Consider the following 144,179-nt stretch of genomic DNA (forward strand, 5'->3'; position numbering starts at 1 on the left):
CGGTCTGATCTTGTCCGCTAGTCTAGGCATGAATCTGGACAAGGACGTCAGTCTTCCCACCAACCGCTGAACTTCTTTCAGGTTTCCCGGGCTTCTCATAGTTTTCAAGGCCCGGCACTTGTCCGGATTCGCCTCGATTCCTCGGCTTGTCAGCATAAAGCCTAGGAACTTGCCTCCTTCAACTCCAAACACGCATTTCTCTGGGTTAAGGCGCATGTCATACTTCCTTATCCGCTGGAAGACCTCGGCCAAGTCGTTGGCGTGTTGTTCCACGCTATCAGATTTTACGATTATGTCGTCAACATATACTTCCATGGTCCTTCCTATCTGGTCTCGGAACATCTGGTCCATGAGCCTCTGATAGGTGGCTCCAGCATTCTTGAGGCCGAAAGGCATGACCTCATAGCAAAAATTGGCCTTGTCGGTAATGAAGGCTGTCTTCTCTCGGTCTGCCGGGTTCATGCGTATTTGGTTGTACCCGGAGTATGCATCGAGAAAACTTAACACTTTGTGGCCGGCTGTGCCATCTACCAACCGGTCAATGCTCGACAATGAATATGCATCTTTTGGACAAGCCCTGTTAAGATGGGTGTAATCGGTGCACATTCGCCACTTTCCATTGTTCTTCTGCACCAGGATTATGTTTGCCAGCCACGTGGTGTAATGCACTTCTCGGATAAACCTAACATCCAGTAGTTTCCTGGTTTCCTGTTCGACTATCCGTCCTTTTTCTCCCACGAACTTTCTCTTCTTCTGGGCTACCGGCCTGGCCTCCCTACAGACTGACAGTTTGTGCGAGGATCTATTCCCGGCATGTCAGCTGCCGACCATGCGAACAAGTTCGTATTTTTGTATAGGATAGCCATGATAATGTTCTTTCCCTCTTTTCCTAAGGTTGATCCCAAACGTGTGTTCTGACCTGCTCGGCCCACCCGGCATAGCACCACCTCTTCCTTGGGTTCCACCTGAGGTTCGTCATTTGGTCTTGAATCCAGGTCATCACTCAGGGATACATGATGAACCTCGGCCCTCCGGGTGGGTGTTCACGGTTGCAGAATCTTCAAACTTGTCGCGTAACATTCTCTAGCAGTCATTTGGTCGGCATGGAGAGTGACCACCTCTCGGCCCCTACTCGGGTTGTCGGCCGGGAACTTCATGGCCAGGTGGGGTGTCGAGACTATAGCCCCCAATTTGTTGAGAGAGGATCGCCCGATCAAAATATTGTACTTCTCGTCTTGTCGGTCTCTCGGTTGGTCTTCTTTCAGATGGATCTTCGGCCTGGACACGATGGGGGAGTACCTGCGAAGACACTCCGACGATCAAGTCAGACCGAGAGCTAAGTACTAGAAAAGTGGGGAGTGAATAGTTTACCTTGGGTGATGTGCCTCTTCTGCTATTTATACTGCTCTAGGTGGGCTATGGCCGCTGTGGGCCTGCTTTAGGGTCCAAACGAAGGCCCAATTGAGTCTTAACCGTGCTTGTCATTTAAGTTGGGTTGTTTATACCTAATTACGCGTTTAGCTTCGCCTGTTGTCGTCTAGTCGGTTTTGTCGTCTAGTCGGTCTAGTCGGCCTTTCGGCCATCTGGTAGTACAACCATGATAATTGCAATTTTTTTGATATATATACCTATCATTTAGTGTGTCAATGTTACGTTTAAAATTTAATTACCAAACAAAAAGGAAATATAGTCATGTTACCTTTGACAAAGGATAATGTTTGGTGAATAAGCAACTAAAGTTCAACATCGCAAATCCATAACCAAGAAATAATAACAAAAGAGAATAAATTAGAAAAAAAAAGGTAATGGTAGGCTTTGATCATGAAGTTACAACCAGAGTTGTGCTACGAAATTTATTACCAAAAGGGGGAACTTAACTTATACTTCTAAGAGCTGTAGCATAAAAGTTCCCTTTTTTTTTGAAACACTATGCTTTTATTTTAAGCAATGCAATAAATGAAATTGCTTGGTTGACTATTGTGAAAGAAAACTTGTAAGGAAATACAACTGTTAGGTTATATACAAAGAAAACCAATGATCAAACCAACATGGTAAATAATATGACAAATGTAATGAGACATGGTAAATAATAATTTTGTGTATAACTGCCTTTTTTGGAATGTTAACCACATGGAAAGACATCAACACATTCTTAATAAGACAACAAGTCAGAGAAAAAAAATATGAACCTATATGTAGGAATGAAAATTGAAAACATATATTTGAACTCTTGAAATTATTGAATAAACGAATTTTAAAATAAAGAAAGAAAGTATTAATTAGAGCAAAATAATGTAATAGAAATTTATTAACTTATGGAGAACTATATGTAACAAGAACGGTATACAACAAATTTGAGGCTAAAAAATTGCTCGCTGTTGCCAAAATGGTCATCACTGCACAAAGTCAGAATTTGCTTCCCTTCACACTAGGACAAAATGTATAAACAACGACTATTTATTTAATGTGTTTTTAGGGTTAGTCGCTGTCATTCAAAATGTGGTGGCATTTTGAAATTAACTTCATTTAAGAATGCGACTATTACTAATAGTCGCATTCTTAAATCATTTTTTACCCTAGTTCTGAAGTGTGCCACTTACGCTTTCATACTTTCTTTCTTATTGGCGCTTCACGTTTTCTCTCTATTTCTGCTCTAGTATTTCTCTCTTCTTCTGCGAGTTTTATTGTGTTCTCGTGCCATTGTAAGTTCGTTTCGATCCGCTCTCTTTCTTCTTCACCAATGGTTTATAAATTTATTTGTTTGTTTTCTTGCATTGACAAAGGGTTCTCTAGCGCTTCGTTTTTGCTCTCGTGCTTCCTCTCGTTTTCTGCGAGCCTTTATTGTCTTTTTTGTGCCATTGTAAGTTCGTTTCAAGTTCTCTTTCTTCTTCACCATTGGTTTATATATATTTTTTTGTTTCTCTTATCTGTTTGTTTTCTTGTATTGGCGAAGGTCACCATTGCTTCATTGCCTGCTGTTTGAGTTTTTTCTATGCCGTATTTGCTCCGTCATTGTTGTCGGCATTGCTGCCTTAGGGTTTTAATTTTTTTTAAAAAATTTAAATGAGAATGCGGCTATTTACCATAGTCGCATTTATAAATCGCATTTACGAATGCGGCTAAATAGTTGACTTCTTATCTCTTCGATTTAAGACTACATGTACAACAAATGCGGCTATATAGCCGCCGTTGTAAATATAAAATAGCTGCTGTTGTAAACCCTTTCCGCACCGATGCCAGCAAAATTCTGAAGCCTTTAAGAAGCCCCAGATTCATTCCTTTTAAACCAAAAACATTGTGCCTTCTATATCTAAACAATTTTTTGAGTCTGAACCAATATTTAATGTTACTACTGCTGGAAAAGGTAATGAAGATCTCAAGATTGACTCTACTGTCAAAAGGTTTGTAGAAAACATTATTGTCTTTAATTCTAAATATAATCGTGATGGGAAAGACATGGATAAAGATATCTTTGCAAATATGTCTTCTCTTGAAAACATTGACGATTTTTGAAGTTAACCAGGTATTGATGGTGTTGATGACGAGGCTATTGCACGGGTTGAGAGAGGTATGCAAGAGGTGGCAGAGGAGGATGCTAGAGTTCCTTCTTACTGCCAAAAAACTAGTTCTGCAGGTTGCTGCTGTTGTTGCTGGATCTATGATGGTGACTTCTTCTGTTGTAAAAAATCAAGCTAAGTAGGATGTTGTTGTAAGCTCTAAAATTTAGGTCATGTCTTCATTTGCTACTAATGTTATGCCTTTGCACAATCCTTTTTCCTCTTTGGCAGGTTTATAAAATGTAGCGATAACTCTTTTGATGGTCAATTTCACAACTCAAGCTGAAATTGGTTTGCTGAAAATGTTGCACCTCATGGTACTCAGAGTGTTGCTGCTAGTCCCAACACATAGGTATTTTATGATACCCCTGTGCTTGTTGTGTGTGATGCAATTGTCTCTTAGAATCCTTTTTTGATTCTTGCGTCTATGTATATGTTGCTCAGGAGTGTGATGCTGCTCTCCCTTTAGTTTCGTGATAACAACTTCCTAAAAGAATGTGAAATTATTTCTATGTTTTGGAAGAGTGAAGCTGATATGGAATAATCTCTTACCCCTGTTTGCTTCCATGGATGTACTGTTCAAGAGGAAGGATGTAAGTGGATATCCATGGTTTGGATCAAGGGATGTGCAGGGAAGTGAAGGAGAGGATATACCTGTGAACAGTAAATATCCTCTCCCCTCAAAATGAAGAGATGTATAGAGGGAAAGCCATGTCAGCATCCCTTATTTCCAAATTTACCCTCATTTGAATGTATCACAATGCTTCATTTGAATGTATTAGTATTTAAAAAAAATTATTGTACAATGTTTAAAATATATATATATATATATATATATATATATATAATATTTAAAATGAAGAAACAAATCATAATAAATTTTAAGGAAGTTTTAAGTTTGTTTATTATTTTATAAAATATTATAAATCAGTGTAAAAAAATATAGTTAAATAAAATCTTCCATTTATATATTAGTTATTAGAGTAGATCGTGATACCTATTTTTCAAGTTCTAATTAGATATTTTATTAAATGTGGTTGGATTTAGTTTTTTTAAAAGAAAATAATATACTATATCTAATTAAAATTGAAAATATTACCTGGGTTGGATCATGGTCATCACCAAAAGGTTATACTAAACATTTTTCATTTTATTTTATACTAAATATTTAATTTATTTAATACAAAAAAATCCCTAAAAACAATCCCGAAATAATTTTATTATAACTTAAATTATTCATTAGAAACTGAAAATATAATTAATATATTAAAATATGTATTTATGTATTATGTTATGTTTTATTTGGTTTAATGAGCACAATACTTTTTAAATGACTCATGCATGCAAAAGCATATTTTCTGAAAAGACATACCCATGGTGATAAAATATTGATTTTTATGTCTTTTCTTGACCTATTAGTAGTTATTAAATAAATTTAACTAACACAAATATTTAATAATAAATAATAGTAATAATTAATTATTGAACTATATCGGATTATACTACTAATACGTTTTTATCCTTATTTTTTATTATAATTTTTTATGGAATCCTTTTCTATGGTTAATTAAGTTATATTTTTGTTACTGTTGTATTTTTTAGATTGTTTTATTGTGAGGTTTTTTAATATTAAAAATTAGTAATTTTTTATTTATATAAGATGTGATTTATTTTTTAATTTTATAGTATATGTTTAATATTTAAAGAAATTATTTGAAATTCTGTTTTTATTTTTATTTTTGTTATGTTTATATTAAAATATTTCTATATATAGTTATTATGTTTATGAGTTATAATTTATTTTATTATAATTTTTTATGAAATTTTTTTCTATTATTAATTACGTTATATTTTTGTTGTTCTAGTATTTTTTATTTTTCATTTCTAGAGGGTTTTTAATATTAAAAAATAATATCTTTTTATTTATATAATGTTTGATTTATTTTTCAATTTTATTACTTGAAGTTCTGTTTTTATTTAACTTGTTGAATACATATTTTTTTTTCTAATTATAGTTTTTATATTATACATATTTACATTTAACATATATTTTTTAATTATAATTTTTGAATTTACGAAATGTGTGAAAGTTTTTCATTTTTAAACAAAAACAACTCATTTTATTATTAATTTTTTTAATAGACAAGGGTTAATCTGTAAAGTAACATTTCACACCTTTAAAAAAAATTAAAATTCCCTCATAACCATCACATCACTCACAAACTCCCATAAACTTTCCTCACACATCCACCCTAACATACCCCAATCCAAACACCCTCACTTTTTTCACAGTTTCCTCACACATCCTCACACATCCACTCCCTCAAATCCTCACACATCCCCTCCCTAATCCAAACAGAGCCTTAGTGATAATGGAGTGGTTGTTGTTCAAACTACTAAGAGGCCTAGGCATCATAGAAAAGTGTTAAGAAGCTTGATAAAGTAGGTCAAGTTAAGAAGAAATGATATTTATTTTTTCTAGATCCTTGCTTTGTGTTGGTTTTACACTTTTGTTTGTGCCATAATTTCTCTTTAGGGTTCTTTCATAAAAGGTGTTAAATATCTTATGTTCCGATTGATTTAGGTTTGAGGTTCTTTCTTAAGTATGGGTTTTAGCCTAGTCCACACACTTGTATGTAATCTTTTTTCTTGTTTAATAATTTTTTTTTCATGTAACGACAATTAATTTTTGGATCTTGGGATGTTAGCCTACCTGAGATATCAGATTTCACGAAGATGCCTAACATAAAATTTTATAAAACAAAACAAAAATATTCATAATATTAATAATAATATTAGGAATATTAACTTTAATATTAATAAAATACTACTAATAATAAAATAATATAATTAATATTTTTAATATTACCCATTAATATAGATTCGCATTACTAATCTTGATCCAAATGTATTATTCATAAATATTAATAGTAATATTAGTAATAAAACTAATTAAATAATATATTAATAACCATATTTATAATTTTAATTACAATATTAATAATATTAACAAAAACACTAATACTAATATTAATAATATTAACATTTATTAATAAATTAATAATAATAATATTTTTAATTTTACCTAATTTGTATTTGTAGGTGAAACCTTTATATCTGTATTCGTAGATAATATTCACTATGTAGATAATATTAATAATACTAATAAGAATAATGACATTAATAATAATATTAATAACGATATTAATATTTTTTTAATATTAATAATAGTATTAATATTAATATTATTATTTTTTTATTGTTAACATTATTATTTTTATTATTATTAATCATTGGGTAATAATTCGTATGTAGTGTTGATTTTTTTGACGAATTTAGATTAATGGGTAAGCCATATGTAATGTTGAATCTACTGACAAAGATGGGTCTGTGAGTAATAATCCATATGTAATACTGAATTTACTCAAAAATACATATCCATGGGTAATAATTTATATGTAACGTTGAATTTACTTGTGGATATAGATTTGTGAGTAATAATCCGTATATAATGCTGACATGGGATGAAAATTAGATAAGATTTTAGGAAGATTGTTGGGTTAGCTAGAGTCCCATTAGGGATAAGTACCCACAAATATACACAAATTAGTGTGATAAGGATAATAACCTACAAAATATGATCAATGAGTGTAGGGGAGGGTGGCATTGGAAATTAAAGTGGCGTAAAGAGTGGTTTGAGTGGGAGAGAGAACATGTAGAAAGGTTTACAAGCGATCTGGGACAATGTTCTATTCAAGTAGTAAAACAATATATTTGGACTTGAAAATATTTCAAATAGATGTTTATACTCTTCAATCTACTTAGAAGTCTTCTACCAGGGAAAGAAGAACTTCAATTAGAACATCTATGAAGTATAAAGGCTATGCCTTCTTCCTTACACCTTGCTTGGAAAGTTATCATAAATAAAGTGGCTACACAAGTTAAATTAAGTAAAAGAGGGGTGCATATTGTAACTAGCCTTTGTGCTATGGGTGAAAAGGAAGAAGAGTTTGCCTAACATTTTTTTTATTGTAGTTTATCCTGAAAAATTTATAAATTATGTGACAAATGGATTGGGATAAATTCTGTATATCATAATTCTGCCATAAACAATTTATCTATTTTTTTTATACAAATATTGACTAAGGAAGGTAATCGCATTTGGAAAACTATGGGGGTAGCTATTATCTAGTCCATTTAGACGCATATAAACAATAATGTTTTTAAAAGCATTGTGGTGGACTTTGAGGAGATCTTTAAGGCAACTCAAGTAAAAGTCTAGGTTTGGATCACAAATAAATGTCCAAAGGGTACACTTTTTATTGTTCTATTCTGATTGGTGTTTGTTCAGAGTTGTGTTTAAAAAGCTGTGTTGGTTAGATATTAGCTTGTGAATGTTGGAGTAGTTTCAGGGGAGTTACATTCTAGTTCACTTGGTATGAGCACCTTAGAATGTTTTTTTGTGATCTGATTATGGATGTTTGTGCTATTTATGTGGATCTAGAAATGCTATAATTGTATCACATTTTATCTTGCCCAATCTTTTGGGTGAGGAATGTTGCTGTGATTCAGCCGAGTGTGGATGATATATTTTTATTGGTCATTCCAACTTTCAACACATAGAGCTACAAAGGGTACTACTCAATGGTACTCTAACCAGAGTATATGCATATCTCAGGGGTGCCAAAGTAGTTGTGTTGAAGAAGAGCTTTGATGACTCCAAATCTCCATGGATTGCTTGAAGGCTGATTGTAGCTTAGCTGAGTGTGTTCTGGGGTAGTTTGAATTTTTTAATTTACTCTTAGTTTGAATCCAAAAGCTGGTTTAATCCAAATCTTTTTAAAAGAGTGTTTTATGAAGAAGCAGAAAAACAAGCAGTTGTTTTATCGTTTCAATCGGTTGTTTCATACTTAAGATTTTTTGAAACTGGCTTTGGCAGATTTGAACTTGGTTGACTTTGCTGTCAAACGAATTCAATCGGTTGTTTCGACAAAACAACTGACTGTTTTTTTAACTGCCTTAACAAAATTCTGTTAAGTTTGTTAAATCTGCATTAAATGATTTGAAATTGTTTTGGCTTTTTATAATAAAAGTTTTCAACTGCTATTTGGAGTATAAATGTTCTGTTATACGCTCCTAGCAAAATATTCACAAGATCAATTTTGAAATCAAGTTTTTCTCCAAGATTGCTTAAGGCTTTGGATTTTTCTCTAAGAGTGAAGTAGAACTTGCTGTGTACTTTGATTTGATTTGTACCAGGTATGATCAATCCTATTTCCTTCTTTAATTGTATTTCTGAATATTGGTTGTGTAAGTAACATCAAAGGTTGTTCTGAATTTTGTGGTGTGTTTGCCAAAAGAAGTGTGTGTTCTTGAAGTGTTCAAGATCACTTCTTTGGTGTGTGCAGAATCAGAGGTTGTTCTGAATTCTGTGGTGTGTTTGCCAAGATAAGTGTGTGTTATTGAGGTGTTCAAGATCACTTCTTTGGTGTGTGTAGAATCAGAGGTTGTTCTGAATTCTATGGTGTGTTTGCCAAAAGAAGTGTGTGTGCTTGAGGTGTTCAAGGTCACTTCTTTGGTGTGGTTGTTTGTAATATGGATTTTGATTGCATAGTAGATACGCAGTGGTTTCTGGGGACTGAATGTAACTCTTGGGATAAGAGTGAACCAGTATAAATTGCTTGTGTGCTTTTCTCTTGCCCTGAACTCATTTATTCTGCTTTTAAGTTGTTTTAATCACCGCTGATAAAAACAACCGGTTGAATCGCAAAAACAACCGATTGATTTTATGGAAATCAACTTAATCAGTTTTGTTCTTTGTCTTCCTTGATTTCTTTCTCTGTGATTCATCATTGGATTTCATTATACCTTCAAAGTTTGCGAAACTCGTCTATAAACAATTCACCCCCCTCTTGTTTAAGGCCATAAATTCTAACAAGTTGTGTTCTCTATTACCAATTTGTTTACACACATGAAAGAGATGGTGAATGAGTAGTCTTCTTTTTTGTCTCTCGTGTAGTAGTGTGAATGCCTATCATTGTATATTAGCTCTCTTATAGGTTATGTTGTAAACATGTGCTTCAACAACATACGTGAAGCATGGTTTTTGGTTGAACTGTCTGGATATTTTTTTTATTTGGGTTGAGACACTTAAGTGCTTCATTTAATATTAATATATTTATTATTGCTAATAAAACATGCTAAATTTATCTACGATTTCAGATCTTGGATAATAATTCATGGATAATATTGTCAAAGGTTAGACACCCTTAGACTCAGAATGAACATGTTTAATAGATATAAAAACTATCTAATTCATTATAAAACTAAATCAAAATTCCTGAAAGTCAGCCACCTATAGACTCAGAATCAACACATACATAAACACATTTATTATAAATTAAATATTAAATAAAACACTAAACTCAAATGTTAGTTTTTAAGCTTTTGTGACTTGGAAGAAACCTTGAGAGGAGTCACCGAGGCACGTGCAGAGGTGCTCACGATAGTTGCGGGCAATAGAGGAGGTCCGCGACAGAGGTGTTCATTGAAGAGCGCGCGGATGAGATGTTCGATGGTGTGCGGAGATCGCGATTGGGAGTGCAGTAGGGTGTGGAGGTTGCGGCTGGGGCGAGGTTTTACGCAACTGAGGTTGAGTGCAGAGCGGAGGAGGTAAGGTCATGCGACAAGGGGCGGTGGTGAGGGTCAAATGTGGAGAGAGAGAGTTGTAAGTCAAAACATGAATAAACGTAAATTGAACACATACTATTTACGAAAATGATTATTTGACACCCCAAAAGTGCTTGCTCCAAATTACACCTGCTGACATGGATTAATTGATGATGTGGCATGGACAGTTTTGGTAATTTCGAAAAGAACAACGTGGCATGGGCAGTTTCTGTAATTGTGAAAAGGGAAACACTCCAATTTGAAAAGGGTTTCAATTTGAAAATTCCCGCAAGCATAGCATCGTAGAGAGAGAGAGAGAGACGAACGACAAAGGTGCGGAACGGTGGCGGCAGAGACGTACGTTGACGGCGAAGACGTTCTTGGACGGTGACGGTGGAGACGTACTTGGACGGTGACGGTGGAGACGTACTTGGACGGTGAAGACGGAGACATACTTGGACGGTGAAGACGAAGACGTACTTGGACGTGTGCGAGATAAGGGTCTTTATTTTGGTTTTTCTGGCATTTTTATTTTTAGGGTTTGATGTTTGTGATTTAGGGTTTTTCTGTATTACGTTTGTGATTTAGGGTTTTTGTAGATTTTGTTTTAGTTTTTTTGAAGAATAAGTTTACTTCATGTAAGTTGTTGTGTTAAGTAAATTTTTTTTCAGAATTATATGCTTTCTTTCTTAAATGCTTTTTTTTTTTTTTTCAGAATTATATGTGTTAAGTTGATTGCTCTCATTTGTAAGTGTATGTTGCCCTGTTTGATGAGCTGAAGACAAGTGCCAATTGATGCCACTTTTCTGATGATACTGCTTACTAATTGCTTGGATGTCTCAAAACCTTTTGTATTGGGATTTTTTTATTGGCTTGATTGCTCCCATTTGTAACTGTATGTTGCCCTGTTTGATGAGCTGAAGACAAGTGCCAATTGATGCCACTTTTCTGATGATACTGCTTACTAATTGCTTGGATGTCTCAAAACCTTTTGTATTGGGATTTTTTTATTGGCTTGATTGCTCCCATTTGTAAGTGTATGTTGCCCTGTTTGATGAGCTGAAGACAAGTGCCAAGTGACAATCTTTTACAAATAATTTCTTACTAGCGAGATTGATATAGAGATATGATTCCTCTTTGTATGGAGAAAACTTTATTAGAAGAAGTGTATATTGGTTTGGTTCTGAATGGGAAACATTCACACAAATTAATTTTTCTTAATTTGAAATCAACGAAGATTAAATAAAAAGGAAGATTTACCTCAAAGTTAGGATTATGATAGTCATTTTTGTGTGTTGTTTGCAAAGTCCTAAAGGGGGAATTGTTTGAGGTATCATATATATATATATAGGTTTATATTATTGTTTTAATTTTTTTAACACTGGGACTTCAACTGTGTCTATTTTACAATGTTCATATTTACCCTTATAGTGTAAGTGGGTGGGGTTTGGCATGATGTGGTGGTCATTATAACCCCTATAGTGTAAGTGGAGACCCATGTGTTAATAATTGGGGACCCATGAATAACTTTCTGCATGCTCATTCTCTTCAATTATTTTTTTGTATTCCTGAAACTGGAGCTGAATGTTGTGTGTAGTTTAGACATAGTTGGATGGTATGAATGTTAATTGGGTGGATTTTAACATGATGTGGTGGTCATTGGAACCCTTATAGTGTAAGTGGGGACCCATGTGTTAATAATTGGGGACTTATGAGTAACTTTTTGCATGGTGTTTCTCTTCAATTTTGTTTTTGGATTCCTGGAACTGGAGATGAATGTTGTTTGTAGTTTAGACATATTTGGATTATATGAATTTTAATTGGGTGGGTTTTAGCATGATGTGGTGGTCATTGGAACTCTTATAGTGTAAGTGGGGACCCATGTGTTAATAAGTGGGGACCCATGAATTAGTTTCTGCATGGTTATTGTCTTAAATTTTGTTTTTGGATTCTAGGAACTAGAACTGATTGTTGTGTGTAGTAGTTGTTCTATTTACTTGTAATATTTACTTAGTTGTGTTGAATGTGTTTGTAGGTTATGCTATTTCTAACCGACTTCTTAAATATGAATCAAATTGTTCATTTTGGAGTGGTGAATCGCTTTTCATTCAATCCGTTTTTTTGTGGTTAGTGTTGATTTAAATTGATTTTGATTTCTTTTAAGTTTTTGTTATTACTAATAATAGAGTTTAGGGTTGCATACTCGTGTAATTGAGGAGATGATCAACAATGGGGGACAAAATTCATGGTCCAGTTTGGATTACATGTCATTTTATGAGAATGCTTTATTCCCATATCAGGGAATATCTTATTGCGATTGTGTAAGTTAATATTATTGATGTTTTCTGTGAAATTTGTCGGTGTTTGTTAGAATGGTGATGTTGACAGTGACTTTAAACTTTGCAACGTTCTGTAGGTGTTTGTCCCAACCGTGTTCAAGGAGCACTGGTGGTTGTACGCACTCAATTGTCGAACAGGGCAATTGCATGTATTGGACTCCATTGGTCATTGAATTGAATATCGATTCAAGATTGATAAAGCAATGGTAAATACCTGGATGTTCTTGAATACTTATGAATATATTTGGTTTTGGATTTCTTTATCATTGTTGTTAAATTGCATGTTGTAGGTTGATCGTCTACAACACCTTTTTGAAATTCTTGACGAATTTTCTGGAAAGAGTGGTGCTCAAATTTCATTGGTAAAAGAAATGTTCCCCTACAACCGAATAGGTTAGTATTGACAGTAATATTCATATTTATTTTGATTTGATATTTTCTCTAATTTGGTTTGGAGTTAATATTTGGATTTGTTCTTTAGGGTTAAATTTATTTTGGTTGTATGCAGTTATGACTGTGGTATTTTAGTTGTGAAATATATGAAGTTGTGGGATGGTTCACAGCACTTGGAAGGGAATACCTTTCCCAATTACACCACGGTAAGATTTATTTTGATTACTTAACACGTTTTATTTATAGTTTGGTCATTGCAAACTGATTCCATGATATGTTATTTAGAAGGAGCTCCTACGCTTTCGTCAAGAGATGCTATTTTCGTGGGTGTTGCATGAGTCTAACGTTCAACGAAAAGCCGTATTGACAGATTTGGAAGTAGATTGCCCTTGATTTTTATTGGACTTATTTTGAATGTAATTGTACACTTTCAATTGTAACAAAAAAAGTGTTAGTTATTATGAGCTTATGTGAACAATATAGATACTTTTTTTTTCTCATTTACCAGCATTCGAACACGGGTTTGGGAGGAATCAATCTTCCAATTGGTTACCATCCAAACCAATGCATGCTAGTTTATAGATAGATATAGATACTTTTATTTCATGAATGGAAGCATTCTCAATTTCATTTAACTTATTTAGTTTAAGTATTGTTTTATGTCATATTTTGGGCAGAGAGTAGTCATTGGAGCACAAGAATGTGAAGGTCTTTGTTAATAAATTAATTGGAACCCTTATAGTGTAAGTGGGGACTCATGTGTTAATAAGTGGGGACCCAAGAATAACTTTGTGCATGGTCATTGTTTTCAATTTTGTTTTTGTATTCCTGAAAGTGAAACTGAATGTTGTGTGTAAGTGAGACATAGTTGCAGTGTATGAATGTTAATTGGGTGGGTTTTAACATGATGTGGTGGTCATAGAAACCCTTATACTGTAAGTGGGGACCAAAGAACAACTTTTTGCATGGTCATTGTTTTCAAATATTTTTTTGGATTCTTGTAAATGGAAGTGAATGTTGTGTGTAAGTGACACATAGTTGGACTGTATTAATGTTAATTGGGTGGATTTTACCATGATGTGGTGGTCATAGAAACCCTTATACTATAAGTGGGGACCCAAGAACAACTTTCTGCATGGTCATTGTTTTCAAATATTTTTTTTGGATTCTTGTAAATGGAAGTGAATGTTGTGTGTAAGTGACACATAGTTGGATTGTATTAATGTTAATTGGGTGGGTTTTACCATGATGTGGTGGTCATAGAAACCCTTATATTGTAAGTGGGGACCCAAGAACAACTTTCTGCATGGTCATTGTTTTCAAATATTTTTTTGGATTCTTGTAAATGGAAGTGAATGTTGTGTGTAAGTGACACATAGTTGGACTGCATTAATGTTAATTGGGTGGGTTTTACCATGATGTGGTGGTCATAGAAACCCTTATACTGTAAGTGGGGACCCATGTGTTAATAAGTGGGGACCCAAGAACAACTTTCTGCATGGTCATTGTTTTCAAATATTTTTTTTGGATTCTTGTAAATGGAAGTGAATGTTGTGTGTAAGTGACACATAGTTGGACTGTATTAATGTTAATTGGGTGGGTTTTACCATGATGTGGTGGTCATAGATGTTGGGTTTAATAGTGCCAAAGTTCAAGAGGGGGGGTGAATTGACCTTTTAAAACTTTCTCGCAGAAACAGTGTTTAACCCAGTTTTACAGAAAATAAATCGATTTATGTGAAAATGAACAGATTTATTTCAGCACTGTTTTTCTGTTTGAAACGCTTTTAATACAGCAAGGTTAATCACAAGACTATGCAGATAGTTTATCCAGATGTACACACACAGATATCATATTGAAAACCAGTGAAACACCAAAACAGCCAACTTCAGTTTCAAGCAAGTGATTAAGGTTCAATTGATAGCATGCTAGTTAATTGAGTGACCTTTGCAAACAAGCTGTTCCAGTGGCTTTTAACAGACTATGAGTGTTCTTCTTGATGTCATGCAATTTTCCAGAAATTAAGAACAATGAATCACAGAACAGCAAGCTTCAACTTTAAGCAATTGTTTAAGGTTCAATTAATAGCATTGACAGTTTCTTGTGCAACCTATCACAGACAATCTGTTCCAATGGCTTTTAGCAGATTATATATGTTCTTATGAGATTTAAACAACTTTTTCAGAGATCAAGAACAGAATGCACAATGCCCAGAAAGAACAGATTTATTTTCAATTGAACCGATTTATTTCATTGCTGTTTTATCAATTATGCAGAAACGAAATTGTAGAGAGTGAGAGAGAATGAACACAAGCAATTATACTGGTTCACTCAACTGAGCTACATCCAGTCTTCACCAACAACAGGTGGAAATCACTAACACACAGTACAACCAAGTACAATTCCCACTGTTCTTGAAACCTACAAGAACTTAGGTACTCTTGCTGAAAAAACCTATTTCAGCATACACACACACCCACTCTTCAAGAACACCTATCAAGAAGAGTGTTCAACCAAACTATTACAAGAAAGAGATGTGAAACGACTACACCTGATTGAGGATACACAGATCTGCCTTAAACCAGTAGGCAAGATTGCTAGAACAGTAGCTGCACCTCACACCAAGCTTTTGGAACCAAACCAAGAACAAGCACTTTGTGATTTTTGAATCTTTGAAGAACAAATGCTAATCCTTTGTAAACACTTAACTCTCTGCTATCAAAACTTGTTTTTGCAAATGTATGAATTGTTTGAATTGTTATTAAACTCAGAAAACAAGTTTGCATTTTATAGAAAGCCAGCTTATAACAGAATTTTGAAAAACAGTTAAAGCTGTTATAAAATGAACAGATTGAAAATAAAATGAACTGATTTATTTTCAAAAGCAGTTAGAGAATTTGTTAAGAGAGGAGACTTAGTCAACCATTCTGGTGCTGAGATAAAACTGAAAAACGTTTAAGCTTGACATGGCACCAGAGACAAAAAGAATCTATTCATTTACAGATGAACAAATTTATTTTTCAAAACGAAAACAGAGAAAGTTTGCAAATTTAAAACTCAGTCGTTTTGAAAAGAAGAAGACTTAGTCAAAATACCTGATGCACAAAATCTAATTTTTACAAGACTTTAGCCAAGGCATCAGTGAAAAAAATGAATCTGTTTATTTAGAAAAGAACAGATTTATTTTTATGCAGTAAACGTGTTTTTTGTAAAACATGTGAAAAACAGTTTAAGAAAACTTATGCTTGTTCTTATCACATGGCCAGTGGTTATGAGGTGAGTTACTCAGCAAAAAAGCCCACTCTTAGACAACCTCTAAGCACTACCTAAGACATACTTAAAGCAAAGCAAAATACAAATGTAATGTACATAGAAGTCTTCATCAAACACAATCTTGAAGGAGCAGCAACCATCTTCAACAATAGAAACCCTTATATTGTAAGTGGGGACCCATATGTTAATAAGTGGGGACCTAGGAACAACTTTCTGCATGGTCATTGTTTTCAAATATTTTTTTGGATTCTTGTAAATGGAAGTGAATGTTGTGTGTAAGTGACACATAGTTGGACTGCATTAATGTTAATTGGGTGGGTTTTACCATGATGTGGTGGTCATAGAAACCCTTATACTGTAAGTGGGGACCCATGTGTTAATAAGTGGGGACCCAAGAACAACTTTCTGCATGGTCATTGTTTTCAAATATTTTTTTTGGATTCTTGTAAATGGAAGTGAATGTTGTGTGTAAGTAACACATAGTTGGATTGTATTAATGTTAATTGGGTGGGTTTTACCATGATGTGGTGGTCATAGAAACCCTTATACTGTAAGTGGGGACCCATGTGTTAATATGTGGGGACCCAAGAACAACTTTCTGCATGGTCATTGTTTTCAAATATTTGTTTTGGATTCTTGTAAATGGAAGTGAATGTTGTGTGTAAGTGACACATAGTTGGACTGTATTAATGTTAATTGGGTGGGTTTTACCATGATGTGGTGGTCATAGAAACCCTTATACTGTAAGTGGTGACCCATGTGTTAATAAGTGTGGACCCGTCAATAACTTTCTGCATGGTTATGGCTTTCATGTTGCTTTTTCTCACTACAATTGCATGCATGCAGGGGAGGGGATTACAATAATTTTATGACCAACCTAATTCTCATTCAATTCAACGAAATTCAATGCAACAAATTTAAAATGATTGTATTTTGAAGACATCATGGTTATCATTTTGTTCAATACCCAAGACATTTGCTTTTTCACACAAGTCCCTTTTCCTTCCTTCAAACATTAACATGTGCCCCAATGTTCATCTATATATGGCATGCGATAGGATGAATTTTTTGAACTATACATCCATTCCAAATGGAGTCATGGGAAGGACTTGATATCGACGACAACGACATTGGTAGTTATGTACGGCGTTGCAACTCCACTACCAATGTCATTCCGGGACCAGCTGGTAATGTGCAAGCCGTGATTCTTAATCGGAACTATGACCAAGCAGTAAACACTCAAGAATTTATAAACCATATAGATCAACAAACTTATGACTGTGATTTTACATCCAACCAATGGAAATGGGCAGAAAAATTCCTTCAATTCCAAGGTAATATTCAATCACGTTTTTTTAGAATGGAACAACAAAATTTTATGTCTAATGATGTTTTCATTTTATTGCGAAGGAGAAATTGAAGGACGTGGTTCTGAACAAAGATCATTCCTGAGAAGTTTGAAAGAATTAGATGTTTTCCCACTCCTAAGTTGTCTAATCAAATCATGCAAGGACACTGGTCTAGGAGACATGTTAATAACAATTAAGGTAACATCCGTATTATGTAGTCTTTCTTACATTTTGCAAAAGAAGTTGTATATTAAATTTCTTGCTTTACAGGATCCGACGGGGACTGCAAGTGCAAGTGTTCATGGGAAGGTTTTAAAGAATGAAGAATTTGGTTTTCTAATTGAAGTTGACTCTGTCTTAGTTTTAAAGAATGTATTAATGCACGAAAAACAAACTTTTCTTTTACAATTCCATATGTAATGTCATTCATACAAGTACTTTTGTGTGTTTTTTAGGTTGGCCTTTTCAGTCCAAATTGAAGGAACTTCTACCTTAATATCACTCTTAACAACATTGTCAAAGTATGTAGTCAAATAACATAAATGTAATACAACTGTGGAGGTTAAAATAATAACGGTCTTCTTTACATTACATTACATGCTTGAAATTAAATTGTCATTCATGTAGGTTTTCAATTCTGACATATGTCCACCCACTGACGACTTAGTTCGTGCTTGTCATCCAGTAGTAAGACTTCCACCCACGACTCTAGGTACAATACAAGAAATGAAGAACACTTTAAAAACTATAATGAAAGTTGCCCATATATATTGTCTAACATTTGACTTCCTCATCTATGTTCAGATGCAGAAAAGATGGAGTTATTATTCAAGGCCATCAAAAAATAAGGAATTAGACAATCTTGAATATTATGTAGCTCGAACTTGTATGTGACGTCAAATAATGTTAAATGACAATTATTAACATCTGCATTACATATTATTTCGTATATTTATTGGTGAAAGACTACCTCAGTTTTTTGGTGTTTTTATGTAAGTGGGGACCCCTTTGATTTTAACTGGGGACCTATGTTGAAATTTTTGCACAGTCATTTCGTCCTCCAAGTGAGTGATTAGTTTTGGGTGTTTTGGCTGCAAAGAGGGTTTTCAGATGGGAGTCCAGGGACCTCTTTGGAGGTTCAGATTGGCCAAAGACTACCTCAAATTTTTGGTGTTTTTATGTAAGTGGAGACCCCTTTCATTTTAACTGGGGACCTATGTTGTACTTTTTGCACAATCATTTAATCTTGCAAGTGAGTGATTAGTTTTGGGTTTTTGGCTGCAAAGAGGGTTCAGATGGGATTCTAGGGACCTCTTTGGAGGTTCAGGCCATTCATTGGTCAAAGGCAACCTCAAATTTTTGGTGCTTTTATGTAAGTGGGGACCCCTTTCATTTTAATTGGGGACCTATGTTGTACTTTTTGCACACTCATTTGGTCCTCCACTTGAGTCATTAGTTTTGGGTTTTTTGGTTGCACACATGGTTCAGATGGGAGTCCAGGGACCTCATTGGAGGTTCAGGCCATTCATTGGTGAAACACTACCTCAAATTTTGATGTTTTAATGTAAGTGGGGACCTCTTTGATTTTAATTGGGGACCTGTGTTCAACTTTTTGCACACTCATTTCGTCCTCCAAGTGAGTGATTAGTTTTGGGTTTTAGCGATGCAAACATGCTTCACATGGGAGTCCAGGGACCTCATTGGAGGTTCAGACTATTCATTCGTGAAAGACTACCTCAAATTCTGGTGTTTTAATGTAAATGGTGGCCCCTTTGATTTTAACTGGGGACCTATGTTCAACTTCTTGCACTGTCATTTGGTCCTGCAAGTGACAGATTACTATTGGGTTTTTTGGATGCAAAGAGGGTTCACATGGGAGTCCAAGGACCTCATTGGAGGTTCAACCCATTCATTGGTGAAAGACTATATAACTTTTGGGTTTTTTGGATGCAAACAGGGTTGACAATATAATTGCCACCATTCAGTACAAAGTTCAATAATAAAAACAATACTACATAATTAATCAATAACAATATTATTTATGAATAACAAAATTAATCCACTTACAGATTCAGAGTTTCCACAATAATTACTCCTGAACAAAATTATTGGTGCAATACTACAAATTAAAATGGTTTCAACAATGTTAATAAAGCATAAATCCACTAACTTAAAAACAGAAAGCACCTAAAAACATATCCATTAATGAAGCATCAATTTTTGGGTTTTTTTTGGTTTCGTCGTTGAATATGTGGTTCAAGGTGTTTTCAAAACAGCACTCTTGAAACGTTTCCTCGGTTCACCGTTTATTTTAGGAAACATTGTCACTTCTTCATTTGGTTGGACTTCATCTACATGTAATTGTTTATTTTCATCTACATCTTCATGATTGTTGACTTCTTCATTTGATTGGACTTCATCTACATGAAATTGTTTATCTTCATCTACATCTTCACGACTACTTTCTGCCTTTTTTAAGTATGTGCAATCCATTGCAAGAGGTTCAACTTCAACTACTTCTGACGGAGTATCACGACAAAGACAATTTCTCCTTGCAATTAACTCAACTATGTCATTCACCTCTTTCTCCATACTTGTGATTAATACTTCCTGCTCCTCAGATTTCCGCATCAGTTCAAGAACTTTCACCCTCATTGCACGGACTTCATCCTTTGTTGGTTTCTTCTTCGTAATTCGACACCCAATTTGTTCAAAAGCTTCTTCAACAAATTTACTGCAAAGTTCTTCATTGGAAGCACATAACTCAAGAAGAACCTATTTGTTGACATATATAATTCCAAAATTAATTATCTACATTCAAAACAAAATTAATGTAATACAAAGTAAAAAAAAAAACATACCTTATTCTTACGCAAACCACGTCCAAGTTCATGGTCACCAACTGTAACATCCATCCAATGCATGATACGGGGATATTTATTCCCACTCGTAGGTACTTGACGCTTATAAGAGAACAAATGTTCCATCGCCCATATCTGAACAATGAATACAAAAAAACCATTTATTAAAACGTCAACACAGATGCACAATTATTACAAACATTTACCAATAACAAAAATGTTTCATATTACCTGCAAGAGGTAAACGCAACCATCCACATGGATATACGACATATTTCCCCACATAATCCATTTTGAAGCTGAACACAAACTATCAACCAAAATCTCATACACTAAACCCCCCAATTGTACATATCAAGTTTGTCTAAATCATCAACAAGGTTAAACAATCCATCATGAACTAAACCCAATCTAGTAGGGAGAATAAACTCCGATAAACCTAACAAGATATACAACTTACAAAAGTCCTATGAGAAAATATCATTCCCAAGTTTCAAAATAACAAAATATATCATTTCCACAGTTACATGACCTTCTTCAAAAAAACTCCTTATGTGAGATATAATACTACTTTTCCTTAAATCAAATTTTCTACCACCTACTCTAGGACCTACACCTAAACACACATCTACCAAACTAAACGATACAAATTGATACTGAATTGAAAAACTTTGTTTCCTCTCCACCCAACAACTACATAACTTACTTAAAAGTCCACGACTCAATTTGATGTCCTCACGAACAAACAAAAGCCATCCAAATGAGGTGGACTCTATAATACTCTTTTGTTGCAAACTTATAACCATGTTGACAATAGCCAAACGCTTTGACCTGCAATTATGCCTAAACACCTGTATATCAAAATCAAATACAAATATACTATAATAATTAAAAGTAAAGATAAATAAATGTAAATATCATGTCTACTTTAAAACAAAAAACATCATTTCAAAGAAACCTTAGCTTCACCCTCAGGATGACGATCAATCGTAAGAACCTCCTCATTTGAACATCCGCTAATTGACATTATATCCTCAAACAATTTTGTGAATGTTTCCTGTTCAGAACCAAACAAACATACACTCTTATAACATCGGTATGATTATGCTTCAATAAAGAACATTCAGTAAATTTACAGCAACATGAATCGAGTTGGATGCCTAGTTTTAATGGGAAAGTGGACTTACAAATACCTCAATTCTTAAATATATGTGTACTTCTATTAATAAATAAGTTTTTTATTCTACATGCAGATTTGGGTCTATGGAAACAGTTTTTAATCTTTTTTGGTGGCAGTGGTGGTACCTCAAAGAAAGGCCCTTGAGGATTGGGCAGTGAAGCATAATTCTAGAAATGATTTTAAATCTTTATTTCAAAATCCGAAGGCAGCAAAATTCATTGTTGTTTTGCACTAAACAAGGACTAAAAAGTAGAATGTCTAATAATACAAGGCTTTTCAAATCATATGGTTTAAATTTTTGGGTTCACAACACTTGGAAGGGAATACCTTTCCTAATTACTTTTGGATTTTTTGGCTGCTAAGAGGGTTCAAATGGGAGTCCAGGGACTTCTTTGGAGGTTCAGGCCATTCATTGGTCAAAGACTACCTCAATTTTTTTGTGTTTTTATTTAAGTGGGGACCCCTTTCATTTTAACTGGGGACCTATGTTGTACTTTTTGCACAGTCATTTAATCTGGAAACTGAGTGATTAGTTTGGAATTTTTTGGCTGCAAAGAGGGTTCAGATGGGAGTCCAGGGACCTCTTTGGAAGTTCAGGCCATTCATTGGTCAAAGACTACCTCAAATTTTTGGTGTTTTTATGTAACTGGGGACCCCTTTCATTTTAACTGGGGACCTATGTTGTACTTTTTGCACAGTCATTTAATCTTGCAACTCAGTGATTAGTTTTGGGTTTTTTGCCAGCAAAGAGGGTTCAGATGAAACAATTTGTCGTGTGTTTTGTCCACACTCTACCATTTTACAGATGAAACATAAACTTCAAAACCAGTCCTAAATTACCATACCATAAAACAATGAAATCCAAATGCATTCAAACTTCAAAACTCAAAAACCACACACCAAATAAACAAACGAAATTACACTGCACTCAATGCTAAAAAACGGAAAGCAAAGCAATAAACAAATAACCCCGTACCAAAACCCTAAACGGAAAGCAAAATATATACCTCAAAATGGAAAACTCACTCTTAAACGAAAGCTCTAAACACCTCAAGATGGCAACACACCTCTCTTATGCTTCCTTCTCCCTTCAAAAACTGCCGCAATCGAAAATGCCCCAATCGAAAACCCTAATCCTTCCAAATCTCGCTCATGCTTTCGTTCAACGGCACACACAGAATCGCACGTCTTCGTTCGCAACCAGCAACCCTCAAACGCAAATGGTCTCCCTTTAAAATGCACCTTCCGAATCCTACCTTTGAAATGCATCTTTCAAATGTTTTTCATTTCAGAAATGCACTCTTCAAATGCAATTTTCGTTTCAATTTTTCCACCTCAGCTGGGACCCACTCACTCTTTCTTTAATATTAAAAGTGCCATGTCAGCGAGATGTAATTTGGAGCAACCTCTATTGAGGTGTCAAAATATCGGTACTCTACTATTTATGTTCACAAATAGATCTTATCATATCATGATTCTCACACAATCATACAATCAAGAAGGAATAGACACTTACCTTGATCCATGAGTGATCCTAATTGAGCAGTTGTCACACACTTTCGTGATGGTTAACAGTGAGACAACTATTATTTGCAGAGACAGAACCCTATAGCCTTTAGTACCCAATCTCCATCAGATGTAGGTTTTCCATTAGATATATCATCAGATATATATATTTCTCACATTAACCAATGGGCCTTTAATTCTATTATTATTATTATTATTAAATCATATTTGGGCCCAAAGCCCAAACTCTAAGTCATGTGAGTCACTTTATAGAAATTAATATACATAATTTCTTACATTCTCCCACTTGACTCATATGAGTTATAATACTTTCATGATTTAATAATTACATAAATGCGCATTTAAAAGGCCTTACATAAATTGGTTATATCATTATTCATAATCAAAAATACAGAAATAATAAGAGTCATGGCGGTTACATGTCATTTGAATCAACACATTTCCTTCCATGTACTACTATATCATTCTTTCTCCTTAATATGACTTTATAGTGAGAAATTCATAATAGGTTCAAACATAATGTCATTGTCATCAATAACAACATAATTTGTTTTCCACACCATAATAACATAATTTGCATGCATATACATAAAGTAGAAAACAACATAAATTTCAGAAACTTTATTTATCAATGAGCTCAGAGTGTCAAATAAGCATTAACAACATTCATAATTCACTAGTAGACATAATGCCCATATTTACAACATGACCAGTAAATGTTTTGGGCGGTAACCCTTTTGTTAAAGGGTCAGCAATCATAAGATCAATGCTAATATGTTCTATTGACACTTTATGTTTCTGAACTTCTTCTTTAACGACAAAGTATTTCAATTCCATATGTTTCTGAACTTCTTCTTTAACGGCAAAGTTTTAGCACCTTTGGAATACTTGTCATTTTTAGAAAAGAAGACTGCTGCGGAGTTATCACAATAAATTTTCAGTAGCTTGGCAATACTGTCAACAATTCCAAGTCCTGAAATAAAATTTCGCAACCAATTAGCCTGAACTGTGGCCTCAAAGCATGCCACAAATTCAGTCTCCATAGTGGACGCAGCGATGACTGACTGCTTCGCACTTTTCCATGAAATCGCTCCTCCGGCTAAAAGATACACATAACCAAATGTAGACTTTCATTTATCCACACAGCCAACAAAATCTGAATCTGTATATCCAATCACCTCAAGGTGATCAGATCTTTTATAAGTAAGCATGTGATCCTTCGTTCCTTGCAAGTATCTTAAAACTTTCTTTGCAGCTTTCCAATGATCCAATCTTGGATTACTCTGGTATCTACCAAGCATACCAACTACAAAACTAATATCTGGTCGTGTACAAGTTTGAGCATACATTAAACTCCCAACAATAGATGCATAAGGTATATTCTCCATCTGTTTCCGTTCCAAATCATTCTTTGGACATTGCATGAGGCTAAATTTGTCTCCTTTCTGTATTGGAACAGGAGATGTCGAACATTTATCCATTCTGAATCTCTCTAAAACTTTATTAATATATGCTTTCTGAGACAAACCTAACAGTCCTTGTGATCTGTCACTGAATATTTCAATTCCTATCACATAGTATGCCTCACCCATATCTTTCATCTCAAAGTTATTAGAGAGAAACTTCTTAGTCTCACTTAATAGACCAAGATCATTAGTTGCAAGCAAGATATCATCAACATATAGAATCAAGAATATAAACTTGCTCCCACTGATCTTCAGGTATATACACCGATCAACAATGTTTTCCTTAAACCCAAAGGACACAATAGTATCATTGAACTTAAGATACCATTGCCTAGAAGCCTGTTTAAGCCCGTATATTGATTTCTTAAGTTTACACACCATGTGTTCCTTTCCTTCTTCAATGAACCCCACTGGTTGGTCCATATAAACATCCTCTTCTAAATCCCCATTCAGAAAAGCAGTTTTGACATCCATCTGATGCAACTCAAGATCATAATGAGCTACTAATGCCATGATAATTCTAAAGGAATCTTTCTTAGAAACAGGTGAAAATGTCTCCTTATAATCAATGCCATCCTTTTGAGTAAAACCTTTGGCAACAAGTCGGGCCTTGTAACGTTCGATATTGCCATGAGAGTCACGTTTAGTCTTAAAGACCCATTTACACCCGACTCTCTTGCATCTTTCTGGCAATTTTATAAGGTCCCATACATCATTTTGTGCCATTGATTTAAGCTCATCTTTCATGGCATCTAACCACTTATCAGAATTATCATCATTGATGGCGTCTGAAAATGAAACTGGATCATTATCAATACTTAAGTCATTTTCTGACTCTTGTAGATAAACCACATAATCATTCGAAACAACAAACTTTCTTTCTCTTTGAGATCTTCTTAATACTATTTCTTGTGGTTGTTCTACTACAGGTTCATTGTTTTCTTCATGATCATTAATTTGTTGTTCTTCTTCATCGTTGAGTGACTCAACTACATTAGGAACAACAATACTTGAAGTAAAGGTACTAGTTAAAGGAACTTGTACTCTAACTTCCTTAATCTCCACATTTTGTGAAGTATCACTCCCACTGGTTTCACCATTTTCAATGAACCGTGCATTTCCAGATTCAACAATTCTTTTGTTATGCCTTACTAGGAACCCTGTTCAACAGATACATGGCAGTTTTTTAAAGCATACATCCACAATGAAACAGGTACAGTGATATAAACTGAAACATTCCCAAATATAAAAGAGTATCCGACATCATCAAGTTTAGACAATAAAACTAAATTCCTAGATATCCTAGGTACATAAAATAAAAATAAAACTATCCATTAAATCTAAATAAAATCCAGTGTCGAGCCAACTGTTTTCACTGGAACCTTCTCTCTATTCCCCATGAAGACAAACTTATCATTTGGCTTTATGGTTCGGGTTGAAAGTAATCCCCTTCTTTTCGAACCAAGCCTTACGTTTAAGACAATCCTTTTGGAAATGTCCAGCTTTCTTGCAGAAATGACATTTGTCATTCTTCTTCTGGAGCGTAGTAGAGGACTCATTTATCTTCAGTGGTCCTTTACCCTTTCCTTGTTTCTTGAAACCTTTCTTTCTAGCTCCCTGATTGTTCACATAATGATGGCATTTTCATGTGTTCTTCTTGAATCAAAGTAGAAAATAAGGTGCGGAAGCAATGGGTGAGATGATCAAGACCCTCCTAGGAGTTGTGTTGGCCTTGTAGGTGCATGATGAGTATGGTGTTTGAGTGGTTCGGCCAGCTCAAGGGAGAAGGTGAAAGGATTGAAGTTTAGAGCCTAGATTTCTAGGAGATGTAAAGCTTGTGCACAAAAATGGCAGCATAACCTTAATTAAACTTTAAAAATACAATGAGATAGCCTTCCTATTTATAGGCTATCTTGGACGTAAATGTTAAGCTGAATTCTAAGGAAAAGAAAACCAAAATTAAATCTAAATTCTAAGCCATGTGCCATGTGCAATGACCGGCCACACAACCCTAGATTCTAGAATGTTTCCATCCAAAAGTGCTTTCTACACTATCCTATCTACTAAGTACCCCTAATGGGCCTTCATGTACCAATTACAAGGCTTTCCCAAACCGTAGCTTGATCCATGTGTGGTGAGCTAGACGGTCCTTCTAGATGCTCCTTATGTAGCCACTCCTTATCATGGTCTAGACGCTCCATATCTTAGGCTAGACGCTCCTCTTTGAGTCTAGACGCTCCATATCTTAGGCTAGACGCTCCTCTTTGAGTCTAGACGCTCCTCTTCATAAGCTAGACGGTCTTAGCCTTGGAAGCGTGGCTTTCATAGTGTGGTGAGCTTGGGCCCTCCTCCATCATCCCCTCCCTCTTGAAAAGGATTTGTCCTCAAATCCAAGGCTTTTGCTTGGGGGATGGTTGTGGCTGGATGGTGTCCATCATCTCCTCCTTCATGAGAAGATCTATCCTCAGATGTGCATTCTTGATCTCGGATAGCAGCCTCTTGCTTCGTCAAGATGTATCCTCCCGGATCAAATGTCAATCTATGTGAATCCTGAAACAAAGCAAAGGAGTTAGGGTGAGCCTTTGGAAAACAGATAATTGTGTGAAGTTGCCATTCTTGTTTTTCTCTTATGTTGGCCAACTTATCGCAATATCTCCCTTTTGAGGGTTGTAGGTGCCTTCTAATCCTCTTATGTTTTCTAAAATTTCCAAAAGTAGTTACTTTTTCCTTAGGCATAATCCCTTTAGGAAATGGTGACAACTTTAAAAAGGTAAGAGGACTATGTTCACATACAACTTCAAATGGAGAGGTATGAGTAATCTTGTGGACTACTCCATTGTATGCATGTATAAAAGGAAAAGGGTTCTTATCCCAAGAATTGTGAATGTCCCTCATGATTTCGTGAAGCATAGAAGGAAGAGCTATGTTTTCAAATTTTGGAGCTCTATCCCTTATTTTTGAAAATAAATCATGGAGGCTTGTCACTTTTCTTAAGAAGAGTTTATCCACTTCCATGGAGAAAGAATCAAGACCTTTTGTTGTCCTAGGAAGCTCTAATATGAAATGTGTGTCTTCCCAAGTATTTTTGACAAAAGGTGAAGGAGGATAGAGTTCTTGAGACTTTGCTTTAGGTGTAGTTTGAAAACAAAAGTTGTACCTAAAGTAATGTCTTTGAACCTCTTTTCTCATGGGTGACAAAAGTTTTCCTCTTAAAAGCTCGAGAGTTTCATCAATTCTCATTTGCCCCATGAGTTCTCCTTCTTGTAGACTTTTTCTCTTATGTGCAAAGAGAGTCTCGTTGGTACAACCATTGTTTATGAAAATTTGTACATTTTGCAATGGTTGTCTCAATAAGACATGGCAAGTTGTTCTAGGCACTACTTCATACAAAAATTGGTAGTTGCTTATAGATAACTTGTCATTCTTTTGGGGATATCTTAACACATTTGAGAAATAGTCTTGATCTATGCAAGCTTCTTTTAAAGACTTTTCTTTTGTGCTCATGCTTGCAAGTGTTCCTTTACAATAGGAAAGGCTAGGTTGTTCAACAAGAAGCATATTTGTAAAGGTAGTTTCATTGTGCTTGACTTGTTGAATGACCTTGTGGGAAGTAACACTATTCTCCCACGCCTTTTGTTTCCCAAAATTTTTCTCTTTTTCTATTTTTTCTTCATCCCTTTTGTGTTTCATTTGTATTTGGTCTTTTACCACTTGGGAATGTGGTAAAGGGCTAAGTACAAATCTTTTGTGCTTGTGGATGAAAGAAATCTCGTTAGTTAGACCATTATGCGAGGTTTTCTTATCAAATTGCCATGGTCTACCTAATAAGATGTGGCAAGCTTCCATAGGTACTACATCACATAAAACATTGTCTTTGTAGTTACCTATAGAAAACTCGATTTCCACTTGTTTGTCTACACGTAGTTCTCCATCCTCATTGATCCATTGTAAATTGTACGGTTTTGGATGAGGAACTACTTGTAGTTTTAATTTTTCAATCAATCTAGTGCTACAGCAATTGCAGCATGACCCACCATCCACAATAAGAGAGCATATATTTTCTAAAACATTGCATCTAGTATGAAAAATGTTCTCTCGTTGTGTCTCGTTGGATGCACTAGGTTGATTGTGGAGGATTCTTTGAATCATCAATAAGTCCCCCTCCAAAGGATTTATCCTTTCTCCTTCCCCTTTTTCTTGAGTACTAGGTTCATCCTCACCACTTGTGTACTCATCTTTTCCTTTTAAAAACAAAACCCTTTGGTTTGGACATTGCGCTTGCACATGCCCTCTTCCAAAACATTTAAAGCACTTGGTGTCCCTAGCACGGATGTATGGGGTGGAGGCATCTTTCACTAAGGGTTTGGTAGTTTCTTTGGATTCGTCTCTAGGTGTACTACCCTCCCTTTTAAAGTCTTTCTTGGGATAAGAGTTGGAGTAAGAACCCACCCTTAGACTTGAAGTTTTGCGCAAATTTTGTTGTTCAACTTTAATGCAAAGTTGAACCAAATCATTCAAGTCTTGGTAGGGTAATAGTTCTACTCTATCCCTTATCTCAAGGTTGAGCCCACTTAGAAACCTAGATATGGTGGTGGTTTCTTCCTCTCTAATGGATGCTCTCATCATGTAGAGCTCCATTTTCTGCCTATACTCTTCCACACTTAAGTTCTTTTGTTGGAGTCTTTGGAGCTTGTCCATCAACTCCCTATGGTAGTAGGAAGGTATGTGGCGACGTCTTAGGGCTCCCCTAAGGTCATTCCAATATTCTATGGAAGGCTCCCTATGAAGACGTCGGTCTCTCTCTAAAGAGGTCCACCAATACATGGCATTGCTTTGGAAACTAAGGGTTGCTAAGGGTACCTTCCTCTCTTCACTCACCCTATGGCAAGCAAAGAGTTGCTCTACTTTCATCTCCCAATCTAGGTAGGCCTCTACATCTTCCTTACCATAGAAATGGGGTAGGTCTACCCTTACTTCCTTTGGGCTCTCTTGCTCCCTTTGTCTAGTTCTTCTAGGGGGTGGTTGGTAATAGTCATTAATTCTAAGGCTTCCCTCCCCTAGAGTCTCATTACTTTTAGAATGGGATGCATGAGTTTTTTTTGATTTTTGTGATTTCTCTTCTTGAGCTTTAGCCAACTCATTGATTTTGTTCTCATTCTCCAATTGTCTAAAAGAAATTAATTGGACCGCTTGTGATACTTCTTTCAAAAGAGTTTTCAAAGATTTTACTTCACTTTCTATAAACTTCGGAGAGTGAGGAGAGGAAGACATGGCTAAAACTTTGTGTATATAGGTGTTTTACTTTGAGAAAATTTAGGAAAGTTAAAGAAGGTAGTTTTCCAGGTAAGGGAGGTGAGTCACAAAGGACTACTTAAGTACCAAGCCTTTTCCTTGCCAAAAACTATCCCCCAATATCTTCACACAAGACTTTCTCTTAGTGAAACACTTAGAACACAAATAAGTTGAGAAATAAATGCAAGAAAACAATGCAAGCTAACTATGCAACAAAGCTAGTCGGTTTAGCACAAAATTTAAACAAAATTAAACATGCAAAGCGTAGCTATGAAAGCAAGAAAGGCAATTACAAACAAGTAACAATTACTAATCAAGAATTGCTATACTATTCGACCCTAGGTGAGGCTTCTTGGACACTTTGAGCCCTTGAAGACACACTCACCGTCTAAACGTAATTAAAAGAGGTAATTAACAATAAACCAAGTTGCAAAGGAAAATAAGAAAACTCCCTTTGTTGTTCCTCCTTTTGGTTAGTGCACTTCTTTGTTGTCTTGATTGTTGATCTCCTAAGTGTTTGTAGTGTTTGTTTCAAGAAAGCTTGTTTCGGCTTTGGCTTTGTCTCCTCCTTAGAATGTTGGCTTTAATTCTCCAATTTCCAGCACCTATTCACAAGGGCTAAACCTTAAACCAAGTCAAATTCCATGCACATAAGCACCAAGGGAGAAATTAAATTCCAGTACCCAAAAAGAGAGGTCAAGGAACAAAAGCAAGAAACAAATTTAATTGAAAGAAAACAGTACCACCAAAAGGATTTATAATATGACAACTTAGAAAGAGATTCAAGAAATTAAAGCAAACAATTAAAGGTACTCAAATAAAGGTTGGCACACAAAAAGAATTCCTAAAGAAAAGCACTAGATTAGATGACCAAATAAAAAAAAACAGCACCACTGGAAAATGTTGTGGGCCAGAAAACGTGTTTGTTCCCCGATTTATGCTGATCTGTATTTTTGGAATTTGGTTTTGAAATTTGTTATGCAAGATATTCAGGATCTTATCTAAAATCTGGCTTTGGATTCACTCAAAACGGATGCACCATTTTTTTTTAATAAATTTTGCAAAATTGGTGTTCGGTTAGGCCAGCTGGAGCGCTTCAGATTTGCACTCTGATCTTAAAAGATTTATCATTTTTTTTCTGTTGCTTCTTTTGACCTAATTCTTTTTTTGTCTTTTCTATAACACTTTAAACTTGCATTTTCCAGAAAATCAGAATTTTGCTATGGGTGGAAATATTTTTCTGGGTTAAAACAGCCAAAACAGAGAAGGTGTAAACAGGGGAATCTGAAAACTGGAAACAAAAACAGTAAGATACCAAAGTTTAGACACAATGGAAATTTGTGAAATAGAATTGTGTATGATCTAAACACAATATGAACTCAAACTAAAAAATTAAAAATGCACCAAAGGAGCAAAGAACAGCAGATTCAAGCAAAATAAAGAGACCCAAAATCAAGAAACAAATAAGCCAAATAAAAGGACTACTATGAATTGTTGACAATATGGATGAACATGACTTGACAAAACATGTATAGATTCAGAAAATTAAAGACTCAAAGCATAATATGAAGCAAAATAATGAAAGCAATAAAGACTCAAAGCCTAAAAACAAAATAGCAACACAAAGGTGTATGGAATCCTATCACAAATTGCACAAGAACTTGTTCAAGATCAAATGAACAAGAGTGCTTCGGTTGGATCTTCCACAAAGCACACCAAGAACAAATTAAAAAGTAAAAAAACAGCAAGACAAGTAAGGAAAGTAAATGACAATATGAAATAAAGAAGAACTAAAATTAAAAAGACAAGGAGCTACTCATCTTGAAGAACCAAAGCTCATGATACCAAATGATGGCATTTTCATGTGTTCTTCTTGAATCAAAGTAGAAAATAAGGTGCGGAAGCAATGGGTGAGATGATCAAGACCCTCCTAGGAGTTGTGTTGGCCTTGTAGGTGCATGATGAGTATGGTGTTTGAGTGGTTCGGCCAGCTCAAGGGAGAAGGTGAAAGGATTGAAGTTTAGAGCCTAGATTTCTAGGAGATGTAAAGCTTGTGCACAAAAATGGCAGCATAACCTTAATTAAACTTTAAAAATACAATGAGATAGCCTTCCTATTTATAGGCTATCTTGGACGTAAATGTTAAGCTGAATTCTAAGGAAAAGAAAACCAAAATTAAATCTAAATTCTAAGCCATGTGCCATGTGCAATGACCGGCCACACAACCCTAGATTCTAGAATGTTTCCATCCAAAAGTGCTTTCTACACTATCCTATCTACTAAGTACCCCTAATGGGCCTTCATGTACCAATTACAAGGCTTTCCCAAACCGTAGCTTGATCCATGTGTGGTGAGCTAGACGGTCCTTCTAGATGCTCCTTATGTAGCCACTCCTTATCATGGTCTAGACGCTCCATATCTTAGGCTAGACGCTCCTCTTTGAGTCTAGACGCTCCTCTTCATAAGCTAGACGGTCTTAGCCTTGGAAGCGTGGCTTTCATAGTGTGGTGAGCTTGGGCCCTCCTCCATCACATAATGTATGGAGTGGTTTCCTCGATTCTTCAATCTAGTCTCTTCCTGAACTAACATGCTATGCAATTCATGCATATTCCACTTATCTTTCATAGTGTTATAGTTCATCTGGAAAAGATCATACTCAGACGGTAAAGAGTTCAAAATGAACTGTACGAGAAAATTATCATCCACTGCCATTCCCAGAGACTTAAGTCTTGTCGCAATATTAGTCATTTCAATGACATGTTCGTGCATAGTACGAGAACCATCAAATTTCATGGTGATTAAGGTAGTCATTAATGTCCCAGCAAGAGACTTATCAGTTGTTTGGGAGCACTCTTTCACAGACTTCATGAATTCTTTTGCATTTTCGGTTTCGGGAAGAGTAGACTTAATATTGTTTGCTATGCTCATTCGCATAAACATCAGGCTGAGTCTATTTGACTTTTCCCAAGCCCTATAATGAGCTTTCTCCTTATTGCTACTATATCGGTAGTAGCAGCAGGTTTCTCGATTCGAATGACCAAATCAAGATCCAATATACCTAAGTGAAATTGGACTTTTTCACTCTAGTCAGAAAAATTTAGACCATTAAAGACTGGAACAGACGTAACTTGCGAATGTAAGGCTACAGGAACAGATACTGCAATCACACATGCTTAACATTAATACTTCGAGTCATAAACTAAACATACTATACTGATTCAGAAAACATTATATGTATACTAACGTTCTCCTTTGGGAGATCCATTAATACACAAAACATAATGATGCTAATAGTATTAACTTTATTTGGTAAGATATATGCATTAACTAGAAACACTTGTTATCTTTGGATATACAAGCAAAACTAATAACACATACTCACTACCAACAATCATATCCATTAATTATAAGGACAACTAATCAACCTTTGGGTGATCCATAATTCCATATAATAATGAATTTCCATTTACCCATATATATAAATAATTTAGCATCCATTCTATAGGTAATTGGAATAAAATTTATCAGTAATCTGGAATTAAATAAAACTTAAAGATTTGATCACTTTGGTGATTACAAATCTATCATACAAATAATTCCATAAATAATATCATTAATTGAAATAAAATTTCATCATCCATAATTTGGAATTAAATAAAACTTAAAGATTTGATCACTTTGGTGATTACAAATCTATCATACAAATAATTCCATAAATAATATCATTAATTGAAATAAAATTTCATCATCCATAATTTGGAATTAAATAAAACTTAAAGATTTGATCACTTTGGTGATTACAAATCTATCATACAAATAATTCCATAAATAATATCATTAATTGAAATAAAATTTCATCATCCTTAATTTGGAATTAAATAAAACTTAAAGATTTGATCACTTTGGTGATTACAAATCTATCATACAAATAATTCCATAAATAATATCATTATATGAAATAAAATTTCATCCATAATTTGAAATTAAATAAAACTTAAAGATTTGATCACTTTGGTGATTACAAATCCATCATACAAGTAATTCCAAAATTTCAATTTAAAATTAAATACATAAAGCGGAAATATAATTTTCCATTCCTCACTTTCAATCAATTAATTAAGCTTTAATTTAATGAACATAATCATTAAAAATTTAATTTAATGCAAATTAAATTACATTTAAAAAAAATAATACATAAACAGAAAAATTAATTTTCCGTTACTCACTTTTAATTAATTAATTAATTAAATTTTATTTTAAATGTAAATTGCATTACATTATGACATAATAAAATTTCATTAAAACTTTAATTAAACTTTAATTTAATTCAAATAAAATTACATTATAAGATAACAAAATTTCTTTAAAATTACATTACAAATATAATAATAATAAAAAAAATTGACGTAAAGTTGAACTAAAAAAAATTGGGACCAAAATGCTACCCCACATAATTCACAATAAAATGCAGCCAATGACGTAAGGTGCACATGAATTAACATAAATTATTAATTAAATTCAATAGGTGTAGGAATGAATTTAAGCTTTAATATAAGGTGCAGGAAACGCATCATGCAATTGAAGGCAAGGTTTCTGCATTAGCGTAAAGGGTTTACTTCCCCTTTCACATTTATCGTAAAACCTTTTGAATCCAAAAGCGTTTTACAGACGTTGATCCATAAACCCTAATTTTAAAATTAGAGTTCTTTAATTGGGATTAATTAAAATTAGGGTTCTTTAATTTTGATGGTTTAGGACAATTAGGGAACTATTATAGAGGAATGAAAACCTTAATTTATAAACCCTAATTTTAAATTAGGATTCTTAAATTGGGAATATTTTAAAATTAGGGTTCTTTGAATCTTGGAAAAACATTAATGAAGAATCACAAAATGAGCAACAAGGATCTGATACCACATGTAAGTCAAAACATGAATAAACGTAAATTGAACACATACTATTTATGTTCACAAATAGATCTTATCATATCATGATTCTCACACAATCATACAATCAAGAAGGAATAGACACTTACCTTGATCCATGAGTGATCCTAATTGAGCAGTTACTTTATCTCCTTTATCCCAATCTATCTCTTGCAATTCCGTTCTTGTCACACACTTTCGTGATGGTTAACAGTGAGACAACTATTATTTGCAGAGACAGAACCCTATAGCCTTTAGTACCCAATCTCCATCAGATGTAGGTTTTCCATTAGGTATATCATCAGATATATATATTTCTCACATTAACCAATGGGCCTTTAATTCTATTATTATTATTATTAAATCATATTTGGGCCCAAAGCCCAAACTCTAAGTCATGTGAGTCACTTTATAGAAATTAATATACATAATTTCTTACAAGAATGAGAGAGGAGTGGGAGGAATGAGTATGCAATTATGCAGAGAGAGTGAGAGACGCAAGTTATTTTAAAAGTCCACTTTCGTTTGTTTATAACCGTCATTATATGTGTTCCTGTATCACATACAAATCGACTTAAAACTTTCGTTATATATGCCTCAATATTACTTTTAACGACGATTAATGTAGAAATCATCGTTAAAAGATTAATTATTTACAAAATTATTATTATCTGCGACGTCGTTATTTTAGTATTTTGTATTAGTGGATTTTATAATCTTCATTCCTTCCATAAAATTCTTTCTACAGAATGATATATTAATATACAACTTAGTATGTTTTATTGTGATTTTTTTTTTCAAGCTTCCCAACATTCTTAACATAAAGAATCACAGGAACTCCTATCTTCTACTCCACTTGTTTAATTTTCTTATTATACTTCTTTCACTCTTTTTCATTCTTAAAAAATCTTGCACATGTCATACTCACCATAATTATTTAGAAAATCTTGCACATGTCATACTCACCGTAATTATTTAATTATTTAGAAAGTGTTGTTGGAGATCCCACATCGACTAGAGATGAGAGCCTTTCATAGTATATAAGTGGGTGCAAACCTCACCTCTTGAGCCAGTTTTATGGGGTTGAGTTAGGCTTAAAGTCCACTTCGTAATATGGTATCAGAGCCATTTCGAGCCTATCCTATCGAGTGTTTGTTGGGCTTATCAGGCCACCCGCTATCGGGCCGCTATCGGACCACCCAAAATATATAGTTCCACGCACGAGTTGGCAGTCTCGGCGTGGGGTTGAGTTAGGCTTAAAGTCCACTTTCGTAATAAGTGTCAAAAAAACTAAGTTGTAACCTTCCATCATTCCTCCTCCTCTTTGATCTGAGAACGTTGGTTTTGAGATCACATTACATCCACACCTTTTTTTTTAATAATATATTATTTTGTAATTTTATTTAAGTTTGTTGACTCAAAGAAAGAAAAACATCTGATACGAATGTGATGATTTCATATGAAATTTGAAATAAACGTGCGCAACAACTTTCGAATTTATTCACACACACACACATATATATATATATATATATATATAATATTATTGAAAAATATTCAATAAATTTATATACATGTTTTTGGAAAAGACTAAAACATATAAAATAAAACGACTGGTTAAAAATAATTTGTAAAAATATTATAAAAAAGAGATTATATGATTATATAACTCTTTAAAATATACTGTATGATTTCATTGGAATGTAAACACTTTACAATTTTCAAATAAAACTTTATATGTTTTATTAATTCACAAATTTAAAAGCTTGTTATTTTGCTTAAGTTTTCAAAGTTTTACCCTTCTATAAGTTTTTGAATAAACTTGGTCATGAATTGAAAATGTGAGTTTAAAATTACAAATATATAAATTTATAATCTAATGTTTTTAACGAAATAACCCATAGTCAATTCCTTTTTCCAAATAAAAATTAGAGTTATGTATTAGTAATCTTGTTACGTATCGGATGATATAATTGTTCTAGAAGAAAATTTTATATTAATTATTGGTCCAAGTTGATAGAGATACATAGCTAACGCGTGTGTGTCCCATGTTTGTCGAGGGCATGCAATGCATGGTTATAAATACTACTGCGTAAGACTCAGAAACGCACTCGTGCTTTCCTGGTTTATTTTACAGACCAATTAGCTTTGTTTGCAAAAGAAACAAAAGAGAAAAAGATGAACTGCTTCGAGGAAGATGTTCCTATGCCTCTGAGTCCTATGGCAGATTACTTTAGCAGCTCTCTGATAAACGTGTTTGTTCTTTGTGTTGTTGAATCTGAGATTCCAATTGATGAGTCAAAATTTCAACCTCTGCTTAAGAACAAGTTACTTCCCATATGCTCCAGATTCTCTTCTATCATGGTACCTATAATTTATTACTATATTCCATCACCTGATTTAGAGGAGATCAAAATTATACTTTTTATGTTTTTTCAAGTTTTACTTATCTTCCAATTTTGATGGTTTTGTTGGTAAGTGATTCACTTAGTATATACATAAACAGATAACATGACTTACTGTTGAAAACCATGTTATTTTTTAACTTTAAATGTGCATTGGACTTGAATTTAAAAAGGAAAGATTCTTTTGTGTCGTTGGTTCCAAGAAAAGTATCATTTGATATTATTACTACATAACTTGAACAGGTTACTGACAAGAATGGAAAAAAAGTTTGGAAACAAGTTGATGTTAACCCAGAGGACCACATCAAGATTCCTAAGTTTGCATCCACGAATGGAACACTCAAATTATATGACGAGTGTCTTGATGAATACATGTCAAAAATAGCTATGGAACAGTTACGAGAAGATAAACCACTTTGGGAAGTGCATATATTTAACTATCCAACTACCAAAGCTGCAGGAACTATTGTAGTTAAGCTCCATCATGCACTTGGAGATGGCTACTCTTTCATGGCGACTTTCCTTTCGATAACACAAAGTGCTGATAATCCTTCTCTTCCAATCAAACTTCCTTCAAGCAAATCGGTGGAATCAACAAGTACCAAAGGCATCGGAAAACGATTATCTCAAACTGCTTCTGTGGTGTTCAAGAGTGCATTTGATTTTGGCTGGAGTTTCATGAAAAGTAGCGTGATGCCAGATGAACAAACACCATTAAGGTCAGGGCATGAAGATGTAGGGTTCCGACCTATGAGTATCACAAATGTTTCCCTCTCTTTGGACACCATCAAAGAAGTCAAAAACAAACTCAAAGTGGTAAGTTCAGACGTGCTTTCTATACTATAAATGTTGCTTTCAAAAATTTAATTGAAAGTACCTAAATTTTAACCTGTGATCTTGAGATTGCTTTAATGACTAACTAGGTCAATAATCTATTCAATGACCATAAATTTGAAGAATAATAATACTTAATTTTAAAACGATTTTTAAATCAGTATATATAAAGACTGATTTTTTTTCCAAATCAATTTATATTTAAGAATTATTTTACTGTAATGACATGAACAGATATTTTTTTAAATTTATAATTTTATAACTAAAGAATCATTAAATAGAATTAGTTTTTATAAAATTTATTAATTTTCAAACAACTTTCAGAGAAAAAATAATTAGTTAATTTATTGGCTTTATATACTATTTTAAATATTAAAAAAAATATTAATATCTAAAATAATTTTTATTATTAATAAATAATTTTTAAATCTGTATTTAGTTAGATACTAACTTTTAAATATAAAATAGCTAAAATCTAATTAAAATTTTAATAGTTAATTAAATACCAATTCAAAATTAGTTAATAAATTTTATTTATAATAAAAATTATTTTACATACTAATGTGTTTTTTTCTATTCTCATTTAATGACTAATTTTTTATTTTTAAAATTATTTTTTTCTTGTTTCATGATCCAGATTATGTTAGTTGACGTAGATCTTAAACATTAAACATTAATTCTATGATGACAATTTATTTGCTGAACTTTATAGTTTTTTTTTCCATTGTTTTCTGTACATGCAGAGCGTAAATGATGTGTTGGTTGGTGCAATTTTCTTTGGCATTCAACTGTACATGAAGGCAAAGAATCAGAAATCAGGCACATCAGAAAGTACTGCACTGGTGCTGCTTAATACCAGGAAAATAAGAGCTTACAAATCAGCGAAGGAGATGCATAATGATTCTGAGGCACCTTGGGGGAACAGATTCCACTTCATGCACGTTCCAATTCCCATGTTAACTGATAAGAATGAATTGAACCCACTTGAGTTTGTGTTTGAAGCCAAGAAAAAAATCAGCAGGCAGAGAACTTCTTTGGCAGTACCAATGACCGGCGTGCTATTACACTTGTTGAATCAAATCAAAGGACCACAGGTTTGAAATAATCATGTTTGTGTGATTATATGAATGCATGAACCCTAGTTGCTTTTCAAACTGATTCTTTTAACTATATATCATTAGTGTGAGTAATAACAGTTGTTTGTTTGTATGTTGCAGGCTGCTACAAACTACTTGTATAAGACAATGAATAATGCAAGTCTGAGCATCTCGCACATGGTTGGCCCAGCAGAAAAAGTGACTTTGGCTAATCATCCCATTAAAGGCTTCTACTTCATGACTGTCGGTTTATCTCAGGTCTCTCTCTTCCCACGGACTCAAACAATAAATATCTTCCTAGAGAATTAGCTATGAAAAGATTTAAATGATATTTTGCAACACAAAAACTTACAAATTATATTCAATATTATAGCTATTAAATATTTTAATTATTTTAATTTATAGTATATAAGTTTTTTTTTTATAGATGAACCACTCTAATTTTAAAAATAAAAAATAACTAATTATTATATTAATTAAATTAAATATTATTTTAAAAATAATTATTAAGATTTTAGGTATCAGTTACTTTCTTTTTCTTTATCAACAATAAATAAATAAATTAAAATCCAAAGATGTCTACAAAACTATCTTCGCATATAGAATCCACAAAAATTTAAGAATCACAAAGGCCTAGACTACTTTTACTAATTAATAACTACTTTTACTAAACTATAACATGCTCGGGAGGTATAACTACTTTATATTTTAAAATTAATAACTAAAATCTTAATAATTAACTTAATATTAATTTAAATTTTTATTAATAATAAAATTTGTTAATATATTAATAATTTTGTAATCTCTAAAATAATATTTAATTTGATGAATAGAATAATTAATTATTATTTTTAAATAGTATTTAATTTAATAATTGTTTTCGTAAGAATCTTTCGTTAAAAACATTAATATATACAGGTTTAGTTTCGCGACCCAAATTATGATGCACTAAACTAACTTTAAATATTTTTTACTTGTTATATATGAAATATGAGTGTCTAAGCATATGTATATGATTTTATTCTTCATTGTCAAGTATAATAATAAAGTTCAGTGCATGATTTTTTACTTAATATATGCTTTAAATTTGTGTATTGTTCTATAAATTTTACTGTATTTGTTCATTCAAATGTTGCAAAACATATTTTTTGATGGATTGACAGAGCATCACAGTGACTATAACAAGCTACATGGGACATTTAAGGGTTGGATTTGGAGTAGAGGAAGGCTTCATAGATGAATACCAACTCAAGTCATGTTTTGAGACATCTCTGCAGCAGATATTGGAAGCAGCAAAATAAAATAACCTCTGATAGATCATAGCATCACAGTTATTTCGTACTACAATGTTTCAAATGTTTTATAGCTTATATTAAATTTTGAAAAAGTGGGGTGACGTGCATCAATTTAAAGCAAAATAAACATTAAAATGAGTAAAGAATATCCAATAAAGGTGAAGCATGTCTGGTAGTAGTTAATGTATTGTGTGACTTGTATGGTATTGTAGTGCTCTGCAGCAACAATAAATATTTGTCTCAGTTATGGTTTGCTCTTCAGATATATTTATATTTTGATTTTCATATAAATTTGTTTCATTTTATTTTTTAATTTATTCTTATTATTCTATTTTAAAATAAAAACATAAATAAAATAAAAAATGTACTCATTAAAATGACTCAAATAAAATAAAAATATTGAAATAATAATTTTATACGAATAAAAGTTGAACAATATTTTTAAAAAATAAAAAATTATAATTATATTTCAAGTAATATATTTAAGCTTAAATATATTTGAATAATTACATTTTATAAAAGTTACTATATATTATTGTAAAACTACCGGTAAAAAAATATGGACATAATAGAGTACTTGAAATATTCTAACTTTTTTTTTCAATAATAAATAATATATAGAAATGAAGTACTTAAGGAATAATTTAACTCATATACAATAAAAATAAAAACAACCTAACAACATAAAATCTTCCAGACATCTACTATAAAAAAAAAAAAACCTGACAAAAACTCCTATTAACAACAAACTAAAGCGAAATACTATATAATGGTAAAAACATTTGTATAAGTTATCATTAGTTCTTCAATTAAAATGTCTTCAATAAAATATACATTTAAAAAAATTGTAATTAGATTAAAATAGATGTTCTTTGTCATTTGATAGTAAAATAAAATTAAGCCATTTGTATTGAGAATGAAAAAATCCTCCGACTTAGTAGAACTTAGTGTTTGTCCTTTTCCTATTTACAACTAATTGGCCACCCTGATAATATTATATCCCACGTTCTACGTTCTGGTACAACCTTTTATTCTTGTTTGGTCCAAAATGTTTTCCAAAATCTAGCGCACTTTATGTTACCTGTTTTTGACATGTACTATCATCCACTATTTGTTGATGCCTTTCTGGAAAATATATTTAAAACAACCATGCAGGCAGTGTAAGGCAGAGATAATTGAGCCTTTGTGTTTACTATTAGTGATATAAAATTTATGAAATCATCATATTTTGTTGTCTCATAACACAATTTCCACTACCTCCCCATAGTTGTGATACAGTTACTATCTTCAAATTAGACATGTATTAAATTTAAACTAGACTAGTTATAAACTACAAACAAGATAATCATTAAATAGTAATCAAATTTAGAGATAAAAAATTATTTTCACTATATTAATTAATTTAGATATAAATTTAGAGATTAAAAAATTATTGATATCTAATGTAATTTCTATTATTAATAAAATATTATAAAATGGTTTTAAATTGGTATCTAAATTAGCTACTAAAGTTATAGCTACTAATATTTTATATTCTAAATTAGTCTCTAAAAGACTAATAGAGACTAATTTAGAACTTAGTTAGTAGCTAAAACCTTGATAGCTAGTAGTTAGATACCAATTTGGAAACTACTTTATAAATTTTTATTAATAATAGAAACTATTTTAGATACCAATAATTTTTTAATTTATAAAATGGTCTCTAATTTAGTTAATATAGTGACTAATTATTTTGGTCTAAAAAATTAGTTTCTATATAATGATTTTCTTATAGTGATTCCACTGCCAAGTAAAGAATTACCAATGTGCAAAACTTCATACCAGATATAGTTGAAGACTCAAAATAGATGTGTGATGTGAGTTGATTTTAGAATTGTGCATTTTAGATGTTTTTACTTGTTATGCTTTTGATTAGCAATGATAGGTGAAACTAAGTGAAGATTGCCACTGGACACGAACTTAACCAAGTGGTTAAATAAGTGTGAAGGTTCTCTTTAAAAAAGTAAAATAAAAACACAATTACTAAGATGATGATGATGATGATGATGATGATTGCGGAAATTAAAGCAAGACAAAGGAATGAAGAAACCAAATTGAAAAGGAAGATAAAATGTCAGAACAATTAATGAGATAATGAACAAAAGAAACGAAGAGTAATGGCGAAATTGAAGGGAAAAGAATAAGGAGTAGAGGAACCTTAAGGAGTGGAGAGAAATGAAGAGGAATCACGCCACTTGGAGGAAGAAGCTCCAAGATGAGTGAGGATGGATTCGCCACTTGCAACTATCTCTTCCAAGATAAGACTTAGAGAAAATATAGGAACATTATAGACTCACTTGAGCAGAGTTTTTTTTACTTCAAAATTCAATGTGATTTACAAAAGGAGAGACACCTATTTATATATATAAGTGCCTTGGAGAGGAAGAGAGGAAGGGTAGGGGCGTAAATGACTACAAGCTTTTAGAAACTAGGTCAAATGTGATCACATGGGGGAGTCTTCTAGAATCTAGGTGAAAGGGGAGCACATGAATGACACATGGGTGATCTTCTAGAAACTAGGGTTTTTAGAAGCATAAACTACCTTATTCTTCTTCTAAGTGGGCCAATGCGAGCTCAATTGATTACAAATTAATCTTGTCTTAAAAGACTAGAAGGAAACAATAATTTTGATTATCTGACCCATGCCTGGTTGTTCTTCTCCTGAGGATCGTCTGATGGATGGTGGAGCCCTGTGTCTCTGCCTGGGATGTTTGACCTAGACTTGAATAGTTCTTTGGGTTCGTGGTCATCTTCTTGTAACGTTGGGTCATATCAGGCCCTTCAGATTGGAAATAATTTGTCCTTGAATTTAGAACTCCTGTAGAATGTTCCTACCGGTTGACCTGAAACGCCTTCGTGCGCCTATGTCACTTTCACGTCCTAAATCCCTGCGTTTGCACGTGCCTTTCCTGTGATGAATGCCTGAAAACACAAAGACAAAGGGCGCCCTAGAGGTCATTTGCACTCGACGCTCAAGTCAGTATTAGGGCTAGGAAACACCAAACTGTATAACTGTCACTGTGTTAAGCGTCGCAAATGAATAACGTACCTTACTAAGTTTGTTACCTTCATTTTTATAGACTGAAACTAGGGTTTCCTTTTTACCCAAAATGGGCTTTTCTGATGGGGCGGGCCTAACACTGTTGTTACCCTACTTTTAGGATAACCTAGTGCGTGGGTTCCCTAACTGGAGTGCAACCTTTGACGGGGTGACCACCCGGGTGCCTCCTCGTGCACCTGATATCTGGGGTCACCCGCCTCTGGGAGTGCCCACGCTGTTCACGTGCCATGCATGCAGATCATCCCTGGAACGCAACCTTTACAGGTCATATCTTTCCAGTGGCTTTATACTTGTGTTACACCTAAACGCGTCATCCACTCTACACGCATGGACCCTCGTGACCTAGGCTTCTCCCTTACTGATAACTGGTGTGTGGTCTGGGATCCACCTCTCGTGGTCCAGCTCTACTGTTTGGGTCTGATGTCTGACCTCTCCACACTGTCTAGTGGCACGTCGGTACATCCTGGCGACCCATGTCTGACCACTCTTTGGCTCCTTGGCGCACGTGCTTCGCGAGATACTGGCCCACGCCGCTCGTGGGACCCCGCTTACGTGGCACCAATATTACCAGTGGTCAACGACGCCCAAGGACTGGTCGGTACACATATTATGTTTGTTCACATAAAAGATAGGAAGGTTTCGAAAGGTGTGAAGTGAATCAAACTTATGTTTGTTGAGATTTTGAAGTTCTTGTGTATTAGTTCTATATACAAGCCATGATCTAAGTTGAGCCATCTGGAAAACTTCCTCCGCATCAGGTACACCTTGCTTAAATATGACCATGTTCCTTTGATCCCAAATACCCTTCACTATTGCCACCCACATACCCTTCCTCACTAGGTTTTGCTTAGAATTCAAATGAACCCTCAAATCCTTATGTTGGACACCCAGGGTACCTATTCACTTAAAGCAAAGGGACCAAACCCGCTGAGCAACAACACAATCAAAGAATAAGTGTTGAGTTGTCTCCTCTGTAGCCTTACACATCTCACACCCAGTATGCGTCACTAACACTCCTCTCTTACTAAGGCAACTACGTGTTGGCATCTTATCTAGCAGAATCCTCCAAGCAGTAGTTAAAACATTAGGAAAAGCTTTAACATGCCATAGCTGATAAAAAATACCATTAACTTGCCATGTGTCATAGTTTCCTAGGCAATCACAGGCTGATTTCACCGAAACCCCCTATAGTATCACCTTTCCATATCTTCATATCCTTTTCCTCCCTTTTGATATAACCCATAGATATAAGCCTATACAAGTCTTCCTCTTGTAAAGATTCCCACACAAACCTCTCCCTTCTTCCCCTTAACCGCCACCTCCATACCGACCCTTCCCAACCACCAATCTTTCCCACTTTACTCCCCTGGTCCATAGACAGAGAAAACAACTTAGGGTAAAGATTGTGAAGTTTATTACTCCCCATCCAGGCATCCTCCCAGAATATGACCTTATCTCCCGAACCAACTTTTCATTGTAGAGTTGATTAGAACCACCCTCCTTCTTCATCCTTACCGCATACCTTGGCCAAGTCTCTCCACCATCACAATTGAAGCTTTGCCTACAATGGTCTTCGATATGTTTCTGTAATATATTTTGACACAAGATGTCTTTCCACTTCCCTTGTTCATCACTCACTAACCTCCATTTCCGCTTAGCCAGAAGAACACCATTAAACTTACTGATATCTTTGATCCCCAAACCCCTTTTCTCCATCGGTTTGCACACTTTCTCCCAACTTACCTAGGCGATCAATCTTTTCTCTCTTCCCCACTTCCAAACAAAGCTTCTTTGGATACTAATGATTTTGTTATACACCGACACCAAAGCTTTAAAAAAAGATAAGTAGAATAGGGGTATAACCGTTAAAACCGATTTTACAAGGCAAATCCTTCCTGTCAGAGACAAGAATCTCCCTTTCCAAGCACTCAGCCTATCACTTAACTTATTGAGGATAAGCTCCCATAAGGACGTCTTTCTTGGATTACCTCCAAAAACAATTCCCAAATATTTAAATGGTACCCCCATAAAAGCACAAATTAAGGTACTTGCCAAGAACCCTAGAGCATTCCTTTCAACATTTATGCCAACCAGTTTGGATTTGTGAAAGTTGATCTTTAACCCAGAGGCAATCTCATAACACCTTAGGATTGCTTTTATAGTGAAAACACTATTATAAGAATCTTCATACATGAACATTGTGTTGTTAGTAAATTGCAACACACAAACTTCAACCTCATTCCTCTCCACCTTCACACCTTTAATGAGTCTTGCTTTGAGAGCTTGTCTTACGAGCACGACTAACCCTTCTCCAACAATGAGAAAAAGAAACGGGCCTAAAGGGTCTCCCTGTCTCAAATCTCTTGTTGGTCTAAATTCCTTCGTAGGGCTTCCATTGACCAACACAAACATCGATGCAGACTCCAGACACCCTTTTACCCATTTTATTCATTTACTGTGGAAGCCCAACCTCTAAAACATGTAAAGAAGAAAGTCCCACTTGACCGAGTCATATGCCTTTTCATAGTCCACCTTGAAAAAACAATCCTTTCCTCCCATTCCTCAACTACCTCATTGGCCGCAAGGATGCTGTCTAACATGCCTCTTCCCTTAAAAAAAGCCGATTGACTAGCATCAATTACCAACGGTAAAACTCCTTGATCCGGCATGTCAACACCTTAGTTATAATTTTATAGAGAGCTCTCACAAGGGAATAAGCCTGTACTGGTCTAAAGAAGTGGGATCTCTCACTTTAGGTACTAATGCTATAAATGAAGCATTACAACCCTTCGGGATGCATCCCGATTCCTGAACCGACTTCACAACTTCCACAATATCTTGTTTAAGAACAACCCAATTATCTCTAAAGAAATTAAAGTTGAACCCGTCCAGACCAGAGCTTTTTGAACCATCACATTGCCAAACTGCTTCCTTTATTTCCTCCTTTGTGAAGTCAGCAATCAAACTTGCGCTAGTCTCCCGATACAAATTCTTAAACTCCACACCTTCAAGGCTAACCCCATAATCTTGTGTCGCCTGAAATCTAGCTTGAAACATCTTTTTGGCTTCCCTGCGAACAACTTTAGATTCCTCACACTACAAATTATTTACCTCCACACCTTTCACTTCATTCCTAAGACATCTTCACCTAAGCACAGAGTGGTAGTACCTTGAATTAGTATCTCCATACTTAGCCACTTTGCTCTCGCTTTTTGCCTACAAAGGGATTCCATCTTAGAATCAAGTAACCTCAACTGGCTTATAAGCTCTGTTCTTCTCAAATTAGCCTCTTCACCAATAGAAGTGCTATCATCTTGATTGTCAATATCCTCAGTTTCTTCGACAATCCTCTTCTTACTAGTATCCATGCATCCAAACACATCTTGATTCCATATCTTTAGGCCAGTCTTTAGAAACTTAAGCTTATCTTTGAACCTGGTTATACTATTACCTTGAACACAATATGGCCTCCATTTAACCCCACCATCTCTCTAAACCCAGGCTTCAACAACCAAGCATTAATGGATCTAAATGGTTTTGGGCCCCAGTCTCTAACTAAAGATTTCACCACTATGGCACAGTGATCGGATACCACTCTCGGTTGTACATGTTGCTTACAACCGGGCCATTTTTGGATCCACTCTTCCGACACCATCACCCCATCGAGTCTGCTCTTCATTGAACCGTTAACTTTGAACCATGTGTATTTCTTACCTATAACTGGTAATTCTACCATATAATTCCTCTCAATAAAGCAATTAAAACCCCTATTTCATTTTTTTGGTTACCCCTAATGCTAGACCCCCCTCTTTCACTCTCATTCCTAACAACATTAAAGTCTCCACAGAAACACCAGGCCAAGTTCTGATGTGCACTCCTGATATTCGACAACTCTGCCCATAGACACTCATTTTCAACCAAGTTGCATGAGGGATAAATACTTATCACTGCACAATCACACTTACATGTCCCTCTACCTTGAGCTTCAAGCTAGTGAATTTTGTAAGATCTTCAGTCATATGTTTGGAACAACCACTGTCCAAGTACCATTGATTTCTCTTGTTGCCTTTCTGCAAAACAGAGCAAAGATGATACCAATGGTACCCTTTTCAGTATAGGGTCTAACACAGATTAAAACCTTCCCTTTTGTAGCCATTTTGCTAAGTTCTTAGGAACAAGATGCTTTCTTGCAATGCATGACCTAGAGGTATGACCAGATTTCATGCAGTAAAAACAAGTTACATGAGATGCCTTTTTGCCACTGTTAAAAGCTGAAAAACCTGATTTTGCTGGAACAAAAAAACTTGAAAGCTTTTTGACATTGGTTACATTTCCAGGGTTATAACCAATACCATTCTTGTTGAAAACAGAATTCTGTGAACCAAGGAGAGACTCAAGATTCTCTCTTCCCTTGGTGAAATTGGAAAGGGTTTTTAGCAAATACTCCACTTGTTTTTCCATTTTTTTGCAGTTTTCACAGGTTTTAATAGAGGCATGAGATCATGTTAGTTCAAGGCTTACCAGATCTGTTTTAGCCTTATGTAGTTCTTCCTCAAGTGTTTTTACTTTAGGTGCAAACACATTATTTACCTTTTGCAACTTACTGCATATTACAGCTAGCTTATTTGCTTCATCATGTGTTTCTTTGAAAGCAACAAGCAATTGATCATAGTTATCAGATTCCATAGAGAATTCACTTATTGAATCAGAGATTGACCCTTCATCTTTCACCATGAAGCACATATTGTTTTCCTCACTCTCAGTTGAAGAGCTGCTAGTTGAAGATACTTCATTCTCTTCCCATGAAAAGTAAGCTCTTCTCCCCTTGCTCCTTTCAACCTTCTTGCTGACAGATTTGTCCTTTGATTGATTGTTTGGACAATCCATTTTGATGTGCCTTGTTTTGCCACAGCCAAAGCAAGTGTAGTTAGAGGAATTTGAGTAATTAGGTTTAGGATACTGATGAACATATATTTATTCACACACAATAGCTTTAATCATAGATTATTGGACTATAATAATAAATAAATCCATTGATTTAATTAATATTCATATAATTGGGTTTATTCAGGCTTTAACTATTATCTTTGGTAATTTTGTGTTTTTAGGGTAAATTATCTGAAGCATCTACCTTTGTGAATGGGTCAAATATGTAAAAGTCCAAGTTGCTTCTTTGAATAAAAAACAGAAAACAAATTCCGAGGAGAAGAAAGAGAAAATAAAATCTACAATATCTCAGAAACATAATTGGAAGCAAATCTTCTGCAAAATACAAGGATTCTGGAAAGATGGAAACTTCGAAACGGTTAACAAAATATAAACTACAATATTTTCCCAAGATCCTTGGAGCAGAAAAGCCTATAAAAGGACACAAGCATCAAGGAGTAAAGGGAGAGTTTCATAGGGTTTTCTTAGTTTATTTTCTTCTTAGTAATTCTTTTGTTTTGCCTCCGCATGGAAGGCTAAACCTTTTTGGTTGATTCCTTTGTAATTTCCCATTGAGTTCTGAGGTTTTGTTCAATAAAAGTTTCGATTTTTAATTCTCTATAGCGGTTGTTTTTATTGTCTAATATCTTGGAAAACTAGTTTTTGTGAGAGGTTGTACTTGAACGCATGATTGAGAGTCTTCCTTATCTTAAACTTTGGTTTCGTAGTTAGTTCGTATTGTTTTAATTAATTTCTTGGGCGCATGATTCAAGATAGAGGAGGTAAGCATTCCCATGGAGTATACGCATGGAACAAAGTGGGTATTGATTAAACCAGTAGACGCATGTTTTACTGGTGAGTTTCAGTTGAATTAGATTGGCGCATGTTCAATCTGGTTTAACTCTTTTGGAGGATTGAGAAAAGATTAATCTTTAGAGAACCTGTGAAGAATTCAATGGTGGAAGAACTTGGGATCAACCGCTTTTTATTTTCTATTTCAATCTCTTTTATATTCTCCGCACAACTATCTTAACCCCTTTTTATTATTATTGTTTTTGCTAACTTTTATTGCTTACAGATAGATTCTAAACCCTAATCAACTGATTTTACTATTGGATTCGTTGGGAGACGAATTGGGGACATTTGTCTACAATTATACTATCATCTCTCTAGTGTTAGACAAGTCTACACTAGAATCATATTAATTTGACAGTAAAACGACAGTTATCAAATTTGGCGCCGTTGCCGGGAAATTCAATTTGATTTTGGTTATCAAGTTTTTCTTTTTATCTGCATAATATTTTTTATTTTCCTAATTTTATTTTCTGCATATTTTTTTTTTCTTTTTAGTTTTTATTTATTTAGTATACCCTAAAACACGAACAAAATAAAAATAAAAACTTAAAAAAATCTAATATTCAACATTTTTTTTCTTATTTTTTTTAAACGAAAAAAATTAAAAAAAAAACGAAAAATTAAAAATTAAAAAAATATAATATTCAGGATATTTTTATTTTATTTTATCATTTATATCTCCTATCTTTATTTTGTTTAGATTTGTTTTATATTTTATTTCTTTATATCTTTTATCTTTATTTTGTTTTGATTTTATTTTATCTCCTATATCCTTTATCTTTATTTATTTTTATCTCATATATCTTTTATCTTTATTTTCTTGTTTGGTTTTTGTTTTTATTTTATTCCTTTATATATTTTATCTTTATCTTATTTTACCTTTATTTTATATCTTTTCTGTTTTTCGTTATTTCTTTTATTTTGTTTTGTCATCTTTATTTATTTTTATTTTTGTTTTTGTTTACTGTTTTTATTTTCTATATTTTATTTATTTATTTTTACATAATTTTTTTTATCTAACTATTTTTTTAAGCATTAAGTGTAACATTTGCATTAGTTTTTTTTATAGGATCTTGCATTTAGGGTAGACACTTCAGTTGCAACTCTAGGATTTTTTTAATATTGAAAGCAATTCAGGAAATACTCTGGCTAAGAAAGACTTGGTTTCTAAGTTTGTCCACTTGTGACTCACCTTTCTTTCCTGGGAGTTTACTTGGTTTGCTTTTCAATTTTAAAAAAAAAGTTTGCTTTGAGGCGTCTAATAGGTGTTAGTGTCCATTACATATCTCCCCTGTTTTGAATTCTAAAATGGAACGGAAATTAGCTGAACAAATTTACAATTATGATATTCATTGTGAGCCATATTTGCAACAATCTTCATAGTTTTATAAACAACTTTTACAGCAATGTGAACCTTACTTTCAACCGCCTCAACATTATAATTCATATTATCAGCAATATGAACAACCTTTGCAGCAATGTGAACCTCACTTTCAGTAGCCTCAACGTTATAATCCATATTGTCAACAGTCTTATGAGCAACCTCAACAAAAACCATATTATCAACAAAACTATTTTGATGAAAGGCAACCATCTTTTCAACCATTTGTGCAAACTGATAATACTCCTCGTAATCTTGAAGAACCAACTTTAGAGGAGTTGATGAGGAAAATGACGGAGACTAACATAAAATTTCAAGAATGGGTGGATGATAAAATTGCAATTCCAAAGGATGAACCAACTTTAGAGGAGGTGATGAGGCAAATGTCGAAGATTAACATAAAATTTTAAGAATGGGCAGATGAAAAAAATCAAGAAGAGGCTGATGTTGTAGCAAGAAGAAAGAAAACTGATCAAATGATTGGAGAGATTGCAGATTATGTTCAAGAGATGAAATCACCTCATGATCCAGATATAACTCTTGATCCAGGCACTGAAGCACCTACCTTTGCCATAGACACTCTAAAAAAGAAGTGGGGCATATCAACTGTTTTTAAAGTTAATCCGAATGATTTGCATGAAGCTGAGATGACTGAACTTAAGATTGCTACACCATTGAATGCTACTGTCCAACCTCTACTAATGGAGGGGAAATCATTGCTAAATCATGAGGGATTAAAAGTTGTGACATGTGAAGATCATTTAGTGCATCACATAAACACTGAGGATGAAAATGTGTTTGAGTTTTTAGGAGATTTTAACTTCTCCTATCCAATTAAATGTACAGATGTTGAGATAGAATGCACTAACTCTAGTGATGCAGGTCTTGATAGAGAAGTTGTTGATGCTGCTATACTTGCCGAATCTACCGAAGAAGATTGCGCACTAGCAGATGGCTCTGACATAGTTTAAGAGGTAATACAAGAAGAGGAAGAGCAGATGTTACCCATCCTTCAAGTAGACACTACTAGTGGAGAAGAAGATGATATTATTCTTCCATCCCTAAAGCTTCAAAGAGTACAACCTCCATTATTTAAGGTGAAGCCCATATCACTCATTCCATCATCTCCACTGGCTACACCTTCTATCATAATTGGAACGTTTGAAAGCAGCCTTTACCAGCCACCACCACCTCCTAACTTACATTTCATTCCATCTCCCACCCCAACTAGACCGTCTACCCTAGCTAGACTGTCTAGCCTTAGACCATCACCCTTAGACGATCTCCAAACAGCTAATCATATCAGATTGTCTATATTGAATAAATTTACATCTTCCATCTATACTTTGGACAATGCCATCATCCATTCATGGAAGAAACTGTACCATTTCACACGCCCTCCAGACCTACTCCAGTTCCATCCACTATTTCAAGGCTTCTTCAACATAATATTTTTGTTACATAGTTTACCAAGGTACTGCATGCTTTGGTTAGACGCTCCAACTGATAATGTTTCTACACCACTGTGGATGAAGAGTCTTGGCTTATAATGTAGAGAGGATGGTTGAAACAGCTGCAACTGCCACTTCCCTCAAGCTGAATGAGGGAGTACTTCTTCTCTCACTTTCATTATACACATTTATTTGTTGATTTTGCATTGAGGACAATGTATGATTTAAGTCTAGGGGAGGAGAATCATAGTTTAGGATTTATCTTTTGTTGATTTGTTTTTGTGTTTTTCTTTTATTTATTTGAATTTCTTTTTGCTTTTGTTAAAATAAATAAGCTCTTTAGGATTGTCTAATGGCTGACATGTTTTATAATTCTTGAAAATCTTGGTTTCTTTATCTTTATTGTTTAGATTTTCTTAAAAATTGATAAATAAGTTGGTTATGAGAAATTTAGGGTTGAATCTTTTGATAAACTGTCCCTAGTGAGTTTTTGAGCCTTAATTAATATATCATAATTTTTTTTAGTGTGTTTTCACTCATGTTTGCTTATACTCTAGAACTTAGCTTGATTCTTTGTTTTACAACTGTGATTTACGTGCATGAACTGATATGATAGAGGCATTCTTTGTTTAAATTAACCCACTAGCCATATTAGCCTACCTTTATGATAATCCATTTGTTAGCCCTTTGAGCCTATAGCCTTTTTCTTATTTTTAACCCTCATTACAAGCCTCAAAACAAGAAAAACCATGTTTGTCCCTATCTTAGAGGATAAAGGAGCTTTGAAATAATTTGGGAATAGGTTTTTGAATAAGTGTGGGGGTGTATGTCATTTTCATAGTTTACCTCTTCAATTTTAAAGAAAAAAAGAAAAAAAAAAGAAAAGGGATAGAAAAAAAAGGAATACAACAAGAAAAAATAAAAGCAAAGCAAAATAAATAAAATAAGAGTGGATCCTCTAATACATTGGATTGACTGTCTACTATATGAAAAAAATTTATATCTTGAAATAAAAAGATGAGTTGAATTGTCATAATACTTACACTTGTTTTTAGACCTACCCACCATTGCTCCTTTGTTTTTCTATGGTTTTTAAGCCTCTTTTCCCCCCTTTTACCTACCTTTACCTTAGCCTCATTACATCCCTTATTTAGACCTCTTGATCTCTACTTGCATGTTTTTCAATTGTTGTGAATATTAGAGTCTTGCTAAGCTTAGGGTAGTGTTTGTATGCATGGGTGCTGAGTGTAAATACAAACCCTAAACACTTGAGAGTAGGAGAGTGTCCAGTGAAGTTTTGTTAATTTTGATTCAACCTTCGATTTCAATTACCTGCTTGTATATTAAAATATAGAAATTTCCATTCACATTTTTCTTGATTCCTTGATTTCTTGAAATTATATCATGTCTTTCATTATGAATTCTTAAAATTTTCTATTTGATATTTACAACTGTTTTTCTTTTCTTTTTTAAACCTTAGAATGTTTTGCCAGGAGTGCAAAAGGATAAGTGTGGGGGTATTTGATGAGCATATATTTATTCACACACAATAGCCTTAACCATAGATTATTGGACTATAATAATAAATAAATCCATTATTTTAATTAATATTCATATAATTGGGTTTATTCAGGCCTTAACTATTATCTTTGGTAATTTTGTGTTTTTAGGGTAAATTATCTGAAGCATATACCTTTGTGAATGGGTCAAATATGCAAAAGTCCAAGTTGCTTCTTTGAATCAAAATAGAAAACAAATTCTGAGGAGAAGAAAGAGAAAATAAAATCTACAATATCTCAGAAACATAATTGGAAGCAAATCTTCTGCAAAATACGCATGATTGAGAGTCTTCCTTATCTTAAACTTTGGTTTCTTAGTTAGTTCGTATTATTCTAATTAATTTCTTGGGCGCATGATTCAAGATAGAGGAGGTAAGTATTCCCATGGAGTATACGCATGGAACAAAGTGGGTATTGATTAAACCAGTAGACGCATGTTTTACCGGTGAGTTTCAGTTGAATTAGATTGGCGCATGTTCAATCTGGTTTAACTCTTTTGGAGGATTGAGAAAAGATTAATCTTTAGAGAACCTATGAATAATTCAATGGTGGAAGAACTTGGGTTCAACCGCTTTTTATTTTCTATTTCAATCTCTTTTATATTTTCCGCACAACTATCTTAACCCCTTTTTATTATTATTGTTTTTGCTAACTTTTATTGCTTACAGATAGATTCTAAACCCTAATCAACTGATTTTACTATTGGATTCGTTGGGAGAGGACTTGGGGACATTTGTCTATAATTATACTATCATCTCTCTAGTGTTAGACAAGTCTACGCTAGAATCATATTAATTTGACAGCAAAACGAAAACTATCATATACCTTCTTTTCTGTTGGTTCCTATCTCTGCTTTTCTTCTTCAGGAATTTGCTGTACCTCTTTGTAATCAGGCTGATTGTTTCATCATGTTCAACATCTTCTTTTTCCTCATTGATCTCATTCTGTTCACTTGCTTTCAGTGCAAGTCTTTTGGGTTTTCTTTCCACAGTTTCCTGCTCTTTGAGTCTCTTGAGCTCCAGCTCATGCTCCATTAATTTCCCAAAGAGTGCAGCAGTCGACAGCTTTGACAGATCACGACTTTCTGATATGGCAGTCACCTTGGGTTGCCAGCTTCTGTCGAGGCACTTCAACACTTTTATGTTGAGTTCCTCTCTGTCAAATTCCTTTCCCAAACCAGTAAGGTGATTCACAATATGAGTGAACCTTTTCTGCACATCAGCAATGCTCTCCCCGGGTTGCATTCTAAGCAATTCATATTCTTGGATGAGAGAATGTTTTCTTAATCTCTTCACATCTTCAGTACCCTCATGAGTGAATTCCAAGGCCTCCCACATCTCCTTAGTTGAACTGCATTGGGATATCCTGAAGAACTCATTCATTCTTAATGAGGAGGTTATGATGTTCTTGGTCACAAGATCATATTGAGCCTTCTTCCTTTCAACGTCATTACATTCAGATCTTGGCTTTACCACTTCTTCATCCTTGACAACCTGCATTGGCACATAGGGTCCAAGGACACCACAACCTCCCAAATTAACGCATCAATAGATTCCATGAAAATTTTCATTCTAATTTTCCAAAATGCGTAATTCATTCAATTGAACATAGGTGGTCTATTGACAGAAGATCCCTCAGCAAAAAGCACTTTAAACTCAGACATTATTACAAACAAACTTGATTAAAATACAAGTCCTATCTCTTGATACCAATTGTTTGGTTCAATAATGTCAAAGTTCAATAGGGGGGTTGAATTGACCTTTTAAAACTTTCGCGCAGATTCAAGTTTTATCACAGTACACATAAAATAAATCGATTTATTTAGCAATGAACAAATTTATTTTTACACTGTTTATGTATTAAAGCATTTATATCAGCCAAGTAACTCTTGAGATTATGCAGATTGATTTGCAAGCTATGCACACACACTGATTTTAAGAGGATATTATGAAAAACAAAATCAGTGACCTTCAATTTTTAAGCAAGTGATAAAGGTTCAATTATGTGTTTGACAATCAATTTGATAACCTATCACAATCAAACTGTTCCAGTTGTTATTAACAGTTCATATATCTTCTTAAAAGACCCAAACTATTTTTTTCAGAAAATAAGAACAGAATAAACAAGCCCAGAAAGAACAAATTTATTTTTAATTGAACAGATTCAATTTTAGACAGACTAACAGATAAGCAAGAAACCAAGTGCAGGGATGAAGAAAAATGAATACACAACAGTTATACTGGTTCACTCAAATGAGCTACATCCAGTCGCACCTAATCCAAGGTGAAATCCACTAAACAAACGTACCAAACACACTTACACATCCACTGTTCTTGAAACCTACAAGAACCTTGGCACACTTGCTGAAAAACACTATTTCAGCACACACACTCTTAGAGAAACCCTATCAAGAAGGGTTTACAATCACACTTTTACAAGAAATGAAATATGAAACGTATACACCTGATAGAGGATGCAGAAATCTGCCTTAGACCAGTAGAACAGATTGCTCACACAGTAGCAACACCTCTAACCAAGCCTTAGAGCCAACCAAGAACAAACACACTTTTGATTTGTAAAATCTTTCAAGAACACATGCTAATTCTCTATTGTAAAACTTGTTTTCGCAATTGTATGATTCACTTTTAAACGCAGGAACAAGTTTTCTTTTTATAGAAAAAAAACTTATAACAGATTTTCAAAAAAAGTTAAAGCTGTTATAAAAAGAACAAATTGAAAATAAAATGAACAGATTTATTTTCAACAACAGTTAGAGAATCTGTTATGTGAAGGAGACTCAGTCAAACACTCTGGTGCAAGGACAAAACGAAAAAACCTTTTAAGATAAACATGGCACCAGACTAAAAGGAATCCATTCATTTACAGATGAACAAATTTATTTTTCAAAACGATAACAAAAAAAAATTAACTATTGAAACACAGTCGTTTTGAGAGAGTGAAGACGTAGTCAAAATACTTGATGCACAAAACCTAATTTTCAAAGGCCTTAGTCAATGCATCAGTTTAAAAAAGAATCTATTCATTTAGAAAAGAAAAAATTTATTATTTTTATATAGTAAGGGTATTTTTGCAAAACTTGTGAAAAACAGTTTCAGAAAATTTGTGCTTGCTCTTATCACATGGTCAAGGGTTAAGAGGCGTGTTACCTAGCAAAAAGCCTACTCTAAACAACCTCTAAAGTATCCCTAAGACATTTTTTTAAAGCAAATGTAAATATACATGAAATTTACACAAATGGCTTCATCAAACACATGTCTTGAAGGGGCAACAACCATCGTCAACAATCTCCCCTCTGTTTGATCGAGACAAATCCCCATAGCTCTGTTGCTTTAAGAACCTGTACTGCACCAAATACCAAACCAGAAAATTGAAACATTGCATAACATGTGAATCAGTTTTAAGGTGCAGAATGTAACTTCCTGTTTCATCTAGCTTCAGCTAGCATGGTAAGCTATTTTTCTCTCCCTTTGGATTCATCAAACAACATTTAAGCATAGAAAAAGATAAAACAGAAACACAACCATAATAGTCCAAAAAACAAATACAAATTGTTCAACATTACAGAAATATAAATTGATAAAAGGAAAGCATGGAAAGCAAGATACATCTAATCTTTGTAATATAACTCTGCAAGCTGCAACTGAACTCCTTCAATTTGATCATCAAGGTGCTGAAACCTTGCTTGAGCTGTCTCAAAATATGCTCTCTATTCTACTATCATGGCATCAAGGCGATACAGAACTTGCCTTTCAAACATGGATAAGGGTTCACCTCTGTACTCTGAGGTTTGATGGGCAACAATAACATTCGGATGAGTTGCAACAGCTTCTTCATGCATTGATTGGGGAGCAGGTGAGTCTCCTCTGATTTCTACAGATGGAGAGCTTATCCTTTGACTTCCAGCATGATCAGCAGATGGCTCTGGCTCGTAGGAATGATGGATAACATAACATGAGTGTTCTGCAGCTTGAACCGTGTCATCTTCCATGGGAACAACCTCATTTCCATCTTCATTGCTGAGGTTTGAGGCTCCATGTTCTTTTTGAGGATTCTTGCCTTTGAGAATCACCTAGCTGTCCTCCACTTTATGAAACCCCATTTTTGTGAGAGTTGAGTTATCAATCTTACTTACAGCTTTGATGGTTTCATTTCGCTCATTAGAAGTGTCAATGCCAAAGTAGTCAATCAATTTTTAAACAAGTATAGCATAAGGAAAGCGATAATCAGTTAATCTTTTAGATTTTAGCATATGGTCATTGATGATATACACCCAGTTAACCTTGATCAGATTCATGATGCAGTATAAAAGGATTAAATCCTCTTCATGTAGAACAACATGATTTGTACCTCTAGGGATGAGCTGCCATGCTATGATGTAGGCAATAAGTCGTGGTGTTAGGTTCAGATTACCTGCATGGAATTTGCTTATGCTATGGGCAGGGTTCCTCATACAACTTCTGTAATACTGAATTTTGTTGAACTCCTGAATCCCACTTGTGTTCCCTTTTCCAACCTTTAGACCAGAGTATTTGATTCCAGCCACTGAATTCCAGACTTCACTGGTGACCTTCACTTTGATTCCTTTCACATAGGATACAATGTTCTTTCCATCCAAGGTTAGATTTGTGTAAAATACCTTAACTAAGTCAGGGTATACATTACCAGTTAATTCCAGCAGCTTTTTCAGTTTCTGGTGCTTCAATGCAGACCTTGTTTCAGTCAATTTTTCAGATTTCAACTAGTTGAAATCCAGCACCTTGGGTATGTTAATATGTTTTCTGCTCATCTCGTGAATGTAGGCATTGATACCCTCTTCATCTCCAGCGAACCAGCTTTCTAGAACCCATTGAAATGTGCTTTGCCTGTCCTGGTTTATCTTTTTCTATTTTGAAGATGAAGCCATGGTTGAACCAGAATTTCCTTTGTGATTTAAAAGGTGAGCAACGAATATGGGCAACCAATGTGGGTAGCAGTTTTTTTTACACAAATTTATATTGAAAAATGAATGAGTTGATAGAGCAGTTATGAATGGATATGCACGAAGATTTTATGCTCTGTGCAGAGTATCTTTGAAAAATACAGCAAATATTTGGGGTCACGATGCACACATATCACACCTTCATTGAGCAACCAATGCATCAAACCGGTTACATAACCATGACCAGAATCGTCAAAGGTACAGTGGTTAATGCCCACTAAGTCAGTCAATCAGTCAAAACTCACTTTCTCTTTCCTAGTCATCAAAGCATATCAGTACCCAAAATAAACACATTTAATTGCGAATAAACAGATTTAATTTTTTACTGCGAGGCACAATTAACATTTATAATTCCCAATTCATTGAGCAGAAAATTAAATGTATCTTTAGCCAATGGTTTTGTAAACAAATCTGCAAGCTGTAAATCTGTACCAATGAACTTAATCTCACATGTTCCATTTGAAATGTGTTCCCTTAGGAAGTGATGCCTAATTTCAATGTGTTTGGTTCTTGAATGCATGACAGGATTTTTGGTTAAGTTGATGGCACTTGTGTTATCACACAACAAAGGTATATGGTTAAGTAAGCTACCAAAGTCATTCAATTGCTGTCTTAGCCATATGGTTTGAGCACAACAACTCCCTGCTGCAATGTACTCTGCTTCAGCAGTGGAGAGAGCAACACATGCCTGTTTTTTGCATTGCCATGAGATCAAGCTTGATCCAAGCAAGTGACAGGTACCACTGGTGCTCTTCCTATCAATTTTGCAACCTGCAAAGTCTGAATCAGAATAGCCAGTCAAACTCAATGAAATGTTACTTGGATACCACAAGCCATCTTCTTTAGTTCCTTGCAAATATTTCAGAATCCTTTTGGTAGCATTGAAGTGTGATTCTTTAGGAGCAGATTGAAACTGAGCACACATGCAAACTGCAAACATTATGTCAGGCCTTCTGGCAGTGAGATACAGTAAAGATCCTATGAGTCCTCTGTATTTGGTTTCATCAACAGGAATTCCAGCTTCATCATGATCCAAGTGACAGCTAGTTGAGAAGGGTCTGCTGATTGGTTTGCACTTATCCATTTCAAATTTTCACAGCAGATCCTTGCAATACTTGGCTTGATTCAAGAAAATGCCATCCTTGAGTTGTTTGACCTGCAACCCTAGAAAATAGTTCAACTCACCCATTATTGACATTTCAAACTCACTCTTCATGATTTCCATAAAAGTTTCACACAATTCTCCATTGTTTGATCCAAAAATGATATCATCCACATATACTTGTACTAGAATTGTGTCATGCCCTTTCTTCTTGATGAACAAGGTCTTATCTGATGTGCCTCTGTCATAGCCTTGTGAGGTAAGGAAATCACACAGCCTCTCATACCATTGCCTAGGAGCTTGCTTGAGCCCATAAAAAGCCTTTTTGAGTTTGAACACGTGTCCTGGATGCTGATGGTCTTCAAAACCTGGTGGCTGTGAAACAAATACCTCTTCATTTATATAACCATTCAAGAAAGCACTCTTCACATCCATTTGGAATAGCTTGAACCCTTTGATGCAGGAGAAGGCAAGTAGCAATCTAACAGCTTCTAGCCGAGCCACTAGTGCATATGTCTCATCATAGTCTATTTCTTCTTCTTGATTATACCCTTTAGCCACTAGTCTAGCCTTATTTCTGGTAATCACCCCATGCTCATCCATCTTGTTTATGAATACCCATTTTGTTCCAATGATATTCATTTCAGGTGTTTTAGGAACAAGAGTCCAGACCACATTCAGAGCAAATTGATTTAGTTCCTCTTGCATGGCCAGAATCCAGTTACTGTCCTTGAGGGCTTCATTCAGATTTTTGGGTTCCACTTGAGATACAAAGGCCATTGTTTCACAGAAGTTATTCAAGGATTTCCTAGTTGATACTCCCTTCTCAATGTTCCCAATGACATTATCAAGGGTTAGGTCTCTTGGGGTTTTCCATTCTTTTGGCAAACCTGCAGACACAGTAGGTTCTTGCATAGCATGTGAGTCAGCAATATCAATATGAATCGATTCATTTTGATTTAAAACAGATTTAAATTCATCACGGTCAAGGTCATCTGCAGCAGTTTTAGATATGCTATGATCAGCTTCATCAAATACAACATGCATTGATTCTTCAACTATGAGCAATCTTTTATTGAAGACTCTATATGCATGACCATTCAAAGCATAACCAATGTACACACCTTCATCAAATTTAGCATCAAACTTAACTAAATTCTCTTTGCCATTATTCAATACAAAGCATTTACACCTAAATACTCTAAGGTGACTCACACTAGGTTTCCTGCCCTTATACAATTCATATGGTGTTTTCTTAAGAATGGGTCTAATTAAGGTTCTATTTAACACATAAGCTGCATTATAGACTGCATCTGCCCAAAAATACTTAGGAAGCTTGGATTCATTTAACATAGTTCTAGCTAGTTCCTCTAATGATCTGTTTTTCCTTTCAACTACACCGTTTTGTTAGGGAGTCCTAGGGGCTGAAAAGCTGTGTGATATCCCATGTTTCTCACAGAACCTCTCAAATCTAGCATTCTGAAACTCTCCCCCATGATCACTTCGAATTGATTTTATGCAGCAACCATTTTCATTATGTAAAACCTTTGCTAATTTCTTAAAGGCATTGTAAGCATCATTTTTATGTGCAAGAAAAAGAGTCCATGTAAATCTAGAGTAGTCATCCACAACAACTAAAGCATACAAATTTCCAGCCAAGCTAGCAACTCTAGAGGGTCCAAATAAGTCCATATGCAATACATCCAATGGATTTTTTTTGTAGAAACAATGTCTTTTAAATTGAAAGAGGATCTGATTTGTTTACCTTTCACACAAGCATCACATAGCCTGTTATCCTGAAATTTAATGTTAGGTAAACCAGAAACATGATCTTTAGATTTCAATTTATTTAAGTGATTAGTGTGTATGTGAGCTAACCTCCTGTGCCACAGCCAAGACTCATCACTTCTAGACAGTAAACACTCATTTGAAGAGTTAGTTTCCATGATATCCAAAAGGTATATGTTATTCACTCTCTTACTAGTACACAACACCTTACGAGAGGAGTCACTTGAGACTGTGTAGCCCTTTGACTTGAAGTTCACCTTGTATCCTTTGTCACAGAGTTGACTGATACTGAGAAGGCTATGCTTGAGTCCTTCTACATAAAACACATTCTCAATAGTGGTTGAATTCCCTGTTCCAACAGTGCCTCTGCCCAAAATTCTTCCTCGGTTATTATCACCATAACTTACATGTCCGTCTGCCTTGAGCTTCAAGCTAGTGAATTTTGTAAGATCTCCAGTCATATGTTTGGAATAGCCACTGTCCAAGTACCATTGATTTCTCTTGCTGCCTTTCTGCAAAACAGAGCAAAGATGATACAAATGGTACACTTTTCAGTATAGGGTCCAACACAGATTAAAACCTTCCCTTTGGTAGCCATTTTGCTAAGTTCTTAGGAACAAGATGCTTTCTAGCAATGCATGACCTAGAGGTATGACCAGATTTCATGCAGTAAAAATAGGTTACATGAGATGCCTTTTTGCCACTGTTAAAAGCTGAAAAACTTGATTTTGCTGGAACAAAAAAACTTGAAAGCTTTTTGGCATTGGTTACATTTCCAGGGTTATAACCAATACCATTCTTGTTGAAAACAAAATTATATGAACCAAGGCGAGACTCAAGATTCTCTCTTCTCTTGGTGAAATTGGAAAGGGTTTTTAGCAAATACTCCACTTGTTTTTCGATTTTTTTCGCAGATTTCAAAGGTTTTAATAGAGGCATGAAAGCATGTTAGTTCAAGGCTTACCAGATCTGTTTTAGCCTTATGCAGTTCTTCCTCAAGTGTTTTTAGTTTAGGTGCAAGCACATTATTTACCTTTTGCAACTTACTGCATATTACAACTAGCCTATTTGCTTCATTATGTGTTTTTTGAAAGCAACAAGCAATTGATCATAGTTATCAGATTCCATAGAGAATTCACTTATTGAATCAGAGATTGACCCTTCATCTTTCACCATGAAGCACATATTGTTTTCCTCACTCTCAGTTGAAGAGCTGCTAGTTGAAGATATTTCATTCTCTTCCCATGAAATGTAAGCTCTTCTCCCCTTGCTCCTTTCAACCTTCTTGCTGGTAGATTTGTCCTTTGATTGATTGTTTGGACAATCCATTTTGATGTGCCTTGTTTTGCCACAGCCAAAGCAAGTGTAGTTAGAGGAATTTGAGTCATTAGGTTTAGGATACCTTCTTTTCTGTTGGTTCCTATCTCTGCTTTTCTTCTTCAGGAATCTGCTGAACCTCTTTGTAAGTAGGCTGATTGTTTCATCATGTTCAACATCTTCTTTTTCCTCATTGATCTCATTCTGTTCACTTGCTTTCCGTGCAAGTCCTTTGGGTTTTCTTTCCACAGTTTCCTGCTCTTTGAGTCTCTTGAGCTCCAGCTCATGCTCCATTAATTTCCCAAAGAGTGCACCAGTTGACAACTTTGACAGATCACGACTTTCTGATATGGTAGTGACCTTGGGTTGCCAGCTTCTGTCGAGGCACTTCAGCACTTTTATGTTGAGTTCCTCTCTGTCAAATTCCTTTTCCAAACCAGTAAGGTGATTCACAATATGAGTGAACCTTTTCTGCACATCAGCAATGCTCTTCTCGGGTTGCATTCTAAACAATTCATATTCTTGGATGAGAGAATGTTTTCTCGATCTCTTTGCATCTTCAGTACCCTCATTAGTGACTTTCAAGACCTCCCACATCTCCTTAGCTGAACTGCATTGGGATATCTTGAAGAACTCATCCATTGTTAATGAGGAGGTTATGATGTTCTTGGCCACAAGATCATATTGAGCCTTCTTCCTTTCAACCTAATTCCATTTAGATCTTGGCTTTACCAATTCTTCATCCTTGACAACCTGCATTGGCACATAGGGTCCATGGACCACAACCTCCCAAATTAACGCATCAATAGATTCCATGAAAATTTTCATTCTAATTTTCCAAAATGCATAATTCATTCCATTGAACATAGGTGGTCTATTGACAGAAGATCCCTAAGCAAAAAGCACTTTAAACTCAGACATTATTGCAAACAAACTTGATTAAAATACAAGTCCTATCTCTTGATACCAATTGTTGGGTTCAATAGTGTCAAAGTTCAATAGGTGGTGAATTGACCTTTTAAAACTTTTGCGCAAATTCAAGTTTTATCACAGTACACATAAAATAAATCGATTTATTTTGCAATGAACAAATTTATTTTTACACTGTTTATGTATTAAAGCATTTATATCAGCCAAGTAACTCTTGAGATTATGCAGATTGATTTGCAAGCTATGCACACACACTGATTTTAAGAGGATATTATGAAAAACAAAATCAGTGACCTTCAATTTTTAAGCAAGTGATAAAGGTTCAATTATGTGCTTGACAATCAATTTGATAACCTATCACAATCAAACTGTTCCAGTTGTAATTAACAGTTCATATATCTTCTTAACAGACCCAAACTGATTTTTAGAAAATAAGAACAGAATGAACAAGCGTAGAAAGAACAAATTTATTTTTAATTGAACAGATTCAATTTTAGACAGATTAACAGATAAGCAAGAAACCAAGTGCAGGGATGAAGAGAAATGAACACACAACAGTTATACTGGTTCACTCAAATGAGCTACATCCAGTCTCACCTAATCCAAGGTGAAATCCACTAAACAAACGTACCAAACACACTTACACAACCACTGTTCTTGAACCCTACAAGAACCTTGGCACACTTGCTGAAAAACACTATTTCAGCACACACACTCTTCAAGAAGTCCTATCAAGAAGAGTTTACAATCACACTTTTACAAGAAATGAAATATGAAACGTATACACCTGATAGAGGATGCAGAAATCTGCCTTAGACCAGTAGAACAGATTGCTCACACAGTAGCAACACCTCTAACCAAGCCTCAGAGCCAACCAAGAACAAACACACTTTTGATTTGTAAAATCTTTCAAGAACACATGCTAATTCTTTATTGTAAAACTTGTTTTCTCAATTGTATGATTCACTTTTAAACGCAAGAACAAGTTTTCTTTTTATAGAAAAACAACTTATAATAGATTTTCAAAAAACAGTTAAAGCTGTTATAAAAGAACAAATTGAAAATAAAATGAACAGATTTATTTTCAACAACAGTTAGAGAATCAGTTATGTGAAAGAGACTTAGTCAAACACTCTGGTGCAAGGACAAAACGAAAAAACCTTTTAAGATAAACATGGCACCAGACTAAAAGGAATCCATTCAGACTAAAAGGAATCCATTCATTTTCAGATGAACAGATTTATTTTTCAAAACGATAACAGAAAAAACTTAACTATTGAAACACAATCGTTTTGAGAGAGTGAAGACTTAGTCAAAATACTTGATGCACAAAACCTAATTTTCAAAGGCCTTAGTCAATGCATCAGTTTAAAAAAGAATCTATTCATTTAGAAAAGAACAGATTTATTTTTTATGCAGTAAGGGTATTTTTGCAAAACATGTGAAAAAAAGTTTCAGAAAATTTGTGCTTGCTCTTATCACATGGTCAGGGGTTAAGAGGCGTGTTACCGAGCAAAAAGCCTACTCTAAACAACCTCTAAACTATACCTAAGACATTCTTAAAGCAAATGTAAATATACATGAAATTTACACAAATGGCTTCATCAAACACATGTCTTGAAGGGGCAACAACCATTTTCAGAAAATTTGTGCTTGCTCTTATCACATGGTCAGGGGTTAAGAGGCGTGTTACCTAGCAAAAAGCCCACTCTAAACAACCTCTAAACTATACCTAAGACATTCTTAAAGCAAATGTAAATATACATGAAATTTACACAAATGGCTTCATCAAACACATGTCTTGAAGGGGCAACAACCATTTTCAACACTTACTGCACCTAACTTCGATGTCGTCCCCTCACCCTTGACATTCACTGATTTTGGGCCTCTTAGCGCACCCCCTATGCCTCTCACAACGAGTTGGGCTTCATTGCCCTGTAATTGGGCCACACCTGAGTTGGGTCTGCTCCTGCTGTTAGAAACCTCAGCAGACTCCATAAAATTAAAAACAACTTTTTGAAAAGTATGACACAGTTGACTTGTTCCAACATAGATAAACCTGCCTCTCCTGTTGAACCCATCTGCACATGCATCACTTCTTTTGGGGAAGAAAAGATACCTTCCTTCTGCACTCCATTCCCATTGCCAGGAAAACATTCCTCAAATAAACCCCCTTTTTTCTCTTTCGAAGAGAAATCCTGACCGTCCCTCTTGCATGTGATCTCCTACCACAACCGCTCTCCTCCATTGCCTTCCCCTTCGTCGCTCTTCCTCCCGGAGAAGATGGTTTCTTCGACAAAAGAATCTCTTGAGGACACACTATCTGAAGAAGCATAACAAATACACTTGCATTGCATAAATCTCCACCTTGGCTAGTGATCTCCTCTACAATACGTACATGATATAATTTTCCATTAATCCGCAAATTTTTGGACAAAGAAGCACTACTGGACTTCCGGATCCTCACTTGGATTCTAGCATATTCTAGATTATCCCACAAAATTCTACCATCATCAATGGACACCAAAGTGTCCATTTCTCCAACCACCTTTGTAAGACAATCCTTATTCCACAGATAGAAGGGCAACCCATAGCATCTAACCTACACTAATCTATGATTAGCTTAAAGGGAATCAAACCATGGCTTAAAGTCTCCAAGAACACTATGAAACCACTCTTTGTTGAGTTTGCTAATATCGTCCATGCATTCACCTTCTTTTGGTGTTAGTAAAGCCAGATTATCCCCCATATACCTCACCCTAACCATACTCATCCCATCTTTGAAGAATTCTTCTTGGAGTTGACTGAAATCAAGATCTGAAAGCATTTTGCCAACCACACTACTAACCATCCACAGAAGAACTTGCGGCTTGGTTCCAACCAGTTCTTTTGTATTTCACATTTGGAGAACTTCTGACTACATCAACATAGGGCTTTTTGTTTTTTCTTAAGTTCCATACCTCCTTCTACAACTTTTCCTTCCCAACCTCCTCCCTTGTAATCTTCGCAGGGACATGACTATTCAATCTACTTCCCCCTCTGGTCTGGTCACCTTCTTCATAACCATCTCGACTATATCTCGAAACATTGACATGAAGCTTCATGTTCCCTATGTATATTCGGTCCAACTCCTTCTCAAGTCTTCCAACATTTACGACATTAATGAACCTCACAAACCCACACCTTCTTCCCCACCTATTTGGCCTATGCGAGATGAAAACCTCCTTCACCCCTTGCCCATTTTTGAAAAACCCTAATCATGTCGTATTCTCCATGTGTAGCTGGGAAGTTTGAGAAATAAAACGTGGTAGCATCTTTTGACGACCTACGAACCTCCATAGGCCTCCACCTCTCCTTCCTATACCTCTCATCCGCCTCTGTCGTCTCCCGAAATCTCTCCCGGTTGCCCACCATTATTTCTTTTTTCCTATGGAAACTAATATAGGGTGAATAAAATTTCGCTACCGAGACGATTTTCGCAAACTCAATCACTCTATAATGTTATTAGGCGTATCTTTACTTAAAGTTGGTGGAAGAATAATTTATTCAACCTCTTTAATGAATCCTATTGAGAATGAGCGGTTGTTGCAGAGGTAATAAGCCCTGAAACACTACAAGAAAATAACAATTTAGTCACCGAATTCAGCGACCGAAAATAAGTGGTCGTAATTTGTAACCGAAATAGCCACTGAATACCCGTAGTGTCAAATCTGCGACCGAAATAGCGACCAACTGAATTATTAATGATGTTAGTTAGTTTTGCGATCGAATTAACGACCGATCATGAGAGTGACAAAATCATCTGTTGCTAAAGTTGTGACTGTTTTGAATAAATTGGGAAAAATATATCTACGACCGAATTAGCTGTTGAAGATGGATGAAGCCTCTTCTCTACCTAGTGTTGTGTGTGTTTGATGTAGAAAATAGCTAGTTTGCCTTGAAGTTTGTAATAGGTTTAGATGATCTTGTATGTAGACTTGTAATTGTGTGAGGTTGCCTTTTGCTACATGATCCATCCTAGATGCCTAACCAAGTCTAGATCAAGCACATGATGTGGTTAAATGGTTTTTGAAAAGCTTTTTAAAGTGCTCTTAAAAGTTTTAAATCAGTACACAAATAAATCTGTTTTATGGAGAAAGAATCGGTTTATTTCTTCTCGGTTAAAAGGCTTTTCTAAAATTCTGTTAAGGCACCACAGACAAAGCTTAGTTAGTTATTTCAGTTAAAGCTGAGCTGGCCTGTTTGCTATCGTTTAATCTGTTTCACTGTGAAAGAACAAGTTTGTTCTTTGGTCAACTGAAAAGTTTTTCACAAGTTAGTTAGGGCACCAAAGGTACAACTCAGACAGTTATTTCTGTTAGCTGAGTTGGCGGTTTTCACAAAATAAATATGTTAAGTTCAAAAATGAATCTATTGTTTTCATAACTGCTTTTCAACTGTTTTTTGAAAAGAAGTTAGAAACTGTTTTTTATATAAAGAAAAGTCTCTCTCACATGAAAAGGAGCTGAGCAATTACGTTTTTGACAGAGATCAAACATTTTCCATGTGAGAAGAAGAATCAAAAGATTTTTGAAAGGTTTTCCAAAGAGATTTTCAAGTGTGCTTGTTCTAGGAAACCTTTGATCTTGGTGAAGGTGCTGGTGCAGTTTTGCAGCAAATTGAACTACTGGTTTTGAGTTCTTGCATCTTCTTTTCAGGTGTAATCTTTCCTTTATTCTGGTTTGTAAAGGTGTAAGTGTTAGTCACTCTTTGATAGGGTTTCTTGGAGTGCAAGGTGTGCTGAAATAGGGTTTTTCAGCATTGATTGTGTTGTTCTTGTAGTGTTCAAGAACTGATGTGTTTGTAAGTAATTGGTACTGTTTTTAGTGGATTCCGCCTTGGGGTAAGGTGAGACTGGACGTAGCTCTGTATGAGTGAACCAGTATAAAAACTTGTGTGCCTTTTCTTTTCATCCCTGCACTCATTTCTGGTTTTGCTTAATTTTGTCAAGAACTAAATCTGTTCTTTTGAAATTGAATCTGTTAATTCTGGGTTTAAGTAAAAACTGTTCTTCCTGATTTGTTAAAGTTCTCTAATCACAAACAAGACAGTTGTATATGATGGTTTAAGTGATCTGTGAACAAACAGTCTAATCATTAAAATCTGAGAAAGAATCATTCTCCTTAAAACCTTGTGTTGAGTAATTTTGTTTGATTTCTAAGCATAGCTGTATCCTTCATCCTCATAATATTCAGCTAATCTGATTTTGGTATAATTCTCTGTTGATCACAATTTTATATTGAACAAATTCAAATTGTGCTAGACTGCTCTGAAGAATCAATCTATTTCATGTAAAAACAATCTGTTCTTTTTGCCTCTGGTATACTGAAAATTGTGTGTTCTTGCGAAAATTTTATAAGCTCAATTCACCCCTCCCCTCTTGAACTTAGACACTAATAGACCCAACATTAGCCACCAATTATGTTTCTTTTTTAGCCACCGATTTTAATTCAGTTGCTAAATATTATTTCTTAATAATTTATTTTTATTTTAAAAAACTATACAAGAATCACATTCTATATACTCATGAGTGGTCATGATTTTGTAATTTCTTAAATTTAAATAAAATTAATTAAATAAAATTTTTAATATATCAACTCAAATAAAAAATATAAATAAAATTACATAACAAAAAATTATTATTAATAAAATTAATTCTTTTAAAAAAATTACGCCACATAATTAAATTTAAATAAAATTATCTCTTCAAAATAACAATAATTTATAAAAATAAATAAACTTTTAGAATTAAATTGTAAATAATTTTTTAATTATTAATATTTTTTTATTATAGCACTTTTATTACTTATTTCTATAAAAAATATTGTTTAAATAAAAAATATTAATAGAGGTAATAAGTATATGCAAGTTAGAAACCATGAAATTTGTATTAGTATAAAATTAATTGTGATTAAAATATTCATATTTATTATCATGGTATTTAAATACTTATTTAATACTTACTTTTTTAATGTGTATGATTACATAGTTTTATTCATTCCTAATAATAAATAATGTGAGGTTGATTAAAATCAAATTTATTTTACGTATTGAAAAAATGAAACACCTTTTTTATTTTACGTATTGAAAAAACAAATCATTTTTTTTATTATAAAAATATTAACTACTATTCTATAAATTTTAAACACCTTTGAACCTTAAACACGCCAAACCCAAAATCTCAAAAATCCTAAATCCCAAATTTCTTTCTCCAAAGTATTTTCCAAATTCTAAAGCCAGATCCGTCCACATACTGATAGTCATATTTAGCTTAAATTATATTTGAAGTTCAGTCCTATTTCGCATGATTGAATTTTGAATATCTATAAGTAGGTTTAAATTTTTTTATAAAATGGTCAAAATATCATTTTAAATAGGTATTAATAATACATATAAAAATAGTTACGAAAATCGATTTGGTGACTATTTAGTCATTGAAATCAAATTTGTTGCTATAGGAGTCTCCATTTAGTCACTGAATTGACCACCAAAAGATTTTTTTTAGCGACAGAAAATGGTGGTCACTGTCACCTTTTATTTTAGTCATCAATTTAGTCACCAAAATTTGAGTAGCTAATTTGGGTTTTGAATTTTGGTGACCAAATTTTCTAAATTTAGTCGCCGAAATTTCGGTTGCTAAGTTGGTTTCGAATTTTGGTGACTAGATTTATCTGCGACGAATTTAGCAACCACAATTTCGTTTGTAAATTTAGTTTCTAAATTTTGGTGACCAAATTTCCTACGACCAATTTAGCTAACAAAATTTCGGTTGTAAATTAGTGACCACTTTATAATTTGGTCGCTAGAGGCTTTGCGATTAGGGTTTTCGCTTCCATTTTTATTTAGTGACTGTTTCAATCACCGATATGTTTAACGCTGATTTAGTACTTTTAGCGACCGAATTTGGTGGTCGCTAAAAATATATATATTTTTTTTTGAAATCTCTGAAATTATATTTAGTGCCAGCTGTGTTATCTAGCTTATCCAGTTATGGACTTTTCGATTGAAGTATTCTATTTTCATACGATCAAGTAAATAGTTCACGCTTTGATATGTATAATTTGTTTCTTGACACATGAGGGCCCTCGCCCCTCTATCTCAATTGGTTGCTTTCTTACGTATTCAATTTGTTTAGTTTTTTTTTACGAATATAGCCTTGATCTGATAAAAGTATTTGATGTCCACTCTTTTGTTATTACTACAAATCTTTCTAAGGTTGTGGTTGTATTGTAGCTTGCGGTTATGAAGGACAAACACTCCCTGAGATGTCCCCACTTTATAACAATTTGTATGTAACATAATAGTTTACTTTTTATTTATTCAACATTAATAGTTTTTCTTTTTATTTGAAAAAATATTTGGCGTTTTTCCTTCTTAAAAAAAGTTATGTTCAATGCTTTGGTCTTGGCATCTCTAGAATACATTAACATTTCTTGTAGCACTTATAGTATTTTTTATACTTTGTGAGGGGTTGACCTTACCCTATTTTCCCCTTACCTACCAATTGCAGATTTTGCGAAAGTCTGGAGGGTCCATTGAACTCGTAGACTTCTCTAGTGAACGTCCCAAACTCACTCATCAACCAGGTCTTAAGAGATGGAGGGTTTGTTTTTCTGTGACTATATATTGCCTTGTGTTTTAGAGTTTGAAGATAAAACATGTAATGTCTACAAATAGACGTATTGATTGGCTTTATACATGGCAAAATCGAGCATGACTCATCTTTTTAGAGCCTAGGAGGAAAATGTCTTCATTACTTATGATTATGAATTAAATTATTTCAATGGTGTTGTGTCATGGGCTGTTATTGTTCTTATTAGCTTATCTTTTAATTGTGTTTTGGATGTCTATGAACTTGTATCCATGTTCACATTCCTGGTAAAACATTAAATTTCAAACTTTTTGAATAGAAAACTATGTTTTCCCAAAAGAAACTTGCATTTCTAGCATAAGATGTTTGATTAATGTATACTTTATTCAAATGCAATAGTCTATAATAGAAGGATTTAAGGTTGTTATGCAGCTATATGCATTGAAATGCTTCTAAAGATAGTTTGGATGTACTGAGGAAGATTCTGATTTCCCAGGTTTGTGCCTCATGATCAGCATACTGGAGCCTTCTTTATTGTTGTTCTGCAGAAAGTTTCTGATCTTCCTGGTAATTTCTTTTATGATTTCAGTTGTGTTTCTCTCTCAAATCTTGGCAAAGAGATTCAAGGAATTCTAGTGGATATTGGGAATAGCTTCTCCTTCAAGCAATCAATTTTAAAGGTTGTGATGAAAATAACAGTGGTCTTCCTTGCACAGGGTAAAAGTTATGTGGTAACTTGTAATTTAATGAGGATTCCCTTAACATTACTATTATCTAAGAAAGGTTCATCAATTCTTTCAGGTGGGTTGAAATGATGGTTCCTATTTTCTCAAGTGGTGCTTGGCATTACGTTTGGTATATGATTCAAGTGCACCATTTTCTCATTTTAATGTTTCTATTGTCGAAGTATTTGTAGGCATTGCTTTGCTATGATTATTCCTTTTATTCATCATTTGTAGTTTACTTTATTTTGCAGAACGACTTGATGGGGTCTAGATATATGGCTATAGGCTATTGTGCTCAAGCATGTTAAGCTCCTTAATTTTGGTTATCTTTAATGAATTTCAGTTTTTCATGTTGAATATTCCAGAAACAATGACTGTTATAACCTCAATTTTGGTTTAAATATGTTGCATAATTGCTACAAGTGCTTTTGGAGCTCCAAGAGTTGATGTACATTCTCTAAGGTTAGGTTTTTTTTCATGCATCCATCAATGAAGTATTAATATATTTAAATATTTATTGGTATCTTTTATTTTATAATTATAAACATTCAAATTTATTAATTTAAAATTATTTATTTCAGGCATCAGATACTGGAAATGGTGCTCCATCACCTAATCAAATAATAGTATCAAGTGCCGGAAGCAAAACTGATTAGGGAGGAACAATATGTGTTTTAATTTCAAATTATGTATCATTTTTTGAACAATTATATATGTTTTAATTTTAAATTATGTATCAACAATTATTTGTGTTTTAATTTTCAATTATGTATCAATTTTTGAACAATATTATGTGTGTTTTAATTTTCAATACAATGAATGAATGCTTATAACTTTATTTATTATTTCATTTTATTAGTATTTTTTTTATTAAAATACATGATGTTTAGTTTAATTGTGCAAACTAGATTATAAAAAAAGTGGTGGCTAAATTTCATTTATTTAGAATTAAAATTACGTCAGTTGAAACCGACGTATTATTTTTACAATTTTATTATAATACTGATAGTTAGAAACATCACATTATACGCTATATAATGGCGCGAAAATCTTTTTCAATGAATTAAATTGTGACAGTTGTAACTAACACTACTTACATATAAAATTCGTCACTTTATACAAAGTGTTAAAGTGGCCAGTGTTGCAGCGGGTAGCATAAGACCACCACATTAAACTTTGTGGCGGCCGGTTCAATGGCGGTTTGGGAAACCGCTACAAGTGTATATTGTGGCGTTTATAAATGTTACTTTATATGAAAATAACCACCACTTTATACACGATTTTTTGTAGTGCATATTGTGTTTGTAGAGAATGTTTAGGGAGAAAGTGAATTTGATATGTATTGCCTCTTATAAAGTGTAAACCTTTAGGAGGATTTTGAAAATCATCTCCAAATTTCTCTAACAAATATTTCAAGTATTTAGAACTATTAGTGAATGGAAAAAAATAAGGAAAGAGAATACCTGAGATAGGCAGATTTTGTTTTCAGACAAGCCAACATTACCATTTTGACTGCATCAGTGAGATGATGAGACCCGTTTTGATTTTATTATTTTTCTCACCTTTTTCATTTTCTCTTTTCATTTTCATTTTTATTTGATCCTCATTAACTTCTTTTGGAGATATGGGTTTTAAGACAATCTTGTACCCTTGGAAGTTGAAAGAAATTTTTTTGGTATGACTATCATGTAAAATCTTTCTATCATAGGCACAACATCACATAAAACTTCATCTTTATATTTTCTAATGACAAATGTTATCAGGACTTGTTTATTAATCATTATTTCACCCTCTTCACTGAGTCATTGTAATTTATATGGTTTTGTATGGGAGATAGCACTACAATAAATTCATTAAATAGCAATCAAAATTTGAGACCAAAAATAGTTAGTCACTATATTTACTAAGTTAGATACTGTTTTAGAGACTAAAAAAATATATGTATCTAAAGGGATTTCTATTATTAATAAAAATTTATAGAAAGGTTTTGAAATTGGTATCTAAATTATCTACCAGGGTTTTAGCTACTAATATTTTAGATTCTAAATTGGTCTCAATTAGTCTTTTAGAGACCAATTTAGAATCTAAAATAGTAGTAGCTAAAACTTTGGTAGCTAATAGTTTGATACAAATTTAGAAAACACTTTATAAATTTTTATTAATAATAAAACCTACTTTAGATGCCAATAATCACTAGTACAAAATATTTCCTTAACGACACCCGTTAAAGACGGTTTGGAGAAAACCGTCGTAAAAAAAAAAGCGGTGGCACTTTTGTAATTTTTTTGAACTTTTTTACACTTTTAACGATGGTTCGCCCTAGAACCGTCGTTAAAAGTGGCCGCCGAAGATACAACGACGATTTACTCCTAGAACCGTCGTTGAAACTAAGACATTTAAAGACGGTTCTCTAAGAATCGTCGTTAAAACCTACTCTAAAACCCAAAACCCCTCTTATTCTGTTTAACTTACATCCATCCTCATACTTTCCCACTACTTTGCCAAGAACCGTCCCATTGCCCTCGACCGACCGTCCACGGCTTCCTGCCGACTGCGTCACGACCCACCGCTGCACCTGACCGGCCGACCCCTTTCGCGTGCAACCCTACCGCCGTCCCGACCGACTGTCGTACCGCACGATCGACCGACCCCTGTCGCGCCAAAACAACCGATCAACCCTGTCGCGCCGACCCGTGCGCGCAACCCCACCGTCGTCGTGCGACCGATCCTGCTGTCGCGCGCACCCTAAGACTATTGAACCTGCCGCTGCGCAAACCCTAAGACAACTGACCCCTCCGCCGGCCCACCCGCGTCGACTACCTGTCGTACCGCGCACGACCACTTAAGGACCGACCACCGACCTCACGTACTGCGCACCCACTCGTGCCGACCCCTGTCGTACCGCGCACGATCGCCGACTGACCGACGCCGCGACGCACGTCCATGACCACCGTCTTGCGACGCACACCTTGCCCCAACCGCTTGTCGTGACCGCCGATCCATTTGAGGTTAGTATATTCTTATTTATTATAACCTATGTTTTGAAAGTATTCGTTTTGAGTTAGATATTGATTCTTTATATTGAACGAACTTGTTCTGAGTCCGGAGGTGTCCGACCTTCGGCAATTTTGATTTAATTTTGAGTCATTATATATTGTTTTGAAATATTGAACGCATTGGTTCTGAGTCCGGAGGTGTCCGACCTTCAACAATTTTGTTTTATTTTTTAATGATTACATATTGAAAGTATTGGTTCTTAGTTTAACAGTTCTATGGATCGAAGTTGAATTAATACACCTCGAATAAGTGATACTTATGAAAAAGGGGTGGAAGAATTCATACAATTTGCAGAACATAATGCCGTTAGTTGTAAGAATGGAATACGGATAAGGTTTCCTTGTGTCAATTGTTTAAATGGAAGGATATTGAGTGTTTCCGAAATAAGAGAACATCTTTTGTGTGATGGATTTTTGAAAAGTTATACAACATGGACGTGGCATGGTGAATTGTTAGACTTGCGAAGTGTGCGTGGAGCTTCGGAGGAAGTTCATTTCTCAATGGATGATAGATTAGAAGACATGATTCGTGATGTGGGAGCAGAATCTTTTGCTAATGCAGTTTTCGAAAATATGTCTAATGATGCAGAGACTCCTTTGTATCCTAGTTCAAATAACTTCACACGATTATCAGCAGTGTTAAGGTTGATGAATTTGAAGGCAATGAATGGATGGACTGACAAAAGTTTTATAGAATTGCTTCAATTGCTTAAGGACATGCTTCCAGAAGGAAATACCTTGCCCAATCGAAATTATGAGGCAAAAAAAAAATACTTTGTCCAATGGGTATGGAGTATAGAAAAATACATTCATGTCCTAACAATTGTATTTTATACAGAAATGAGTATGAAGATTTAAGAAGATGTCCCAGGTGTGGTTTGTCACGTTATAAGGTTAAAGTTGGTCAGAATGATGAAATTGATGAATTTACAAAGGAAGGTCCTCCTGGTAAGGTTGTTTGGTATCTTCCAATAATTCCAAGGCTTAAGTGTTTGTTTGCAAATGCAGATGACGCTAAAAACCTTAGGTGGCATGCAGATAATAGAAAATGTGATGGACTACTTCGCCATCCTGCTGATTCTTTGCAGTGGATGAATATTGATAAAGAATTTCCTAAATTTGGAAAAGAATCAAGAAACTTAAGACTTGGATTGACAACTGATGGAATGAATCCCTTTGGAAATTTAAGTAGTAATCATAGTTTTTTGTTAGTGATTTACAACTTACCTCCTGCTTTGTGTATGAAGTGCAAATACATGATGTTATCTATGATGATCTCTGGTCCAAAACAACCTGGAAATGACATAGATGTTTATCTTAATCCACTAATTGAAGATTTGAAGTTATTGTGGAATGAAGGGGTTGATGTGTTTGACGCGTTTAAGAATGAATCTTTCCGATTGCATGCGATGTTGTTTTGTACTATCAATGACTTCCCTGCATATGGCAACTTGTCAGGTTATAGTGTGAAAGGCCGTAGAGCATGTCCAATATGTCAAGACAAGACATCTTATGAGCAGTTGAAACACGGAAGAAAAACCGTGTATCTTGGGCATTGTAGATTTCTAAAGAAATATCATCCGTATCGTAGATTGAAAAAAGCTTTTAACGGATACCAAGAATTTGTCCCATTCCCTTAAGTGGTGTTGAAATTTATGAAAAAATAAAAAATGTCAATGTAACTTTTGGAAAAATGAAGAAGAAGCAAATTGTGAGTGAAATATGGAAGAAGAGATCAATATTTTGTGATCTTCCGTATTGGTGTAAGTTAGATGTCAGACACTGTCTAGATGTAATGCACGTAGAAAAGAATGTGTGTGACAGTCTAATAGGAACACTTCTGAACATTAAAGGAAAAACAAAGGATGGTGTGAATGCACGTCTGGATTTGATTGAGATGAATATACGAGAGGAATTGGCACCGAGAGAAGTTGGTAAACGTACATACTTGCCTGCAGCGTGTTACACTTTGTCAAAGAAAGAGAAAACAAGTTTTTGTGAATGTCTTAAAGGTGTTAAGGTACCACAAGGCTACTCTTCAAATGTGAAGAGTCTTGTATCTATGAATGATTTGAAACTAATTGGTTTAAAGTCACATCATTGTCACGTTCTAATGCAACAATTACTACCGGTGGCTATTCGTGGAATCTTGCCAAAAAATGTTAGGCATACAATCACTCGACTATGCTCATTTTTCAATTCCATATGTAGTAAAGAGATTGACTCTCAGAAGTTGGATGAACTTGAAGAAGAAATAATTGTTATCTTGTGTCAACTCGAGATGTTTTTTCCTCCATCTTTTTTTGATATTATGGTACACTTGGTTGTTCATCTTGTAAGAGAAATCAGATTGTGTGGGCCAGTTTATATGCGATGGATGTATCCAATTGAACGATACATGAAGATTTTGAAGGGATATGTGAAGAATCAATGTCGTCCGGAAGCTTCCATTATTGAAAAGCCAAATGTATAGAGTTTCTGAAAAAGGTTGGCACTCTCGTAGATTCATAAGTAGATCTTCAAAAGGTGTACATGTCATAAGCAAATCTAGAGAAGAGGTTCTGCAAGCACACTTGTATATCTCGAATAACACTGATGAGGTGTTACCATACTTAGATACATACAAAGACATTGTCAAATATAAAAATCCAAGACAATCCGAAAAATGGGTGTTAATTGAGCATAACAAAACTTTCATGTCATGGTTTAAACAACAAATAATGAATGATCCATCAGCATCTGAAACATTAACATGGCTTGCAAATGGTCTCAAATTTGATGTTTTATGTTGTTCCGACTATGAAGTAAATGGTTGTTTGTTTTACACAAAGTCTCGAGATGATAGGAGTACAGTGCAAAATAGCGGAGTCACCTTAGAGGCAGAGTCTATGCAGTTTTCAACTGCAAAGGATCAAAATTCTGTTGTGGGATCAATGCCTTATTATGGTGTCATAGTAGAGATTTGGGAAGTTAATTATACCAAGTTTACTGTACCTGTTTTCAAACGCAAGTGGGTTGACAATAAGACTGGTGTCAAAGTTGATGAATCAGGAATGAATTTGGTTGACTTTCGAAAGATAGATTATCATGAAGAACCATTCATAATGGCACATCAAGCTTCCCAAGTTTTCTATATCCAAGATCCTACGTCTGACCACTGGTTTGTAGTGCTACATGGAAAAAAAACAACATAATGACCCAGAAGATACAAACAACGACATTTGTGAGATTGAATCACTTACAAGAACGACCATCAATAAAGAGTACGAGGATGTTGTTGATGTTGTACATGCAACTCGAAATGATCATGACGAAGGAATATATATTTGTATGTGCATGTGATTCATGTTTAGTTTTACAATATATAATTTTAATTATATTTCATATTCTTGATGCTTATAATATTCTTGATAACAGGAACATGGCAGATGATAAAGTTTCTCGTTCAAAAACTGGTAGAGGACCTATCAGATTAAATAATATGTTTAAAAAGATAAATAAAGATGACAAAATACCTTTGTCTATTGATATCCACACTGGTGTGGCCACAGGGCAACATGCAAAGAAATATAGGAGTTATCTCGGAGTACTGTCTCGTGGAAGGATCTCTATCTTAACTGAGTCCTGGGATCATGTGACTGACCACGAGAAAAAACATGATTTGGCAAGATATTCTGGTATGTAATTGTTTTTACTTTGTTCAATCTAAAGTTCTTTTATATTTTGTTCTTGTTTATGAACTAATTCTTTCAATGTAGACGCGTTACAAGATCCCGAATGTGGAAACCTTGAAAGCGAAGGTTCTTTCTGATGTGGGTGTCAAATTTCGTCAGTTCAAATCAAAATTGACAACAAATTATATATATGGTAAAAAGAATGAAGAAAATCCTTGTACAAAATATGCATCCATTGATGAAGAAACTTGGCAGCAATTTGTGAAGATTCGACAAACTGAAAAATGGCAGGTTAATATCACTTTTATATTTGAATATAGTTTATATTAACGTATTATTAAATTTTGAATGTTATGATAGGAGGTTCGGAACAAAGCAAAAGTTAGTCAGGCACAAAATGATACCCCACACTTATTGTCCCGTGGTGGTTATAAGTTGTTAGAGCAAAAGATGCTTGAAGAAAAGATTAAATCACGTTCTACTTCCATTGAGGAAATGAATAGTGTAGATTCTTTGAGGCCTCCATCCCCACCACCCCGACATGAGATGTGGAAGGGTGTCCGTATAAACCCATTAGGGACATGGAGTTCTAAGTCTACAGAAGAAACAATTGAACGAATTGTAAGAAATATGTTTTCTATGTGTTATTTTAAATTCAATGTGTTGAAGTTTGACAATTTCTTTTCATTTGTTTTAGGATTCTCTTGCTGAGCAATCAACACAGGGGACTTTTAATCCATGTGGTCGCAATGATATTCTTAATGTTGCTCTCGGACGACCTGAGCACCCTGGACGTGTTCGTGTAGCTGGATATGGGGTTGGGATTCGCTCATGCTTTGGACCTTCATCACATAGCAAAGAACAATCGTCTAATCAACCTAGCCAAGAGTATTTACTACAATTACGTGAGCAGTTAAAGGATGAGGTAACTCAAGAGCTTAAAGAAAGCTTTATGGAGGAGTTTAATGTGCGATTGGAAATGGAGTTCAAAAAGCGGTGGGAGGGTTTAGGACTCTCTCAGCAACCACCTACTATGGTAGAAGATGAACCAGCTCTGCCTCCTATTAAGAAAGTAAGCACTAAAGGGAGTTGTTCGGCAGTTGATCTATCGGGGGATGACTTTGGCTCAATTATCCAATGCGAGTTATTATGTTGAGTGTAATTCTTTGACCCGATTCGTTGCCTTGGGTAAGTGTTATGAAGGGGTCAAAATGTTACACAATGTGTCTCTTCCTTCTAATTTCATGAAGGTCACGGTGGAGAAGGTCCTTTATGGTGATCTTGCAGTTCTTGTGCCGACATCAGAGGTCACAATTGTAGCAGAGGCATTACATACTTTTGTTGCCTGAACTAGACATCTCGTCAGACCTATAGACTCTATGGTATATCTTTGCACTGATACTAATAGAATTATATATTAGATATATTACATTCTAACTAATTTAAGTATTTGTTTGTTAGTTGATGAGTAGCAGGAACCTAAGACAAAATTGCCTCTACGAAAGAAGAAAATATTCTCCATTGATGATCCTGTGGCGGCATTGGTGGAAATTGCTACAGAATTAGATACAACCGTCTTAGAGGTTCCATGGGATGCCAATGTTTTTGGAAGGCATAGTAATCTACCGTTGTATGTTCACATGTATGATTTGTTGGACCTTGTAGCCAGAGATCAAGAGATTAACGTAACAATTCTGCAATTATGGACGATGTAAGTTCAAATATTAAAATCTCTATACTTTTGATTTATTAAATATATTAGTACTAACTTATTGAAATTTAGGTATCTTTTTGGATTATGCTTTGATGAGGGGAAACACAATATATATGGCTTTTTAGACCCTCAAATCACTCAATCAATTGGAAACAAGAAGTCGGAAACACAAACATACATCACCACTGCCTTAAAGAATGGTGGAAAACACATTTATTTTTCTTTGTACATCAATGAGTAAGTTCTTATTTATTAAATAAGTTTTAATAAATTATTGAAATAAGAGAAACTAATTAACTGATTTGTTATACAGGCGTCATTGGCAACTATTGATCATATCTGTTCAAGATCATACCGCTACATGGTTTTGCTCCTTGCATAAAAAACCTCCTACTTATTTTAAAAACATTATAGATAGGTACGACAGTTTCATTTAACATTTATTATTACTTATATATTATATAATGTTATGTATTCTAACATGAAATCTTATTATTTTAGTGCTTACTCTGGATATAATATGTTGTGTGGGAGAAGAACTTCAAACGCACAAAAACTCACTTGGATGTACCTTAAGGTATTTAAAGTATATTTGTTCACTTAATTTAATGTGTTTCACTCATTCATTTAATATATTTATTTTCACATGCAGTCCAACAGGCAACCTAGAAATTATGAGTGCGGTTATTATGTTATGCAATGGAAGTTGACTATTTTGCAAGCTGAAATTAAGAAAGGTTGGGATAAGGTAATACCTCAATACATTAAACACTTTAAAATTTGAGATTTATTATTCATGCACTAATTCAAAAAATTTCAAATGTCACAGTTGTTCAACGACCATCACCCGCTAGATTTAGAAGCATTGAAGTATGTGATAACAACATGGTCAAAGTATTTTGTAACCATGTATAACACTCTAGTATAGATAAATCATTATAATGACAATTTTTTTCATATATTAGCAAAACTTTTTTGTATAATGTTATAATTTGTTGTATGTAATTTTTATATTTAAATTATGATTTTAAATGTTTTTATTTTCTTGAATTGAAAATTTTATGCTGGTTTGAGATTTATTAAAAAACTTTTTTTTAATCACTACATATAACGACGGTTTCACTTGGAACTGTCTTTGAAAGGCGGAACCGTCTTTAAAAGTTCCTTATTTTTTTTAAAAAAAATTACAAGTCACCTTCAACGACGGTTTCTACAACCGTTGTTATAAGTCTTAGTTTTAACGACGGTTCCAGAACCGTCGTGAAAAACCCCAACCTTTTAACGACGCCCACAATAACTTGGAACCGTCTTTAAATGTTGATTTTAACTGTCGTTAATCTACCCTTTTGTACTGGTGAATTTTTTTAGTCTCTAAAACTGTCTCTAATTTAGTTTAATAGTAACTAATTATTTTGGTTTCTAAAATTAGTTGCAATTTGATGATTTTCGTGTAGTGTAGTGGGTAATTCAAGTTTCTCCACTACTCTTCTACTTGCCACATTTGCATAACTACCCCCATCTATGATCATGGAATACAATTTGTTTTTGATAAGGCAGCGAATGTGAAAAATATTTTCTCTTTAGGTTTCATCAAAAAGTTTTTTAATTGTTCCCAAAATTCGCCTTACCACCAATATGTAACCTCCACAAGGTATCTCACATTCATCTTCACTGTGGTTATTGAAGGGGTAGGTGAGTTAGATCTAAAAGATTGATCACTTTGGTCACTTTCTACTATCCCCCTTTTACCATCATGGTTAATTTATTAGGGAAATTTGTAGCTATGTGTCTAAAACCTAAACATTTAAAACATTTTTAATTTGAGATTTTGGTTGGCGATTTAGGTCTAGCAAGAGAAGGGTTGTCTTTAAAATGTTGATGTTGTGAGGTGGATTCTTTAGAGAAATTGAAAGGAAAATCTTGATTTTGAAATTTATTTTTGTCCTTCCAAGAGGATTTGTAAAAGCCATCATTATGAGTATTTTTAAAAGAGTTTTTCTTTAAAATTTGTGATTCAACCTTGATGGCTAGGTGAACCAACTTTTCCAAAGATGTATACTCATACAATTCTACCAGAGGCTAATGGATAAAGTGTTCAGGGGGATGATCGATTGAAATGTTGAAGTCTACGTGGATGACATTGTTGTGAAGTTGGACTCGTGTGATCAACACATAAGAGACTTGGAAGAAGTCTTCAAAGCACTAAGAAGAATGAACATGAGGCTCAACCCTGAGAAGTGTGCGTTTAGTGTGGAGGGAGTAAAATTCTTGGGTTTCATGTTAAACCACCGGGGAATCGAAGATGCTTAGCCATAACAGAGATGAGAAGCTCTCAGAAATTAAAAGAAGTGTAGCAACTCATAGGCCATCTTACAACCCTGTTGAGGTTCGTTCCTCGGTTGGCCGAGCAAACTAGACCCATGGTAGAACTCATTTGGAAGGCAACCAAGTTCAAATGGGATGAAAAGTGTGAAGACATCTTCCAACAACTGAAGGCGTTTCTATCTTCACCGACAGTGATCCAAAAACCAGGGCCCGACCATCCTATCATCATTTACCTGTTAGTCTTAAAAGAGGCCGTCAGCACAATTTTGGTGGAAGAGGTTGACAAAGAGAAACGTTCGGTTTACTTCGTTAGTCAAACGCTACACGCAACCGAGACGAGGTATCAAATGATAGAAGAGGTCACGTTCGTCCCCGTCCTAATGGCAAGACGGATGAGGCCCTATTTTCAAAATCACGCCATAGTGGTAAGAATTGACTATCCGAAGTGACGAATAGTGCAAATATACCATGAAAATCGGTTTACCGCTGGGATGATTTAAATACAGATAATAACTTTTGGGTAGGGAGCCTTCGTGGGAGGTTATCAAGCACAACATAGACCTCCAACTCCTCGACACTCCTCAAACTGTCGTTTTTAAGGGTTTTTTTACTAGTGACCTTTCTCAGCACAACCGTTCTCATTCTTGTTTGTATTCCTCTTCTCTTTTCACCGCAACCCTTCTCTTGTTACTCTCACCGAAAATCCTTCACATTCTCATTCTCATTCTCACTTATCTCCAACTTTTCCTTTATTCTCTCATTCTCACTTAACTCCAACTTTTCCTTTATTCTTGTTTCACACTTGTTTGAAGAAAAAGGTTCATTCATTGTTAATATTCAATCTTTCTACTTAATTTTTGACTCTGAATGTGAAAAACCATTCCACTAACACAAAAGTTTCCTTTTCTGAATTGCAATATCATATATTTTATTTTCTCATATTATAAATTGAATATATAAGATGTTTATAAAATAAAGCTTTGGTTTTGGTTTGTGTACATGCCAAATTAATAATTAATGTTGAAGGTACTATACATGGACCACAAGAAAAATGTGCATGCAAACGTATATACTATAGTTCAAATAATAATAATAATTGAAAATGATTATTATAAACGTTATATTATATTAAATTGAGTGGCGTTTAAAGCAGATGTTATTAAATTTACACTGAAATTGGTTTATCCAATTTCAAAATTACGACATTTATCACTGACATAAATTAAACGCTTAAAACCGTTACTTTATACAATGTATTATATGACGTCTGCTAATGTGGTTCTCAATTGACGGTCACATTATACTTTGTGGCAGCCAAATTTGTGGTGGTACGCAGTACAGCCACACACATATATTGTGACGGTTAGTTATAAACGTCACTTTATACGAAAATAAATGTCACCACATACACATATTTTTTTAGCGAATAACAAAGGGTCCATGATAATCATATAAATAAACACAAATTTTGAGAATAAGATACATCATCATTCTATACTAACAGTACCGAGCACCAAATATTGAGATCTCACTTGAGCGTCGGAGTCCCTTTTGTAGGTACTATCAGAGCTTGGAGTTCACAAGGAATAGAAGCAGAGGAGTGAAGGCAGAGTTATGAGACCATTTCGAGAAGAAGGAAGGAGAAGTAGACTGACCGAATGAGAAGGACGATAATAATTCTCTTGTTTGAGAATACAAATAAATTCTTATTTTATTTATTTTAATTTTAATTTTTAATTTAAAATATTATAATATTATTATAAAGGGTTGTTGAACCTTATATAAATACCACTGCGGAAGACTCTGAAACGGACTCGTGCTTTCCTGGTTTATTTTACAGACCAATTAGCTTTGTTTGAAAAAGAAACAAAAGAGAAAAAGATGAACTGCTTCGAGGAAGATGTTCCTATGCCTCTGAGTCCTATGGCAGATTACCTTAGCAGCTCTCTGATAAACGTGTTTGTTCTTTGTGCTGTTGAATCTGAGATTCCAATTGATGACTCAAAATTTCAACCTCTGCTTGAGAACAAGTTACTTCCCATATGCTCCAGATTCTCATGTATCATGGTACGTATAATTTATTACTATATTCCATCACCTGATTTAGAGGAGAATTGTAATTTTTTTTCAAATTTTACTTATCTTCCAATTTTGATGGTTTTGTTATATACATAAACAGATAACATGAGCTGTAGAAAACCATGCTATTTTGTAATTGTAATTTACCTCAATGGCTTTCTTTATTTGTACCATCTTTGTCATAATACTTTCTTGGGTTTTGTTCTTATGTTTTGGGCAATATTTTCATCAAATGGGTATAATAATATTAATATTAATATTAATATTAACGGAATGAGAGTTTTATTAGTCAAAAAACTTATTTGTTGAAATTGAAAAAAGTTAAGAACTTCTCTTGTAGAAAATCTTAAAGACCACTGATAGAAGGGTGAAATTGAACTTTAATTGTGCATTGGAATTGAATTTAAAAAGAAAAGATTCTTTTGTGTTGTTGGTTCCAAGAAAAGAATCATTTGATATTGTTACTGCATAACTGGAACAGGTTACTGACAAGAATGGAAAAAAAGTTTGGAAACAAGTTGATGTTAACCCAGAGGATCACATCAAGATTCCTAAGTTTGCATCCACGAATCGAACACACAAATTATATGACGAATGTCTTGATGGATACATGTCAAAAATAGCTAATGAACAGTTACGAGAAGATCAACCACTTTGGGAAGTGCATATATTTAACTATCCAACGACCAAAGCTGCAGGAACTATTTTATTTAAGCTCCATCATGCACTTGGAGATGACTACTCTTTCATGGCGACTTTCCTTTCGATAACACAAAGTGCTGATAATCCTTCTCTTCCAATCAAACTTCCTTCAAGCAAATTGGTGGAATCAACAAGTACCAAAGGCATGGTTAAACGATTATCTCAAACTGCTTCTGTGTTGTTAAAGAGTGCATTTGATTTTGGCTGGAGTTTCATGAAAAGTAGCTTGATGCCAGATGAACAAACACCATTAAGGTCAGGACACGAAGATGTAGGGTTTCGACCTATGAGTATCATAAATGTTTCCCTCTCATTGGACAGCATCAAAGAAGTCAAAAACGAACTCAAAGTGGTACGTCCAGACTTGTTTTCTATACTTTAAATGTTGCTTTCAAAAATTTAATTTAAAGTACCTAAATTTTAACCTGTGATCTTGAGATTGATCTAATGACCAGCTAGGTCAATAATCTATTAAACGACGATAAAAATAATTTGAAGAATAATAATACTTAATTTTTAAAATGATTTTTAAATTTGTATATATAATGACTGATTTTTTTTCCAAATCAATTTATATTTAAGAATTATTTTACTGTAATGCCATGAACAAATATTTTTTTAAAATTTAAAATTTTAAAACTAAAGAAATCATTAAATAAAATATTTTTTTTTAAATTTGTTAATTTTAAAACTACTTTAATTAATTAATTTATTAAATTTATATACTATTTTAAATATTAAAAAAATATTAATATCTAAAATAATTTCTGTTATTAATAAATAATTTTTAAATTTATATTTGATTAGCTACCAATTTTTAAATATAAAATAATTAATAACTAAAATTTTGATAGTTAATTAGATATCAATTCAAAATTAATTTATAAATTTTATTAATAATAAAAATTATTTACATACTAATGATTTTTTTTTCTCTATTCTCATTTAATAATTTTATTGTAATTTAATATGATTTTTTATTTTTAAAATTATTTTTTTTCTTCTTTCATGATCCACCAGATTATGTTAGTTGACGTACATCTGAAACATTAATTCTAAGATGACAATTTATTTGTTGAACTTTGTAGGGTTTTTTTTTTCCCATTTTTTTTTTCTGTACGTGCAGAGCATAAATGATGTGTTGGTTGGAGCAATTTTCTTTGGCATTCAACTGTACATGAAGGCAAAGAATCAGAAATCAGGCACATCAGAAAGTACTGCACTGGTGCTGCTTAATACCAGGAAAATAAGAGCTTACAAATCAGCGAAGGAGATGCATACCGATTCTGAGGCACCTTGGGGGAACAGATTCCACTTCATGCATGTTCCAATTCCCATGTTAAGTGATAACAATGAATTGAACCCACTTGAGTTTGTGTTAGAAGCCAAGAAAAAAATCAACAGGCAGAGAACTTCTCTAGCAGTACCAATGGCTGGCGTGCTTTTGCGTTTGTTGAATCAAATCAAAGGACCACAGGTTTGAAATAATCATGTTTGTGTGATTATCTGAATGCATGAACCCTAGTTGCTTTTCAAACTGATTCTTTTAACTATCATTAGTGTTCTAATCTTTTATTTAGTTAAAGTGAGTAATGACAGTTTTTTGTTTGTATGTTGCAGGCTGCTACAAATTTCTTGTATAAGACCATGAACAATGCAAGTTTGAGCATCTCGCACATGGTTGGCCCAGCAGAAAAAGTGACTTTGGCTAATCATCCAATTAAAGGCTTGTACTTCATGACTGTCGGTTTATCTCAGGTCTCTCTTCCTATGGACTGAAAAAATAAATAACTTCCTAGAGAAATAATTATGAAAAGATTGAAACTGGCCTGCTTCTAAGAAAACTATGATATTTTGGAACACAAACTTATAAATTATAGTGAATATTATAGGTATTAAATATGACTTTTTAATTATTTTAATTTACACCGTTTTTTTATTAGTAATAAAAAATAAATAAATGACAACCACTTCAGGGGTGGTTCAACCCTTATACAAAATTATACAATAACTAACTTCTAACTAGAACCGCCTATCTAACTAACAAAAGCACTATCCATACTAAAAAAAAACCTAATATACTTCAAGAAACCATCATCATGCACGTCAAAGGTTTCAAACACCAATTAGAATAGGAAAACGAAGCAGAATGAGATTTTACAGACATCCAAGACCAAACCTTTACTTGCACCATTACAAACACTTCTGACACATCAGCCACACTCCTTTTGAAAATGATAAAATTTTTGTGATTCCAGATTTCACTCACAACCCCAACCAAGCTGTACTCTTCACATCATTAACCGAATCTGAAGACTGACTCATCATGAACTGAGCAAAGTTTGATATAGGATCAATGTGAGACACAAATGACACTCCAAGCCACTCAGATCAAAAACACCAAACACGCCAAGCGAAATTGTAATCGAAAAACAAAATGGCGGTAATGTTCTTCCTCCTTTCCACACAGACAACAAAAAAAATTTTCAAGCATCACCCATCGCCTTTGCAAATTAATTTTTAGGTGAACTTTATAAGAAAATTAATAAATAAAAATTAGTTTTTAAAAAAAATAATGATGTACATATATTTTAAAATGACTTATTTTATTTTAACTTTTGATGTACATATATATTTTATGTGTAATTTTAGTTTTAGTTATAATTATTAATATTTAATTTTCATAATTTTAAAATATTTTAAATTAAGGTCTTTATTTTAAAATGTATCTAATAATTAATTCACTGCGAAAGTGAGAAGTGATAAAGTTAATTCTCCTCACAATATGTTTTGCAATCTTTAGCCAAGAACGCACATGGCTTGAAAGCTCATATCTTATAGATAATGCAATATTTAAAATATATAAAGCAGTGATAAACACCAGTTGTTGTCGAGTTAGGTAACACGCAATATTGAAGTAAGAAGAAGATAATGTCTTATTTAGTGTTTCTTCTCCTTAGACATAATAGACATAAATGTGGCTGAATTGTGATTCCTTGTTAGGACTGTCGACGACGACCATTGAGCCTGTGCCGGAGAGCCGTGTGTCTATGGTGGAAGAGAGAAGTCCGGAGAATCGTTAGAGATGGTGGAAAATGGGGTTGAAGGTTATTTCAAACGGAAGTCATTTTACAAAATTTTTGAAACTTATGGTATTTTTACTGAGTTCTTAAACTCATGGTATTTTACGGAAGTTTTGAAACCCATGGTATTTTACAGAGGTTCTTAAATTCATGGTATTTAACAGAGGTTCTAAAAGACTTTTGGCAGAGAAACACGCTCCCCAGGAATGATTTAACGAAGAAAACTGCAACCTTTGGTAAATGACTTAATAGAAGTTTTAACCCAGAATAATATAAAAATAAACCCACGCTAAAACTATTTTTTCTTGTAGTGTTAGTTATATAGTTTTAGTTCTCAACTACTTTAGATTTTAGAGTTATAACTAAAATCTTGGTAATTAAAGATATCAATTTAAAAACCAATTCTAAAATAATATATAACTTAACTAATATAATAATTAATTATTTTTCTTTTTAAAATAATACCTAATTTAATTTTCATTACAAACAATATCTGCATTTGCAAGCATTTATATAGGTTTAGTATCGCGACCCTAATTATGATCCACTAAACTAACTTTAAATATCTTTTACTTGTTGTATATGAAATATGAGTGTCTAAGGATATGTATATGCTTTTACTCTTGTTGATGTTCTTCATTCTCAAGCATAATATCAAAGTTTAATGCATGATTAAGCAACTGTTGTATTGTTCTATAAATTTTACTTAGTTCATACTAATGTTTCAAAACATATTTTGTGATGGATTTACAGAGTATCACAGTGACTATAACAAGCTACATGGGACATTTAAGAGTTGGATTTGGAGTAGAGGAAGGCTTCATAGATGAATACCAACTCAAGTCATGTTTCGAGACATCTCTGCAGAAGATACTGGAAGCAGGAAAATACAATTTACCTCTGGGAAGTAGATTATAGATCATAGCATCATAGTTATTTCGTACTACAATATTTGAAATATTTTATAGCATATATTAAATTTTGAAAAAGTGGGGTGACGTACGTCAATTTAAAGCAAAATAAACATTAAAATAAGTAAAGAATCTCCAAGGAATTAGGTGATGCATGTCTGGTAGTAGTTAATGTATTGTGTGACTTGTATTGCATTGTAGTGCTCTGCAGCAACAATAAATATTTGAGTCAATTATGGTTTGCTCTCCCCAGATATATTTATATTTTGATTTTATATAAATTTGTTTGATTTATTTTTAATGTATTCATATTATTCTATTTCAATAAAATAAAAAATAAATAAAATAAAAAGTATTATAGAAATAAAAACTGTACTAATTAAAATGACTAAAACAACATAAAAATGATTAAAATAATATTTCTATACGAATGAAGTTGAAAAAATATTTTTTGAAAATAAAAATGCATAATTATATTTCAAGCAATATACTTAACTTAAATATTTGAATAATTACATTTTATAAGTTACTATATATTATTTGTAAAACTACTTGTTATCATGCATACATTACAAAAAAAATAAAATTAATGGAGATTATTGAGCGAAGGTTAATATCACTTAGAAAATAATTTAATTAATTGAGTTTTTTTTTAATCTTCGTTAAGTTCCAAAGATTATTTCAAAGCCTCAACAAAATAATGGATGTTCTTTAACTTTCGTTAAATTTCTAAGATTTATTTAAAAACTTCAGAAAAATAACGGAGATTTTTTTAAACTATTGTTAAATTTTAAAGGTTTATTTTAAAACCTTGGCAAAATAATAGAGGTTTTCTTAACTTTCGTAAAGTTCCAAATGTTTATTCTACAACCTCAATAAATTAACGGAAGTCTTTTTCACCTTTATTAAGTTTCAAAGGTTTATTATAAAATTTTAACAAAATAACAATTTTTTTTTAACATTCATTAAATTTCAAAGATTTATTGTAAAACCTGAATAAAACACTCCAGATTTTTCAAACTCCAATAAATAAATATAATTAAATCTATTTATAAAAAATAATTAAAAATATATAGTTTTAATATATTTTATAACTAAATTCTCTAAAATTTTGAAAGTGTAACTTTACATTACATATAAGTTTTCTAAAGTTTCAAAAATTTATTTTAAAAGCTTAGCAAAACCTTGTATAATAAGTTTTTCAACAACTAATCTTTGATAATAAGTATTTCAATCGTATTTGCATATTTCTTTATAATTAATGGTAGTTGCTTTATATAATTCATAGTTTTTTGTGTTATGAGCTCATACTTCAAAAAATTTGACTTATTTTGTTTTAACTTTTGATGGATGTAGATGTGACATTTTTGGTTTAGTTATAATTGTTAGTATTTAATTCTCGTAATTTTGAAATATTTTAAATTAAGACCTTTAATTTAAAATGCATCTAATAATTAATTCACTATGAAAAAGATAAGTAATAAATTTAATTTCTCCTCGCAATATGTTCTTACAATCTTTAGCAAGAACACGCATGACTTTGAAGGCTACATCTGACAGATAATGCAATGATTTAGGATATATACATTAGTGATAAACACCAGTTGTTGTCGAGTTAGGTAAAAATGGCTTGTGACCCAAGTTGAGACAGTAAGGTGATGGAAGAAACAATATTGGAGTAAGAAGAAGATAATGCCTTATTTAGTGTTCTTCTTAGATATAATAGACACAAGTGTGGCCGAATTTTGATTCCTTGCTAGGACTACCGTCCACGACTATTGAGAGCAGTGTGTATACGGTGGAAGAGAGAAGTCAAGAGGGGATTGTTAGAGATGGTGGAAATGAGGTTGAAGGTTATTTCAAACGACAAGTCATTTTATAAAAAATTTGAAACTCATGGTATTTTACGGAAGTTTTTAATCCCATGGTATTTTACGAAGGTTTTTAAATCCATGGTATTTAATGGAGTTCTTGAAACCCATAGTATTTTACAGAGGTTCTTAAACCCATGATATTTAACAGGAAATTTCCTTGAAAGACTTTTCGCAAGGTTTAAAAAAACCCTGGGTAACACATTCCCTATGGATGGTTTAGCAAGAGAAACTGCAACCCTAGATAAATGACTTAATAGAGATTTTAATCCTAGATAATGTAAAAATAAATGCTCGTTAAAATTATTTTTTCTAGTAGTGATATATTACTTTATCAAAACATAATCAGTAAAAATTATGTAAATAATAGATTACTTGAAATATTCTAACTTATATACAAAATACTATATAACGGTACAAATATTTGTACAAGTTATAATTAGTCCTCCTACTAAAGCGCCTTCAATAGAATATACTTTTAAAAAAAAGTGTCATTACATTAAAATATATGTTCTTTGTCATCGTATAATAAAATAAAATCAAGTCACTTGTATCAGCAATCAATGCCTCATCTAAAAAAATCCTCCAACTTACTAGAATTTAGTATTTGTCTTTTTCTTATTTACAACTAATTGACTACCCTGGTAATATTATATTCCACTTTCTATTACAACCTTTTATTCTTGTTTGGTACAAAATGATTTTTTTGAATCTAGTGCACTTTATCTTACCTTCCCTTGACATTTACTATCATCCACTATTTGTTGATGTCTTTCTACAAAATATATCTAAAACAACCATGCAGGAAATGTAACACAAAGATAATTGAGCCTTTGTGCTTACCATTAGTGATATAAAAATTGTGAAATCATCATATTTTGTTGCCTCATAACATAATTTCGAGCATCTTACCTTCCCATAATTGTGATACAGTTACTATCTTGAAATTAGACATGTACTATATTGAAACTAAACTACTTATTCCACTGCCAAGTAGAGAATTGCCAATATGAAGAACTTCATACTAGATATTGTTGAAGAATCAAAGTAGATGTGTGTACCTAGAAAATGATATTCTTTAGCACCTTATGTGATACAAATTTGCCATGATTAGATTTCATTCATTTTCACTATGTATAGACCAATTTATTTTTGTGTGGTAGTAATGCATGTTTTTAGGCAAAGACATCAATATTTGCATGAAAAATTCTCTCTTTTTTTAAGTTTGTATCATGTCCAAACTTTTAATTGTACATTTACAAATATTTTCACTCCCATCCACTACTGCACCCATATATAACATTGTTTCTTTATTCCTATATTTCTTTCATAATTGTCATCTACATGGATTTCCAAATTTTGTTTGCACCATTTATTCAACATGGCATATTAAACTGATAGAAAAGAATATCTACATTGTTTGGTGACACACTTATATTATTTATCCAATTGTCATAGAAGTTTCAGGCTATTGTAGCTATCTTGTATTAGAAATAAACTATTTGAAGATTCTACTTGGTTATTATATAGATCACATTGGTTACTATTTATTTGCATCATACTTCTTATCAAATTTTCTATGGTTGTCATTTTATTCAAACATACTCTCACTACAAGAAATTTTAAATTTACACAGATTATTACATATGGATCTAGATCCATAATAAATTCAGCATTACATACAAATTATTATCCACAGATTTGTACCAATAGGCAAATTCAACATTACATACAAATTATTACCCAAAAAAATAAATATGTAAGTAAATTACCCATTGATATGTATCCATAAGTAAATTCAACATTATATATAGATTATTATCCACGAACAAATTTACAGGTTAGCATTACTTACAAATTATTACCCATAAATTAATAATAATAAAAATAATAATAATATTAACAATAATAATGATAAAAATATTAGTATTAATATTAAAATTGTAACATCCCTAGTTATATCACCTAAAGACTATATCATGCATGCAAATATCTAATTAAAGCATATAAATATATACATATAATCCAAAAAAGTATCTCAACAGGGAATTTAAAATATAAATATATGCATATATAAAAAATAAAATGTCAAAAAGAAAAGTCACTACAAACAAATTTAATTTTACCAGATGCTTTTTAGAAGAGGTTATAAGAACCTCCACTAGTACATATACGTAATAAGGGTTTTTTAAACCCCTGATAAGTCTATGTAGTTTTACCAAAATAATAGTTTTCTTTTTCCTTATTTTTCACTTTCCCGTATTTTGTTCATGACACACTTCTCATGTTTCTAGATGAAGTTGTTAGAATGTATGGCATTAAACTAGAGGGGGGGGGGGTGAATGGTTTAAAGACAAACCTTTTAGTCTAGAATGAAATTCCTTCGAGAAAACTTGATTCAGAATTCAGTTTGCCAAAAACACAAAGCAATTTAGCACAGCACCAGAAAAACAATCGGTTGTTTCGCAGAAACAATGAGTTGTTTATACCAGTTAACAAATATAAACTGAAATTAAAGAGTTCAAGGGATAGAGAGATTGGACACACACTTTATACTGGTTCACTCTTAAACCAAGAGCTACATCCAGTCTTCCCAGAAACCACTGGGGGAATCCACTAAGCAATCAAACCTAGATTACTTACAAACACCACCAAAAAAGTGACCTTGATCCCCTCAAGACACACACTTCCTTTGGCTCAGGACATATACCACCAAGAATGCTGATCTTGACAACCTCAAGAACACACAACACTTCTCAGCCTCATACAACAGAGTTTACACAAAGTACAGAAGGATTACACTTGTTACAGAAATGATCTGAAATCAATACAAGATGAAAATCTTATTCCACACTCTCTTGATCAAAGCAATCTCAAAGCAATCTTCAACTCTTGAAAAAGAAAAATCAGTGAAAAAATCAAATATGTTTTTCTATGATTTAATCTTAGTTCTTGTTTGTTACAAAAGCTAAACAAACTATTTATTGCTTTCAAAGACTGGTCAAAGCATTTAAAACTGGAGCATATTTAGTTATAAAATCATTTAAAGCTCAGTCAAAGCACAAAATAGTTTTCTGTTATGGTCCCAAAACAAACAATCGGTTGAATGCTCGAATCAATCAGTTGTTTTGGTTTGACAGCAAGTCAACCATCAAAAACAATTTTCAACCTTTCTCAAAACACCTAAGTATAAAACAATCGGTTGTTTTGACAAAACAACAGGTTGTTTTTCACTTAGTTTGAAAAACACTTTCAATTAAAAAGGTTTGAGAATGCTTAAGCTTTGGATTCAATCAAGAGTGGATTAGCACAAATTATCTACCCTAGATCCTATTCTAATACACCTCAACAACAACAAGCACATCCAGCCTTCCATCAAACTCAAAGGATTTGGATTCTTCAAAGCTTGAACACACTTGATTCAATAATCTCCCCCTATTTGATGAAGACAAATCACTGGTTGCTTGTGTTGGATTTGATTGAATCTGAAGCAGTTCCTGCAAAACAAAATTTAAGCAAAGCACACTATTTTTGATAGAAGGTTAGAGCAAAAACAGAAACAGTATATCAGCAACATTAAAACCAGCAGAAATAAGGTTTACTTAAACACTCAAACACAACATAGAGTTTGCAGGAAAAAAAAAGAAAATAAAAGACAACACAACATAAAATCTCCCCCTATTTGTCTTCACAAATAGACAAAAAGAAGAGATAAAAAGATAATTGTTCCAGATTATACAGAAATTTAAAACAAAAGCTCTTAAACTGATATAGGGCCAAAAACAATCGGTTGTTTCGTGAATTCAACCAGTTGTGTTTCCTTTAATCATCCTTGCCATACTGGAGTTCAAAAATTTGATTCTGAACAACTTCTATCTGTTCATCCAAGGTCATAAACCGTGTATCCATGCTGTTGAATCTGTTGTCTATACTATGGAAGTTGCTCACACATAAATCATGAAGATTCCTTTGATTCTCGGCAAAACCATCAAGCCTATTCACCATGTATCTTTCAAAAGAAGACATGGATGGAATTTCATCTCCTTGATTCCCTGCACTGGTTCCAACACCTAAATTGGTTTCAGGATGTACTTCATGGTGAAAATCCATGTCAGCAGCTTGATCTTGTTCATCAAAATCAACAGCTATAGCACTTGATGAAGCACCATGATCACCTTCTTTGCTCACCCATTTCCATTTATTTTGGTGAATCCCATCTTGCTAAGAGAGCCATTGTTCATCTCTTGTGTTGACTTAACCAACTCAGATGTCTCATCTTCAAGATTCACTTCAAAATAGAGCAAGAATTTAGAGATTAAAACATCATATGGATAGTGGTAATCACTTAACCTCATGGCTTTTTGCATGTGTTCTTTAATGATGTGGATCTAGTTGATCTTGATCTTCTTCATGATGCAGTATATATATACAAGGTCTTCTTCTGTTAGGACAGAATGGTTGCTCCCACTTGAAGTAAGAATCCAAGTTACAATAAGAGCAAACACCCTTTCATCTAGCTTTAAGCCTCTAACCGAACAAGTTCTCACTTGGGAATTTTGATTCTTCAAGAAACTCTTGTAGTATTGGACTTTGTTAAAATCCTCCACTACTCCAAGATTTCCCTTGTTGATTCTTAGACCAGCATATTTTAGGCCAGCTATAGCAGTCCACACATCATGAGTGATCTCCATGTCAACTCCCTTCACATGAGAAACAAGATTGTTTCCCTCAAACTTGAGATTGGTGTAGAACACCCGAATCAAGTCAGGATATATGTTTCCCTTCATCTCCAAGAACCTTCTCAGCAACTAGTCCTTAAGCAGCTTCCTCACACTGTCTAGCTTTTGGCTTTTCAGCCAATCAACGGAAACAACTTCGAGGTTGTTGATCACCTTTGTGCTAGTTTCAAAACGATACTTTTCAATGAGTTCATTGACTCCAGAAAACCAGCCCTCTAGTCTCCCTCCAGACCTCACAACTCTAGTTTTGACCCTCTTTGATGTAGGAGGAGTTGATTCCATGATAACAGAAAAAGAGGCAAAGAAGACTCACACAAAGAGAGCAAGAGATGTTGCAAGAGATGGCTCAATTGATTGTTTTTGTGAGAGAGAACAGTTGCATCAAAAATTTAAAGAGAAACAAAACCAAACTGCATTCAATTGATGTGAGTGGGTTTCAGTCTTCAAAGAGAAAAGACTTGACCAAGACCTGCACAGAAAACGTTAGAAAAAGCAGAAAATCACATGGTCATCACATGTGATCTTTGACTAGTCATAAAGGCTCTTAAATTTTCAAGATTTTGGAATATATTCCTTTATGACATGTTGTAACTTCCTCTAGAACGTGATCATCTTTCAACACTGCTTTATTGACTAATGATTCTTTCATAATTGAGATCTGAAACAGACAGAATTCAAAAAAGAATTAAATCCATTCTTTCACAGTGCTGTCAGAGAGGAAACAATCAATCAGTTGTTTTTTTGCAGCAGCAAAACAAATTTTGAATTATTAAGAATTAGCAGATAGGATTCAATGTAGATGAAATTGAAAATTTAACAAGAGATATTAAGCATGAATATGAATTTTAAAAAGAATTACAAATAGAGATAAGGAAGGTTTTATCCTTTATGAAGTTCCTTCAATGAGTCATTGGTTTGTGATCAAGAAGTCTCTTTTGACTATTTGAGAACCTTGGACTGATACATAACATTGATTCAGCTTCAATGTTAATCTTTTCCTTCCAAGAACCTAATCAGATGACTCAGTGCCTCATGTTCTTCTAGATTCCATGCATAAACATGAATACAAGCAACAAGGTTTGGTCCCCTTACAAATGTGGGTCCATTTCGTTTATATTTATCATTTGAAACCTCACAACCTTTGGGAATCCATTTCATAAAGTCTCTGGGAACAAAATATTTCCTTATTTTGCAGAATCTAACATAATGGCCTTTCTTCATGCAATAAAAGCATGTAACAACTGGTTGTTTCGACTTAACAATCGGTTGTTTTACTAGTTGTTTTGAAAAATTCTTTGAAAACTTATCTTGCTTGTTTTGTGGATTAAAACCTAATCTAGCTCTTCTAAAAACACAGTTTTGAGATGCCAAGACATTCTCAAAAATGGATTTTCCTTTTGAAAGCTTATCCATAGTACTAACAAGATAATGCACTTTCTTTTCAAGATTTTCACAATTTTCACAAATGAAAGTGTCACACTTGCAAGAGAGTTTTTGCAATGAGTTTCTAGATTTTCAAAATCACTTTTTGATTTTTCCAGCTCTTCTTCAAGTGCCTTAACTCTCTTTTCAAGCCAGCTGTTAAGCTCTTTTAATCGGTTGTTTGAAAGAACCAATTTATTAGCTTCATCATGTGTTTCTTGAAAAGCTTCAAACAATTCACTATAATTTTCAACATTTAGAGAAGCACATGAACTTACATCACTTGAGTTGCATGACTCATCATCTCCTTCTGCAATCAAGCATATGTTTGTCTTTTCTTCTTCACTTGATGATGAGATTGATGAGGAGACTTCATTCGCATCCCAAGCTATGTATGCCCTTTTTGACTTTCCCTTCTTTTCTTTGTAGCTTGTCTTCTTCTCTTTTCTTTCTTTATTTGGGCAATCTGCCTTTATGTGCCCTTGCTCACCACAACCAAAACAAGTATAGTTATTAGAATTAAAATCATTGGATTTTTTTTCCATACCTTTCTTTGTTGGTGTCTTTGTTGCGGTTCCTTTTCAAGAATTTTCTAAACTTTCTAGATAGCAAACTAAGGTTCTCTTCATCACTTTCATCACTGAATTCTTGTTTGTTTTAGTCCTTGACAGCTTTTAAGGCAATACTCCTTACATGTTTGTCTTCACTTTCTTGAACATTGAGTCTATTCATCTCCAACTCATGTTCCCTAAGCTTACCAAACAAAGAAGTCATACTCAATGATGTTAGATCTTTTGATTCAGATATAGCAGTTACCTTAGGTTGCCAAGATTTATCAAGACATTTGAGGATCTTGATGTTTAGCTCTTCTTTTTCAAAGGTTTTCTCAAGGCTCATAAGGTGGTTGATGATGTGAGTGAACCTCTTTTGAACTTCAGCAATAGTATCACCCTTGAGCATTCTGAACATTTCATACTCTTGGATTAGAGCATGCTTTCTGGCTCTTATCACCTCATTGGTACCTTCATGAGTTACCTCCAAGGTGTTCCACATTTCCTTTGCTGATTTGCATTGAGAGACCCTGAAAAATTCATTTGAATTCAAGGCAGAAGTTATTATGTTTTTAGCAATGCAATCAAATTTGGCCTTCTTGCTTTCAGAATCAGTCCATTGAGACCAAGGTTTTTCAATGGAAGATCCATCTTTTTTCAAATTTTGGAACAAAGGGGCCATTTTCAATTGCATCCCAAATACCTTTGTCAAGAGATTCAACAAAGATTTTCATTCTAACTTTCCAAAACTGGCAATTCAAAGCACAAAACAGAGGTGGTCTATTGATTGAAGCACCTTCTCCAAAAGGTAATCTATCAGCCATATAAAAACAGTTTTAGGATCACACTTGAATAAATTTCAAGAACCAAGCTCTTGATGCCAATTGCTAGAATGTATGGCTTTAAACTAGAGGGGGAGTGAATGGTTTAAAGAGGTTTTTCCCAAACTTTTTAGTCTAGAATGAAATTCCTTTGAGAAAACTTGATTCAGAATTCAGTTTGCCAAAAACACAAAGCAATTTAGCACAGCACCAGAAAAACAATTGGTTGTTTATACCAGTTAACAAATATAAACTGAAATTAAAGAGTTCAAGGGATAGAGATATTGCACACACACTTTATACTAGTTCACTCTTAAACCAAGAGCTACATCTAGTCTTCCTAGAAACCACTAGGGGAATCCACTAAGCAATCAAACCTAGATTACTTACAAACACCACCGAAGAAGTGACCTTGATCCCCTCAAGACACACACTTCCTTTGGCTTAGGACATACACCACCAGGAATGTTGATCTTGACAACCTCAAGAACATACAACACTTCTCAGCCTCACACAACAGAGTTTACACAAAGTACAAAAGGACTACACTTGTTATAGAAATGATCTAAAATCAATACAAGATGAAAATCCTATTCCACACTCTCTTGATCAAAGCAATCTTCAACTCTTGAAAAAGAAAAATCAGTGAAAAACTCAAATATGTTTTTCTATGATTTAATCTTAGTTCTTTTTTGTTACAAAAGCTTAACAAACTATTTATTGCTTTCAAAGACTGGTCAAAGCATTTAAAACTGGAGCGTATTCAGTTATAAAATCATTTAAAGTTCGGTCAAAGCACAAAACAATTTTCTATTATGGTCCCAAAACAAACAATCGGTTGAATGCTCGAATCAATCGGTTGTTTTGGTTTGACAGCAAGTCAACCATCAAAAACAGTTTTCAACCTTTCTCAAAACACCTAAGTATAAAACAATCGGTTGTTTTGACAAAACAACAGGTTGTTTTTCACTTAGTTTGAAAAACACTTTCTATTAAAAAGGTTTGAAAATGCTTAAGCTTTGGATTCAATCAAGAGTGGATTAACACAAATTATCTACCCTAGATCCTATTCTAATACACCTCAACAACAACAAGCACATCCAGCCTTCCATCAAACTCAATGGATTTGGATTCTTCAAAGCCTGAATACACTTGATTCAACAGAAGTTTCGATGAACGGGGTATTCCCTCAAGAGCAAAATGGACTTGTACCGCACAAGGAAAGATCTCAATCGACGTAGGGCGAGGTTCAAGCTCCACTACTAGGCCGGGGGAAGAATTTACAACAAAATAAATTGAATAGATAGAGAATTTTGGTAAGCGTATCGATTCAAGCAAGTCCGACTAGTTTAGACTTTTGATGAATCGCCGGGTGGTATGAACTCCAGAGCCCTATTTTGGTTACAAAGTGCAGGTAGCCGATAAGTAGGTTAACGAACAGGTGAATCAGTCTTCAAACGTTTAGCTCTCTCACATTTTTACACATTTCTCAGCCTTAGAAAATTTCGTTCATCTCTCTCACGTTTTTACACATTCCTCGGCCCTAGAAAATCATCTTCAACCTCTCCGTTCTTCCCTCTAAAGCTTCATTTCTCACTATGTTTTTGTCCTAGAAAATCATCTTCAACTTCTCTGTTCTTCCCCTTGAATTAAAGCTTCATTTCTCACTCTGCTTTTATTATATTTGATATTCATTTTCGTTTTTCCCTATTGATTCTTCAACTTCTCCATTTCTCATTGCTAGAGTTACAGTGCATTTTGCACGTTTGTGCCTCAGGTTTCTGCTCAAGGATCGAATACAACTCTTGGAACACTGTCTTTGATTAGTCTCAGGTATGTTCTTCTCTCATTGTAATGATATTTAGTTTTTTGGTTTGATGACGTGTTCTTCGTCTCCGAGATTTGTTTTTCTTATAACTGTTCTAGATATTTTTTAAAAATGTATGCATTTTGGTTTCAAGGGTATGAATATGGGCATTGCATTCATGTTCCATTCTTTAGCTTTACAAAGTGAAAATTGTGAACAACTGCTGCTTAGGCCCTGTGATACTTGCACTGCATCAATCTTATTTAGGATTTAGAGGCTAAACAACCAAGTTCCCGAGACAACAAAATTATATCTTCATTATCATCATTTTCTAATGCTAATAGATCTTCTTCAACACCCTCATTCAAAAGTTCTTCCAAGAGTACTTCCTCAATGCCTCCATTTATACTTTCAAGTTCTTCACCACAAGTCTTCTTTTGGCTTCCACTTTGTATGTTCATAGTAAGCTTTATGTCATAAACCTATCAGTGTACTCCTTCAGTTCAAGTTTAACTAAACCTGAGCATTCTTCAGCATCATTATGCCCTTCATCAATAGGTCTTCTTCTCTTGTTGGAAAAGGTTTCCTCCAACTCTTTCCTCCACTCCCTTTGTTGCACCAATTTTTGCAAGAAGTTGGGGTTTTGCATTGCCCTTGCCAAGAACTTCATGATTTGTTGTTTTTTCTGCCTATTTTCCATTGATTGAAGGTGGTCTTTTGTGTTATGTTGTTGTTGTTGTCTAAGCTTCACCAGCTCCACAATCAGAACTTGCTTCTCACGTCTCAACCCATCCATTTCTCCATCAAATCCAAACCTCCTTACTTCAACACAATGGTCCAAAGATTGTTGTTGAGGTTGATGAGTGGTCTTCCTCCTCCTTATGATCTTCAATAAATGTCTTTGTCCTCTAAGAAACCCTTCGTTAGCAAACTCCCATTTGTGGTGGTTTTCATTAGTGGTTCACAACCTCTTTATATTGAAAAGAATGTATACATTGTCGTTATTCATAATATCGTACAATTTCATTTAATCACAATGCAAGCAATTCTCAGTTCAAAAAGGCATAGATTCATCATTTCAACATGAATGCATGAGATGATAGTCTCATTTTTCATATGGATCAAAATTACACACCATTTGATCAAAACAAAACTGTTGTTTTTGTACAAACTGTTGAAGATAGGAGTTTTGATGTTTCAAATTCAAGATGAAGCTTGAAGCCTTGTTGCTTTTGGTTTGAGTGTAGTTTAGAGTGTTTAGAATTTATGTAAGATCAGTCTTGATTCCTACACAAAAGCCTGTTTTAATCTGTTTTAAAGAACTAAGTGTTTTTCCATGCAAAGGGAAAAACAACCGATTAAAGTTTTGAGACAATCGGTTGTTTGTCACTTTGCTGACAAAGGAGTTTTTGAAACTGTTTTTTGAATTAGTTGTGTAACTGCTGAAACCATTCAACCGATTAAATCGTGGTTTCAACCGATTAAAAGTAAGTTTTCATAACAGTATTTTGAAAACCTGTTTTAACTGATTCAGTTGTTCAAATATGCCTTTAACGGTAGCTTTTCAAAGGTTATAAACATAGCCTTCCTTCAAATGTTTGAAAAAGAAAAAGAGAGAAGTTTTATACTTTGATTTGAGATCGATTTGAGAGATTACCAACTGTTTGTTAAAAGAAGTTTTCCAAGTTTAGCAAGATTTCTTTTGAGCTTTGTTGTGATTCAAGAACTGATCATAGGGTTTTTGGTATTTTGTAATCCAGGTGTTTTCTACCCTTTCTTAGTTTCTATAATTGTTCAAATTACATTCTGTAAACGTTGTTGTAAAATCCTATAAAGTTAGTGTGATTCTTGCTTGAGGTGTGTGCTGGTGCAAAGAGGGTGAGTAGGCTTTGTGGGATTCAAAATCACCTCTTTGTGGTGTGTGTTGTTGTAATTTGTGATTGATTACATAGTGAAATACTCAATGGTTTGACTGAGGACTGGATGTAGCTCTGGGATTGAGTGAACCAGTATAATCTGTTTGTGTGAATCTCTCTATCTCTTAACTCTTTATTATAATCTGTTTGATATTTGATATGCTGTCATAAACAACAGGTTATTTTGTATTTTCAACCGGTTGATATTCATGCCTTACAAACTGCTTTTGTCTCTGTAACATAAATAACCGGTTATATCGTGTTTTTAACCGTATAAAATATTGAAACTGTTTTCTGAATCTTTGTTTAACTGCCCTTCTTATTGTTTATCTGTGATTGATTGATAAAGTTTCATTCTTAATCATATATTTGCGAAAAGGTTCTAGAAACAATTCACCCCCCTCTTGTTTTAGCCATCAATCCTAACAATTGGTATCAAGAGCAAGGTTCTTGAAAGTTATTCAAGTTTTGATCCTAAATCTTTTTTAATAGCTGAAAAGTTTTATTTTAGGGAAGGTGCTTGTTTAAACAAACAATCTTTGTTTTGTGGTATGAATTATGAACTGTGGTGCATAAGAAAGAAATTTGTTGAATCTATAGATAAGAAAATCTGGAATATGATTACAAATAGCTATCTCATGCCTATATCTGAAACTGTTTCTTTTGAAAGAGAACATCTTGATTGTGTAGCTAAGAATATCATTGTATCTGCACTTGACTCTAATGAATTGCTCAAGGTTTCAAAATGCAATTATGCCAAAGAAATGTGGAATACCCTTGAAGAGTATCACAAGAATCCAAGGAGTGCCTTCATGGACAAAGAAGAATCTACTGCTGAATCTTTCTCTTCACAATCCAGAAAGGAGGTTTGTCTTATGACAAAAGAAGGATCTGGATCGAACCAAGTAAGTGCATCTTCTTCCAACAATTGTAAAAATTATTTTCAACTTTTAAATGCTTTCCAAGAAACTCATGAAGAAGCTAAAAGATTAGCCCTTTTAAATTACCAATTGAAAAGTGAAAACAACAAGTTGAATGAGAAAATCATAGTTTTGGAAAATGATTTGAGTAATACAAATGTTGATTTCAAAAATCTTGAACTGATTTATAAAAACACTTCTTGCAATTGTGATTCAAGTTGTTGTAAAAATTGTAAAACTCTTCAAGAAAAAGTTTTATACCTTGTGAAAACTATTTATATTATTTCTAAAGGGAAATCAAATTTTGAGAATGTTTTAGCTTCTCAACAGTGTGTTTTTGGGAAATCAGGTTTGGGTTTTAACCCACAAAGCAAAAACTTTAGCTTTTCAGAATCTTTTTTCAAACCTCACGAAAAATCAATCAGTTAAAAGTATGAAACAACCGGTTGTTTGTTGTTTCTACTGCATGAAAAAGGGTCACTCTATTAGATTTTGTAGAATAAGAAAAGTTTCTGTTCCTAAAGGTATTTTAAAATGGGTTCCTAAGATTTTGAAGGTTCATAAGGTTGCTACTAACATCATTGGATCCAAATTCATAAAGGGACCAAATCTTGCTTCTTAATCTTTTCTCGTAGGTATCCATTGATATTTGTGCTCAATATTGAATTGATTGCTTGTTTGAATACAATTTACACCTGCTTTATCTGCTCTTTACAATTCAAATTCCTTCAAAACTTGGAAATCAAAACTACTTTTAAAGTTTGGTCAAATCAACATGTTATTTTTTGCACTTTCTGTTTTTACTGACACAACCAGCTTTATGGCTCTGATTTGATTCGTTTTTTATTTGTATTGAAAACAACCAACATTATGTCATCTTTGACCAACGGTTCTGGCTATATTAATAAAGATTTTAACCTGTTGTTTTTTCACAAACAACCTGTTGTTCTTCTTTTTCTATGCTCTAAGTTTTCTTTACAGTGTGCCAAAGTCCCTCACTGATTTGAGCAATGGCTGGAACTCCTCCATCCGCAAAAAGAATGAAAACCAAGGTTGTTAGAAGTGGTGGAAAGATTGAAGAGTGGTTCTCAGGAGAATCAGAACAAATTAACAAATTTCTACTTGAAATAAGTAGGAAAACTATCAACACACCCAAGTTTGTCTCCTTCATATGGATGAAGCAATAAAATTTGTCCACTGTGCGAAGTTTCCTCAAGGAGCAAAGATTGAAGAGATTCCTTGAGCTTACTGGAAACATTTATCTAGATTTGGTGAAGGTATTTTACACTAACCTTCAATTTAGTGGTGACTCACTTGTTTCTCATGTGAAAGGTGTAGACATGGTCATTACAAATGATGTATGGACTGCTGTGGCTGGATTGAAGTTCTCTGCAATCAAAATCAACAGAGGAAACCTTGGAGTAGTGGAAGATTTCAACAAAATCCAGTTTTACAAAAGTTGTCTCAAGGATCCCCACTCCAAAGTGAGGAATTTTTCAGTTGGTGGGCTAAAGCTTGATGAAAGGCTCATAACTTTCATTGTGTCTTGGATCATCACACCAAGGGGGAGCAATCACTCCACTCTTTCAGAAGAGGATTTGCTGATGATATATTGCATCATGAATAAAGTGAAAATCAATTGTCTCTTGTGGGTCATGATGCTCTCAAGTGGCGGTCTCCTCTCACTTATCTTGGTGATTCTACCCCATTAAGTGGCATGATACATCATTGCTCCACCATTCATATGTTCTTCTTTCATCATCTCTTCCATTTATCCATTCCTATTTCATGTTTGTATCTTCCTTGTTCTTTAATTGTTTTCGGTTTTTGTGGAGACTCTCGTTGAGTGTGGATCATCATTTTGGAATGGCTTGTACACCATTGATGCATTCCTTTTCTCCTCTTTAAGTTTCGACATTCATTCATCATCACCTTATTCATGTCTTTTTCTCTTTGCCTTATAGTTAATGTATCGTGGAAATTTTCCTTAGGTTATCACCTCTAATTGTCTAAAATGCAAATCTAAGTAAAGTGTCACCATAAAAATGAACAATCATAAAATCAACTCACATCAGTGGAGTTCTATTATGGTAATATGCATGTATATAGGGGAACAATATTAAGAAGTGGACTTTAAGTCTAATTCAATGTCATAAAATCGGCTTATAAGATGAGATTTGCACCCACAACACACTCCCTCATGCCGAACATATTATGGGTGGTCGATAACAGTCCGATAGCGAGTGGCCTGATAAGCCCATCAAACATTCGCTAGGATAGACTCAAAATGACTCTAATAGCATACTATGAAGTGGACTTTAAGCCTAATCCAACCACATAAAACTGGCTTATGAGGTGAGGTTTGCATCCACTTATATACTATGAAATTTCCTAATCTCTAGTCGATGTGGGATCTTCAACAAATCATCCATCCACTCTGAAGCCAAATCCAACACAGTTATTTCTTACCCCAAATGTCCATGTGTATAAGATCAAAAACAGCTGCAGTTTTCTAAGTGCTTAAAGTAAAAGGAAGTTTCTTTTGTTTGGCACGATTGCAAATATCACACAAATGTATTTTTTCAGAAGAAATAAAAGGATATTGAGTTCTCAACACACGTATTCTTTCATCAGAAAGATGTCCCAGTCTATAGTGCCACAAATTAAAGTCCTTAGAAATGTTATGAACAGAAGGAACAGTGTTAAGTGTGGCAGAAAAAGGAAAAATGGCAGAATTAAACATGTACAAGCCAACTTTGGCACTAACTAAACCAATCTTCTCTTGAGTTATGATGTCCTGTATAATACAGTGGGTAGAGAAAAAGATCAAATGGCAGTTCAAATGCAAACATAGTTTGGAAGTACAAATCAAATTGAAAGAAAACTGAGGTACATACAAAACATCTTTAAGAAAGAATTTTTTATTGAAAGTGACAGTTCCAGAATATTCAGCATACACATGATTTCCATTGGGTAGGTTAATGAGAATAAGTTTAATTTTCCTATAAGCAGTAAAAGCTGATAAAACAGTGCATACATGATCTGTTGCTCCAGAGTAAAAAATCCATAAATTTTTAGTTTTAATTGCAGAATTTAAAATGGTATTACCCGTTGAAGATTGCTCAAAAGCTTTGTGATTTGGATCTGCAGAGAAGGATCCCACTTGATTTATTTGGGCAGCAGCACTGTTGCCATTTTGTTTGAACATCTCAGATAAGATTTGATATTGTTGAGCTGTAAAAGGACTATCTTTGTGTTCCTGCTCTTTTGCACAATGCTCAGAAAAACTATCATCAGCAGCAACAACTATCATATTATTAGCTTGGTTATTTTGACCATTACCATAAAACCTATATCCAGCAGGATAGCCATGTTTCTTGTAGCAAGATTCAATGGTATGACCACTTCTATTACAATAGGTACAATGTTTTCTATTTCCACTATTTTTGAGGGTTCTATTATCTTGACTGGGAAAACCAATTTTTCTAAAACATGTATTCTCAGAATGTCCAAATTTACCACAGAAGGTACAAATAGCAGAAGTATTCACATGTTTAGTGTTAACACTATTGATATTCGAAACAGAATAACTGCTAGCTAATTCTTGTTGAACCACAAGGGACAAAATTTTCGTTATAGGGGGAACAGGATCCATCAGCAAGACATGAGACCGAATGTTGTGATATTGATCATTTAGACCCCTAAGAAACTGCATAGCTTGATCCTCACATTTTCTTTGACATATGATAGGAGCAACAATACAAGTATCTTGATGAATACACAGAGGATTAGGCCTAAAGTTTTCTAATTCATCCCAAATAATCCTCAACTTAGTGAAATAATCTATCACGGATAAATCACCTTGGTTTAAAGAGGCAGCCTTGAATTGTAAATTAGAAACCCTAGACAAATTACCCTGAGAGTACCTAACTTTCAAATCATTCCAAATATCCAGTGCTTTTTCCATCCATACAATACTTTGTCTAATAGGTATAGAGACAAAGTGGACTAACCAAGATGCTACCATATTGTTACATCTGTAGCAGGAAGGGTAAGAGGAGTGATCCTTCGCCGGACAAGGGTGCGTTCCAAGAACCAACTCTATTTTGTTTTTCGCACTCAACGCCGTCAACATGGAGCGACTCCAGGAATGGTAATTCGAAGGTTCCAGCAGCGGCGACACCAACGGTGTGGCTGGATTTTCGCTAGGATGCAGGTACAGGTACCTTCCGGCTGATGGGGTCGACTGTTCCGTTTGAGTGGAAGTGGAAGGGGTTTTATTTTGTTCTTCCGCCATATCTGTAAGGAAAAACAATGAGGAAAAGAAGAACATAAAGGCGTGAATCAGGAACCGATTGTGAAAGAAAAAGCGCAAGAACAAGAGATTGAAACAAGAAAATCAGAGTTACGCAGCAGAGCTCTTCAATCGAAGAGCTATGATACCATAACATAATCAATGCAAAACTGAGATTGAAGAAACGCCTTGCGGGAGATTGTTGTAGGCGTTGTAGCCTTAATCCAATCGGTGCAAAAGAGAGCCTGTGTAGAGGATTAAAGCGCTTGCACTTTGGATAAAAAAGGAGCTGCAATACCAACACTATAAGGAAACCAGAATGAACAAAAAATGGGTCTTGATGAACCCTAAGTCTAAAGGTGCATAAGAAGAAGATAAGTTGTTAAACACCCAAAGGTTCAGGCCGGATTGTAGGAAGTGGGCGATACGTTTTTGTATTTCTATGAGAAGCTCTACGACACCCACGATTCCCAGTAGTAAGTCGTCGGCATATCGCACGTAACAAATCCTTATGAAAGAATGAAACGAAGGTAAGGTAAAAATGTTATTTACTTGAGTAAGTTTCATGTAATTACAGGGGTACACTTATAGAAAAAGGGGGCCTGGGCCAAAGACATGGGCCAAGGAAAATAAACTAATCCTAACAACCCAGATCAAAATAACTACCTACTTTATCAATATTCCCTTAAGAGTAATATTGATATGAAACTAGAGAAAATATTGTTTAATTGTTACCGTTTTCATGATTTTTTTTAAAATATTTTATATTATAATAAATGTAATAAAAATTCAGTCATTAATTAGAATTAGAATGTGTAAGAAGAATCATTAAATAATATAAAAGTATTTAAAGTTTATTATATTTTACACAGATTGAAATTATAAAGAATTTCATGTTTTGTTTGTTTACCCCGAAAGATCAAGGAATCAAATGCTTCGGTTTCCAAAGGCAGCTGTGACTCCGTCATCGATGGGACTGTGATTCTTGGCCTAGGCTTTGGCTAACGGCAATGGCATCGGTGCGAGATGACTGAGATTGCGAAGCTTTGGAAAGGAGTAGTTGTTGTGGTGAATAGGTAGGAGAGAGCAAAAGACAACGAAACCTGAAAAGGAAATCCAATTTTCATTTTGAAGCATGGAAGTCATTTGACTTTAAACATCCTCAATTTTTCTCAGATCCTCGAAATGTGCGACTTGGTTTGGCTACTGATGGGTTTAATCAATATGGAAATTTAAGCACTAGTCACAGTATTTGACCAGTTGTCCTCATACCGTACAACTTTCCTCCTTGGATGTGTATGAAACAAAGTTCATTCATTCTCTCTATGATCATTCTTGGAAAACGAGCTTCAGTAAATGATATTGATGTATATTTATAACCATTTGATCCTGTCGCCAACTCTAACGTGGAGGAATCGCTTTGTCGCTTCCTTACCCCGCCTATGCAACTGTGCTATCCGCAAGAGTTCTCTTAGAACCTTCTCCGGGAACTTCAAACGCAACCTGCAAAACACACAGACGGCGCCTCTAGCGGCCGTTTGCACTCCGACGCTCAAGTTAGGTCACAGAATCACCAACAAAAATAATGTGTGTTTGAATTTCTCTCTGATTCTCTTTTTATCTCTATCTGTGTCTATGCCTAACAGAATTCTGTTACGCTATTCTCTGCGCGTGTCAAGATTCTGTTACGCTTTTGTACGAAAACGTACCACAATCAGTAAAGATGTGGGTGTCTGTGTTTTCTGTGTGTGCCTTTCACGACGCGGAGTGCACCTTTAACTTGGCCGCGCCCCTCTCAGATGGTGACACGCGGAGGCATGCAACTCACATCCAACCGTACACGTGCCACTACCTGAAGGGCTCTAGCGCATCTCACTGTGCGCCTAAGTTATTCCCTTGCGGAGTAACTTAGCGCGTTTCTTCCATCTGGGTGAATCGCACGCTCCCAGGAGAACGCCAGGTGTGGCTGGACTAGGCACACTCACCAAGCATTGCTCCCTGCCTACACGATTTCCCCTTCACGGAATCATGCACGTAATGGGTTAAGAGAGTCATCAATCACTGACTGGTTTACTAACTTCCTCAGGCCACCCTCGTGCACGATTCTTCCGGCGAGCAGCTCCTCTTTCTCTGAGATATGATCATGCGAAGTCCATGCATTACGCTCTCGCTGGGAATCTCAGTCCCAGTTTAACTGCGTGTAACACGAAACCCCGATGACCATGCACCCGATGACTGATCGGTGCTCTATTGCTTCTCGCGTTCTCCCCCCGGGTGTTTATCTTGGAACTGATCTGTCGGTGGCCACTCGGTTACTGACCACTGATCTCCATACCGGGTGATCTCCTCCCTGATTCCTCTGAGAAATGATCCATGTGTCACCCTGCAAGTGGTCCACGTGGTTATCCGCTGCTGACGTCATCGACTACCGATGACTGACCAGATCACCATTAATAGAAGAGTTGAAAGAGATATGGAACATTGGCATGAAAACTTTTGATTCATATGGAAATGAAATTTTTGATATACATGCAGCCATATTGTGGACTATTAGTGATTTTCCAGGTCTTGGAACCTTATCTGGATGGAACACACATACTAGGTTGACATGTCCTAGATGTAATTTTGACACTATTCCTAGGAATCTTCTTAAAGGTGGTAAGTTTTGTTTCATGAGTCATCGTCATTGGTTAAATGGAAGGAATAGATTTAGACTAGCTGCATGAGATATATGATGGAACTATAGAAGACAAAAGTCCACCTTTGACAATCTCAAGATATGATGTCTTACAACAGGTTCAGAGTCTTAATGTTGAATTTGGGAAAGAACCAATACTTGAAGAGCGGGCAAAAAGAGAGTGGCGAGTTAATCATGCAAAGTTAGACACTCAACAATGGCGAAAAAGAGAGTATATTTTTTGAACTTCCTTATTGGATAAAAAAACTTATTGCCCTACAATTTGGATGTTATGCACATTGAAAAAAATGTATTTGATAATGTGGTGGTTACATTGTTGAATGATAGTTCAAATAAATGTAAAGACAATCTAAAGGCACGAAAGGATTTACAACTTTGGGGCATTAGACCTGATCTTTGGCCTGATGAAAATGGTAAATATCTCTCTACTATATATACATTGACAAATGTAAATAAAGATATCTTTCTCAAAACTTTGAAGAACATACTATTCCAGATGGTTACTCTAGTAACATTAGCATATGCATTGATGTCAAACAACGTAAGCTTGGAGGATTGAAAAGTAATGACTCATATTTTGATGGAGCAACTTCTACCTTTGGCAATGAGAAATACACTTCCTAAGGAAGTCTGCTCTATTTTTATTGATTTATGTTTGTTTTTTAGAAAATTGTGCAATAAAATTTTAAAAATGGATGAACTTGACTAGCTACAAAGTAGAGTGGTCCTCACATTATGTCACATGGAGATGTTATTTCCTCCTTCTTTTTTTACAGTCATGGTTCATTTAATTGTGCATCTAGTAGAAGATTTCAAGCTTGGAGGACCCATCCAATATCGTTGGATGTATCCTATTAAGAGGTGTCTAGGAAAATTAAAGTCTTATGTTCATAATAAAGCACAAGTAGAGGGGTCAATAGCTGAAGGATACATGACTGAAAAGGCTTTCACTTTTTTGTTCAATAGATTTAGATGGAATTGAGATTTTATTCAATCATTTGCATCGTGTTAATGATGAGCCTACTATTGTGCCTTCTAATGAAAATACACTGTTCCCGCCAGTCGGAAAACTAGTTGGGGGTTTTACTTATTTCACTCTATATATAAAGGAAAAGTTGCAAGCACATCGTCATGTGTTAACTAACTGCACCATAGTTGACCCATTTCTGCAGTAAGTTTATGAACCATGGTGTTTTTTTTATAATTGATTTTCTCTTAAGTATTAACTTATATATTTTATATGTTTAACATAGGGAATTTAGAGATACTCTACGAAGATAAATAAGAAGTCGCACACGATAATCCTCTGTGATAAACAACATAATTTGCAGAGTGGTTTTCACGTCATGTATGTATATTTACACCAATAGTTTTTTATTCATATATATATATATATATATTTATATTACATCTCATATGATAATTTTTAATGTTAGATAAGGAATGAATCAATTGGTATCCATTCAGATGATTTAAAATTCTTAGCTATGGGTCTAATTGATTGTGCAAAGCAGTATAATGCCTACAATGTTAATGAGTTCAAATTTTGTATATTGGAGCGTGACCTTTGGCTTAAAACACAAAATAGTGGAGTGTTTGGTACATTTGAGACAAAAAATTATGCAAGTAGTAGTGATAATCAAATGGAGTTTGGAGGTGTACTGTATTATGGTCGATTGATAGACATAATTGAGATAAACTATCATGGTCGATTCTTAATTGTTTTATTCAAATGTATGTGGACTAATAAAACTACTTCTAGAGAGATTATGAGTGATGAATATGGATTTACATTACTAAACTTTTCACGTTTGATCCACACTAGTGATAACGATGATGACGAGCCATACATCTTCAAGAGTTTTATTGATTATTAGGAATCTTGAAGATGAAATTTGCAAACTCAAGTCTAAGTAAGAAACTCAAGTGAGTAGTAATCCTTAGTACCCACCCTTATGAACCTGGTTAGATGTCTGAACTTTCATACAATTTATTTGTCATCTATAAATTGCATTCTTCAATATATTTATTCATTTGTAATTCACTTTAATTTTGTGATTGATGCAAAACTTAAAACAAGTAATCCTAAAGGTATTCCATCTTCATTTCCCCATCCACCTCCATCTGCACCTCAAGAAGGGACTAAACAGTTGAAGATGGATGAAGCTCATCTCTATATAGTCTTAGTGTGTTTGATGTAGATGTTAGCTAGGTTGCTTTGTAGGTTGCTATACGTCTTAGATGATCTCATTCTTTAGGGTTGTGTGTATTCAAGGTTGCCTTTTGCTGCATGACCCATCCTAGATGCCAAATCAAGGTAGTAAGATCAAGCTCATGATAGGGTTAAACGGTTTTGGAAAAGCTTTTTAAAGTTTTCTTAAATGGTTTGATTCAGTACAAAAATAAATCTGTTTTATTGAGAAGCAATCGGTTTATTTCTTCTCTGTTAAAGGCTTTTCGAAATTCTGTTAGGGCACCAATGGTACAGCTCAGTCTGTTATTTCAGTTAAGCTGAGCTGGCAGCTTTATCATCTTGTAACCTGTTGTTTTTCAGAATCAATCTGTTGTTTTGCTAACTGCTCTGTAACTGTTTTTTAAAAGTGGTTAGAAACTGTTCTCTATAAAATAAAATGCCCTTCTCACGTAATGGGATGCTGAACAATCACAGTTTTAACAGAGATACAACATTCTGTGTGTGAGAAAGTGAATTGGAAAGGTTTTTGCAAAGGTTTTTCAAAAGTGAAATACATGTGAGCTTGTTCTTGAAGAACCTTGTGCTGGATGAAGGTGTTGGTACTGTCTTGGAGCAAATAGAACAACTGCTTTATGTTCTTGCAACATTGTTTCAGGTGTAATCTTTTCCTTATTCCTTCTTGTATTGGTTTTGAGTGTTAGTCACTGTAGATAGGGTTTCTTGGAGTGTAAGGTATGCTGGAATAGTGTTTTTCAGCCTTGATAGTTGATGTTCTTGAAGGGTTCAAGAACTGCTATGTGTTTGTAATTGATTGTATCAGTTTTTAGTGGATTACACCTTGGAGTGAGGTGAACTGGACGTAGCTCTTGACGAGTGAACCAGTATAAAAATTCTTGTGTGATTTTTTTCTCATCCCTGCACTTAATTCTGTAATTTCACGTAATCTGTCAAGAAAGGAATCTGTTATATTGAAACTAAATCTGTTAATTCTGGACCAGGATAGATCTGTTGTTCTAACTTGTTAATCAATCCTCTAATCATAAATCAAGTTGCTGTGTGAATTTGTAATAGGATAAGAAGGGTGAACTGGTTCCCTTAACTAAACTGTGACATTTGGTTCATTACTCTAGATAGCTTATGTTAAGTAAAAATTGATTAATTCTGTACCTTAAGCTGCAACGTTATAAACAGTAAAAGTTAATCAATTTGGTTATGGTATTGCTGTTGGTTGATCTAAACTGTGTTGATCTTGTTTTAATTGTGCTAGATTCATCTGTAAAAACAATATGTTCCATTTAATATCAATTTGTTCTTTTCACCTCTGTTACATAGTAAATTAGATTGTTTTGCAAAAATTTGATAAGCTCAATTCACCCCTCCCCTCTTGATCTTAGACACTGTTTAACTCTAACATAAACATGCTCACCTTGCACCTCCAACGACACCTCAACCAAGTATCGAATGTGCTCCCCTTCCACCTTCAACTGCATATCAACCAAGTAATTTGTCTTCACTTCTTTTTCAAATTTATTAATAATCACATCATTAGACACAATTGTTTTTTTTTCATTGAGTTGATTTATTTTCAGGAACCTTGAAAGTTAGGATATGTTCAAAAACTCAGACCAATTCTGCTACTACATTCATTGTTCAACCGCCAATAGCACCTCGATCTAATTCTCAGCCACCACATCAATATGTACATGTACCTGTACCAACAATACCTGATATATCATATGTATATTCAGAAAATGAAGAGGAAGAAAACGAGGAAGCTGAGATGCAAGCCATCAGTAAAGGCCTACAACTCGTAAAAGAGCATGGCTCATTGATATCATTGGTAAGTCACTTAAATCCATACAATGTTATATATAGTTATGTAGTATTATTTTTCCGTTTAGTCTTGTATCCCTTAAACACAAATGTTTTTATTTCATAGATGAGCAAGGAAAGAGAAACAAAAAACAGCTAAGAACCAATGATGTTTGGCATCTACCTCCTAATGAACTTGTGAAATGGAATAATGAGGGTCAACCTATTACAGATGGTGGAGCATTATTGAATAGGTTCTTAGGTAGTATTGCAAGAAACCATAATGCATTTCCTATTAGTTATTTTAGTTGGAGGAAGATTCCTAAAGTTTATAAAAAATATATACTTAAAAACACTATTCAGGTAAATCAAGTCTAAAGTTATACTATAATTATTATTTTTAATTTAAATATATTATAATTATTGCTAATTTTATTTTTTTGACTGTTTTGAAGGCTAAATTTGATATCCATTTTGATGTTCATATAAATCATGTTCTTAAATCACTTAACACAAAATGGAGAGACCACCGACAAGAATTGTGGCAACAAAGGAATGATGGAACACTACTAGAGATGAATTGATTGGAATGGCTCTAGAAGGAAGAAATAGAGATCATTGGGCTTCGTTTGTGGATTACCATCTAAATTAAAAAAATGAAGGTATAACTAAAACATTTTTTAGGCATTTAAATTTAGATTTATTAATATTTATATGTTAATGATTAGGAAAATGCTCTAAAAAATAAAGAGAATAGGACAAAGCAAACATTGCTCACACGAGTGGACCTAAGACCATTGCAAGGAAAAGAGATGAAATTGTGACAATAATACATATGTTCATGTCAAATTTATGTTTTAATTTGTCTTAGAACATGTCATATAATTTTTCTTCATTTTAATAGGAAAAAGAGTGTGGCCACAAGGTTAGTAGAGGAAATATATGGATTGCTCGAGTGATGAAGCGAAGGAAATTGGTGTAAGTTTAATTCTAATAAAGTCTATAATTTTCAATCACACTTAATGTAAGTTTAATTTATTTCTTCTGTGTTCTTTGTAGGAAAAAAAAAATCAAGAATATGAATTAACCTCATCATCATTCATATCTAAAGAAATATCAACAACTAATTCCTTAACTTATGTTTTCGGAAGCTGAGAACATTGTGGACGTGTTAAGGGTTTAGGTTTGGGTCCTTGCCCATCTAAAGTGTTTGGATACAGTGATTATTCATATAGTGGAAGTTTTCCAATACAGATTTATAAAATCAGGTTCATTATTTATTACTTTTAATCATATTTTTTTATTTGGGATGTGAAGTTCAGTGGCAATAACTTTATTTACAAAAGTTATTTGACCACATGAAATGGAAAGAAAACAAATGAATGGTTCTTAGAGATGACAAGAGTTTATTTACTCTGTCATAAGGGACAAGAGTTTATTTACTCTGTCATATGGGATTTGAATCTATATAGAATTGAAGAGTTATTTACAAGTAAAACTTGTATGTAAAAGGATTCAATATTCCAATCTGAGAATCAGTTTGTAACCACTGAGTCTAATCAGAGTAACATCATATTGCTTTCCTTTGTTTTTGTTGCTAACCTGTATATATTACCCTTTATTAATCAATTATTTACTTTTCTTGTTTTCAATTGTACATTATTATATTTGAATTTTTTACTATGGTGTTGACCGATTTGATTTGACAACAATATTTTGATGGCAAGTGATTAATTTCATTCATTTTATATTTTAAATTAGGTTTCTATATTGACATCACAAGGTAATGAAATGAAGGCAATGATGACTTTTTTTTGTGGAAAACTATCCAGGAGGTTGCCTCATGATTTTGCTACGTTTCATGCATCACTAGTAATATTTATTAAATTAATATATTTTATGTTATAATTGGAATGCTACTTATTATAACTATTTTTATATATTAGGCATCCGATCAAGGAAGTGTTCCTAACGATGAAACAAATTATCAACATCAAGAATCATAGCCGAAGAATGTTATTTAGTAGGAACTATTTTATTATTCACTTTCTGATATTTCATAGATTTTAGCTATTTGTGAGCACTCTTTTATTTGTATGGTACACAAAGAAGGTTAAAAAGGAAGAGAAGAAGTGCTACTCTACTTTCTCTTCCATTTTACAGAGTAACCTAAGAGAAAAATAGGACAAAAACCTCAATTTTCTTTCTTTGTGCTTCTCCCTAAAATTCGTGTCTGTTTCTCTGTTTTTAACTTTGAAGGTACAACAAAGTCAGTAATTGTTATGTTATCTTCTCTTTTTTCTTTATCTTTTCTTTCCTTCTTCTTCTTTTCCCCTTTCCCGTGACGTTAATTTAACCTGTCTTTATCTATCTTGTCATTTTATTGATTTATATTTTTAGTGCTGATTTATCTGTTTCTGTGTGGTTGGCGGGGTCTTTTCCATTACATATAAAATATTATATTAAATCAAAAGGGAACAATATAACATAGTGAAAAATATTAGTAAGCATATGCTTTATCCCTAATGAATGAATGACCAATGGCGAGTTACCTAATTATTTCGTTCGTCCTTTTATGGTAACTTTATGGTCACTAATTTATGCCTATTCTTAAATTGGTGAGTAAGCATGGTTTCTTTAAAATGTTAGTAATATATATTTAAAACTTTATGTTACTTTCTAGCACTATTGTCATTATTAAATAAAAAATTAAATTAACCTATTAAATAATCTTTTTATTTTAGAAAATATTATCTAAATAATAGAATAAGTATTACAACTTCCTTCTTACAATGATATTATCTAAGTGTACATAACAGGTTTATTTAACAACATAGTTTGTAGAGAAAAATTGTGTGGCTATTTTGGTATACCATTTTTACTATTTGTCACCTACTTTTTTTATATATGCACCTCCTAAAAGTAATGGGGTTTTCAAATAGTCGGAAATAACTGGGGTTTTTAAACCGCCAGGAATAGCGGGGATTTTCAAATCGTTGGGAATAGCGGGAGTTATCAAATCACCAGTAAGGCTAGTAATTAGTTAGCGACACTGGATCTTCCAAGAAAAAAACAAATCCCAACTAACGCACTTAACAGGCGTTAATTTTTATTTTTTTTTAGTGAGTAAAATGGACTTTTACCACTTGCAACATCATTTGCTCCCATATAATACACAATTATCATAGATTTTAAAAAACAAAATACAAAATAGAAAGTAAGTTAAACTAACAATTTTTTAACTTCCAGAATAATTGTAACTTTCAATCAAAAACATAAAATTCATCATTATTCATAAATTAAATTTTAATAAAATAGTCGAGTGTATATAAATAATTCATAATCAATATTACTCATGTTAGAAATTTACTAACGAATATACATAAACACTTTTTTTTTATCAACAAATAACAAATGAATAAAAATACTTGAAGTTCTCCCCCTTAACAAAAGTCTACAAGAGCAAAAGAGAGCGGCTAAGCTTCTATGTGTCTATGACACTCCTCCACTATTGTTAATAAAATAAAGATGCACTAGCAGCTACATACACACTTATGTAGCAGGTGCATTCACAATAAAGCCAAAGACTCCAAACACTATGTAGCACCCTACATACACTTTATGCAGTACACTGCAACTGCATAGGACAACAACCAGTGGTGTGGCTTGATAGGGCAAAGAGGCGTTTGGTTCTAAAATGTTTGTAAAGCCAAACTTGACAACAACCATGATTGGGAGGACCTACATGAAAACTCCCGATTGAAATTGAAGGGATTAAGGGAGAGGTAACTGGACTACCATAAAACATGCCATCATTCATCAGGACTCCATCCCACATCTTAGTAACACTTCACTCTAATTTCGAAAGACTCATTCTGAGATTTACAAATTGTCATCATAGATGAGAGAATTGAAGTCAGGATGAAAGCGAAAAAGTTGCACATGGCTCGCTCGCGTTCGCAAATGTTAGAAAAGCCTAGATTCAATTCTGGAAAGAAAAAGGAAGGAGAAGCCCATGCAGCGTCTTCTAGTGTTAGACAAGGTTACCAGCAACCAATGACATTATTCCCGTAAGTTGCTAATGCCACACTTGTCTACCATCCGCAGGCTCACCAACAAGGTTTTCGTAAGCCTCAGATTTCATACCAGTCACCACAAAGTCTGAATAATGCCCAAAAAGGTTGGAAAATTGAATATGGTTCAAATTCCAACCAAAGCCTAGGTCAGAGCCCGAACTAAAAAGAAATCAAGAAAGAACATTTGTTCAGTTTACTCCCATTCCTATAATTTATTCGAAACTCTTACCTAATCTTTTTCATAATGCCTTAGTTGCAGGTGTCCTATGTGATGGCATTGAGGTCTCCTTTTGGTGTATTTTGGGGTGAGATTTGCGGAAGCTTATGGTTGTTGATGGAACAAGGCCTTCCTAGGAAGTGTGGGTGCCTTGAAGGTGCATGAAGAGTATGAAATTAGGGAGGTTCGGCCAGCCCCTTTGAAGGTGTAAAGATTGAATAGAGTATTGTTATGCTGTCAATTTTGTGCCATACACTACTCCTTGCCTAGCATCTAGGTTTTAATCTTCATTTCATCACCTTCAAAGGGGCTGGCCGTACCTCCCCAATTCCACACTCTTCATGCACCTTCAAGGCACCCATACTTCTTAGGAAGGCCTTGCTCATCTCCTCCACTAAGCTTTCGCAAGTTTCATCACCAAAAAGCAAAGAAGAGCTCATAGGAATACCATCACTATGAAATCTGGACAACTGTCGTATCCTATAAACTAAGGCGCAAACGTTAACTGCGATTATCATGGAAGAGCGATTGGCCACTATACTAAAAGATGTTTAACTTTCAAACATAATGTACAATCCTTGGTTGACTCTGGTTGGTTGAGCTTTCAAGAGGATAAACCTAACATGGAAGGTAATCCTCTTTCTTGACATGCGAATGCCTTAACCAATGCCATCATTAAGGAAGAAGGGTATCAATTAGTAAGAGAAGTTGTTGCCAAGATTTGGAGTCCCATAAAGTTTATCTTTACTTTTCTTTTCTTTTTTATAAGGTAGAGGTTTCCCATAAAATTAAAGCCCAAAAACAACAACATAGTTGCTGCCATGACAACATCTAATTACCTACAATGGAACAAAACTGCACCTAAGCCCAAACTCTAAGTCATTGTTTGTGATTTTTCATGCAGTAAATAGACATAACCATAACGTGAAAAATCATCAATAAAGGTGATAAAATACCTTTCTTTATTGAAAGAACTTGCATCAAAAGGTCCACATATATCAGTGTGTATAATTTCAAGAAGTTGAGAACTTCTTGTGGCTCCCTTCTTTGTGTGTTTTGTTTGTTTGCCTTTAATACAATCCACACATACATTCAGATCAGTAAAATCCAAACTTGGAAGTATTTCATTCTTTACTAATCCCTCCATCCTTTCTTTGGAAATATGTCCCAAACGTTTGTGCCACAAGAAAGCAGAACATTCATTCACCAAACTACGTTTAGTGCCAACATTATGATGCGAGGTCATAAGAGTTTCAGCATATAGATTATCGAGATTCAATCTATATAATCCATCATAAAGAGTACCAGATCCAATCAAATAGGTACGCTGATATAAACTAAAACATCCATTCCCAAATTTAAAAGAGTATCCGACAACATCAAGTTTAGACAATGAAACTAAATTCCTAGATATACTAGGTACATAAAAAGTATCCATCAAGTCTAAATAAAATCCAGTGTCGAGGATTAAACGATAAGTCCCGACTGCTTCCACTGGAACCTTCTCTATATTCCCCATGAAGACAAACTTTTCATTTGGCTTTATGGTTCGGGTTGAAAGGAATCCTTGCATCATGTTATAAACATGAGTTATCATCCAGAATCAATCCACCAAGAATTATGTGGAACTTCCATTAAGTTTGATTCAAAACATTCATGGTGGTTGATGTACTCATTAATGTCTCAGCAAAAAACTTATCATCTTTTTGGGAGCGCTCTTCCACAAATTTCATAAATTCTTTTGCATTCTCGGTTTTAGGAAGAGCAGACTTAACATCAGGCTAAGTCTATTTGACTTTTCCGAAGCCCTATAATGAGCTTTCTCCTCATTGCTACTATCATCAGTAATAGCAGCAGGTTTCTCGATTCGAATGGCCAAATCAAGATCCAATACACCTAAGTGAAATTGGACTTTTTCACTGCAGTCAGAAAAATTTAGACCATTAAAGACTGGAATAGACGTAGCTTGCGAATGCAAGGCTACAGAAACAGATACTGCAATCACACATGCTTAACATTAATACTTCGAGTCATAAACTAAACATACAATACAGATTCAGAAAACATTCTATGTATACTAAAGTTCTCCTTTGGGAGTTTCATTAATACACAAAACATAATGATGCTAATAGTATTAACTTTATTTGGCAAGATATATGCATCAACTAGAAATAATTGTTATCTTTGGATATACAAGCAAAACTAATAACACATACTCACTACCAACAATCATATCCATTAATTATAAGGACAACTAATCAACCTTTGGGCGATCCAAAAATGTCTTATAATAACGAATTTTCATTTACTCATATATAAATAATTTAGCATCCATTCTATAGGTAATTGAAATAAAATTTATCAATAATCTGGAATTAAATAAAACTTAAAGATTTGATCACTTTGGTGATTACAAATCTATCATACAAATAATTCCATAAATAATATCATTAATTGAAATAAAATTTCATCCATAATTTAGAATTAAGTAAAACATAAAGACTTGATCACTTTGGTGATTACAAATCTATCATACAAATAATTCCAAAAATTATATCATTAATTGAAATAAAATTCATCCATAATTTGGAATTAAATAAAACATAAAGCGAAAAAAATAACTTTCCATTCGTCACTTTCAATTAATCAATTAAACTTTAGTTTAATGCAAATTAAATTACATTATAACATAATAAAATTTCATTAAAACTTTAATTAAAATTTAATTTAATGTAAATTAAATTACAATTATAACATAATAAAATTTTATTAAAAACTTTAATTAAACCTTAATTTAAATGCAAATTAAATAAAAATAAAAATAAAGAAACATGACGTTTGGTGCAGACAATTACTCGTACACGGTTCACTATTTTATTTATTTACATATTGTTTCATTATTTTATATTATAATACAATTACCATTGTTTTATATTATAATACAATTCCCCGTTCACTTTATCATGAAACCCTAAAAACCAATCACAGCCACCACTTTTCACTTTATCATGAAACCCTAAAACCCAATCACAGTCACCACGCATCATGCGGCAACTGGCAGCCAAGGACCACTGCGCGCTGCCGGCCTTTACGTGAACGCTCACGCGAACCACCGCGCGATTCAGGCGCTCTTCCTCTCCAACCCCGATGCCACCGCGCGACGCCGCTGCTTGAACCACCACGCCGCCCAACGACACTGATGGATTGCGTCGAACCAGGCTATAACGCCGACGCCATTGTACCGCCATTGTACCGCCATAGGGCACATTAACCACCGCTCTAACCACGAACCGCCGCGCCTGATTTTCGATATTAATCCTTGATGTCAAACCAGGTGTGGCCAACCACACCATCGCTGCAGGCATTACCAGCGACAGTGATGGACGAAACGATGGCGGGGTAAACACGCTGGTGGCTTGCAGTTCCGCTAATGGGTTCAAAGGTGCAGGGTTTTAACATCGTTAATGGCGATGGGTGCATATTAGTGGTCTGTTAATGGAAATCTTAATCCATAAACCCTAATTTTAAAATTAGGGTTCTTCAATTGGGATTATTTTTAAAATTATGGTTCTTTGATTTTGGATGGTTTAGGACAATTAGGGATCTGTTATTGAGGAAAGGAAAACTTAGTCTATAAACCCTAATTTTTAAATTAGGATTCTTAAAATTGGGAATATTTTTAAAATTAGGGTTCTTTAATTTTGGAAAAGCGTTAATGGAGAATCACAAAAATGAGCAACGTAGTTCTGATACCACATGTAAATCAAAACATGAATAAATGTAAATTGAACACATACAATAATGTTCACATATAGATCTTATCATTTCATGATTCTCACACAATCATATAATCAAGGAGGGATTGACACTTACCTTGATCCATGAGTGATCCTAATTGAGCAGTTACTTTATCTCCTTTGTCCCAATCTATCTCTTAGCAATTCCGTTCTTGTCACACACTTTCGTGATGGTTAACAGTGAAACAACTATTATTTGCAGAGACAGAACCCTATAGCTTTTAGTTCCCAATCTCCATCAGATGTAGATTTTCACTAGGTATATCATCAGATATATATTTCTAATGTTAACCAATGGGCCCTTTATTCTATTATTATTATTAAATCATATTTGGGCCCAAAAAAAGCCCAAACTCTAAGTCATGTGAGTCACTTTATAGAAATTAATTTACATAATTTCTTACAAAAACTGCATCCAACGAAACATCTTTACACTAAAAAAAAATTAACAAACCCCATCAAGACCAGCAGCTGCGTGGTTGGGCATAACTGAGCAGCATAATTATGAAAAAACCCACCAAAAAACCTTGCAGCAATATTGGCATACTTCCTCCCTTCCATTCCTTGTTTTGGGTAATGGATGTTGTTTTTATAGTCAATGTTGCCCACAGGTTAGCTCCTAGAAGAAGATCAAATTGTGGTGACATATTTCGGCCATCATAATTTCCACACAGAAAAACAGTGCGGATGAGATACTTAGAGCTTCTTGTGACGCTTATTTTGTAGTAGTTCCTTTTTTCTTCTGGGAAGCTTCTCAGCCTCCACATTTGTCGTTGAGTGTGTGTGCTGATCTCTTCAGATGTTATTATCCCTCTCACACCAATATTTATGAAATTTGCATCCGAAACGTAATTTATTTCTAGTGATGGCTCAGTATAGTTGACACCTGCTTCAGCTTCTTAATCTATGCTGATGAATTTTTTATTTTTTATTTATTTTTTATCAGCAATGAATTAATGAATAAAAAAAGAGATACTTTAGGGGTGTCTCAACCCTTATACAAACCTCAATTGCACAGATACAAAATAGAATAACAAAAGCAGAGGATTCAAGCCTTCTTTTGCTCAAGCATAAACTTAAGATTTGTACCTAAAACAAAAAATCCTCAAGAGAACTTCTGCCACATGTAATTCAGTCCCTTGCTACAACATAATAGGAGTATTTCCTACTTTTGAATAAGGCATCTGCAGAATTGTTCCAGTGATACACTTCTCCATGTCCAATTCTTCATGGATGATGCACCTCCCTATGAAAGCAAGGTGGCCTAAATCCACCCTTAACCAGTAGATCCCAGCTGTTATAGACACCTGCATCAAGACTCCCCTAAGCAGCACCAAACATCACCCAAACAGCAAAGGGTTCCTATGCACCACTCCACAACATCTTTGGATCCTCTTATGAAAAGCAACTTATCAGCAACCCAAAAATACCATATCCAAATTACAGATGCTCCTTTTGAAAGTCCTATACCACTGGCCGTTTAGCATCCCCTGCAGGCAGTAACCATCATTCCCTCCACTACTTTTAGATTCCAATCCCTCTTTCAGCTAGGCATCTTAACACCTTACAGCTTAACCTGGATCAACCTAGCTTAACTCTGAGCACTATCAGACTAAGTGCTGGTCCAAATTTCCTAACAGTAGGCACAACAAAACATAAAACAACCAATCTTATACTTGATCCTTACTTGTAATTGAACCTGTATAAAATCAACAATCACCCAAACTCCAACAGGAAAACATAACAGACTAGCAACCTCCGATTAGAGTTTCAATCTAACTGTCTTTATATTGCACTAAACCAAATAAAGTTCCCCTTGTTATCACCTCACAACTATTCCTCTGTTTTAAACCGTGAGAAAATCTAAGCCCTTGGTACACCCCTGCATCTGCACACTGTGACTGCTTAGTTAAAATCAACAACATTACTTCTCATTACTTTCGAAAACAACCAAATACTTAATATTTGATATTTGATCTCCACCTCAAACCCTGCAGTGTTGGTAGCAAAACAAAACCCTGTTTAAATCAGATGATCCAACATACCTCCCCATAGCACCACCATACGACCATATCAGACACACCAGAGAAAACAAAACAGATTGAGGATATGTCATCTACACAAGGCAACTAAAATGAAACCTGCAGCAGTGAATGACATACCAGAAATCAAGTACCAACAGGTTTTCCAATATGCCTCTCCTTATGAGCTCCAACCATCTCCCTTTAAAGTAACAATAGCTACTTCTCCCAACAACCTTATTCCAATGTTACTTCTCTTTGCACCAACTGATACAACCATAAAATCCTCAACTCTGCACCCAGTTGGTACATCCAGGTAATCCTCCCAGCTTTTATAGCATCAGTCACTAAAATTTTGTTCTGAATGTGCTCATCATCTAGCACCCACAACCCAGAACTAAACCCACCCCACAGCAGCCTTCATCTCAGCAAAAACTCACAACCAAACCTAGGTGTCTTCCACTTCAGATTCTAGCACCTGTTAATGGTTTGCACTTACCAATATTATACAGCTTCAAATCTCAAAAGATCTATTCTACTGATAAGGCTTGCAAATAAACTTATCAGCACACACCAAGGATCATCAAGCATTCATGCCTTGCTACGACTGTCTAAGACCCCAACATCATTAGAATAACTTCCCTCCCTTCATTATCTTTCTGGCCAGAGCTAGTCCAAAACCCCTCCCAAGAACCAGGATTTTGCTCTCCCTCTCTGTACACCCCTAACAGCCTGATCTCGGTTCCCCTCACCTCCTTATACAGGTTCACTGATCTGACCATAACTCTCCTTATCCAGGTTCACATCCAACACCCAACTACCATATGCTATATATACAAATGGTTGGATTAAGGGTCCAATCCGCAAAAGAGTAATTGAGGAATGACTCCCTATGCTTCATCCACAGCCACGACTTAAGCTGCGTCATCTGCAAGATCTCTTCAGCATCAACTACTCTTTGCCTGAACAGTATAGCGTTTCTCTGATCCCAAATACACCTTACAATAGCAGCCCACACACCTTTCAGAACCAGATTTTGCTTACTACTGGCTTGTGCTATATGAAAACTCACAAAGTGGTCTTTTATGTCATTGTGTTGGACAGATAGGAGACCTAACCATTTAAGGCATGAAGACCAAACCTGTTGAGCATTTTTGCATTCTATAAATAAATGTTGGCAGGATTCCTCATTTTCTTGACAAAGCACACAAACTCTTGAGTTCATCTGAACTCCTCTTCTACTTAGACTTTCCCTTGTTGGAATTCTATTTAAGAGTGCTCTCTAAGCTGTTGTCAACACATTAGGGAATGCTTTAGCTTGCCAAAGGTACTCAAAAGCAGAATGATGTGTAGCTCTAGGTCGTTTAGCTAGGTGATTATATGCTATGTTAACGGAATAATTCTCTAGTTCCTCCTCCCCCCACACTGGGATATCACTTATGTTTTTATTTATATTAGCCCTTAGAATGCAACAAATTTGCTTCCAACTCAGATTCCCACTCAAATCTGTCTCGTCTCCATTCTAACCTCCACCTCCAATCCGTACCTTCCCACTCCCCTACATCTTCAATCTTTTGCTCCTGATTCACTGATAAGGAGAACAATCTATATAACAAAGATTTGAGGCTTGAGTTCCCAATCCACACATCCTCCCAGAATCTAACCTTATCTCCCCTATCTAATTTCCACAGTACCTCTTCTTGAAACCATCCATCACCACCTCCCTCCATACACACCTTGACTAGGTCTCTCAACCACCACGATTGATACTTCACTAGCGTATGGGGGCATTCTAGCTCCGCCCCATACTTTGATTGCAGCACCTCCTTCCACTTCCCTCTCTCTTGAGACATAAACCGCCATCTCCACTTGGCTAAGAGAGCAAAGTTGAACTTTCTAACGTCTTTGAACCCCAAACCACCTTCCTCTTTCGGTTTACATAAATCTTCCCAGCTCACCCATGATATTGGTATTTTCTCCTTACCCCATCCCCACAGAAGCCTCCTTTGAAAACTTATGATGTTTTTGTAAACTGACTACGATGCTTTAAAAACTGATAGATAAAAGAGAGGAATTGCAGTGAATACTGACTTAATTATACATATCCTTCCTACCATTGATAAGAACCGTCCCTTCCACACACTTAACTTTGTCTTTAGTTTGTTTAACACAGGTTCCCAAAAAAACTTCTTCCTTGGGTTTCCTCCCACTTCTAGACCCAAGTATTTGAAAGGTGTTCCCATATGGTTGTAATTCAAAACCTTGGAGTAGCATAGAAAGATATTACTCTGAGCATTAACCCCCACTAGCTTTGATTTGTGAAAATTAATCTTCAAGCCTGAAGCTAGTTCAAAGCCCCTTAAGATGGACTTCATTGTGACCACATTGCTCCATGACTCCTCACAAAAGAAAAGAGTGTCATCCGCAAACTAGAGAAAAGACACCTCTACCTCCTTGCTTCCAACCTTAATCCCGTGCAAAAGGTTATTTTTTACTGTTTGCCTTACAAGTCCTGCAAGGCCTTCTGCCACCACGATGAATAGAAATGGTGCTAAGGGATCTCCCTGCCTCAACCCTCTAATGGGAATAAATTCATCCGTGGACTCCCTTTGACTAGCACTGATACTGTGGCTGACTCCATACATCCTCTCATCCATTTTATCCATATGTCATGGAAACCCAACCTGCTGAGCATATCATACATGAAGTCCCATCTAATTGAGTCATATGCTTTTCAAAATCTACTTTCAAGCACAAACCACTCTTCCCCTTCCTTCTAACTTCCTCAACCACCTCATTTGCCAATAGCACACTATCTGCCAGACCTCTCTCTTTGATGAAGGCAGATTGGCTCCCATCTATAATGCCAGATAAAACTTTCTTAATCATACCAGCCAACACTTTTGATATAACTTTGTATATGGCACCCACTAAGGAGATGGGTTTGAATTGGTCAAGCTTACAAGGGTCTCTTACTTTAGGTACAAGTGCTATGAATGATGCATTGCACCCTTTCAGAATGACTCCTGTTTCATGGAAAGCCTCCAACACTGCAATAAAATCTGCCTTAAGACTATTCCAACTCTTCTTAATGAAGTTGAAGTTAAACTCATCCGAAACAGGGCTCTTAGACCCCTCACACTGCCACACAACTTCTTTGATTTCTTCCTCACTAAAAGCCTCAATCAAACTCAAGCTTACGTCAGGTGATAAAGTTTTAAACTCTACCGCATCAAGTCTAACTCCATAGTCTTGTTGCTTTAAATCTAGATTCAAACAATTTCTTTGCTTCAAAGCGAACCGTGCAAGGTTCTTCACACCACATGCCCCCAATCTCAACTCCCTTCACTTCATTCCTTAATCTCCTCCACCTCAGGGATGAATGGAAGAACTTAGAACAAGAGTCACCATATTTGAGCCAGTTGATTCTAGCCTTTTGACGATAGAGGGATTCAATCTTTCCATCAGTCTCCCAAAGCCTCCTTATCAAATTAACTCTAAGCTGCCTCTCCCTCTCCTAAAAAATATCTTGGTTTTCTTGACAGTCAAGATTTTCAATATCCTGTAAAATGGACTTCTTCACAGTATTCAGATTCCCAAAAACTTCCTTATTCCATAATTTTAAGTCCGCTTTCAAAAGTTTGAACTTCTCCTTAAGACTATTTATAACATTTCCTTGGCCCAAGTAAGATTTCCACTTCTCCTCCACCATCCCATGAAAACCTTTTCTTAGATGCCAAGCATTAATAGATTTGAAAGGCTTTGGGCCCCAATCCTTTTCCACAAACTTAATCACCAAGGCACAATGATCTGAGACTTCCCTCTGTTGAACATATTGCTTACACATACGCCAACACTGCAACCATTCCTCAGTAACAAGACTCTATCAATTCTGCTCTTCGCCATACCGTTTGCTTTAAACCATGTATATTTTTTCCCCACAATAGGCAAATCCATTAGTAAGTTAGACTCAATGAAGTTATTAAAGCCCTTAATCTCATTGGAATAATCAGTCGTGCCCACCCCTTTCCTTTCATTCCTACTCCTTATCGCATTAAAATCGCCACAAAAGCACCACACTTCTATTTGTGATACTGCCTTATAACTGGATAATCCTCCCAGAGAATTTTCTTTTCTTTCAGGGTACATGCCGCATAGACATTTACCACACAACACCTATGACCAGATTTCATATGATGACCCACAATAGCAATGTACCCCTTTCCCATGGAGTGGCTCTCATAATTGAATGCTTCTTTATGCCACATTGAAATAAGACTTCCATTTCCGTTATCCCCTCCAATATGAATCCATTCGATTTTGTTATCCCCTCACATCGAGAAACACTTAGCATCCGTGACCACTGTTGTTTTCGTTTCCTGAAGGCACACAAAATCTGCTTCCTCTAAAGATATGCACCGCCTCAGATACCTTACTTTTGTTCCTCCCCCAAGCCTCTTATGTTCATGTTGAAAATTAACATTAAAAACCATTTAAATTACCCACCGCTAAGTTCTTCATAACTCCAGATCTCTCTCTTCCATGCATTTGTACTCTTGGATCACCTTCTCTTCATCCCTTTGGCAAGCTAACCCAATCTGTTTTCCTAGTTCCCATAGCTTGGTTGGCTCCTCCCAAAATTCACTTTTCCTAAACCGGGAATTGCAATTACCAATATCCCCATAAGAGATTGACAGTGTTTACAACCCCTCTCTGGACAACAGTTCCTTCCTTGCTTGAGACGACTTCTAGTTAGAAAAGATGGCTTTAAACTAGAGGGGGGTGAATAGTTTAAAAGGGTTTTAACAAACTTTTCAAAAACTATAATGAATTTATCTTAGAAACCAATTGATTCAGCAATTCAGTTAGCCAAAACAGTAAGCAAAAGTTGTAGTTCCAGAAAAACAATCAGTTGTTTCGTAGAAACAATCGGTTGTTTATACCAGCAAGCAACAAATAAACTGAATTTAAAGAGTTAGAGATAGAGAGATTGTACACAGTTGTTTATACTGGTTCACTCCAAACCAGAGCTACATCCAGTCTTCTCAGAAACCCTGAGGATATCCACTAAGCAACCACTCCTTGATCACTTACACAACAACCAAGAGAATGACCTTGAACACCTCAAGAAACACACTCTCCTTGGCCAACACTACGATTGTTGATCTTGAACACCTCAAGAACACACAACCAATCTAAGCAAGCACAGAAACAAATTGTTCAACAGAGTACAAAGATTACATTTGTTACAGATGAATATCTGAAATCAATACAAGTAGAATCCTATTCCAGCACCTTGATCAATCACAAACTCTTAGCAATCTTAGCTCTTTGAAAAAACTCTTTAGAAAAACTTTGTCAAAAGATACTTAATTCTCAAATCTGTTTTTCTTAATATATTCAAAGATGTAGTTTGTTATCAAATCTTAACAAACTCTTAAATTGCATTAAAAGATTGGTCAAAGCATTTAATGACTGGAGCGTATACAGTTAAAGCATTTAAAGCTCAATCAAACACAAAATAGTTTTTCTGTTATGATTCCAAAACAAACAATCGGTTGTTTCCTCGAATCAATCGGTTGTTTTGGTACTTAACAGTTTCAACCATTCAAAAACAGTTTTCAATCTTTCTCAAAACACCTAAGTATAAACAATCGGTTGTTTCGACAAAAAAATCGGTTGTTTCAACTTAGTTTGAAAAACATTTTACTTTCATAAAGATTGAGATGCTAATTGCTTGAGATTTAATCAAAGGGTGGATTACAACATATAAACTACCCTAGAACAAAGCTTAAACCGGCACAGCAACATCAAGCAAAGCAGAGGCTTGAACATCCTTCAAAGGATTTGGATTCTTCAAAACATTGAACACCACTTGGATAAAAAATCTCCCCCTATTTGATGAAGTCAAATCCCTGATGCTTGTGTTGTACCTGATTAAATTTGAAGCAGTTCCTGCAATAGAACTTTGAGCAATACATTGAACTTCTGATATTCTGTTAGCATACATATAAACATTTTATAGCTTAAAACATCTAATATCAGAGATATATTACATATTCCAAACTGTTTTATCAACTGAAAAACAGAAACTTAAAACAAACTAGAAACACAACATATATCTCCCCCTATTTGTCTTCACAAATAGACAAAGATAAGAGATAAAACAAGATATTGTTTTGATTATATCAGAATAAAACAGTAACAGCATAAGGAAATAAATTTTAAAACCAGAAAAGAACAGCCAAAAACAATCGATTGTTTCGATGACCAATTAGTTGTTTTTCTTTCATTCTTCTTCATCAGCAAACTGAAGATCAAAGATTTGATTATGGACAGCTTCAATCTGTTCATCTAGAGTCATAAACTTTGCATCCATGTTGTCAAACCTGGTGTCAATCCTTTGGAAATTACTAACACAGAGATCATGGAGGCTCCTTTGATTTTCAGCAAAGCTATCAAGCCTATTCACCATGAGTCTTTCAAAAGACGACATGGTTGGCATTCTTTCTCCTTGATGTCCATCAGCAGCACTAGGTCCTGCATCTTGAAAAACTTCAGTTGGATCTTCATGTTGAACATCCATATCAGCAAGTTCATCTTGTTCAAGATTAGCAGCACCACTAGATGAGGCACCATGATCACCATCCTTGCTTATCCATTTTCCACCTACTTTTCTAAAGCCCATCTTGTTGAGTGATCCATTGTTCAACTCTTGAGTTGACTCTACCAGCTCAGAAGTTTCATCTTCAAGATTAACTTCAAAATAGAGTAGAAACTTAGATATTAAAACAACATAGGGATAATGATAATCACCTAACCTCATGGCTTTTTGCATGTGTTCTTTGATTATATGAATCCAATTGATCTTGACTTTCTTGGTGATGCAGAATATATAAACCAGATCTTCTTCAGTTAGCACAGAGTGATTACTCCCCCTTGGAGTTAGAATCCAAGTTACAATGAGAGCAAGCAACCTCTCATCAAGCTTCAAACCTCCAACAGAGCATGTACTAACTTGAGCATGTTGATTCTTCAAGCAACTTTTGTAGAACTGGATTTTATTAAAATCCTCCACCACACCAAGGTTTCCCTTGTTGATTCTCAGACCAGAAAACTTAAGTCCAGCAACAACAGTCCAAACTTCATGAGTTATCTCCATTTCCACACCTTTCACATGAGAAACTAGATTGTTTCCCTCAAACTTCAAGTTTGTGTAGCACACCCTTACCAAATCTGGATAAATGTTTCCCTTCATCTCTAGGAACTTTCTGAGAGATTGATCCTTGAGCAGCCTTCTTACATTATCAAGCTTTTGACCTTTCAGCCAATCAAAGCATACAACCTTAGGGTTGTTTATCTTCTTGATACTTGTCTCATATCTATACTTCTCAATGAGAGCATTGTCTCCAGAAAACCAGCCTTCCAACCTTCCTCCAGACCTTACAGCCCTGGTTTTGACTCTCTTGAAGGTGGGAGGGGTTGATTCCATGACAGTAGAGACGAAAAAAGAGGAGAGCACACTTCACAGATTTTTGCAAGAGATGGTGCAAGAGATATTGCAAGAGATGTTGCAATTGGTTGTTCTTGTGGAAGAGATCTGCACCTGATTTTATAGCAGTAAGAGAATCAATTTGATTTTAATTTCATTCAATGGGTACCTGATTTTCAGAGAGAGAGGACTTGACTCTGTTCTGCACAGAAAATGTCAGAAAAAGCTGAAAATCACATGGTCTTCACATGTGATCTTTGACTAGTCATTAAGGCTCTTTGAATTTCCAAGATTTTGGAATATATTCCTTTTTTACTGTTGTAACTTCTTTCTGAACATAATCAGCTTTCAACACAGATCCTTTGACCAAGATTCTCTCTTTTAAATTGATCTACAATGGATAGAAATTCAAAAAAGCAATTAAATCAATTTCTTTGTAGTGTTGTCAGTCTCCAAACAATCAGTTGTTTCGAAGAAACAATCGGTTCTTTTTCTGCAGCAGTTAAAAACTTGATTTTGAAATTTTAACCATAAGCAGAAGCAGTTTAAAGCAGATGACATTGATTAAAAGAAAATTTATCACAAGAAAGAACTTTGAAACAAAAATTGAGAACAAATAAAGGAAAGTCTTATCCTTATGTTGATTCTTCAATGAGCCAATTGCTTGTTGATCAAGAAAACTCCTTTTCACTGTTTATATCTTTTGCATAACATTGATTCAGCTTCAATGACTGCCTTTTTCTTCAACAGCTTGATCAGATGGCTCAGTTCTTCTTTTTCTCTTTATTTTTCCTACATAAACAATTTCAAGTAGCAAGATTTGATCCCCTTACAAATTTGGGTCCGTTTGACTTTTCTTTGCAGTTAGAAACATCACATCCCTTAGGAATCCATTTCATAAAACCTTTAGGAACATAATATTTTCTAATTTTACAGAATCTAACAGAGTGGCCTTTCTTCATGCAATAAAAGCATGTAACAACCGGTTGTTTCGTCTTAACAATCGGTTGTTTTTCAGATTTTCTTAAAAAACTTTTTGAAAACCTATCTTGCTTGTTCTGTGGGTTGAAGCCTAAACCAGCCTTTCCAAAAACATAGCTTTGAGATGCCAAGACATTCTCAAAGTTTGATTTCCCCTTTGAAAGCTTGTCCACAGTTTCAACAAGATAGTGAACCTTTTTCTCAAGATTTTCACAATTTGTGCAAATGAGAGAATCACACTTGCAAGAGGCATTTTTGAAATGATTTTCCAAATTTTCAAAATCACTTTTTGCTTTTCTCAGATCCTCTTCAAGTGATTTAACTTTCTTTTCAAGCCCACTGTTAAGATCTTTCAATCGGTTGTTTGAAAGAACCAATCTATTAGCTTCATCATGTGTTTCTTGAAAAGCTTCAAGCAATTCACTATAATTTTTTTCATTTAAGGAAGCACATGAACTTACCTCACTTGAGCTGCAAGATTCATCATCATTTTCAGCTACCGAACATATGTTTGCTTTTTCATCTTCACTTGATGAAGAACTTGATGATGACACCTCATTTTCATCCCAAGCCATGTAGGCTCTTTTTGTCTTGCCTTTCTTCTCCTTGTAACTAGTCTTTTTCTCTTTGCTCTTGTTAGGAAAATCTGCCTTTATATGACCTTGCTCACCACAACCAAAACAAGTATAGTTATTTGAATTGAATTCATTGGGTTTCTTGTTTCCATACCTATCCTTGTTGTTGTCTTTGTTGCGGTTTCTATTTAGGAATTTGCTGAACTTTCTTGACAGCAAGCTAAGATTTTCCTCATCACTATCATCACTTGAATCTTGCTTTCCCTTGTGCTTGGATGCTTTCAAGGCTATGCTCCTTGTGTGCTTATCTTCACTCTCTTGAACATTGAGTCTATTCATCTCTAGCTCATGTTCCCTAAGCTTTCCAAACAAAGAAGCAACACTTAATGATGTTAGATCTTTAGATTCGGAAATAGCAGTTACCTTTGGTTGCCATGCTTTATCAAGACATTTCAAGATCTTGATGTTCAGCTCTTCTTTGTCAAACGTCTTGTCTAGGCTCATAAGGTGATTGATGATGTGTGTAAACCTTTTCTGTACCTCAACTATTGTTTCTCCCTTAAGCATTCTAAACATCTCATACTCTTGGATGAGAGCATGCTTTCTAGCTCTTTTCACCTCATTTGTTCCTTCATGAGTGACTTCCAAAGTGTCCCACATTTCTTTCGATGATTTGCATTGTGAGACCCTGAAAAACTCATCAGAATTTAAAGCAGAGGTTATAATATTTTTGGCAATGCAATCGAATTTGGCCTTTTTGTTTTCTGCATCAGTCCATTGAGACCATGGCTTCTCAATGACAGATCCATCTTTTTCAAACTTTGGGATAAAAGGCCATTTTCAATTGCATCCCAAATTCCTTTGTCAAGAGATTCCATAAATATTTTCATTCTTACTTTCCAAAACTGGTAGTTCAAACCACAGAACAAAGGTGGTCTGTTAATTGAAGCACCTTCCCCAAACGATAGTCTATCAGCCATTTAAAAATATTTTTAGGATCAACTTGAATAACTTTCAAGAACCAAGCTCTGATAACAATTGTTAGAAAAGATGGCTTTAAACTAGAGGGGCGTGAATAGTTTAAAAGGGTTTTCGCAAACTTTTCAAAAACTAGAAAGAATTTATCTTAGAAACCAATTGATTCAGCAATTCAGTTAGCCAAAACAGCAAACAAAAGTTGTAGTACCAGAAAAACAATCGGTTGTTTCGTAGAAACAATCGGTTGTTTATACCAGCAAACAACAAATAAACTGAATTTAAAAAGTTAGAGATGGAGAGAATGTACACAGTTGTTTATACTGGTTCACTCCAAACCAGAGCTACATCCAGTCTTCTCAGAAACCCTGAGGATATCCACTAAGCAACCACACCTTGATCACTTACACAACAACCAAGAGAATGACCTTGAACACCTCAAGAAACACACTCTCCTTGGTCAACAGCTGATCTTGAACACCTCAAGAACACACAACCAATCTCAGCAAGCACAAAAACAAATTGTTCAACAGAGTACAAAGATTACACTTGTTACAGATGAATATCTGAAATCAATAAAAGTAGAATCCTATTCCAGCACCTTGATCAATCACAAACTCTTAACAATCTCAGCTCTTTGAAAAAACTCTTTAGAAAAACTTTGTCAAAAGATACTTAATTCTCAAATCTGTTTTTCTTAATATATTCAAAGATGTAGTTTGTTATCAAATCTTAACAAAGTCTTAAATTGCATTAAAAGATTGGTCAAAGCATTTAATGACTGGAGTGTATACAGTTAAAGCATTTAAAGCTCAGTCAAACACAAAACAGTTTTTCTGTTATGATTCCAAAACAAACAATCAGTTGTTTCCTCGAATCAATCGGTTGTTTTGGTACTTAACAGTTTCAACCATTCAAAAACAGTGTTCAATCTTTCTCAAAACACCTAAGTATAAACAATCGGTTGTTTCGACAAAACAATCGGTTGTTTCAACTTAGTTTGAAAAACATTTTACTTTCATAAAGATTGAGATGCTAATTGCTTGAGATTGAATCAAAGGGTGGATTACAACATATAAACTACCTAGAACAAAGCTTAAACCATCACAACAACATCAAGCAAAGCAGAGGCTTCAACATCCTTCAAAGGATTTGGATTCTTCAAAACATTGAACACCACTTGGTTCAACACTTCTCACTCAATCTAACTGACCTCCTTTGATCCCCAATCCTCCTTCTTTTATGGGCTTACATACATTCTCCCATCTAACCCAAGAAATACATTTGTGATCTTTTCCCCAAGCCCAGAGGAATCTCCTCTGGATGCTAGAAATTTTGTTACATACCGATGCCAGAGCTATAAAGAAGGACAGATAAAAAAGGGGTATGGCAGAAAAGACCAATTTGATTAAGCATACTCTACCTGCTAACGACAAACATCTTCCCTTCCATGTGTTAAGTCTAGCTTTAATTTTATCTGCAATTGGCTTCCAATACTGCTTCCTCATTGGATTTCCCCCTACTTCTAACCCCATGTATTTAAATGGAATCTGCATAACATTACAATTAAGAGTTTTTGCATAAGTCTCAAGAGAATTCCTCTCCACCCTAATACTTGTTGAAGATGAAGCTTTGATGATTCCAAATCCAAGAAGGATGCTTAAAGTTGGGTTGCTGCTCGTTGGGATTTTGTTTTGTGTATTTAGAACTTGTTAAATCTCTCTTAGTCCAATCCAAAGCTAAAACAATCAAGATCTTTTAAAGAAAATTATTTTTCAAAGTAAGTGAAAAACAACATGTTATTTCTACGTTTCAATCGGTTGTTTTACACTTGGTGTTTTGAAAAGCTAAAATTGGTTGACTTTACAAGTCAAAGCTAAATCAATCGATTGAATCGAGGTTTCAATTGATTGTTTTTTGAAAAACATAACATATTCTGTTTTAACTGTCAAAACTGTTTTGGGTTGGTATGCATCTGTTTTGGGCTTTGCCTAATTGAATCAAACAACTCTTTTTGTGGGCTTATAACTGGGTTTTGAATCTCAATTAAAGATATTACAGAAAATAGCTTAAGATTTTTTCAAAGAGATTGCAAGATTGTTATAGGCTTTGCCTTGGTCAAAAGAGTGAAATAAGACCTGTTTTTTTCTTCTTGTATCAGGTGTAATGTTTCCTATTCGTTCTTGTATTTTGTTTATTTTTTAATACTGTAAAATGTTTTGTATTTCAAGTCAGAGGGTGTTCTGACTGTGTGTGGTGGTGGTGCATCAAAGAGGGTGGGTAGTCTTGAAGGTATCAAGATAGGCTCTTTGATGTTCCCTAAATTGAGCCAAAATTATTTAAACATATTCTATCTTTTAAGAAGACTAGAAGGAAGAACATTTGGTGTTGTGGTTTATGCCCATCTTCTCTGGTTGGGTCCATGAGATCCTTGGTGGCGTCTTGAATTGTTTACTGAGATGACTGCTCACCATGTGCTTTGTCTTTTGCTTCCTTGGTCATCTTCATAGCTACTTGGTTTATATCATGCCCCCCAAGTTCGAGAGAATTCGACCTCGAATTTAGAACTCCTGCAGGTAACATAGTCAGTTTGCTCACATATAGATAGTGCAAGTAATGGTATGTGAACTTGACTTATGTTATTGAAGCTTGGGGAGTTCAAAAGATGGGGGTTCTGTTTACAGACCATGTTTGGAAAGAATTTTTGGGAATGAGAAATCTTTTTGATAAAAATCCTCTTAGAAGGTGGAAACCTTTAGGAGGTGTTTGAAAATCATTCCTAAAATTTTTTAACAAAGATGGTGAGTAGATAGAAACCTTTGGTAATGAAAAAGACAAAGAAGAAGGACACCTTGGAGGTTCAGTTGGTAGCATGGCACTAGTCAACAAAATTGATTTAGTTGTGGAAGATGATATTTTGTGACTCGGTTTATCTTTTCTTTCTTTCTCTTTTTCATTTTCTCTTTTTGTTTTCATTTTTAATTGGTCCTCATGAACCTCTTTGGTAGAGAGGGGTTTTAAGATAACCTTGTGCCCTTGGAAGGTAAAAGTCATTTTGTTGGTGAGGCCATCATGTAGAACTTGTCTATCATATTGCCAAGGCCTTCCCAATAAAATATGTGTTGCTTCCATTGGTACAACATCACATAAAACCTCATCTTTATACTTTCCAATAGAAAAAGTTATGAGAACTTGTTTATTAACCATGATTTCACCCTCCTTACTAAGCCATTGGAGCTTGTAGGGCTTGGCATGAGAGATGGTAGGCAACCCAAGCTTTTCTACCACTCTTATGCTTGCCACATTTGTACTACTACCCCCATCCACAATTAAGGAACACAACTTGTCATTAATGAGGCACCTAGTGTAAAAAATGTTTTCCCTTTGACTTTCATCAAAAGGCTTTAAAATTTGGCCTAGCATGCGCCTCACTACTAACAAGTCTCCCTCGCATGGAATTTCATATTCTTCCTCACTTGGGCTTTTTGTGAGGTAGGGGACTTAGACTTTTGAGAGCTATGGTCACTCATGACAACCCCTTCTTTAACCATCATAGTTCTTTTAGAATGGCAATTTGTTGCAATGTGCCCAAACCCTAAACATTTAAAACACTTTTGACTTGAGGTTTTGGTAGGGAACTTAGGTGTTGAAGTGGAGGGTTTAGAATCCCTAGGATTGTAAGTCGAATCTTTCACAAAACTTGAGGGAAAAGTTTTTGAAGAAGATTTCTTTTTGTTTTTCCAATATGAGTGGTGGTAGCCATCATTATGAGAGTTTTTGAAATTGGTTTTCTTTGAAAGTTGGGTTTCAACCTTGATGGCAAGGTGAACCAATTTTTCTAAAGATGAATACTCATAAAGTTCTATTACATCTTGAATTTCCCTTCTCAATCCACTTACAAATATAGCCATTTTAGACTTCTCACTTTCATGCATGTCAGTTTTAGTCAAAGTGGTTTCAAGCTCTTTAAAATAATCATCAAAACTTTTTCTTCCTTGTTGAAGTCGTTGGAGTTTCAACAAGAGTTCCTTCCTATAGTGAGGAGGAACAAACCTAGCGCGCATGCATAACTTTAAATCCTTCCAAGAGACCACGACTGACCTCTTGTTAAGTCCAATGTCCATTACAGTTTTATGCCACCACTGCATGGCATAGTCTAAAAATTCTAAAAAGGCTAACTTGACTTTTTGGTCTTCTTGGACCTCATGCACATTAAAAATTTGTTCAACTTTAGCCTCCCATCCTAGGTAAATGTTGGGATCACCTTCCCCACTAAAACTAGGAACTTTTACATAAGGCAAAGAAATTTTAGGAGCATAGTGTGGATGTTGGCGCCTCTCCTCAATGTGGTTCAACCTCCAATCTCATGGCTACCATGAGCGGATTCAAGCCTTTGGAGCCTCTCCTCCATTTGTCTCATTTCTTCGTACTTTTTTGCTAGGGACCTTTTTGCCGCCGCCAACTCACCCATAAGGAATGCCTTTTAGGGAGTTTGAGGTTTTGATGAATCCCTTGAAGAAAGATGAGCCATAATTCACAAGTGAACAAACAATTAGTGAAACAGAAGTTAGAAAAATACACTCTCAAGTTTGCGTCGCTTTTGGTGAAAAGAAAAATCAAGAGGAGCACACTCAAAACACTAAAAAAGAATTTTATCCTCTTGCAAAGGTCTTTCTTGAGGTTGAAAACTCTCAAATATAAAAGTTCAAAGCCTTAAACACTTGATCTTAATGGAAACCGCAACAAAACTTATGGAAGGAATACAAAAGACAATTAAGAAAAGCTTAAGCAAGAAAAGCTAAACCAAATGTGAGAAAGAGAATATGACAAAACTTGGAAAGGAGGACAAGCAAGAAAAAGACACACAAAAAGACTCTAAGATACTTACTAGACTTTTAACAATGAAACTTTTTCTTTAGAAATTGTTAAAGCAAAAGGATAAAAATTCCACAATGTTGGAAATCAATTTGCCAATCAAGTTGAACCCAAAATTTTGAAATGTTTTTCTTTAAGAAAATGGAACCCCAAATTTGCGCTTCACACATTTTTTTTATACTAGTTCTTAAATTATGGAAATAAAATGTCCATAGTTTTGATCATCCATATTTTCCAATAACTCCAATTTTCACAAAAAATTTGGGATTCAAAATAATTGATCACTTGAAATCTTTTGTTTGGAACTTAAATCTACTTCTACTAAAACAAGTTTCTAATTACTTCTTAAACTTTAAAAATTAAAAGCAAAGTAAATAGAATTAAAGTAAAGACTCCTAGAACACTAATGAACATATGACTCAAAGCAAAGAGCAATAACACAATAATACACAAAATAACAATCCAAAAGCAAAACAAAGCTATGGAAAAGTAAAATGGCTGAATGAAACTGCAAGAAAAATAAAGGGCTAAAATTAAATTGCAAGAATGTAAAGACAAGAATTTAAAGGTACTTGAATGTAAAGACAAGGAATTAAAGATGCAAGAAAGTAAAGTGTCAATCAACTCTAAACAAGATAAACTCAAAAACCAAAGCTCTGAATACCACATGTGAGTTGATTTTTAGATGTTTTTATTTAGGTGACACTTTACTTTAAGATTGAGATTTTAGGAGTTAATGGTGATGACCTTAGGAAAATTCCCACTAGACACTAACTTAACCAAGTGGTTAAGTAGAGGTGCATTTCACAAAGTCAAAGATAAAAGACATTATATGGTGAACATGTATGCAATTGCTGAAATAAAGAAGAAAACTAGGAAACATGAATGGAAAGCAAACATGAAGGAAATGGAAGAGGAAACTTTTGGAGATGGTGGTGGGTGATCACGCCACTTGGTGGGTGGAAACCACCAAGATAAGTGTTAGGCCGCCACTTGAGAGTTTCATTCTCTTCAAGATAAGACCAAAAGGAAGAAGAGACAATACTCACTCAAGCTCTCACAATATTTGTGCAGAGTAAGTTTTCTATTCAATTTCAACACGTAAAATACAATGGGTAGGCCTCCTATTTATAGGTGAATGAGCCTTGGAAAACAAGCAAGAGGGGTAGGATGGGAAAAGGAAAAAAATGGGCAGCCTTAGGGTTTGACTAAGTCAAACCCGCATCCTAGGCTTGCCCTTCTAGAGACTAGGTCAAATTGTCTTCCTAAAGGGCTAGGAACAAGCTAAAAAAATACATATACCCACTATTATGCTAAAGGCAGCTTATTCTAGCCTATCTTTGCTATTTGGACTCTAAAGTGAGCCTAAATTATTTACACTTGTTTTATTCTTTTTTAATACCAGCAGGAAGAACATTAGATGCTCTGGTTTGTGTCCATTTCTTCCTTGGGGAGGTCTTCACTTGATTGTTGAAATGACTTCTCATAGTGTGCATCCTTGGTCATCTCCTTGTTGGCTTGGTTTGCATCACTGCCTCAACCCCCTGGATGGTTTAAACTCCTCTATAGGTCTACCATTAACCAAAACTGACACTGAGGCCGACTTCAGGCACCCTTTTGACCCACGTTATCCATTTACTATGGAACCCCAACCTTTGTAACATATCCAACAAGAAATTCCACCGAACCAAGTCATAGGCTTTTTCATAATCCACCTTCAAATACAACCCACTCCTCCGACTTCTCCTTACCTCCTCAACCACCTCGTTGGCCATAAGAACACTTTCTAACATCTCTTTATCCTTCAAAAAGGCTTATTGATTTTCATCAATAACTAAAGAGAGTACTTCCTTAATACGACACGATAAGACCTTAGTAATGATCTTATATATAGCTCCCACTAAAGAGATGGGCCTAAATTGGTCGAGTGTATTGGGGTCTTTCACTTTTGGAACTAATGCAATAAAGGATGCATTACACCCCTTCGAAAAGCACCCCGATTCTTGAAAAAAATGGACAACATCCTTAATGTCCTTCTTTAAGGTATCCCAATTACTCTTGATAAAATTAAAATTAAACCCGTCCGGACTCAGGCTCTTTGATCCCTCACACTGCCACTCTACTTCTTTCACTTCATCCTCAATAAAATCAGCTACCAATCACTACTAAGGCACAATGGTTTGATACCTCCCTCGATTGTACGTATTGTTTGGTCATTGGCCACATTTGAAGCCACTCTTAAGAGATAAGTGCTCTATCCAACCTACTTTTAGCTCAACCATTTTCTTTTTACCACGTATACTTCTTACCTACAATAGGTAAGTCCACCGACAGATTCTTATCAATGAAATCATTGAAGCCACTGATCTCCTTCTTTTGGTTGGCACTTCCTGTAACTCCTTTCCTTTCTTCTACATACCTGACATCATTAAAGTCACCACAGCAACACCACACCATATTTTGGCGTGTACTTTTAAAACCGTCAACTCTTCCCACAAGAAAACCTTGTCACTCAAATTACACGCTGCATACACATTAGTCACAATACACAAACAATTCGTTTAATGTGTTGGCCAACTATAGCTATGAATCCTCTTCCTAGCACATGATCATCATATCGGAAGGCTTCTTTGTGCCACATAGATAGGGTTCTCCCTGCCTCCATTTACACCTTCATTATGTATCCATCCAACATTACAATCCCACAGAGTGAAAAACACCTAATATCTAAGAATTTCGTAGTTTTAGTCTCTTAAAGACAAACAAACTCCGCTCCCTCCTTAACAATAACATGTTTTAAATACTTTGCCTTGGTACACCCCCTACCTTTGATATTCAAGTTTATAATTATCATAAAAAACCGTTTTTTTTTCCTTCCTTGGACTTCTTCATCCCTTCGCTATCCTTGTCCTCCATACATTCCATTTCACTTACTACCGCCCCTTCATGAGCAGGTCGCCCCAACTGTTTACCCAAATTCCTGCTATGACTTCTTCTAAGACGATTATTACACTCTATAATATCGGTATCAGATATAGCAATAGAGTTTGAGCTTAACCTGGACGATGAGTTGTTCCCGTAATGAAGGACCCCATGCCCCCCTTGGATCGCCACCGTTGTTGCACAGTGAGTTTGCGGATCCTTTCAGTCGTTTTGTAGACTTCCTCTACTATTTTTCCTTCCGCCCCATTCAGAAATTTGTTCCTTTCATGCCTTAGACTTCCCCCGCTATCTTCTTCAACACTATACCGGGAGCGGTTTATAAGGTTAGTTTGGTTGCCCTTCAACATCGACGGAGAGCTTGTGTCGCTACTGGTGGCGTCAACTGGTCGAGAGCGGTTAATAAGATTAGTTTGGGGGCCCTCCAAATTTGATGAGAAGCTTGCGCCGCCGCTAGTAGCATCAACAGAAGGTTGCGTCGACCTCACTCTACCCAATTCTGATGATTGTCCATCGCACCCGCAGCTAGTAGCGTCAATTGGAGGTTGCGCTGCCCTCACACTACCCAATTCCGATGATTGTCCACCGCCATCTTCCGTGTCGTTGCCCCCAATTTCTGTGTGACCTAATCCTGCAACAGATCCACTGCTGCTTCCCGATTGGGTCTGAGCTTCTTTTTCGCTGAGATGGGCCACACTTGATTTGGGCTCGGCACAAAATGCACTACATGTCTCTACCGCTTCAGCTAGGTTAACTAGAGAATTTTGAATAGGCATGCAAGCAGCGCTGACCTGCTGAGCGATAGACAAAGATGTCCCCTCCTCAGAAGACACCTACTCACTCAATACCTTTCTAGAATACGAAGACTCCCTTTTTTGCTAACAAATCAAAATACCTCAGAACATTCCCCTTCTTGTAATCTTTTTGTCTCTAGTGTTGACCATATCCCATCTTCCCCTTTGGCTACCTCCAGTCGCCGAAGTGCCCCTCCCTAGTTCCCATCCTCAACATCATTGGATTTCGTTGATTCTTCAACGAAGGACTCCATCGACGATACACTATCCGAGGATACACAATGATTATAGATGCACCTACATTCTCCTCCCCTTGATTTACTACCTCCTCTACAATATTTATATTATATATTTGCCCATTAATTGGAAAACCCTTAGATAACTCTGCCTTACAAGATTTTAGTAGACGCACCTGCAATAGTGTATACTCCAAGTATTCCCAAGAAGACATAGCTTTCTCAACGTCAACCAAAGTTGCCACTTCCGCAACAACCTTTGAAAAACAGTTTTTACTCAACAATGATTATGGTAACCCGTAACATCTAACCCAAACAATTTTGTAACCAACTACGTATGATTCTGACCATGGTTTTAGATCCTCAAAGATACACTCAAACCAGTT

The 144,179-nt window shown here is 34.6% G+C and overlaps 8 protein-coding genes and 1 pseudogene across 8 annotated transcripts; 3 read left to right on the forward strand and 6 right to left on the reverse strand.

Annotated features, from left to right (window-relative positions):
- The first annotated feature begins 17,321 nt into the window (after positions 1 to 17,321).
- LOC137834325 (uncharacterized) lies at positions 17,322 to 18,059 on the forward strand. The gene is made up of 4 exons (XM_068642384.1): positions 17,322 to 17,565; positions 17,642 to 17,778; positions 17,851 to 17,952; positions 18,036 to 18,059. Exons 1-4 carry the CDS (start codon positions 17,322 to 17,324, stop codon positions 18,057 to 18,059), a joined length of 507 nt encoding a protein of 168 aa, XP_068498485.1.
- Positions 18,060 to 19,667: 1,608 nt separating this feature from the next.
- Positions 19,668 to 20,686, reverse strand: LOC137834486 (uncharacterized). Its single transcript, XM_068642521.1, has 2 exons — positions 20,442 to 20,686; positions 19,668 to 20,355 (listed from the first exon to the last, which is right to left on the reverse strand). Exons 1-2 carry the CDS (start codon positions 20,565 to 20,567, stop codon positions 19,837 to 19,839), a joined length of 645 nt encoding a protein of 214 aa, XP_068498622.1. The 5' UTR covers positions 20,568 to 20,686; the 3' UTR covers positions 19,668 to 19,836.
- Positions 20,687 to 36,944: 16,258 nt separating this feature from the next.
- LOC137835453 (wax ester synthase/diacylglycerol acyltransferase 5-like) lies at positions 36,945 to 40,709 on the forward strand. The gene is made up of 5 exons (XM_068643975.1): positions 36,945 to 37,195; positions 37,480 to 38,052; positions 38,814 to 39,164; positions 39,288 to 39,425; positions 40,331 to 40,709. The coding sequence occupies exons 1-5, from the start codon at positions 37,010 to 37,012 to the stop codon at positions 40,466 to 40,468; spliced, it is 1,386 nt and encodes a 461-aa protein (XP_068500076.1). The 5' UTR covers positions 36,945 to 37,009; the 3' UTR covers positions 40,469 to 40,709.
- Positions 40,710 to 51,898: 11,189 nt separating this feature from the next.
- LOC137834326 (uncharacterized) lies at positions 51,899 to 55,233 on the reverse strand. The gene is made up of 2 exons (XM_068642385.1): positions 54,912 to 55,233; positions 51,899 to 52,017 (listed from the first exon to the last, which is right to left on the reverse strand). The coding sequence occupies exons 1-2, from the start codon at positions 55,231 to 55,233 to the stop codon at positions 51,899 to 51,901; spliced, it is 441 nt and encodes a 146-aa protein (XP_068498486.1).
- Positions 55,234 to 62,682: 7,449 nt separating this feature from the next.
- On the reverse strand, positions 62,683 to 63,582 carry LOC137834327 (uncharacterized). The gene has a single exon (XM_068642386.1). The coding sequence runs from the start codon at positions 63,580 to 63,582 to the stop codon at positions 62,683 to 62,685; it is 900 nt and encodes a 299-aa protein (XP_068498487.1).
- A 21,245-nt stretch (positions 63,583 to 84,827) lies between these two features.
- On the forward strand, positions 84,828 to 89,995 carry LOC137834487 (wax ester synthase/diacylglycerol acyltransferase 5-like). Its single transcript, XM_068642522.1, has 5 exons — positions 84,828 to 85,061; positions 85,555 to 86,127; positions 86,902 to 87,252; positions 87,396 to 87,533; positions 89,612 to 89,995. The coding sequence occupies exons 1-5, from the start codon at positions 84,876 to 84,878 to the stop codon at positions 89,774 to 89,776; spliced, it is 1,413 nt and encodes a 470-aa protein (XP_068498623.1). The 5' UTR covers positions 84,828 to 84,875; the 3' UTR covers positions 89,777 to 89,995.
- An 11,232-nt stretch (positions 89,996 to 101,227) lies between these two features.
- On the reverse strand, positions 101,228 to 101,941 carry LOC137834328 (heat stress transcription factor A-6b-like; annotated as a pseudogene).
- A 4,387-nt stretch (positions 101,942 to 106,328) lies between these two features.
- LOC137834329 (uncharacterized) lies at positions 106,329 to 108,113 on the reverse strand. Its single transcript, XM_068642387.1, has one exon. The coding sequence runs from the start codon at positions 108,111 to 108,113 to the stop codon at positions 106,329 to 106,331; it is 1,785 nt and encodes a 594-aa protein (XP_068498488.1).
- A 21,959-nt stretch (positions 108,114 to 130,072) lies between these two features.
- Positions 130,073 to 143,594, reverse strand: LOC137834488 (uncharacterized). Its single transcript, XM_068642523.1, has 2 exons — positions 142,882 to 143,594; positions 130,073 to 132,808 (listed from the first exon to the last, which is right to left on the reverse strand). Exon 2 carries the CDS (start codon positions 132,415 to 132,417, stop codon positions 131,215 to 131,217), a length of 1,203 nt encoding a protein of 400 aa, XP_068498624.1. The 5' UTR covers positions 132,418 to 132,808; positions 142,882 to 143,594; the 3' UTR covers positions 130,073 to 131,214.
- Positions 143,595 to 144,179: the final 585 nt, after the last annotated feature.

The sequence above is a fragment of the Phaseolus vulgaris genome, chromosome 5 (assembly GCF_000499845.2).
Source record: "Phaseolus vulgaris cultivar G19833 chromosome 5, P. vulgaris v2.0, whole genome shotgun sequence".
Classification (NCBI taxonomy): Eukaryota; Viridiplantae; Streptophyta; class Magnoliopsida; order Fabales; family Fabaceae; genus Phaseolus; species Phaseolus vulgaris.

Coding starts and splice junctions, on each gene's coding strand:
- LOC137834325 (XM_068642384.1), top strand. CDS start 17,322: ATGGAGTCATGGGAAGGACTTGATATCGACGACAACGACATTGGTAGT. Junction 17,566..17,641: donor AAAATTCCTTCAATTCCAAG/GTAATATTCAAT, acceptor TTTATTGCGAAG/GAGAAATTGAAGGACGTGGT. Junction 17,953..18,035: donor CTGTCTTAGTTTTAAAGAAT/GTATTAATGCAC, acceptor TGTGTTTTTTAG/GTTGGCCTTTTCAGTCCAAA.
- LOC137834486 (XM_068642521.1), bottom strand. CDS start 20,567: ATGGAACATTTGTTCTCTTATAAGCGTCAAGTACCTACGAGTGGGAAT. Junction 20,356..20,441: donor GTGGTTTGCGTAAGAATAAG/GTATGTTTTTTT, acceptor GTCAACAAATAG/GTTCTTCTTGAGTTATGTGC.
- LOC137835453 (XM_068643975.1), top strand. CDS start 37,010: ATGAACTGCTTCGAGGAAGATGTTCCTATGCCTCTGAGTCCTATGGCA. Junction 39,165..39,287: donor ATCAAATCAAAGGACCACAG/GTTTGAAATAAT, acceptor TGTATGTTGCAG/GCTGCTACAAACTACTTGTA. Junction 39,426..40,330: donor TGACTGTCGGTTTATCTCAG/GTCTCTCTCTTC, acceptor ATGGATTGACAG/AGCATCACAGTGACTATAAC.
- LOC137834326 (XM_068642385.1), bottom strand. CDS start 55,233: ATGCAGGTTGTCAAGGATGAAGAAGTGGTAAAGCCAAGATCTGAATGT. Junction 52,018..54,911: donor TATTGTGAATCACCTTACTG/GTTTGGGAAAGG, acceptor TGATATGATTAG/CTGTTTGGAGATCGTCTAAG.
- LOC137834327 (XM_068642386.1), bottom strand. CDS start 63,582: ATGGATGAGTTCTTCAAGATATCCCAATGCAGTTCAGCTAAGGAGATG.
- LOC137834487 (XM_068642522.1), top strand. CDS start 84,876: ATGAACTGCTTCGAGGAAGATGTTCCTATGCCTCTGAGTCCTATGGCA. Junction 85,062..85,554: donor CCAGATTCTCATGTATCATG/GTACGTATAATT, acceptor TAACTGGAACAG/GTTACTGACAAGAATGGAAA. Junction 87,253..87,395: donor ATCAAATCAAAGGACCACAG/GTTTGAAATAAT, acceptor TGTATGTTGCAG/GCTGCTACAAATTTCTTGTA.
- LOC137834329 (XM_068642387.1), bottom strand. CDS start 108,113: ATGGCGGAAGAACAAAATAAAACCCCTTCCACTTCCACTCAAACGGAA.
- LOC137834488 (XM_068642523.1), bottom strand. CDS start 132,417: ATGGAATCAACCCCTCCCACCTTCAAGAGAGTCAAAACCAGGGCTGTA.